General features: G+C 40.5%; 7 protein-coding genes and 1 pseudogene across 9 annotated transcripts in view; 5 read left to right on the top strand and 3 right to left on the bottom strand.

Moving 5' to 3' along the window:
- cacng2a (calcium channel, voltage-dependent, gamma subunit 2a) overlaps positions 1-62,140 on the bottom strand; it is a 72,648-nt gene extending 10,508 nt beyond the window's left edge. The window contains exons 1-2 of the mRNA XM_044181365.1: positions 60,279-62,140; positions 16,225-16,308 (exon numbers count right to left, since the gene is read on the bottom strand). Of these exons, the coding sequence (XP_044037300.1) occupies positions 16,225-16,308; positions 60,279-60,504 (310 nt within the window). The 5' untranslated portion in view covers positions 60,505-62,140. The remainder of the gene's footprint in view (positions 1-16,224; positions 16,309-60,278) is intronic.
- A 10,359-nt stretch (positions 62,141-72,499) lies between these two features.
- Positions 72,500-88,474, top strand: LOC122868916. 2 transcript variants are annotated; one of them, XM_044181359.1, is made up of 4 exons: positions 72,500-73,350; positions 85,183-85,779; positions 85,861-85,980; positions 86,681-88,474. In XM_044181359.1, the coding sequence occupies exons 1-4, from the start codon at positions 73,337-73,339 to the stop codon at positions 87,801-87,803; spliced, it is 1,854 nt and encodes a 617-aa protein (XP_044037294.1). In that variant the 5' UTR covers positions 72,500-73,336; the 3' UTR covers positions 87,804-88,474. The 2 variants fall into 2 exon arrangements, with proteins under 2 accessions (XP_044037294.1, XP_044037296.1); XM_044181361.1 differs by lacking the exons at positions 85,183-85,779; positions 85,861-85,980; positions 86,681-88,474 and adding exons at positions 75,598-76,194; positions 76,280-76,399; positions 77,218-78,746 and having other exon boundaries at positions 72,550-73,350.
- Positions 88,475-90,236: 1,762 nt separating this feature from the next.
- LOC122869500 lies at positions 90,237-90,959 on the top strand (annotated as a pseudogene).
- A 1,303-nt stretch (positions 90,960-92,262) lies between these two features.
- On the top strand, positions 92,263-93,220 carry LOC122869499 (the record flags this gene model as incomplete). The annotated part of the gene is made up of 1 exon (XM_044182598.1): positions 92,263-93,220. A coding segment is annotated over one exon (618 nt), but the record flags the coding sequence as incomplete, so codon positions are not given.
- Positions 93,221-94,428: 1,208 nt separating this feature from the next.
- On the top strand, positions 94,429-102,502 carry LOC122868917. The gene is made up of 4 exons (XM_044181362.1): positions 94,429-94,533; positions 97,887-98,471; positions 98,558-98,677; positions 100,720-102,502. The coding sequence occupies exons 1-4, from the start codon at positions 94,514-94,516 to the stop codon at positions 101,738-101,740; spliced, it is 1,746 nt and encodes a 581-aa protein (XP_044037297.1). The 5' UTR covers positions 94,429-94,513; the 3' UTR covers positions 101,741-102,502.
- An 859-nt stretch (positions 102,503-103,361) lies between these two features.
- On the top strand, positions 103,362-106,649 carry LOC122868920 (amine sulfotransferase-like). The gene is made up of 6 exons (XM_044181366.1): positions 103,362-103,654; positions 103,762-103,967; positions 104,574-104,700; positions 105,455-105,549; positions 105,727-105,898; positions 105,977-106,649. Exons 1-6 carry the CDS (start codon positions 103,513-103,515, stop codon positions 106,084-106,086), a joined length of 852 nt encoding a protein of 283 aa, XP_044037301.1. The 5' UTR covers positions 103,362-103,512; the 3' UTR covers positions 106,087-106,649.
- Positions 106,637-115,724, bottom strand: eif3d (eukaryotic translation initiation factor 3, subunit D). 2 transcript variants are annotated; one of them, XM_044181363.1, is made up of 16 exons: positions 115,571-115,724; positions 114,167-114,292; positions 114,012-114,057; positions 113,388-113,524; positions 113,219-113,304; positions 112,973-113,045; positions 112,246-112,367; positions 112,028-112,160; positions 111,767-111,914; positions 110,874-111,004; positions 110,443-110,528; positions 110,035-110,164; positions 109,162-109,304; positions 107,856-108,048; positions 107,665-107,758; positions 106,637-106,756 (listed from the first exon to the last, which is right to left on the bottom strand). In XM_044181363.1, exons 2-16 carry the CDS (start codon positions 114,287-114,289, stop codon positions 106,743-106,745), a joined length of 1,659 nt encoding a protein of 552 aa, XP_044037298.1. In that variant the 5' UTR covers positions 114,290-114,292; positions 115,571-115,724; the 3' UTR covers positions 106,637-106,742. The 2 variants fall into 2 exon arrangements, with proteins under 2 accessions (XP_044037298.1, XP_044037299.1); XM_044181364.1 differs by having other exon boundaries at positions 112,246-112,361.
- A 3,582-nt stretch (positions 115,725-119,306) lies between these two features.
- Positions 119,307-142,787, bottom strand: sstr3 (somatostatin receptor 3). Its single transcript, XM_044181405.1, has 2 exons — positions 142,507-142,787; positions 119,307-124,944 (listed from the first exon to the last, which is right to left on the bottom strand). The coding sequence occupies exon 2, from the start codon at positions 124,885-124,887 to the stop codon at positions 123,430-123,432; it is 1,458 nt and encodes a 485-aa protein (XP_044037340.1). The 5' UTR covers positions 124,888-124,944; positions 142,507-142,787; the 3' UTR covers positions 119,307-123,429.
- Positions 142,788-144,179: the final 1,392 nt, after the last annotated feature.

The following is a 144,179-nucleotide window of genomic DNA, read 5'->3' as shown; positions in this document are numbered from 1 at the left end:
CAGTATAATTCAAGATATGAAATTCAGACCTGAACATCTGGGATACCAAGGATACGGATTTAAGCCTTAAGGGAATCGATCGGACTTATAAGATTAAAATCTTGGCCGTCATTTGCTTCCGTAGCTTCACCTTCCCAAAATCAACTGGATGTAAAGACAGAGGCAACAGAAATAACTACAAAGCAAGCAAAGCTTTTCTCGGTTGAAAGAGAATTATGCTATACATGAAACAATAATTAATGTAATGATTGTTATTACTAATGCTATTTGCTAGTTGGCTAACCAGCTGGTGGCCCAGGAACTGATCCCTATGCAGTTAGCAAAAATAGCTACTTTCTGTTTACGGAATGATTTATGTAAACTTTAAGTTCTTTTGGAAAGCTTTAGAGCCTTGTGCTGCTTGTTTTGCCAGAGGCAACCCTGTAGCTTAGCGGTCGAGACGCTGACCATGAACCGCAACATTCCCGGGTTTGAGTCCGGCTGGAGACCTTTGTTTGTGTCTTTCTCCCTCATTTCCTGAAATTTTTTTATTTTGCCAGAGTTGAATTTCCCTGTTAACACTAAGTTACGTTCATTAGAGTGTCCCATTATAGTCTAAATGCTGTTTTAGAAACTTTTCCTCCCAATAAGAATAAATGTCTGTGGAAACACGGAGCAATTTTCAGTAAAAGGTGGTCACCCTTTAAATGTTGACTCCTGGCACCTTAAGCACAATAATATCAAGTATCATAACAGTATCCGCCTTGAAAAGTCCATATTATTGGAACCCTTCTTCAAACCTCATTATATCCAAAGATATAAGAGCTCTGTATGACAGCTGGTCTCTACAGAACAAGTGCCTCAGGTTTGGAGAGCTTCTGAGAAATCTTGAAAGCAATGCAGGGCTTGAGATGTTGGAGCTTTCCAGGGCAAAAGGATCCAACTCGTTTGCATGGCTTCGAGGATCGGCTGGCCTGCAGTGCGTCTCCAGTCCTATGCATTCTCTGTATTAACATCCATGTTTAGTGGCATACTGAAAAGTGCAGTGACCTTCACAGTGACCTCCCAGCATGCACTGTGCCTTCCCTGGGATCGGGCTCCAGTTTTCTGCCCCTGGGTTTGGCTGACCACGCGCTACCTCGGAAGAAAAGGCTGAAGTCCCTGCAGATTTTTCATGTCAAGATGCACTCTCCTGCATAATACTGAGTGTGTCAGTGTTCACATAGCGTACGTATGAAGCTCAGACAGCTGTGTCTGAGCAGCTTGCTGCCTACAGTGAGGGCCAACGATGGGAATTGTTGGAGGAAGACGGGACAATAACTATGCCCCAAGGCAGTGAGGCTGCTTCTATCAAAGAGGCCACCTATTTCTCACCACATTCTGGAGGTTTCACATCTCCACTTTCCATCTTTTAAGGATCGGCTGAGCCCCTGTCAGAGTTTTGGATCCTGCCTGGAGGGATGTTTAAGCACAGCAGCACCCCAGGGGGAGGCAGGCAGAGAGACTGACAGGCTGACAGATAGACAGGGACTAGACTCTGCTGTTGATGGGTTAGTGCAGAAAAGAAGGACAGGTCCATGATACACCATGTTTAACAGTCCTGCACAGGATGAGACAAATATATTAATATGTTGGTATATGGAGCTGATGTTGACCTGCTATTAAACATTAGCTATTGGCTAGTAATGTCAGCCACCTCTGACATGTTGGGGTTTTTTTCTGATCAGACATACGCAAAACCTCACAAAAACCTGCAGTGAAATGGGATTTTTTTTGTTCATTTTACTTGTTTTAGCCGCCCATGACGACTTAAATGCTGAAATAAATGAAAGATAATGCCAATCAAAAGGTAATAATTTGTATGCATTTGGTAGAAGACTCAAACTGAAGAAAAGCAACTGTGATACTTGACGAATGGCGAATATCTCAAGGATGACATTATTCTGACAGAGGGCTGCTGGGATGGCTAACGTCCTGGAACAAAATGATCAAATGTATAATTTCATGTTTTTATACATGTGATACATTTATAAGTGATACTTTTAACTATTTTATATAAATAACTGTGCCAACTGAGGGATAAAAGACCCTTTTCAAAACTTTATTTATGGTCCAACTTTAGTCTTGTAGTTGTGATTATTTCTATACATCTGGAAAAAGACTGAATTACCATCGCCATCATATCATCAACTGTGATACTCATTAACTGTACATATGTTGCAACTTGACAGCGTGTAGAGGAGGGCTGGTGAATGGCGATTATCTCAGCCAGGGTGACATTATTCTGACAGAGGGCTGCTGTGTTGCTACAGTCCTGGGGAAAAACCGTGGCGACTCTCCTGTGTGGTAAAACGCTGTCAATCTCCGGCTGCTGGAAAACAACGACCCCATCCAAATGAAAGCTTTGACCTCCGTGCTAATAGCCAATGACAGCGGCGACCTTCGCAGCGTCTTGTGTTTCTGAAGCCCTCGCCTCGGCCCACATGAAAGGATGCTCTAGAGAGCCCTGTGATTAGTACTGAGGTCGCAGTTTTGATTTGGGTGGAGGTCACGATCACAGAGAGTGGCGCATCTTCTGTTTCTTCCCCCACGACACCCACATTCATGTGACACCCAGTTAAGGAGTGTTTCTGGGGCTGAACACCAGATCTGCACTCTGCCTTTGGCAATAATGGCTGGTCACACATTACACTGTGTTTTAACATGTTTTCTGGTCATTCATTTTGAATGAAAGTACAGCGAATCATTTTCATCATAATTGATTCGCTAATTCGCTAAACCCCTCTCCCGAACAGCGATCGTCCAATCACTTCTTGGCATCTGTAACTAGACACAGCAGCTCTGTCAAGCTTTGGATTTCTCCACATGCTGAAACTGTGTGTGTGTATGGGGCTCTAATAAAAGTGAAAAAACCAAAACCAAAAATCAAGAGCAAACGTGTAAGGAATGGATTAAACGAGCTAATTAGCTTACTACCTACAGTAGTAACCTTGCGTTACTTCCAAAGGCAAAAAAACCTGTTCAGGACAAGATGCCACTATATCAGAGTTTAGATTAATGTTAGCGGCTCTGTGTTTAGTTTACTCTCCTTTGGATAGTGTTTGCCAATTGATCGATTATTCCGCATTCTCAAATCCAACATACAACTACAGTTTGAAAAAACTAAAGCATAAATCTAACCACTGTCTAAGTATGTTCTTCTATAGGAAACATCCAAACTATTCAAGGGTTACGTTAGCATTAGCTGACGCTAGCTAGCTAAAGCTGATGAAAATAAAATATCTGCAAGCAACAGTTGTCATTTCAGCTGGCAAAATGAGAAGCCTCGTTTCAAAAATGACTGTGAATTTCAATGATAGATCTGCCACTCTTATCATTGTAAACTGCATATATGCAAGAATGGAAAGCCTGACGGGCAGTAACTAAGGGGGATGGGGGTTAGCAAATCAGTTAGCTCTGACTCAGTTTGCACAGCTTTTTACTTTTCTACTTTACAGTACCTACATTTGCATCTTGACTAAAAATCCCAATGAGGTACATTTGGTAGTATAAATAATAGGAAGTTGCACCAAACTGCTGTAAGTTCTATTCAAATGAGACAGAATCTTCGAAGGCAAGGAAAAAACAAAATTACAGCTTTTCTCAAACTCTAACTGATTTCTATTTATACTGGTTGGTGGCTGTTTGCCTCGTGATGATTGGCACTTTTCTATTTACCACCACAATCACTGGTTGTTTTCCTGTCAGTAGACGAAATGAGAATTGGCACACAAGTTTACTTTCCCCAGATGGAGGAAATCTCATCTACTATTTGGTTTCTCTGATCCTTCATATGAAGGAAGAGGCGAGGCGACTGAGTTACCCAGAGTTTGGAAAGTAAGAACGAAGGGATGGGAGAATGGAAAAGTAAATTATCACAATACAGTGAAGAGATTACTTTTGAAATGAGTAATGACTCATATGTTAAAGGAATAGTTCAACCTTTTGGGAAATATGCTTATTTGCTTTCTTGGTAATAGTTAGATGAGAAGATTGATACTTTCATGTCTATACAGTAAATATGAAGCTACATCCAGCAGCTGGTTAGCTCAGACTGGAAACAGGGGGGAAAGCTAGCCTCCTGTAAAAACACAACTTGTCATTTATACACTTTGGTTGGATTAGACGGTGTAGTCCCCAGAGTTCTCAGACCATTTTTCACAATTGAGACATTTTTCACTTCCAGATGGGAGCCGAAACGTCTTGATTCTGAAAACAGTGTCCAGATGACTACGACTGAAACCTTTTCTACGTTTGGTTGGATTAAACAAACAATTTATAGCCTGTTAATTAATGAGCTTTAGAGGTGCTGGTAGATAGATTTTGCCACCTTTGGACAGAGCCAGGCTAGCTGTTTCCCCCTGTTTCCAGGCTTTATTCTAAGCGAAGCTCAGCAGCTGCTGTTGGTAGCTTCATATTGAACAGACACACAGTAGGCTACATGAACGTTTTATCGATCTAACTGTTGACAAGTAACACTGGCTGCTTTTCGTCTTTTCTCCAGGTCTGCACAGCCCGACAGCGTTGTGTCTCGCTCTGCCTGGCCCGTTGGTGGCTGCTGCGGGGCAGGAGCTGTAGAAATGAGTGATGGAGGCTGGTTAGCCCTGCCCGGCCCTGTCGTCCTGCCAGCATGCATGCCAACCTGCTCAGAGACACAGGGTGAGAGCGGATACTGTGTGTACCGTATTGATTGGCACGGCTGCAGCTCAGGCTGGTGTCCGAGCGCTGGCACTCTTCAGCGCTGGCTGACAAATAACTTAATGAGACTCAACACGCATGCAGGCCCATGGCTGGGTTCCTACAGCAGCTAGTCCTCCTCAGTGTCATGTGGCTTCACTCATTCAACCTGAGTCCAAATGTTAAATAATCTGTAGCGAGGATGTTTCGTGCACTGCAACTGAGACTTACACTGACTGGCAGAGCACCAGGAAACAAGCACACAAGGGAGCAAGGGAGTTGGTCCACTAAACCAGAGTTATAGAAAAGTTCCTGCATTTAATATTTATTTTGAAGTACAGAGTCAAATCTAAGTTATGGTTCACCTAAACTTCCAAAGCTGCTTCTTCTGGCTGCATTTCTGGGGACAAAATCACAAAAAATTTACATGTAACTAATTATGTGACTTCTAAAACCAATTGGCTGCACCAGTGATGATTTAGTTGTGTCCTTTTAAAGGGGATGAATACTTATGCAAAGAAGTATTTTGTACATTGTATTGTCTAATTCATTTAGATCACTTTGTAGAGATCTGTTTTCACTTTGACATTTAAGGATATTTTTCTGTTGATCAGTGTCAAAAAAGCCACATTAAGTCAGCCTTAAATTCGGTGTTGTAAAAAAATAAAATGGGAAAACTTCCATACTATTTGCTTTTTATAGGCACTGTATTATTTCATGTATTTTAGGTGATAAATTAAAAGACTCACACAAGCTCACAGGTCATCTGTGTCTTGTGAGCCCGGAAGGTGTCATGGAGAAAAAAATCCCAATAAATTCATTTGTGCTCTCGATTTAATATCATATTATATATTTTGTCTCTTCCCCTCTTCAGCTGGAAGTTTGAAGAAGACATTTATGAAGCTCTCCAGAACCCTGAATGAAACCGCAGTATCATCCAAGTTTTTAGCGCCAAACGGTCGGTTATCCTGTAAAATACGTTTAAGGGATCTCAAAGATAACACAACGTTGTGTTGAACAGCCAAAACCCGAAGTTTATCCACACATCTCAGTCCAAAATCCAAATCAAACTGTATTAAATCAGATCGATCGTGAAGGGTACACGTAAGACAAGAGTAATGGCATGAAGGTGATAAGATAGGCAAAACCGAGAGCACAAAATAAATTTGTGTTTTTTTCCATAACACCTCCCAGGCTGCGTAGATCTTTGCTCTCTGTTAGATCACTATAGCTTGTGCCTCAACTGGCATCAATGAAACGCATAAACAAGTAAGCACAAATAGTACACACATGTACGGTACATGTGAATAAACATACACATGTTCCTCTTTATACCTTCCATCCTTTCTCTCTCTCTCTCTCTCTTACTTTCTCTCTCTCTCTCTTACTTTCTCTCTCTCTCTCTCTGTCTTTCTTACTTTCTCTCTCTCTCTCTTTCATTGACAGGGTTGAGAGGAAATTAGCATTGGCTCTTAATCAGCCTCCCCCCAGCCCAGAATGTGCTGATGTGCAGGACAGGGTCATGCTAATCAGGTGCCTCAGCTCCCAGGCACATTGATTTAATACTACAAACGCTTATTAATCCCCTCCACACCTCCTCCTCCTCCTCTTCCTCAATACTGAGCCCTTGCATCGTCCTCGTCCTGAGCAAGAGGCTTATTGCCCCTCAAACCCCAACTCTCCCCCCTCCCGTCCTCCCCCCATCAACCCTGGCATCAAACATCCACAAAACATCTCAAAACAGGAGTGGCTACAGAGTGTGTTAAAATACACAGTGTGAAACAATGTGCATAAACAAAGGAAATTAGCTTTGGTGGCTAAATTCAAAATTTGCAAGAATGCTTACGCAGCTTTCAGCCTGCATCTAAAAGCTTATGTGTCGTGACAACACACCTCGCAGGCAGAATGAAATTTGACTTGAATTGATTAGAAAATAAACGCGAGTCTCACTCGCTGGCATTTATAAACTAGAACAAGAGTGAGAGCTGAGATGTTCAGATGTGACGTTTAAGACACCTCTGGGAATTCATTAATGAGTTATTTTGTGTCCCATTGTTTGTATTTACACATTTCCAATGGCTGTCTACTAATCTACTTAAAATGTTCATAAAAACCACCTGTACTCCAAGTGACAGAGAAAAACTAGAAAACAATCAAAAGATTTATATAGTAAAACTCAGTACAGTATTGTGATAATAACTGAACTTCAACTGTTCAGCCATTTAGTGTTGAAAACAGAGCTGAAACGACAAAAGTGGCAGAAATTAACTAGTTCCGACTTAGTCTTCTAAGTTCTTAGTCCTCTATGACAGTAAATTTAGTATCTTTGGGTTTTGTATTGTTGGACGGACAAAACAAGCGATGTGAAGACGTCACCTTGGACTGTGGGAAACTGGGATCGCCATTTTATTTACTATTTTCACATTTTATGAACTAAACGATCAATGGAGAAAAGAATCGACAGATTAATTGATGATGTAAATAATCGTTTGTTGCAATCTCAGTTGAGAGTGAGAGTCCAGCTACTATATGGTGTTGTTTATCTGCAAAAGCTTGTGGCTGTCAATGTCAGTAATGTCTCTGCAAGTGCCAATAATTCTGATTGAGCCAATCCACTCAAAACGTTCAAAATTCAAGGCAATTTCATGTCCAGAGTTCCCTTAAAAACATCCAAATCCTACCACTAAAAACCTAAAGCCAGCCTAAATTCAGCGCAGATTTTGTTAGTAAACTTTATCCTGAAGTGATATGTGATCATGAAAAATGAACAAACGCATCACAGAACGTAAAGGCCATGAAAAGCCTTCGACGGAGAGTGTTTGCTTGCAGAGTCTCAGCAGAGGGACAGTAACACAAAGAATTTCATACTTAAAAGACGGCAACATACCCACTTGATTTGTCCAACTCAGACTGCTGAAGCCTCAAACTCGCTTCTGTTAAACATTAGAAGTCATTTTAATAAGGACTCTGGACTTCGGCCCCCATTACTCTGTGGCCAGTAAGAATAGGAGGAACTATCACAGCGAACAAAAACTCTTTCAATATACGTATGGGAATGTGAGTATTGTTGTAGGAACAATTTGCACCTATCCTGTTAGTGTTCGTATGATAAAGGTTTGGGATACATCATAATGTTTAGTGCACAGGCAAGAACAATATTTGTGGAAGCTGCAGGATTCCCTCAAACAAACAAAAATCGAAGAGAAATATGACTCAAACTTTCTCCTTACAAATGATAAATCTCTCAGTTTTAGTGTCTGTATTTATCACAAGAGACTGTTTAAGATTTGGAGACTAAGGATCTGAAATCAACACACACTTCACACACACTATACACACACTATACACACAAACAAACAAAGGCCTGAAAATGTAAAGATGTACATGCATGATACCGGCTCAGCCCAGTAGTCCTCCCACTGAATACTGCTCTGTCATATTAACATAACATCACACACACACACACACACACACACACACACACAGACGGGTCAGTGGAACACAGTAAAAGAGCTCCCTCACACTGAAATCACTTCACATGACAGGCCCGCTCAGACAATTAAAGTTCCCTCCACAGAACACATTTCAATTACTGTAATTACCCTCCACTCCACTGCTGATGTCCCCGCAGATATCTGCTCTGGCGTGGAGCTGTCACGCCCCGACGTTCAGGCGTGACAGCTCCACGCCAGAGCTTAGCATCACACATCAGCGGGGAAGTAAACGGCACACAGGTTTTATCTTTGGTTACACTAATATAAGGGCTGCACGAGTATGGTGAACAGATAAAGATTATTCTGCTCAACACTGAGATCACAAATATTTATTCAAAAGTTCTTTTTCACATGAAAGCAGTGTGTCCTCTTCAGTGGAAATCTGTGTTAAATAAGTTGCGGCTAGAACCAGCAACCTGCAAATGCATCGCCTTGACCGCAGGTTCCTGTTTTCTGGGGACCGGCTACAAGTCGTAACAGGGTGCAAGGCATCCATTCTAAAATGGATGTCTAAAACACCGCCCACTGTGACAAAATGGTTACATTTAATCATTCATTTTAATAATTTATTTACATGGGAATTTCTGAATATGAAAATTGTGCTACAATACACTTACATGAGAGACACTTACCAATATTCTTCATACACAACAATGTATCTAATGTAATTGTTTGACTGTTACTTGCAGTTCAGTTGTCACTGATTTCTTTTTTGGTGAGATGTTTTTATGTTTTAGGGTTTCTTTAATCTCACCAGCACCGTCCTTTTTAATGTATTATGTTTTTTGTGCTTTGTTATCTGGGAAAATAAACAAACAAATCTAAAACGAAACAATTTTCTAGTTACTGTCCAGCCCTCGAGAAAACTACTCGTGACTGGTTCAACTGTTTACCTCCGATTAGGAACACTTGATTTGATAAACCAGAGCATGCATTTTAAATGCAAAGCGTAGATACTGCACCCAGTTTATGGCTTCACCGGACAGCGACAGTAGAGAGATGACAGGAAATGAGGGGAGAGAGAGAGTTTGGAAATTACATGCAACAAAGATCTCTGGCCAGACGTGAACCAGGGACGTTGTTGAAAATTATTTTAGGTGGGTTTTTAACACAGGGTGAGACAGGGAAAGTTGTTGAGAAAAGTCATATTTCATATTGGCAGTGGACAGTAAACAAAGAAAGTTTCTGTTTCCATTCAGTGTTTCTTACAGTAACACATTGTGTGCATCCTTGAGGTCTCACAAACGTGTTGAATGCATTTCCTTCCCCATAAAACATTTGAAAAGCAAATTTTTTTGAATAATTTGAATCCTGCATTGTTTACATCCATGTCTGCTAGCTAACAGTCTTCTTCTTCACTCCCTTTGTTGCCGTATTGGTATATTTGTTACAGCCACCAACTGACAATCAGCCGAACAGCGTGAAACCAAAAGCAGGATGTGAATGGTGGCGCCCACGTACTCGATACAAACAAAACAGGACCCTCTCATAAAAACATTGCTCCATGGCGCTAGTGCTCAAAAACTCAATTTATTTTTTACTTTCCCCTAAATATGATGTCAATGTGAGGCTTTATTTTACAGCCTGAGACCTAGAAATATGCACACAAAGCACCTTTCCATGATGTATCTCATACAGACCTGAGCTACACATTGTGTACACCAGTTGTTTATTCTTTACGTTGTAGACGCTGGAGGTCATTTTGCTTTTGATTGCATGTGGATCAGCTTTCCTTCTGGCTCGCAACACTAAAACTGTTCTTATTTTGATATGTATTGCACATAAAGGCCACAAACAATCGAAACTGCTTTATACTCGGAGATAAAAAGGATATAATTTGCTGTTTTCTCTCACAGCGGTGGGAATTTTCAGGCTGTTACAGCTCACAACTGATGAATAAATGCGTGCATGTGAAACTGATCTGAGAGGGTGCAGCCATCTATTGATGATGCCCCAGTGACAGCCGAACACTGCGGCTCGTCCTGTATGTTATAATCTAGCTTTAATATGAGGACACACACTCTCACCTCTGTGTTTTACAAGCTGTGCTGTCTCTATATTCCCCGTTAATAAGATATAAAGTTAGAGTGCTAGCACTCACTCGGTCAACCAGGACAAAAATGATTGGCTTTTAATTTATTGGCCCATGTCTGTGTGCTGTGTGTTTTATGTATCAGTCGATGGGCTCCTTATTTGTCGCCTTGGATACTGCTAGAAGTACAGGACGCTCAATGTCACTGCGACCGGCTGGGACACCTGCTACAGCAAACACAAGCTGCATGTTAACTTCTTTGCCTTGTATTAACACATTATCTACCCCTCTGACAAACCCATCTCAGGTCACGTGATCACATTAAAGCCCTCTGGTGAGGGCCTCCTCTCTCCACACACACACTCTTTTATACAAACTGGTACTAGAGACTCTGCACTGGTCGACAAAGTCAGTGTTGTTGCCGCCCCCTTCTCTGCCCTACAAGCCCCCTGCATGTCCTGCCCCAGACCCATTGATTTTATCGGGCGACACCAAAGCCAGTTCAGGCCAGCGTCCAGTCTGTCGCGAGGCCCAGGGTGACACAGGCTGTGACAGGCCTGCCCTTCTGTCATCACTGCCAGCGAATACTCTCCGATGAACACGTGCAAACACCAGAGGCAGAGATTAACGCTGGCTTGGGGCAAAAATACCCGGGAAAGTTCAGACGAAAGTTAATTGAGGGGGTAAAAATGGCCCCGATACTTCAGTTTTTTTCATTGACTTTTGACTTGTTCACATGCTGAAACTACTTGCCTGTGGGCCACTGTAAATGCTGTGCCCTAATTCCATACTATATACTTATTCAGACTGTGTTTGAGTCTGCAGTACAGTCACACAGGAAAATTATGAAGTAAACAAACTTGAATGTGGGATTAATCTTTCAATACGGCAACTAAATAAAAATAAAAGAGCAACTCAAAAAGTAAAAAAATGTTGGACAGTGGTACAACAGCTCTGGCAACTGCACAAAAAATGCAAAATAAACTAAAAAGTCATTAGAAATACATATATTACTCACTACTTTTTATGTTTTTAAACCTGTATGTTTAGAACATGCAAATAGTACATTTGTGGGCAAGAAAACCAAATCTTTTCCTGTTCAAAATAACACAGAACATCACTTTCTTGAATATTTACTACCAAAACCGGGCAGTATCAACATCACAATATAGTGCATTCTTTACAGTATCAGTCTATAGTATGGAACTGGGACACACTGCATGATTGGGGGACTCTTTCCAGTGGGCTGCTGGGTGAGAAAAACAAAGCGTTTTGTGATCTGAAAACAAGTAAATATGCAGCCTGAAGCAGTAAAAAGTGTTGTGGCCAGGAGCCACGAGCTTTAATAAAAACCACAAAACAACAAGTAGCGTTAAATGAATCAGCAGCGAAACGATGGAAGATGGAGAGGCTGGAGTTAGAGAACAGAAAATGGGATTATTGTACTCTGTAAGACCCGGCAGAGGTTCTGCACACAGTTTTTATTTTAGGACTGAAACAACTAATCGATAAGTCGATCAACAGAAAAATTATTGGCAACTATTTTGATAATCAATTAATCGTCATTTTTCAAGCAAAAATAGTTTCAAAATGCCAAATATTCTCTGGTTCCTGCCTTTCAAATGTGAGGATTTTCTGCTTTTCTCTGTTTTAAACTGAATATGTTTGGGATTTGGACTGTTGGTCAAACAAAACAATAAATTTGAAGATGACATCTCGGTCTCGGGCATTTTTTCACTACTGCTTAACATTTCATAGACTAAACAATCAATCCATTAATTGAAAAAATAGTTGGCAGATTAATCTATGAGGAAAATAAGCATAAATTGCAGGCTTGGTTTATTTTACAGAACATAATGTCTTAGGGCTGTAACTGACAATTTTTCTATATAAATTAATCTTCTTTGGATCATGGATTATTTTCTCCATTAATTGTTTGGTCAGCACAAGGTGAATTTATCAAATTTTGTCTGACCAACAGTCCTAAACCTTAAGATATTTAATTTATTCTCACATAAGTCAGAGAAAAGCAGCTGGAACCAGAAAAATGACTTGAAAAATGACTTAATAGATTATCAAAATAGTTTCTGATTATTTTTCAGCAGACTGATTATGGTGACAATAATTGTCAAAACATTGGTATCCAGAAAGAAGCAAAATACTCCTAAAAGTAGTTTCATGAGGAAAAAAATGGCCCTTCTGACTAACAGTGAATTTCCTCCACCACACACACCCTCCTCCCCTCACATCATCTTCCTCTCTATATTACAGTGAATTGATGTATTTCAGTTTAGTATTAGTAGGTTGCATAACTGGGCGTTTTCTTCCCCTTTCTTCTCTCTCAGCTGCTTAGCGCCCAGCAGAGCAGTGGATGATGGGAGCTCCGACATGGCATGATCTAAAAACCCACTGGCGCTTTAGTGTGCCTCAGCTGGCTTATATAACCCCGTGTGGATGTGCAAACTGCTTTGCTATTGGGAGAGCTGAGGACTCGCAGAACACACACACACACACACACACACACACACAAACACACACACACACACACACACACAGAAGCTACTGATATGTGGTGTGTTTGTGTCTGTGTGTGTGTGTGTGTGTGTGTGTGTGTGTGTGTGTGTGGATGTCAGAATAAGGACAGCAGATCAGAGTGTGTGTTTGTGTGAGAAGCGGGGGTGCATGTTTAGCAGAATATAGTCAGTTTTGTCTGTTTTTCCGCTCAGCAACCACAGCACCAAATATCTCCCTCCTCCTCGCTACGCTGTTTGATGACATCACCGGTGTGTCCCCTTGATTTTGGACCGGCGAGCTCCCTGGTGATGTCACTTCCGCCCGGCCTTCACCTGAAGTGACATCATTTGTGTTGCATAACTATACCCCCTCTCCCTCTCCTGCATGTGAGAGCAGAGGCAGCCTTTCTCCGTCTTTGGCCACCCAGAAGCGCCGTCAAATGCCTCATTATGGAAATACCAGGTGTGTGTCCATGAAATGAAAATGGGCAGATATAGAAATACATCACTGGGGTTTAATATGGAGACACCCACCAAGATGCTGTGTCCTCTACGACCTCTTCATGCACCCAAAAAAACCCAGCTTAATGCTCTGAATCATCAAGGCTCTCTTTCAAGCCAGAGAGATGACAATCGGTACTGTACAACTCCTGACATGAAATATTACGGGTGTGAGGGTGAAGAGAGGCAGAGTGTGAGAGACAGCGATCGAGAGAGGCCTGACCTATATAAGAAGGAGGCTGAAATATTTATGGATGTGAGTGTCCTAATTGGCAAGCCACTGGGAGCACTGCGGCCTTCTCCTCCAATCACAGCCTGGGAAGAGGTTAACACACACTCACACAAACTGGCGTCGGTGGTCCGAGGATCAGAGCGAGGCCTCTACCCCGCGACCCTGTCATCTCCAGCCTGAGAGACGCCTCTTTATAAGAGTGATCTGCCAAGGCTCCGGCTTTGTTAGAATCATTACCAGAGCTGTTATCATAACCGTTCTCTCTGGCACATATGGACGGGAACAACCGCTCAGAGCGCTAAGTCAAACACAGCCTAATTGGCTGGGCTTAATCTCCGGCAAAGGCACGCAATGCTCAGATCTCCGAGAGGCCTCAATTACTGTCCCCGCTGATGGAGACGAGGAGACGGACACTTTCTGACTTCTGCAGCAGGGCGGCGGGGGGGCGGTGTACCACATCAGGGTCAACAGAGACTCGAGACATTGGTGTGTTTATGTGGCATGACAGTGTAAGTACTAAAGCTAGCAACTAATCAAATATACCAAAGAAATACATTTTATAATCAGCGTTTCAAGTCACACGCAACTTCACATTACGTAATCACAAAAGTAATTACATGACTTTATTAATCACAAGAAAGTAATTAGTTACATGACTTGTTACATTAAAGGGGAATCACAGTCCGTTTACAGGTGTTGGGGAGTTCTACTGCATAAAGCTTTTTGTGTGTCCAGAGGGAGCTGTGTGAAGACCTCTGCAGCCCGCTCCTCATCTCTGCCTAAAGAGGATCGAGGCTATATCAGCCACTACTAGCATAACAGAATTCCTGAGCGAACTGCTGGTGGTCGAGTTGCATTGTGGGTAATGTAGGTTTTGACAAGGAGGAAGAATGTATGGAATAAAAAAGACGAGATCTCTGTTTCTGCTGCATCGATTTCGATTTTTTAAAAACTGTCCATCGGGAGTAACAGAGCTACAGAAGTGCATCGCTAAATTTGTGGAGTACTGTCTTAATTGCGTTACTCAGCCCTTAAACAACTCCAAAGCCTCCACACCCACATATTGTGTATTTAACACATGAGGAAATAGAAAACAAGACATAGTGGTTTAACAAACAGCCAGCCAACGTTTTGGAGATATTGAATTACATCAGCTTAACATTAGCTACGGTGACTGACCACAGTCGCTCTCCAGAAGTCCCATCCTCACAGCGAAGATGTGTAATTAAGACAACTTTGGAGTTACTGGGAGTCTCATTTCCCCTTTCGCATTCGACAGCAGTCTCTCCACTGAACACAGACCAAGCTGATAACAATTCGCCATAAAACTCCTGGTAAGACAGCGAACAAGCCGACCCCACAAACTGTTTAAGTAATGGAGCGTTGCTGGGATAATTAACTGTAATGTAATGACTGAATTTCAAATTGTAATCCCTTACACTACACTACTGAAAAAAGTAATCAATTTACTGCCCATTAATTATAATGAAATATACAATTTGGTATAGACTATCAGCAGGCGTGGAGATCAAGTAGAAGTAATATTACTGTGCAAACTTTTCAATATGGATATAATCCACCAACCAATGGTTTTCCAATGCAGCGATGCTCTCCAAAAAGTTTCTTTATCAAAGCTATCTGAACAGATTGCCTTACAACAAAGAAGACATCCAAATCTGAAAAGAAAATCCTCCTGATTGGACCAGAGCAGCAAAAATGCAACATTTCAGTTATTGTCCTTCCAAAATTAAAACTAAATCAAAATCGGCAAAAGTAAAAGTAGATTCACTGATTTAGTGTGTGCAAAAAAAGTACATAAAAAGCTATTTTAAGTTAGTGTAAGGAGAATATTTATAATTGGCTGCTTTCTGTATTCTCTTTCTGTATTACTGTAAGTTACACAACAGCGGAGCAGAGCGGTAACCATAGAAACATTTTTAGCTTGCTTCTGTTGCTACACTGTGACAGTGACCATAGAAACGCTGTCTTCAGCATGAGTTGGCTACACTGTAGCAGAGCAAGAACCAAAGCAAAATAAACAAATGAAGATTACCATTCATTCTAACCAGTAATGAAAAGTGTTAATGAAAAGGGCCTGAGTATATTAAAAGCAATATTGGATTTCAACTTTTAATTTTAGCACAAAATGTTGCTGTTTAACTCGGTGACTTCATGACTGTGGAGAGATACAAACAGGAGTCTGTAATTCACAAATAACATCTCAGACACATTTATTGTCCAATCAGAATTGAGCTAACGATACTAACAGTGCATCATGAGCTTTGAGTCATTGTTGTGATTTTTAGGATTAGCAGGCAAATGAGTTCGACAAGCATCTCTGTCTTGCTTGCACAAAGGGAAAGAGAACAGAAATCAATGGGCTGTGTTTACAGGGTACACAGCCGACTGTAACACTGCACGTTATGTTACACACAGCCAAGCAGTAAAAACAGACGAGCTGCTTGGCAGGGCTCAGCCTGGCCGGCCTCGTGCTAAAAGCAGGCAGAGACAGCAGTGACACACGGGCCAAGAGCAGTTACCGTTACAGTGGCACCGCACTCCAGTCTGAGACGGAGCACAAAGTGGGACGAATATTAAATATATTCTGAGTAAATGTCAAGAGAACATGGGGAGAAAAGCCTGATGTGATTTATCCTTGTGGTCACTTCTAAGACAAACACTTGAGCAGCAAAAGACCATCAATCTAACGTGGAAACAGGATTTCTCTGTGTGAAAAAAGGGAGACAAGATACTCACGTAAGAAGTACTCAGATGGGTCCGCTTCGTAATCTGTTTCCTCAGGAAAGTGGTCTATCTGTTTACACATCCCTTTGAAGTTCCCTGTTGGGAAAAACAGAAACAGAGTTGAGTAGAGATCATACAAGAAGACACCAACAAGACAAATAGCCGATCTACCTTTCATTAACTCACAAAACACTTTCCAGTTTCTTTAATTGTCAGCCAAGATTGTGTCAAAACATTTCATATCAGTGGACCCTTTTGTCTGGTGCCTGGTCATGGCTTTCACACAGACCAGAAGATGCTCTTCAGAAAGCAGACCTGAGCACCAGGCATCTCCGGCAGCAGGTGGCGGCTTGTAAACAAGAGCAGCGCAGCTGGTGCGACCTGGAGCCGCTCCAACTGCTGTGCACAGGGAACCACATCTCTTAATGCTCGTTCATTTGGCTGACACCTCGCGTCCAGCTACTCTGTCCATCCAGGAAGCAGCCCGCCGGCTTCCCTCTCCTCTCCCCCCGTACTTCCTCCTGTCTGCTCTCCTCTATTCGTGGCCTCTCAGAGGAGTTTTGGCATTGATGAGGTCACTCAAGGTGGCGTGGCAGGGGAGGTGCGCATAAGGTGGCCATTATGGCGGCCTGCTGCTGCAGCGAGGAGCCAAATGCCTGGACGTTTGATTGGACCAGATTAGCGTTTCATTACTTCTTCATCTCCTCTCCCACCAGTGTCCCTCTAATTAGGTGAACAGGTGTTGGTTACCATGGTGCCAGGTGTTGCCGAGGAGGTTTTGGCAGCAAGGCATGATGGGCACAGTGGGGTGCAGTTATTACTTTGTGAACGGCCCACGTGCAGCGGAGAGAGAGGGACCCCCCGGTGATGACCACTCAGACATTAAAGAGAGTGTCACCTGGAAAAACACATCCATCCTGAGGCTCAGCTCAGGATGGATGTGTTTAGATGGGGGAAACGTTTGTTTTGATTGTTTCAATGTCATTTGTCAAGTTTCCATCCAACTGGAACAAAATTTCCAGAAAATTAGTAAGAGAAAATTAGAATTAATGTGCATTTCCATCCACTACCATTAGGTGATTATATGTTTGATACAACGTGATAAACAGTTGGTGCAGCTAATACAGCCATTAAACCACTGCAGAGGAAGAGGGCGCAACTATATGACGTAATTAAAAGAGCTCCAGTCAAACCTCAAATGATGGAAAACGATGAGGAAAACATGATAAATATTTGACATTTCTGTTTGTTTTATGCATTAATGTGAGGACGGTTACATCCTCCTCACACTCTGTGTGGAGCGAAGTCACATGCTTCATGTAAGTCATGATTTATTCACTAAGTCTGTTTCCATTGCACTTTGTTGCATTTAGTTGAACTTTTCCACCTCAGCAAAGTGTAAAAATGTTTTTGCGATATTTCGTCTTTTTGTTTTGTTGGTGTTTCCACTCAGGTTTTTTATGTGTAAATTTAAAATCTGCTTAAAAACAGGTGGATGGAAACGCACTTACCGAGTTTCGACGCAGGAAACATTTTTTTAGTGATGTGTCAGGATGAGTGTGGGAACCTCTGCATGAAAAACCTATTAATCCTTGTTGGACACAATCCAATGTACCAACTATGTGTAGGAGTGTGTGTGTGTGTGTGTGTGTGTGTGTGTGTGTGTGTGTGTGTGTCCACTCCTTTCTCCCAATGTCTCAGCTCTGGGCCATAATCAAAAAACACTTATCGATATTCATCAACAGGTTCTGTGGCAATTAGGACCAGAGAGAGGGAGAGATAGAGACAGAGAAAAGCAGGGAGAAGGACAATGTAATGGCAAGGAGGAGAAGAGATAAATACAGGGCAGGGAACAGAGAGGTTTTGAAGGACAGAGAGGGAAGATGGAGTGGGAGGAGGAATACATCAAGTTTGAGTGTCACAGTTTAGGCCTCAGTAATTGCTGAGCCATGAAAAAGCCCTCCAGAGTTTAACGGACCTGCACAGTTTGGAACTTGATGCTCTGATACACGACATAAAGCTCCTCTTTCAGCGGCAGACTGGAGATTAGAACTGGGCTCGTTCCAATCAGCTGGAAGGTGATCTCTGCTAACTAGCGTGGTAGCATAAAGCTCAAAGCACGTAATCCTCGGAAGCTTTGGTGGAGATGCTCGGCAGCTAGCTGTAGCACGCCAGCTTTCAGATGCGAGCTGGTGCACACTGTAGGTGTAACCCCACCACCTCCTGCAACTACTCCCCCAGGCTGCTGCTGGAAATAACATTATGTTCCTCTTCAACTTGCCTGCTTAAATAAGCTTTAAATAAGTTGCATTTCCAGGAGAGGAGAAGGGTGGGGAGGGGAGGGTGAGGGGAGGGGAGGGGAGAACACACTTGTGCCGCCTCTCAGAACATATTTCACTGAAAGATGACTTGTGTTTACATACGACTACATTGCACGCTCCCAGTGGAGCTGTCTGAGCAAACTAGCAGCAGCAGCAATCCACAGAGCACCATGTGTGTGTCTTAACAACATTATCAAGTGGGTGTAAGATTTGGTTTGCAGCTGGCCGTCCCATCCGCAGTTGTGCGATTTGTAATAGCAGCTGTGGAGAGTGGCCTATTGGGGGAACCACTTCAATTAGCGTGCTGAAAGATTTATGTGACACTTAACCGCTCCAAACGGTCCTTTTCTTGTAAGACATGTAAACTCAGCAGGCTGGTAAATGTTTTATAATGGCATTTTCATTTCGGAGACCTCCCCACGTGAGTGTGAGTGCAGGGCCGAGGCGTGGAGAGAGCCATTTGGCCATTAAGAGCTTTGGCAGGAGGACCACTGTTGAATGGAGAGGTGTAACCGGAGGCTCAGGTGTGTAGTGGGTCAAAACACTCATCACTCAAAGAGAAACACCTGTATTCACTGAGCAACACTTACACTTTCAGCACAGTGCGCTGGATTACTAAAGGGCTCTGTGCTTAAAGTCACATGAAAACTGTGTCTTGCTTTTGCAGTTACCTGATTGAAACTGGATGAAGGGGCAGGAGAGGAACATTTAAAAGTGCTTTAAAGATCCCAAATGTTTTGTTAACTATTACAGCCTCAAGAAGCAGATTGCAGGATTGACACCAAAACAAGACTAAAGAGTTTACGGCCAACGACAATGCTACCATGCTGATGTTTAGCAGGTGTAATGTTTACCATATTCGCCATCTTAGTTTAGTGTCTTATCACGCTAACATTTGCTAATTAGCACTAAACACAAAGTACAGCTGAAGTTGACGTAGTGTTAGGACTATGACCTGATGATGACGCTAGTTGAAAAGTCAGGGATCACCAAAGTTCAAAGGTCAATCCATCCTGACGGGGAACATGAATGTCTGAACTACATTTCATGGCAACCCATACTGTGGTTGTTCGAACTCTGTGGAAAAGTAACGGGATCACCAAAGTCTGTACTGTATGCCTTTTGGTACATGTGAGTATCCTCAATGGTAAGCCACTGAGAGCAAAACATAAAATTCAACTCAATAGGAAGGAAATACAGTGAGGTTTGGATACTAATCCAAAAAGAGAAAATGTTTTGGTACATTTTTTGGCATTTAATTCTCTAAAGACAAACATTATGATGTAAAGAGGTGAAATAATAATGACTTTAAGAGCAGTGAGTCAAGCTTATTTGTGTAGCTTTTAATCACTGTTACAGTCTCAAAGGGCTTTAGATAATTTAACACAACAAATGAAAAATGAAACCCTCCGAACTTTAACTTTACCCTCAGTGAGAACAAGGTTTCGGATTGTGTTGAAATCCAGACGGTAACTAAAGCCCACTCAGCCTGACTCAACAGCATAAATCAAGTGCTAATAATTTGTAGAGCCGTCACAAGGGAGCAGGTTATCTGAGATGTCCTGCTGGGATTGAGCCATCACCAAACCCCCTCGGACCCTTGTGCTGGGGTCGGGTGACGCGTATAAGTGTGTGTTTGAAGGGAGGGTGGCGGTTTGTCCAGACTTACTCAATCAGCCCAGTCACCGCTGGCCACCGTGCCCCCCTATACTGGGAATGAGCTATGGGCTAACCCCATGCCCCCTGCGTCCCCTCCTGTCCTCTGCAGCCATAAAGCACTTCATTACCACAGAGCCTGGAGAGACAGAGAAGCACTCAAGAGTGGAGTGCAGTGGAGAGAAGGGTGTTGTTGTGGCAAAGAGAAGGGGGGTGGGTGGATGTAGATTTATTCGCCCACCACAGCGAGGCTCTGGGTCTGCTCCTGAGGGATCCGGGGTTTATGCGGTCAGCGTCGAGCCCATTTTCAGGCCCCGTTGGCACAAACACATAACCACGAGGAGAAGCTATTCCTGGGCTGGTGACGTCGCTGTGTTGCTCTTTATTCATGTTTTTCAAAAGAAGCTTTCCCCGGGCTGATGTTCACATATAGGTGCAGGGTTTTGGACCAGCTCCAGCTAAGCTCTGCTTAATGTGGAAGCGTTCCAAGGTTTAGGTGTTGACTGGTTAAAAGAGGTCTATGATGTAGCTGAGAAGGTTTTTCTAATGCTATGTCAAGCACGGCCCCTGGCTCCTGGTTATTAGAGAGGTGCAGGAAAAGAAAACCCTCATTTTCTCTCTTGCCATCTTTCTCTGAGTGGGAAGACAGTTTTCTGGCCTGCTGCTGAGGACTTTCTGCATCTTTAAAGGCAACTACAACCCATTTCCCCTTCCGTGACTCTCACCATAGTTTCCACCATAATTTCTCACTAAGTGGTGAGAATTTTGTTTGTCTTTTTATTAATCAGTAGGCTGTTAGTAAGAGGCAGTTATTACCCGTCTCTCTCTCTCTCCCCACACTGTCCATGGTTCAAAAACGCTCACAGGTGTATCGCCTCAACTGACCAGCTCACTTCTGAAGTTGAAATAAATTGAGTGAATCTGATTTCATGATGTCCACATGTCAACACGCAGTGTAAACATAATTAGGCCCTGTCGTGCAACGACCAGCGCAAGCAGCGCTCTGACAGTTTGGTATTTTCCTGACCTTGAATTTCGCTTTGCCCATGTATGTGGTATATTTTGGTGCCCAGTTCAGAGTGCATGGTGCACAGGTGGGAGGAGAGGCGCAAACAGGAGGGCGGTTCATTCCAATGAGGTAGCGCAAAGACAGTTGTTAGTATTTCGGTGGGTCTTAGATGATGTGCTGAGAATAGACGTCTCAGAATCACATCTGTTTCTGACACAGTGTCACTCTGCTGCCAATCTGGTGATTTCAAACTAAATACTTGCAGCAAATGTGCAGAAATAATGAAACAATGCTCAAAATGTAAAAAAACTATTTTAATCAAACACTCTCAAGCCAATAGATGCGTTTAAATTGGCATCAAATATAACTTTTCATGTGGTTAAAGCTGAAACATTGGTAAATCAGTCTGCACTGCAGTATCTGCTGCGCAATACTGTATGAAAAGCTTCTCCTTTAGTTAATAAAATCCCAGCAGCCATCTGAAGGCAACAGGACAGATATGTTGATAAATCTGCAGCAAGTGTCATGTCAGAGAGCAGCGCCATTACGCACCGGCGTCCACTGTGTTTACCTTCATTAAATCACGTGTAAATGACTCCAGGCAGCTACAAAATAACCCCCACACACCACTACCCACATCAGATAGGTCATTATAACTCAATATTCTACCTGTTTATTATATGCAATATGATGTGACAAGTTACAACATGAGAGACAGTAGAATTAAAGAAAGCCGTTATGTTCGACCATTGAATTTTATAGCCTCCCCAAGCATGATGGCCTGGCGCCGCCTGTGACTCTCACTTACTCTTCATTTTGCTGCCCCACCCCCACAACACTGCCTTCTCGGTAGCCATATGATAGAAATGACCACACAACAAAGCCAGGAACTACAATGTAGGTACAACAGAGAGACTGATACACATAATATTTCACCCTACCTTTCTTGCCTAAATGTATTGATTTTTTAGGGGTGTCTCTTTCTGAGCTGATTGTAATGTCATAGCATGTCCCAATGACTTTCGGTTCTTTCCGGTTCAGGCCAAGATAGGTCCAGTCCCCATGAATCGCCTTAATTCCTTGGGAATTCATGGGGATTTGCCAAACAGGATGGTGATGGACAATTCTGTTGAAGTACAGATTACAAACAATTGTAATGTTTTTGAACATTCAATACCTAAATTCATTATTCTTACAATTATGCAAGGACATTAGGTCTTACAATAACTGCGCATTGCAACTAGTCACTGGTGAAACACTTGGATAAGGTTAAGAAAATTGTCCTCATGGCTAAATACAGCATTTCAAAAAGCAAACATTAATTGTTGGATGAATACATGAACTCCAGTCTCTGGTGTTTAATATGCTATAGATTTAAGGTGCTGGTACGCTGCCGAATGGTCAAACTGTCTGAAACCCCCTCCTCCCACACCTCTCTGATGTTTGGATTAAGAGGTTTGCACCAGACAATTTCTGTAACTTTCCAAATCCGACAATCACACTCACTTCACGCAGCGACTGGCCAGGAATGTGGAGGTGAGTAAGTATGCAGGGTTTCTTATACTCTCTTTTTTCATTCTTTACACAACTTTTTGTCTGTACAACCGAGTGTAACACCATCAATGCCTTCGAGGAAAGACTGTCTAAAAATGTGTGCTGTTATCCCCATATTTAAACGATTGTCATGTCTGCTCCCTCTCTATGACAGCTTTTCACCCCACCTTCATGTGTGGTCGTTCGGAAGAACTACAAACACTTTTGCCTTCCGACATGGTCTAATGTCACGTCATACAAACTACCTATCTCCACTGAAAAAGCTTCTGCTAGCCACTATTATCACTCTGTATTACAGTGAAGAAATGAATGTGAACACAGCAATTTCACAGCAAAGTCTCCTATTCAGTAATGAGACAAACTGAAGCATGACACTGTCTGATCACGTACAAAACAGAGATGCTGTTAACAGGTGAAATCAGTGCAGAACAAAATTAAAACCTACACTATATGGCGTTAACCCCTTGTGTTGGTGTGGTATAAATTCAACTTTACATGCCCATCCACCAACCTGACCTCTACACCCTGCTGCTGAGATTATCTCTGTGTCAGAGCTAGCACACTCTATCATATCCAGGTGCATGAATAACAGTCCTTTCTCTCCACATTGCATTTACATTGGCTATCATCACATTGTAAATATCTGCAGGTCGGAAAAGAGCAGAACCGGACAAATCCTTCCTGGATGCCCGAGGAGAGAGACATCCTAGTCAGGCCTGCCCACACATGAAACCCTTAAACAGTGATCAAACATGATCACAGCTGCCACAGCGCTGCAGACAGAGACAAATCTTTGATGAGACACAAACACGGAGGAGGTGCATGATGGGATGGGGCGGATGGAGGGGGTGCAGGGGTCAGGAGGACTCTTAACTGAGTAGGAGGTGCCTTTTAAAAGGGAAAGAGTTAGAGAGTTAGAGAGATTCAAGCCCACTTCTGATTTGTCAGTGGGCGGCATTCTCAAAAACTTTCCAGGCAGCCACTGAGTGCGTCAGCATCCAGAAACACCCCCCTCCCCTCCCCCACATCCTCCCACCTCCATCCTCAGTCCCTACGGCAGCCGTTGCCATGTGGACATCGGAACCGTTCTCTTCGGTTGCCATGGATATAGCTATCCGGGCCCCTACTAGGGGAGGATCACATGGACGGGGCCGGTGAGGTGTCTTTAACCCCTGGACACACAGCGGCTTCAGTGACACAGCATGCAGCATTAGTCAGATGCTGTTACAGTACCAGCACGGCAGCTTGCAAGCTAGCATTAGCTCCACGCAGCAACCTGCAAACGCAGTCAGGTATGCTCGCGTCCTTTCGGGTCAAACACATAAGCAGGATTATAGCTCTGAACAGCCAATCGAGAGAGACATATTGCACACATGGATCATTTAACCGCACAAATGATCACAAATGGTCTCCTCTGGTCTGGTGTTAGGGCATTCTTGTGTGCATGAATGTATAGGTATGTGCGTACAAATCCCCTGTGTATGAAAAGGTAATGGGTTCACACATGTTACATGCTGACATCTTCTCCCTCCTAATGAACAGCCGCCCTAGCAGCAGCGACAAGAGCCCTAATCGCCTTATTCATCTTCATAATCACACCTTATTCATCCTTATAATCACTATATTCATCTTGGTAATGACCCCACTAAGGCAACGCACCATCTCTCCCTCTCCCATCATGCACACACACAGCACAGATGTAGCAGGGCATCTGGGGCTGTGAAAACATGCTGTTTTCATGTCAGCGCCGGAGCAGAACTGTTGTGTGAAGACTTAAAGACACAGTGACATGACAGTTAGAGCATCTTTAGCTTAAGTAATGCGACGTATTTTAAAATGAAACAGAATATGCGGACAGGGTATAATTTCAGAAGGCATCTGATCAAATCGTTCAGGCATTTGAAAATGGATGTGTCTTAGGGAGCGGAGCTGGAGAACCACAGCAGTTCAGACAACCCTCAATGAAGGCCTGTTTGCCTCCACTCACACCTCCCTCAGCCAAGTTATAGGTTCAGGAGGTGGAGGAGGAGGAGGCAGAAATGAATAAATTCCAGTCATTTAGACTGATCATGATATCACAAGTTGTCTGAGTGTGGCGTTCAAAACGTGAGTTAATACAATATTTTTTCATCCAAAACACAGTCACAGTGGAGACTCATGTGGTTAGTTACGTTGTTACACACGGGCTTGTTGTTGTGTAACAAGCTAATTATAAACAAATTATATTAGAAATCAAATATTACATATTAGGGTGAAAAGCTGTATTTGAATTAATATTTATAAATCAGCTTCCAGACCAACAAAGCAAAAATAGCAGGTTTAGTGATCATTTGTGAAGAATGCAAATAATGCTAATTACTTAATAATCTGCATCATTGTACTGGTAAGTTAAGCATCAGAGGCCTTGCAACTTTTCACCACAGAAACATTAAGCTAATGTATTGCTGCAACAAGTGAGCTAGTTGTAAGATAGTTAACGCCAAACGGAACGAAGATCGTCTTTTTTAATCCGATAACCCTTGAGTTGACTTTACTATAACAATAGCGACTGTTAAAGGTTAAAAGACAAAGCAGGAAATGGGACAAACCAAAAAACGGGAAATGGACTGGCCACATAAGGTCAATAGAGAGCCAAAGTCCCGATGTCACGTCCAGGTTAGCCTCTTTTCACTAGCTTCTGTAACTCAATGCAAACTCTCATCAGCAGCTCTTTCATCTGTCTATGTGAACATATGGAGTGAAACACATGACTGTTGAGCTCTGTATCAAGGCTGGATTTTTAGTTATTAGCGTTTCTACCAACATCAATGGGATTTAGAACGAGGTTTTCTTAACTTCTGAAACAGAACCCAGAAGTTCTGGTTTGACTGTGTTCTGGTTTTTCACATCACTGTATGATGAGAGAGGTTAGCTGGTTTCTCCAAATCACATTTGATTGGACATAATTTATGTATACGCCCCCAAGTGCAGAATGAGTCATCAAAAACACTTAAATGTTTTACAGGAAGAGAAAGGGAGAGGGATTTACATATATGAATAATCAAAAATGCTTTTTAAAAATATATATTTGACATGTACCATGAGAGCATGGCTTCAAATCTTAAGTATTTTTCTATAAAATTGCATATTCATGACTAAATAAGCAACAATCAAAGTAAAAGAAAAACACCTTCAGGTATTATTTTTAAAGAGTTTAACACTCACAACTCAGCTGATCTGCTTGTTCATGTTGGATCCTCTTACTCATAGTAAGTAGCTGATTGAGAAAATACATTTTCAGGGCCTTTACACACTTTTATTTCACTATGTCTTCACTAAAAGAAGAAAACAATATTAGCAGCTTTGCAAATAAAGATGCATCTTGGCGCTGTAGCTGTAGGTGATGTGGGAGGCAGACTAATGGAGGCAGCAAGGTGCCGTCAGGTTTCGGCTCGTTGGAGGATGACTGACAGACGATAGACAGTCATTTGACCTCCCACAGCTCTGCTCTGAGCGCTTTCCCAACAAAGCCGCTCCTCTCTGCCCTGAACGCTGGGGTGTCCGCCATTTCCGACGTGAAACGCACCACATCTGCGTCTGTCTGAGAGCCGAGAGCTGCTGCAGTGATCTGTGGGTTTGTTTACTCCTGAGACGATGTGTTGATGGAAAAGAAATAGGAAGGGAGGAGGAGATCGCCTGTGATCCAAAGGGAGCAGCGAACCTGTAGGGAGGCCGGACGTTATATTCGCTTCACCCCACTGCTTTCTCGACTCCTCTCTTCAAATCACTTCTTATTTATAGTCTCCTGTTTTTATACTGTATTAGGTCTTTTCCACAAAAGGAACTTTTCAGTATGTGTAGCCATTGTCACAGGTTCTGCTTCTGTTTCCACTCCCCCCAGCTTTCGGGGCGAGTTCCTGAGCCTAAATTACAGCACTGCTCAGGAGGTGGTACTAAATCCTTAACCACATGTTTATTATTGTCACCATGACTACGAAGCTCCCCTAACCTTAACAAAGAGCTTATTTTAACCCAAAAATAAGATTGTGTGCACTGATGTGTAAAAGTAATCAAATTTGAAAGAAAATCAACATTAGCTCAAGTTTTTCCATTGTTGTCTGTCCCACAACTGAACTGCACTCGTCTAAAAAATGATGACGCTTGTCCTGGTATCCGCAGCGGTGTTGCCTTTTCAGTGATGTAATCCAAAATGTTCTGATTTGTAAAACACAGTGGAAATGCAGTCAGAACCTAGAACCTTATGGGTTCTCACAAGTTCAGGTTATTGGAAGAGATATGTGTATGTATATGCTCTGTTTTTCAGCCCCAGTTCTCTGCTATTTCTTTACAGTAGGCCTCCGCTCTCTGCTTTTCTGCAAGGTGTCAGTATATTATAAGCAAAGACAAGACAAGCAGCATCACCCTCAGCTCAGGAGATGTCAGAGGGAGTGGGAGGGATTTCTCCTGCCTGTGGTCCATCTGTGTGTCTCAGTCGAGACGTGTGGACACACTGGGATGTGCGAGGTCACAGAGGAGGGCAGGAACCGCGATGAAGGGTAGGATGAGATTTCACAGATCCAGGAACAGGGAACCAGTGAGTCACCGGTGTCAGAGTGGAGTGCGTCATAGCCTTCTGGTCAGACAGAGCGAGAGCTGTCCAGTTCTCAGAAGAGTCCCTCAGCAGCACCCACAGAGAGAGGCATTCCCAGAACGCAGGCCAAGTAAACACCCCGCGCTAATAACAGCAATTGCAAAAGCAACACCTCACCTACGCCAATCACAATCATGTAATCAGCTCCACAGGGGGAAAGTGGTTTGCATCTATTTGTGATCCGGCGCTCTGAGACTTTAGAAACAAGTACAACCTCATGTAAAAACAGCTGTTTGACATGTGCTCAGAATCACGATAGACACAATAGAGTTAGACTGGATTTCAGGGATTTCTGATAAATTCACCTTCAAGCAGAGAGGAGGAACTCACCAGGAAAATGACCTGGTTTAGTGTTTATTTGGTTATTCCATCCCTGGAGTTTGGCTTCCACCCTCCACAGAGACATTGTAATTTGTATGTCCAAATCCACTGAGAAACCACATTTAGAGGCAGCACAAACACATGCACAGTCAGTAGAACAATGCAAATGCAGCAAGATGGATGAAGTTTTGCTGCAGGCAAAGTAAAATGAGTCAAAGAGGAACTGACTGAGAAAATTCCCTGACTCAGTCAAGAGAAAGAAAATCAACTAGAGGAGGTGAGTAAGAGCTTGTAAACATTGAGAAACGGAAAACAGAGCTAAACTTCTAAAATGCTGGTTTGCTAACAGCAACACTGAGCAATTACATTCAGTGCTGCATCCTATCTGCCAAACCTGGTGTAAAATTATGAAAATTCAGCGTCAGAATGAAAATTAGGATAGGCAGAGTTTAGTCCACACTGAGTCATCCATGGGGTGACGACAACCAAAATCACAAATTATAACGGGACCACAGAATCAATAAAAAACAACTCTTCTTAATGGCTTGGTCTGTTGTCCATCTACTGTCAGATTTTCACGTCAGCCAATTAAACTCAAAACTCAATCAAGCTTTGCTACAAAACCTAGCAGAGTCATGTCAACACACAAAAATGGAGGTGCTTTGCGTCTCCTGCCTTAATTGCTTCCAAACCAAAGTGCCACTCCAAAGCAGGCAGAACAATTCATATCAGATTACCTTATGTCATCTTTTGAGATGCACCACTTATTCCCCACTTTTAATAGATTTAAGGTGACTGTGTGATAATGATCGTGTACGTTTATTACATGTCACACTGTGCAGGATGGTTCTAATAAAATACTGGTTGCAGTCTGTGTCAGACTGTATAATATCAGTTTGAGGGATGTCAGATGAATGCGTGGTGAATCGCAGCGTTACAATGTAAATAGAAAACAGTATACGAGAGCAGAGGCACGTCATCGGCTCGCGTCATCCATCTGCGCCGCTCTTGTGTTTTGAAAAATCAGCAAAACAATAAGCAAGCTTTGGGCATAGTGCTGGCCAAACCTCAAAAGAGTAGGAGGAGAAGAGAGTGTTTTTTCCCCTAAACAAAAACAGCAAATGTCGTATGTCATATTCTGATAGACGAGGGTCGTAGCAGCAAGCACATTGCGAGAATTTGGTAAAATTTCTGACACTGCTGTCTTTGGTTGCCAGATCTCCAGTCCAGCTGTTGGTGGATGTGTCTCACAGAGCAATCAAAGGCCAAAGTTTTGGATTGACGACTAAAGATTTTACCACATTTCTCTCATGATTGTCAACTTTCATCTCAAACAGCTCAAAATTGCTAAGTGTAAAGGGAACTTTAGGGGCCAGAGAAGGACGAAGAGACAGTACAGTCAGTAGCAACTTGGGACTTCTAAACACTGTTGGCCAAGCTGAGGAAAAACAGAGAGAGCTGAAGTAATGGTTAAAGTATCTATTTGACTGGGCAGGAGGCAGAGCTGTAAGACAGAGCTAAACTAACCATCAGGTGTACTTGGCATGCCGCTGTAGGACCTAAAGCGTCCTCTCTGCAGGACAGAGCTGAGAACTGCCTGCAGCAAAGCGCCGCACTCCAACAAACCTCCACCTAATCCTTCAGACCTGAATTAATGGACTGGCATGAGCTTAAAAGCTTCGTTCAGTAGAGTCCACATTAACATGCTAACAGCCTGGGAAACACCATTTACGAAGGGAAAACAGCAGTTAATGAGGTGGTTCAATGCAAATATTCTGCATTATATTGTCTTTAAATCATTTGTTAATCCTTTGTTCATTTTATTCTATATTATATATATATATATATATATATATATATATATTATACAGTGGAGAGATGACATGAAACAAGGGGAGACAGAGAGATGGAGAATGACATGCAACTACATGTAGGGCTGCAACTAACGATTATATTCAGTATCAATTAATCTGCCAATTTTCTTTAATTAATTAAGTTAATTGTTGATCTATAAAGTGTCAGAAAATTCACAATTTCCCAAAGCCCAAGTTTAAAATTGTTATTTTGTCTTGAGATACATTTTCTCTCAATTAACTACTCAATTAATTGACTAATTGTTTCACCTCAACCACCTTAACCTCCATTAGAGGTTGAGGTGGTTGAGGAGGTTACATTTTCTAATCTGTGTTTATTATCTGATGTCAGATCTAAGATAATACACCTCCATCTTCCACTCTGGAGCTACATTTACACATTTTCAACAGTTGTGTCAACCACCTTATGAAATTCAATTCAAAACCAAGCATCTGACATATTCTGTAGTCTGAGTTGTGTATTCTGTTGCTCAGACTCCATTTTAAACAATTCAGCCTGAGCCCCAACACGTTAGATCTGGAGCTGTGAGTTGGAGCTTTGTTTGCTGTGAGGCGGAACAGTGAGAGCACATAAGGACACTGACTACAGGAGATGTTATAAATAAATAAATGTTTACATGCATCTTCAGTTCAGGATGTGGCATGCAAGGAAAAACTCTCAGAAGGTTGTTGTAAGTGTATTTCAAGTTCAGGCCTACATCAGCTCTCCAAACAAACCCTTCATCCTCCTCACAAACAAAACAGCAATCAATAGCTTTCCCTGTCTATTTCTATCTTCTGCTTCTTCCCTTTTATCACTTTAGGTTAGCTAAAACTAATCAGATAGCTTTCAGCTTGTTGTCAAACTTAGTGTTGCACAGAAACAAGGGTGATGTAATGCTCCTTGTGTGTGCTGAGCTCCTGCTCTCTGTGTTAGCAGCTGTGCTTTGCATCTGAGCAGGAGAACAAAGCGTCCTTTAAACTTTCTCACCTCGGGTTTATATCCACAGCCTGGAAAACATCACACTCACTTCAGTTCACTTTAATGAACTGGCAGCAGCACAGAGGTATCTGCGCGCCGGATTGTTCACCTCTCTGTGCTGGTGATGATGAAGTTGTAGCTGATGCTCATTCGCTGTGATGAAACCCTAAATGATTTGACCCCGCTGCCGGCCTTTTCCTATGATTAACATCACGCGCCCTGGAAGTGAGCTCACGGTATCAGCGCAAAATCTGCACAGTGAGCACAGCGGGACGGTGGCTGGGCATCATAAATTCTCTCTCAAAACAGCTGCACATTGATCTTATGAATGTGCCGCACTCTTATTTAAATCAACTGGATTCCCAACCGCCATTAATAACAGTGGGAACACTTGAGGACAGATCTAAGGGGGGGGGGGGGTTACTTTTACTGGAGAGTATAAAAGCTCACAAATCAAAGGCAGTCGATGCAGATGTTTCACTAGATTATAACGATTACTGTATGAGGAGTGAGCCACACACACTGAGACAGAAGCAGAGGAGGAATGATAGAGAGAGCTGCAAGAATACAGGAGGAAGGAGGGAGGGGGAGAGAAAGAGATTTACTGAGTTATTTATCTGCAATAGTTGCTATTATTGTCATGTCATTTAGTTATGTCCTTGCTTTGACATTGTTTTACAACTTTTCAACCAATAAAGCTCATTAAACTGTACCGAACAGATTAAAACAGAGCTAGTTTATACAGACATGTGGACTGATGGAGGCGGGAGAAAAGACATTTTTAAACAAACTGTTTTGGACAATTTCTAAAAACCCAGTAAGTTGAGGCTACAACTAATGACTACTTTATTAATCTGACAATTATTTTCTCAACCAAGAGATCATTTGGTCAATTATGGGAGAGAAATGGCCATCACAGTTTCCTAAAGTCCAATGTGACGTCTTCAAATTGCTTGTTTTGCCCAACCAACAGTCATATAAGATAGAGACAACACTTGAGACGCTGTTGATCGATTAATCAGTTAATCACCTAATAAAGAACTGCAAACCTATCAGCAGTGTTGGTTAGTTGGAATGTAAATTGAATAAACTGTTGTGTCCACTGCACAGTGTTCTCATACATGATTTCCACTGTCATTTACAAAAACAGAGTTCCTAAATTGTGGAATTGAATTTAGTGAAACTTGCAATGTAGCATGTGGAGGCGTTTTCTATTTTGTTTTTCCCCAGCAGCCTGGTGTACAACAATTTTTACAATAGTTTACAACATTAAACAGAATTACAAGCTGTGGGCTTTCAGTTTAATAGTTTCCCTCCAACAACTAAAAGCTGTGTCTTGTTGCTGAGTGGTAAAAATTCTTGGCTGGAGATAAAAGTTGTGTAAATGTAAAAAAGTTCACATTTTGAGCTATAAGATCCACGTTTGTGCTAAATAAAAAACTTAAAAACCCCTCTAGTTTGATTGCAAACAAATGTGGACGGCCCACCCACTCGTACAGAACTACAGAAGATGTCTTTCCTGTCGTGTCAATAAACTGAGCTCAAGTAAACTGCGTTCCACTGTACTCTAATGATTAACTGTGTCTTAAAGTTCGTGCGCCCTGTCAGAGTGTCCTTGAGCATGACACTGAACCATCTAACCGTTCACTCAGTGTAAATCACTTCGAATAAGGTGTCAATTAAAATGTAATGTAAATGTAAATGAAGATGGAAAAAGATACTGAGAGACGAAGAGGACAAAACACTTAAAGAGATGAGAGCATGCTGGGTAATATGGTCAAGCAGTAGGACACCTCAGTGACACAGCAGTGCTGTATATCTACACGGATCATTTGTGTTGTCATGTTAACTTTATCAAAAGTAAGCTTTTATTCAAGTTTGAAGAAAGATGGTTTGAAAATATCTTGTCAAAACCAAAATTGAGGACTTTAACTGGACGCGTATCAAACAAAAGTTTGGCCCTGAATCATTTGTTACATCTCATTTATCTAGAAGCCAAAGATCGTTAGTTGCACAGTTGAAACTGCAGTTCTTCCTCTGGCTGTAGAGGTCGTTCGATTCAAAACTATTCAGATTGTGTGAAATGTGTGATTTGGGAAGACAGGAAACTGACTCCTATTTTCTTTTGTACTGTGCAAATTAGGATGATATATACTGTTGGGTAGTTTCATTTATAACAATGCATATTTTATGAACGCATCGTATGTTTGTCTTGATCTGAAAAGTAACTAGTAACTAAAGCTGTCAGACAGATGAAGCTCTAGCGTAAGTTCAGTCAGGAAGACTGGACTTCTGCATGTTTAGTTATTTTCATTCCATCCTGCCATTCACTCCTTTCACGCATGCTCACTCGTATTTCCTGCTGTCATTATCCGGGGCTGTCAGATCAGCTGTTCCATCGGCTGGTCTCATCTATCCAATAGCAAAGCGACATACCTTCACTGTTAACCTATCATCCTACTGCTATCATTTTAAATATGATTCTCTCTTTGCCTTCAGTACATTCATGCAACTGTTGTGCGCCCCTCCACCTCCCCATCTCCGCCCAGTCTTCGCAGATCCATCAGCTCATCATTCCATCAACCTCTTCAGCCATCAGCCTCAGCAGAGTCATCCACCACCACCACTGTCTGGACTCCACGGGAGGATTTATTCTGCCGCTGCTCAGGGCAGACGCCCTCCACCACCAAAAATCTCCTCGTAGAGTCTAAAGCCAAAGACTCTGTCCAGATTAACATCTCACATCATCTGTTTCAATAAACACTATCTTTACTTTATTCACTTGTCTCTCCTGATTCGAATGTAGTGGAGTAGAAGTATAACGTAGCATAAAATGTAAATACTCAAGTAATGTAAAAGTACCTCAGAGTTGTACTTAAGTATAGTACTTGTAAATGTACTTAGTTACATTCCACCACTGCGCACAGATGATCAAAAATTGGAATGGTTGTCATTTTGATGTGTTTAAGTTTGCTAAAAGGCGAGATGGAATATTTATTTAACATTTGCTCTGAGTTATCCAGTATTATATGGTAAATGTTAATGTCAATTTATTGAATTTTGTTGTAGAGAACGACTGAAGATCTGATTGTGATTGTGAGTTGGTTTTCTAGTATTTGAAAATGTATACACAGTCTTGACAGATCTGTCTGATATGAAATTGTGGTGTCTTATGCATGACACATATAATAAAAGCTTAACTGATTCATTCATGCAAAAAACACAGAAAGCTCAGCAGGAGAACAATCATGTATGAAGCCATAACCAATGTAACAACCAATAACTTTAACATTTCCTAAAATATCTCTTTAAATGCTCTAAATGAGTTAAAACCAGTATTAATCCTGTGACATTATCAGTTGATATAAAGGGTAATAACGACTTTAGACCAATATTATAATATTTACATTAAGTTACATCCCTTTCACTTTAATATTTGCAGATTGGTACAACACTATTACAATATCAGGTATAAATTATATTTCAAAAGATGGATATGGAGAGCATCGTCCTATAGTGTTTTAAGACTATATGTGTATATGTAAAGTCTCTGCCGTGTTTCTTAGTGTATAATATCGTGTTGCACACTTGTGTAATCTGTTAACTGTGCGTTCGGTGTTGAAATGATCAGGACTACAGGCCTGTAGTGCAGGCTGACTCACGCTTGTGTTTGCAGGGCGTTGGGGGTCCTGAATGCCCTCCCAGCCTGTTAAATGCACTTCAGCGCTGCTCTCAGCAACACACACACTCTACCCAAATATGCTGTGTATTCAGCCAACCGCCTACTCTTCCCTTCACCATCTCACACAGGCGCATCACACTGGCATGAAAACCACCATATGCACACAAGTTTTCTCTTTAGCTGTACTTTAGCTGTATACTATTTATAAAGAAAGTCTATCTCTCTCCTTTGTTCTGTGCGTTGTAGTGTTTTTACATGATCATCCAACACTCACAGTAATATCACAAAAGTACTGCAGACCTGTACTGCAAACTCCTTCTTCAGGTTAGATCACAAACATCATACAGCAGGCTGATATTGGCCTATCAACCAGTCAACATTATCAACCTCTAATATGATGGATAAAATGCCGCTTTATAAAGCTACAGACAGTGGTGGAATGTAGCTAAGTACATTTACTCAAATACTGTACTTATATACTACTTATACTTGTACTTCACTACATCAGAGAGAACTACTACATTTATCCGACAGCTTTAGTTACTAGTTACTTTACAAATTAAGATTTTTGCACACAAAACATGTAAAAATGTACAGCTGAAACGATTGGACCGAAAAGTAATTGGCAACTATTTTGATAATCATTTGTCATTTTTCAGGCAAAAACATTTCATGGTTCCAAATGTGAAGATTTGCTGCTTTTCCTTTTAATGATTTTATTAAATTTAAATTAATTTAAATCATTTTTAATTAGAATTTTGAACTATTATTTGGACAAAACAAGCATTGTGAAGGCGTCACTTTGGGCTCTGGGTCTTTGTGACGGCGTTTCTGACTATTATCAGAATTTTTACAAACCAAACAATCAATCGATTAATGGAGAAAATAATCAGCAGATTAATCCATAATGAAAATAATCATTATTTGCAGTCTAATGCTAAACAGTTCAAAATGAGCTCCACCTCAACCAGCTACAACAGTAAAATCCTGCTTTAACATTAATGCATGAGGAATAATAATCTGATGATATAATATATAATAGTATAACAGTCACAGGGGACATTTTACTGCTTTGAGTAGTTTTACTTTTAATACCTTAAGTACATTTTCCTGATAAAATGATGCACGGAGAAGGCAAAACGTCTGCAGAGGTCAAACGTTTTCATACCTTCGCAAGTTCTTACTTTAACATGATGGACAGTAGATAAATATTTAAGCAGGGGACTTGTCGTGAGTACCCTCCTGCAAATATTGCATTTGTCAGTTTGACTTTGGTGAAGTGTATCAACACTTTGGAGTGTTTAAGATCAGGCGGTCCGCCGTGTTCAGTCAGTCAGTCTTGTTACGTCACCATTTTCCTTTCTTTGCAGATTCCTGTAGTGATAACGAATCCAGGTACTTTACCAACCTGGAACCAGATCCAAAATGGAACCATGCCTACTTCATATACTGTATAATCAAACTAAAGCGACAGCTACATGTTTCTAAATTTAGCAACTGTTCCTTGTAAATAACACTTTATCATTTCTAACCTTATAAAATACAATACATCCTCAACCAAAATTCTTAAGAAATTTCCAGTACACAAAATAGCACTGACATTGTTGTAAGATTTAATCCAGTTCAATTTGCAGTTTTTACAGAATGTGTGTGACTTTTAACGGCTGAGAAAGTATGTTAACGTGACCTTGCAGAAAGTGCAGCTGATTTCTCTGAGAGGCTCTGCGTGTGAATTTCAGCTAAATCCCTGAACTGTAAACATACACAGCAGTGATACAATACAGTAGTATAGTATAGTATAATAGTACTTAGGAACATTCCCACTGTCCATAATGCTCAGCCAGGCCTCTGCCAACAGCAGCGCCAACAGAGTATCAGGTTATACCTACAGAGCATCCAGAGCAAAGTCATTCCACCTGATATATCACCACGCAACCTTATGATGGTTTGTGGCTGCTGTTATATATAACATACGATACACGATGTCAGAGTTGGATAACACAGTTCTCCAGCTATATAAAAGAATAAAAAATGACATACAGCAGCAAAAAAAAAAAAAAAAAAAAAGCTCAGGAAAATCCTCTTGTGTGTTTGGAAGAGATGACAAGAGCTCGTTCTGCAGCCCATCAGAGCATCAATCCATCCATCCAGCCTGAATATTAGAGCCATAATCATATTCTCTGAGAGGGGGAGTGAGAGATACTTTTTACAGTTGGCTACATTTACAGCGATTATGATTCACTCTTATGTTCATATGTCAGTCTTTCTTTGCAGTAAAAACAGGATGTTTTGTATTCCATCTCTCGCTAATAACACATGGAATGATAAGTCATCATCATCCGGAAAAGGCTCAGTTACACCACATCCTCGAGAAGAGGTCCAGTCGCTCGCTGCCAACTCCTCGAGAGATGGAGAGATAAATGGTAACAGTGTGATCGACGGTCTTATGCAAGATTTTTAAAGATCAAGAACGAGCTCTCTGTCCTTTTATGGGCTCAGGGGTGGAAGAAGTACACAAATCTGTTAGTCACAACAAGTTGAGACACAGTAGGAAGGATTTCAGTGCCTGGAACAAAACACTGGCCCACTGAGCATTGCTCAGTGTTTCCTTAACATCACTGCAGTGTCAAAGCTTAGTATGACTGCAATTCCTGGTGATCGTCACTTTACTGACTGACCTGAATTTGGTTCCTGATACATCTTGCACTGTGAGAAACATAACTCAGTGTCAATGTTCAGTTTGCATCAGGAAGGTTTCATGTCACCTCTTATGTGTCTCTCCACAGCAGCATACAAATAAAGCAGCAAGTCGCACTGAGTTTTCACCAAGAACCACTGAAGGTTTGTCAAACTCGACGAGGTCACAGCCCGCTGGGAACCGACATATGGAACCACACTGGAGGAACGCACGAACGTACCAACATTAAGGGAAATTAGATCAGTAAAGATTCATTGTGTTGATTTTGGTTTCTTTTGACATACTGTACTTTTTACTCCTCTACATTTATAGGAACCTTAATTACTTTTCAGATTAGGATTTTACACATAAAACGCGCTGCAACGAGTCAATTAATTGATTAGTCAATCGGCAGAAAAATATCCTGATTATCCCTTGATTAAGTATTTTTTAAGCCAAAACACCAAACATTCCCTAGTTCCAGCTTCATATTTGTCACGATTTGCTGCTATTCTCAGTTTTATCTGTAAACAATTAATTGATTAATTAAGAAAATAATCAGCAGATTAACTGATAATGAAAATAATCAGCAGTTGCAGCCCTAAAATATGATGCTTTTTTTTATTAAGTAAACTACCCAACAGGGTATAAAGTAATTAAACATAGCTACACTTCAACCAGCTGAAATATTAAAATGCTGTTTACTGTACATGTCAATGCATCAATACTAATAATCCAATAATAGTGTATATGTAATAATATAACACTCTGAAAGGGGTTATTCTCCGTGATGATTCTGTTTGATACTTTAAGAACATTTTGCTGATAACACTTCTGCACTTTTACTCAAGGAAATTTTGAATGCAGGACTTTTACTTGTAATGTAGTATTTTTGCACTGTGGTATTACTACTTTTACTTAAGTAAAGTATCTGAGTACTTCTTTCAGTCAGCTTGTGGTTATGGCCAAAAATCTAATGCATTAAGACGTATGTATCTTCGGCCCATATAATCAAAAACACAGACAAAGTTTTAATAAGTAAAGGGTCTGTCTTCTTGTTTTGGATACTTCTAATTCCCACCAATCACTCAGGCAACACTGAGTAGCTAATAGAAACCCCTGCACAATGCATGAAATACAATACAACAACTCAACTGCAATAAATCCTACGTTTGTGACGCTTAAACCGTTTCCCCCTGTTTCCAGCCTTTATGCTAAGCTAAGCTAACCACCTCCTTGCTCCAGCTTCATATTTACCGTACAGATACGAGAGTGGTATCGATCTTCTCATCTTACTCTCTGCAAGAAAGCAAATAATAAGTGCTCTTCCCACTAATGGTCACCTTCCAAAGGTTTCATCTGGTTGCCTCATATTTCAGTCAGATGGATAAATTGAAGCACAACACTCGAGTAAATTACTAAGTTACTCTTCTCCTCAGTCTGATTTAATTACCTCAAGCTCATAAGGAAGCCCGTAAGGTTTTCCTTGCGTCTCTGCTCTCTTTGCTTTAGCCCGGTCCCTGCTATCCCTCTCCTACCAGCATATGATATTAATCTTAACGCCATCGCTCTTCTCTCTTTTGTATGATGCCCTCATCTCCATTTCTGTTTTTTCTCTTCTGAAACGTGTCTGATAAAAGATCGCTCCCACCACCACTGTGCATGTACTGTGTGAGAGACAGAGGCCTTTCGTCAGGCAAACAAAGTACTTGTTGTTTTGAGTGGAGTGAGAACTGGCAGATGGGGAACATACTTATTTTTTTAACACAAGCTTAAAGTCTAGTTGTGGAAATTTTCAGTCCACTTTTTGTAGACTTAAATCTTTTGAGGCCAAGTGACGTATCATCTCCTATCCTCAGAACAACTGCCAGCAGCATACAAACCATAGCAAGCCTTTACTCAGATAACCTCAGAATATCAAACAAATTCGCAATAAACGTGTGCCTTTTTTGTCAGATGCACCCCCACAGCCCACTCTTCATGTTCCTAACTATTTTAACCAGTACTTAATCCAGTACTTTTAGCTAACTATTTCAACTTCTCTGCTCGCTTGATAACTAGTTTTCATGTGCTCTCAATCGCAACACTTGGTGTTGAAAGTTACAGCTGTCTCAATATGTGGATTTTTGTTTTTTTAACTGAAATCTTTTTTTTTTTTTTTTAAATCAGTTGAGCTACTCCAATCTTTCCACGTACTCTTGGCAACTGTAGGTACCTAGACCTACCCATGGTTGGGAACCACTGCAATAAACTGTGTGCTGCTCATTTCATCATTAAAACAACTAATAAGGGTCAACAAATGATTTGAAATTTGAATTTCAACAAGGCAACCAGTGTGACCCTAAATAAGACGATAAACTTGATATAATTCTGACCAAAAACAGTGATTACAGCAGTGTTTATGTGAGACAAGTATCTGCCCATGTCTGATGCATTCAGCTCCGCCTAAAGCACTTCATAGTTTTCCGCAAACAATTATTTAAACTGAGGTTTCATTCAGTTTAAATAATTCCATCAGCGTCCTCTTGTTCCTGAAAACTGCAGACCTCAGCAACACTTGAGCAGTTTAGTAGATAAGGTTATTGGGGAGAGATAACAAAGTCTTAGCACAAAGACAAATGCACGGAGAGGCATGAAAGCCAAACTCAGAGCAGCAATTTCCAATAAAGGTGAAGTGAGGAAAATGCAGTTACCTCCGGGTAGTGATGAATATGATGGCAGGAGTTCGGGCAGCTGGGGGAAAATAAGCCTGAGAGAGTGACTAATGCTGGTTTACTGTAAACACAATATCTCATGCCCACATTACAAATCTTGTGCTGTCTTGGATACTATTGGATGTCTCTCAAGTGGAAACATTACTCAGTTTACAAATTCACATGATTCCTAGGGCTTCGGACAGGCTGATCAATATTTGTGATCGTGAAACTCTCTCTCCGAGCCAAATAGTCTGATGTCATCAAAACGTGCAGCCTGGAGCTGCTCCATCGACAGCAAACGGCACACTGACTTTGTGGACTCATCCGAAAGATATTTAAGCTTTTCCACCAAAGCCGAGGTCCGTTTTTAAAGCAGAGATAACTGTTAGGGATCGGAAAATCAAAGTCACCTTTCCCATCTCTGCCAATTACAGTAAATTCTCTGAGGTGCAATACTGTAACTCAGCCCGGCATCACACATCAGCAGGAGAGACAAATTCCAGCACTGAGACAGCTGCTTTATGCCCACGATTACAAACTGAATTGTCTGAGGCAGTATAATATATCTTAGCACTAAAATGCAGAGTTATTCACTTTTACTCTATGATGTCTCAACCCTTATTTTAAAATATACCAAAACGTGTGTCATAAAATGGAAGTGCTTTGGAAAATCGAAAATGAATAGTGACTTCTGAGCATCCACGTCGCGCCGTGCCTGAGAGAGTCTTACTATACAGGTCGTCAGAGAAAAGACGGGCTGACCTCCTTACTCCCCCATGGAGTACTCCCTCATCTCAAATGTCTTTCATCTGTTGTATGAAGGACACTGAACATATCCTCCATACCAGGCCCGATCCATTTCATCTCAACATGCCTGAGCTACATGATCACCCAGCTTGCAGCAACATGTACCATGCATCGAAGAAATACACAAAGTTTTGGCAAGATTGTCCCATTTGTCAACTTACTCTGAGACATCAAAATCACCCATGTGTCTTTAGTATGTGATTGGTGCTTTGTGCTAAACATACTAAACTCAGCATACACATACAGCAGGTGCAAGAACGTTAGCATAGAGCACTACAGCCACCAGTGGTGGAAAGAAACAGACAGTAAAGGACATTTACACAATTACTGTATGTAATAAGTACAATTTTGAGGTACATGTACTTTACTTGAGTATTTCCATTTTCTACTCCATTACATTTCGGAGGCAAATATTGTACTTTTTACTACTCTACATTTATTTGATAACTTTAGTTACTTTGCACATTGAGATTAATAATACAAAATAATACAAAGAAAAAACTATGTAATACTAATGTATTATTATAGGTTACAAAGTGTTTATTGATCCCCGGGTGGAAATCCACTAGTTACCCAGCTGTATATTAAGTAACTAAAATTACCTCCACCTTTACCATTAAAGCGATGTACACATTAATGCATTTCTTGTTGAAAAATAGGTGTTTAAGACTGAATGTGAGACAATACAACCATGAATGTTTGGCTCTTTTTTGCTGCAAGGTTGCAAACTTATGCAAAAGGTTACTGTGCACTACTTATAAGGAAAGGCACTTAGGTCGCTTTCACACCTTTACCAAGTAAAAACATCACACCTTCTTGCCTTTTAGTTCTGGTCTGGTTCGTGTTCACACTGACTTATTACAAACAAACCAAGAGAAGTGAACATGAGGTCATACAGACAGACAGGAAACTCAGTGATTGGACAGTTTTGGTGATGTCATCCTACATCAGCAGCACTACATGGATCCAATCAACTTCTGATGACTGACAGGAAGTCATGCTGCACGTTACTGTGTTTATGTCCTCTGGTGTCACAAAGAGCTCATGAAGAAATAATTGATTATGAGCATTATTAGTCGACACTGATCATTTCCCGTTTCCAACTGACCAACCTGCATACTTACCATCAAATCAGCAACGCCACATTTTATTACACTAGTCAACACAGAACCCAAATTATGTTTCCAAAAGTAAACTTTCACAGTGGCAACTCTCTTGCAGCTGGATTTCCTTGTTGTCCCTTTAATTCCCCCCAAACTCCAGTTCACAGCTTTGTTGCTTTAGTTTCAACACATCTATTGCAGTATTTCAACACTCTCTCCTTATAGTTGGGGTGTATGTGTGGTCCCAAAATCCCCAAATTCTTAGCGTCTCTAGAAATCGCTCTTAATACCTTTCTGTAGCTCTCTAAATGCCCCACTCTCTGACGCCCCCACTCACCCCCCCACCCACCTCCTCCTTTGGACTGCCCAAGGCAGAATGATTAATTTGTGGCTATTGATTTCTCTTCCTGAGCTGAAAGTATGTGAGGGAGGGAGAGAGAGAGAAAGAGAGGGAGGGAGAGGGTGAGGTAGCGTGAGAGAGGGTCAGAGATGCAAAGGGGTGAGGAGGGAGAGACTTGGAGAGAGGAGAAAGAGAGCGGAGTGGGGGGGGGGATACATCCAGTATTCAGTGTAGTGCTTCTCTGCAGTTCTTTTTTTCTAATCTTTAATGTAGGAAAAAAAAAGCCAATGGTTGCAGTCTGGATGCGTCAAACCACCTCCCCTCAGTCTCTCTCTCCCCCTCTCTCTCTCTCTCGGTGGCGATTGGCAATTCACTGAGTGTCCACATGTCATCTCTTGCCCTGCTGCAGCGGCGAGCAGCGCGGCATGCTGGGAGGAGGAAGAGAGGAAAAAAAGGGCAGTTTAAGGGAAGGCAGCAAGGGAGGGCAGGCAAGATGGCTAGATGGATAGAGGCATGTATTCATCCATTTAATCCATCTATGTAAATGCTGCTGGGTATGTATGTGTCTATATGTGTTTGTGTGTGCTCACCACCCACCCCCATCCCTCACCTCCCACCCCCCATACCTCCCATCCTCTCACGGCCTGAAGACAAACGTCGTCTTGAACACAGTTTTCTCCCCGCCAATTCTTCACTGCCTCTTTTGATTCCTCTTCCCATCCTTCCCTGTGTATTTCTCTTCAGTTAAATCTCCATGTAGCTGCTAAGGAAATTTAACATTATGGCCTCCGAAAAAAAGAGGGAAGGGGGTCGGGTTAGAGGAGATGAGAAGCCGTGTGATCGGCACTTAATTCTATTGGGTAATCATTTTAATTAAACCTGTATGTGGTTAGCGTTTGCAGTGACTAGCGTGTCTCTCTGCGTACTACAAGCACATTTTTGACGTTGGGAGAAGAGTATGACCTACATTTGCTGTTCGAAAATCACACACACACAGAGAGCTTGTCTAACTCCATATAGTTAATGAGAGAAATGAAGTGATCAGCAAATGTCCATTTTTCTAGTGACCTTTCAAGGGCATATATACAGCTGCAGTGACAGTCGATGAATTAACACATATGCAATATGACGGGTGAATTAGAGGGGCGTAAACAAAGAAAACGGGAGCAGAGATGCAAAAATCTTCTAGATGAAGAATGTCGATAAACAAGATCACTGTTAGTATTTACTTTTGCTTCACTTTACAAAGCCAGTTGTCACTAACAGTACCACCAATTACATTATAGCCTACAATCTAAGTACAAAATAATGAATTATTCTTTTACTATGGACTATTTGTGCTGAAAAATCTATTGAAAGGATCCATTAAACAGCTTTCTGATAGCTACAGTGTTTAACCAAACCTGCACTGTAGGATGAAAGCTAGAAGATCCATGGAACACACCAACAGTCCATATTCTTCCATAGTTGTGAGGGAAGTTGCTAGTCTCTGTTCACCTGGCTCTGTAGAATCACAAATTGATCCATTCCAGCCGAGAGTATAAATCTGGACGTTGAGTGTGTGGATAAGTTTACCTTTAACTCTGACTTGGGATCAATAGATAATTTTCTCTGCACATATTTTGACATGCAATAGCAGGAAGAGCACAGGTGTAATTGATAACATTAATAATGGCTGCATTCCATTTACGTGAGCCACCTCCAGGATCCTGGTATTGTACATGCTGGCATGACTAACAGGGGCACTTATATTGAGCACAGCTTATCATTAATGTTATTAGTTACACCTGTACTACTCTTGCTCTGACCTCAACAATGTAAAAAAAAAAAAAAGACTGACGACCAACTGTATCAAAACATGGAATCAAATGACTTTGTGTAATGTCAAATGGTTGCTACTACTGCCAGACCCACTGAGAACTAACACAAAACTGTAGCTTTTAGCTGCTTTAACTCTGTGTTTTGATTTTTCGAGCTCACACATACTCATTATCATTATTACATACATTCTCATTAACAAGCTCAGACAACCCAATGCTGCATTCACGCAAAGTCGGCAGAATGGGAAGAACAGGAAAACCTCCCATTATTCCGACTTGGAAGTGCTCCAAGGTCTTTACTCCTGTTACTAGCCTAAATGATCTTTTTTTGCAGTGTAATGTAAAAAAGGGTTTGGAGCGGTTTGTTAACAGTGAAACCAGAAACAAACAAACTGTATAAAGCTCCTTTGAAATGACGAGAATTGACTGTATTAGTGTCAATATTGGAATTTATTTAGATGCCAGAAAGGGTGGCTTTGCAGCCATTTTGCAAACAGTTTGTTGACACTTCTGAAGTTCATTTCACCACATGTGAGATATCATCCCTGTTAGAATACCGATATCCCTGACTCGGAACTAGGAGGCTTTTCTGACGTGGTTGCTTGTAATTATTAAACAATGTGATGTGAATGCAGCACAAGTGTGACAAAATGAAACTGAATGAAGTCAATGAAATAGTAGAGAGCCAAGTAACCAAGTGGCTGGTGAAGAAATCTACCAACTCAAGAGCCAGATATTCTTCTCAGCAGTTGGTAGAGACCAAACCCGAGCAAAAAGGAGAGTAAATATTGACTTACATCACTCACAAAACATGACTGCAAAGGGATGCACATGTTGCTCTGTACTGGCCGGATGTGTAAATAGTCAACTGTTTGGTAATACTTTAGCTATAACAACTTTATAAACAGGTGGTTTATCAGGGTTGTGTTTCTGTGAGTTTGTTTGGGAGTATTTCCGCCCCCTACAGGCAAAAATCAAGTAATGCACCTGCAACTGTGACAAAAACATTTTTCTGTAACTGTAAACAAATTATCTTTAGCTCCACAACAGTGTTACATGTCTACACGTAATTGTTTGCTAATTCTTTTGCATTAGAAACAACAGGAATACTTTGTCTTGTCACAGCAAGCAAAGCACAGGTTTAACTAATAACATTAATGAGTAAGCTATGCTAGTAAGCCAGCATGCTCAATATTAGAGCCAATGTTAATGTTATGTGATTGCAGCATTGACTGCAAGGTGCTGAAAGCTGTCCCCAAATGCTTAATCAGTTTCTTATTCTTGTTTACATATTAAATAGTACTAATACTGTACTTTATTTCAGCAATAATCCTGGCTGTTTGTATTACTACAACATTAAACACTGAAGCATTTGAGAGGCCAGTTTTCTGTGTTATAGAAAAATGCGTTTACAGTCAGCAGAATACGGAACTGGAGTGTTATATTAGCATTTATCTTGAAAGATTTCAAACAGCACCCAGCCCTGTACTGCATGTTCAATCCCTGCTTTTGAAATGTTTAATCATGGTGAAGAACATAATGTCCACATGCCCTCAACACCACAGTCCATGCTCATTTCACATAATTTAATCAGACTGCTCTGCTAATTCTCACCATTTTATTGTCTTAACTCAAATTGGCATGGCGCCATCTAGGGCAAAGATGATTAGATTTTGTTCAGTGATCAATGCAAACATGAGGATTGGGAAGGGAAGCCCTGTAGGCTGTTATATTCAGTTTATTTCAATTCCCAGACATGCAGCCTTCAATACTAGTTGTGCTCTGACTTTGTGGCCGAGCTGCCCCGGAGCGAGTGGTATGAAGAACACTGTGGGTAAATAAAAGATTCATTTTCACAACTTGTTCATGCAGTCATCCTAAAGACCAGAGCAGCGTAGGCCCTCAGTGTGTCACGGCATGACACATTAAAGACACACACAATACAGGCTGATTACAAACACACAACTATAAGGCTCACAGCAACACCCAGTGTCACACTGCTGAGAAGAAAGAAAAAACATCTGCAATTCACATCTGCATGACATCTGCTGACATTTCCAGGTGAAAATATATTTGTACGTGTGTGTGTGTGTTGCCTTTTTTCACCCAGAGCTGCTTGTGTGCATGCTGCTATGATCATGAGAGACTCCCTGTCCTGGAAAGCGATCTGATGGAGCAAAGGGAAGCCACGCTGCTCCTCATTAAAAATTCATCCTGTTCCTTACTGCTCTCAGAAACACAGAGACATGAAGGTGAGTGCTCACATACATGTCTGCACACACACACACACACACACACAGGACAGAAGAGAGGGGGAGGAGAGAAGCAGCATGCTCTCCTGGAAATTACATCACCCTCCTCAGTGGACTTAGCAACACCTTATCCTCGCCTACATCAGGATGTAGCATGATAACGGCGGAGACTTCATTTTGACAAATTCCCTGATTCATTCTGATCCACAGATTAGCGTGGCATTGTCTTTTTATCCTGGCAAAAATCAGCAGCATCGTCAGCAGTTCAGCTGCTAAGCTTTAGAGTCACAGTATGTACCTCCACAGACATGAATAATCGAGTGCCAGCCTTTCCTAGACACCAGGTTTACATCATTTCCTGTAGGAAGCCTATTAAATCATCATCCTTCAGGTTAAACACCCAACTCACTCTGTCAAGCTGCTAGACGTGTGAGTGATAGAACAAACAGCGTCTAAATCAATTAAAGTTAAGTCACATTCAACTTTTGCTAAAATGAAAAAATTTTTTTTTTTTTTGTGGTGCAGTTTGAAGATCTACCCAATGGACACCAAAATAAACTAAACCAAAATGTCAACTTCCACTGCTCTTAGATTAACCTCATCAATGAACTCATCACTGTGACATAACAACCTTTTGTCTCTTTCTCCTTCTACTTCTGTGTTCTGGATTGAAGCGGTTTTCAGTAGTCTCATTTGACCGATACAGTCTCATTACAACTGTTTTCCCAACAGCACCATTTGCTGTGACAGTGGGGTCTGCCAGCCCTGTCGACTGCAGTAAATACTCACTCTGGAGTGCAGTAAACATGACCATCTGAGCAGCGTCACACTGACAGGCAGCTCTGACGTCCTCAGAGACAGGGAGGCAGGCACAACGGCCAGTTTGGTGACTCCGGGGCTTCGCCATCAACATGGCCGCCAATGGACATGCCATACCTCTGAAGACACCAAACCTACTTCATTATTAAAATTTTTTATTTTACCAAAATCAGTCTGGAAAGTGGATTAAACAATCTCATATCATTCAAATATCTAGCTGAAAGTAAAATAAGATAATACTATATAAATTAAAAAAATAGAATCTGTAGAGCAAACACTCATTATTTAACCAGTTATTGTCAAGGATGGTGATGTCGGTCAGTCAGTCGGTCCACCACGTTGGTCCAGACTGAAATATCTCAACAGCTATTGGATGGATTGCCATGAATTGTCCAATACTTTGGTTTATGACCAATTACCTGCCAAACTAATTACATTCCCACCAGCCTCAGCTGTACTTTGTGTTAGTGTTAATTAGCAAATGTTAGCATGCTAACATGCTAAGCCAAGTTGTGTTTTAGCTCAAAGCACCACTGTATGCTGAGTACAGCCTCACAGAGCTGCTAGCATGGATTAAAAAACAAATACAAATAGCTGGGTGAGACTAAAATAAAACTCTCTCTCTCTCTCTCTCTCTCTCTCTCTCTCTCTCTCTCATATATATATATATATATATATAAAATATAATAAAACAGAATTTGTAGTGCAAACAACCATTTATTCTATTTTTGTATTACTTGGAAAGACAGTAGTACAAAATCCACATTTATTTCTTTACTTTCTATTAATTACAGCATTTTAAACTATTGCGATCAGTGTCCTCTTGCAGCTCGAAACAACAACTTTTGGATGGATGATGAGGGGACATGAAATCTGAGTGAAAATCAGTTTCAACAGATCTAATACTTTTAAAAAATCCAAATATTTTACATTGAAAATGGGTTTAAAGAAAAGATGGGCACATAAACACAAAAATGTTTATTTACAGCTGCAATGATTGGTCAATTAATTGGCAGCTAATTTGATAACCGATTACTCATTCAAGCAAAAATGCCAAACAAACGATTAATCAAAAAAATAAGCAGCTGATTAATTGATAATGAAAATAATAGATAGTTTCATGCCAAGTCATTTTTTTGGTTGATAGTAAGCTAAACATGGAGGCCACAGGTGAAAAACACAACCTGTTATTGCCTCTGCCCTGCAGTGCAGACTCCTAAACTGTGATAAAAATCGATCCCATCAGATCAACTGTCTGTCTGAAATTACAACGCTGTCTGGTTTCTTTGCATTGTTGCACAGAAAACAAATCGATCATATTGGATGTCCAAAGACATCTCATATCTAAATACACCATAAAGCCTTGTATATACACTTTAAGTACAGATACAAAACTTAACTATCCTGAGCCATCTGGACTGGATCACCTTCACCCACTCTTACCGGCTGTGTAACATTACTGTAGAAGTGCATCATGCTATCTCTTTCCTTCCTCCTTGCCCTCTATATTTGCCCTGTGTTCACTTCTCCATCTGTCATACTCAGACCCTGCCCTGCTGGCATCACCTCCAGCCGTCCTCCTCCGTCCTCCACCCGGCCTCGGGCGGTGACCCACAGCTCAGCTACAGGAACCTTCAGCCCTCCCCTGCCTCGGCCCAGGCCTGAGACTCTGCGACCAGAGCTGTCAGCAGCTCTCCCACTAGGTGCTAAGAGGGCTTTGCAGAGGTGGGAACATCTCTGTCGCCTCTCTGTTTGCTTGTTTGTTTATTAGGATCCCATTAAGCTACTGCAGCACAGCAGGTATTCTTTCTGAGGTATGCATGAAAATTCATCACTGTGACAATAAAAACAAACAACTACAATCATTTTAGTATTCAGTTAGTTCATACTAAAAATCACATATTTACTCTATCTAGTCATGCTGACCATTTTGGTTTTACGTCAAGGTTTTCATTTGATAAATAAAATGCCCATCACAAGTTCCCAGAGCTTTGAGCTCAAAGGCAGCAGGTTCTCATGTTTGAGAAGCTGGAACCAACAAATGTTTGGCATTTGTGCTTAAAAGATGATTAAAATTAGCTATCGATTAACAAAACAGTTGGAAAAAGAGTTGCTAACTAATCAGTTCTCAACAGCAGTGTGTCTTTACAGAAACAATGTTACTCATTGGTAACAGTTTTCATTGGAACTGTTTCTTTGTCAGATAAAAGTCCCACTACAGAAGAAATATTCCCAATCAAAACTGCACTAGAAGTAACTGAAAAAACATATCTTTTGATTTGGTTGAACTGACCCTTTACACACAGACGAGCTCTGAGAGAATAAATCAGGGTTAAAGAAGTAATCCTTACAGCTGTGATATATCCATTACACAATCATTACTGTTATTATTATTATTAGCATTAGTATCATTATCAGCTGGCGGTCGTACATTCAAACCACCAGACAGACTCCAACTCTGCTCCTGTTCCTTCCCCCAGACTCGGAGATGATGCAGTGTGTTTGGGCTGCGTTCTGACACAAAGCAAATACGGTGTAATAGATTGCAAATGAACTGCACCACGGACACCACCAATTAATCAAAAGGCAGATTGTCGTACTTTCTCCGTGCCATTGCAGGGAAAAAAAGGAGCGAATCGCACCTCCTTAAAATGAATGGATTGTATCTGCAGTTAATTATCATTTACTACAGGGTCTCTTTGGGATGTTTCCACAGCTTAAGGATACGGCCGGTGAAGTGGAACAGAGAGGAGCTCTGCTGCGATGGAATCAGAGATTGGTCTGCTGGTAATTACACTTTCATTTTAAGAGGATCAATTCTATGTAATCAGAGTGCAATCTCACTGAAAATCGAGAGGTTATTCAAGCCACTTTAACATGGAAACTTTACATTTTCAAGGGAACAACATTTGTTTGATAAACAGTAGCTGAGAGCAAATACAAGACGATGGTTGTGGAGTCTGATTACACTGGTTAACGACACATTTTCACTACTTCTGCTCTTGACCTCTGAGCTGTGAGTAATGCAGTGGCTTGGAAAGCTTGGTCAACTTGTATGTGGTTTATTTTTGATTGTTTTCAGTATTGATTGACCTGCAGATTATTCTCTCAATTAATCAAGGAATCTATAAAATCTCAGAAAATAGTCAGAAATGCCTATAAGAGCCCATGGTGGTGCCTTGTTTTGTCTGAGCTTTGCTTCAAAACCCAAAGATATTCAGTTTACGGTCATAGACAAATCATTTCACCTCCGTATGCCTATAAGAATAACAAATCTTTTTCTTGCATTTGTATATAACAATCTAATTAATCTTATCCCTCGTTCCCTCGTCGTCATATGTGAAGATTTCAGCCAATAATGACATCATATTTTCCACTCGTCTAACATTTGAATTTTACTAGTTAGCTTAGCGCAAAGACTGAACAGGGGGAAACAGCTAGTCTGGCTCTGTCTGAAGGTAACAAAATCTGCCTACCAGTCTTGTCGTCACCGTGAGGTTGCCAGGCAACCAGCGTTGACCCCAGGAAGTTTCAGGTCCCAGCCAAGAAGTAGTCGGGTACATAAACCCCCCCCAGAGAATACCACAATCTGTCGTTTTTACATATAACGTGTTATCATAGAAAAGGTTTCAGTCGTAGTCGTGTTCTACGATAGAACACTCCTGGACGAATGAGGGACTACACCGTCCCATATAACGTGTTAATTAGTGAGCTTCCCCCTGTTTCCAGTCTTTATGCTAAGCTAAGCTAACCGGCTGCTGGCTGAATCTTCATATCCGTACAGACAAAAGAGTGGTATGGATCTTCTCATCTAACTGTGGCAGTAAAGTAAATTTTGAACTATTCCTTTACCTATGAAACATTGCCTGCCTGTAAGCTTGAAAAGTGGCTTGCTACCTAAATGTAAAACTTTTCAAACCACTCTGCAGCATTATTCACATCTCTGTCCACCTTCATCCTTTTTATGTTCCAGACAGTCATATTTCTGCCTTTGCTATTGCTAAGCTGTTTTCATCTGTCACTCGCAACTATGCTTTGCTTACACTGGTTGCAATAGAGCCACTTTTCAAGCCAACAAGATAGATAGATGATGTTGATGATAGTATTCCTTCAAGCTTCTGTTCGTATTTGAACTGCATTTTGTCCCGTGCCAAAATCCTGTTTCAAATGGAAATGCTCGCGCTAGCAGACAGTCAACAGTCCTTGCCTATCATGTTCTGGTGCCACACAGTATGCTTACACAAAGACTGGCCCAGGGTATGTTTTGTATTGATTTGTTCTCTGGTCATGTAGGATAAAGATAGACCCCACCCAACAGGACCAACTGCAGCTAAAAATAACACGTGTAAATCAAGGCTAGAGCCACAAACACACACACACACACACAAAACAAAGTACACACATGCACTGCTGGCTGTGATGATGACGATGTGTCGGGGGTCAGAGGGGATAATTATTATGTAGTAACTGAAACGCTGCTCCTCTTTGACACATGTCCCATCTTCAGTGCTTGTTCTTTTATTTTTATTTTCATTTATAGCTGTGGCTCTTACTCTCTAGACTGTGGAAGGGTTTTTTTGGGGGGTGACAGCATTTATGGGAGAGTATCACCGAAGTTTACAGCCCCTCTCCCATCGACCAAAGTCATCCGAGCCATTAATCATACACTAAACCAATTACCATGCCATCACACCCGTCTACTGTCCATCTCATCTCAGCGACTCTGTCAGGACGGACAAATGCTGCTTCATGAAGACATGACTATTAATATACAAGGGGGGAATCATAATGGTGTCTCTCCTTCCTCTCTAAGGGTGTACTTTAAACCTTCATTGTCCTCTCAAGTTTCATTCAGGATATAATGTTTTTTTAATTTGAAGTGATGAGAACCTGCTGTTCAGTCGGTGGAATAAAATGCTAATACACGTCCAATGCTAATACTAATGATGGATGCATTTGGGTGTTTCCTTGCTCAACAACCCAGGATACATATTTATATTTCTGTCTTATGTTAAGACTCTTGGTTTTGTTTAATAAGAAGAAATCTGGGGAGAGGTGATGCAAATTTAAAATGGCTGCCCCTAAGGTCAGTTGGAGAATAATTTAAATAATACTGAAAAACAACATGATAAAACAGTTTAAATCATAAATACAGAACTATTTATAGGAATGTAACATGCTATCTTTGTCTAAAGTGCTACACCAACAGCACTGGTATCAAATCTAAACAGACCTGAGGCTGTGCTCCAACACAATCAATGAACTCTTCACTGATACCCGGGTACCAGAGTCTGTTGATGCAAATCGCTGTAACTGAAGAATTATAACAAATGGCAACAGCAATACGACCAGGCCAGAGTCCTGCACTGTTCTCAGACTGTCTCCGGCCTCAGCCTAATCCAGTAATGTCTGGCCTGTAATTTGGCCTTAGTGGGCAATAGAGAGGGCAAGGTGGAGACCAATAAAACAGTTGTGTTCGGCAGTGACTGTCTGCAGTCTCAGAGGAGCTCCAATGAAAGGCAGACGAGGGCAAAATGAATCCCATCCATCGCCAGCTGCAGGGCAGAGTGACAGTGCAGTGCACTTTACACAAGCTGCTATCAGCTGAGGGGGAGCGGCAGCTCAGAGTAGTGACACCATCCTGACGGAGGAGAGAAGGCTCAGTTTCTACTTCAACAAGTGGCTGCGAGGCCCTGAATACACTTTCCATCCACGCTCCTCTCAACTTGTGACTAACTGTAATCTGGCCCGTGCAACTGGATGCACAGTGGATCGGTGTCATAATACAGTGTAATGCCACTTTGGGGCCAGGACATTAGCCTGGGTGGGCATACTCCAGCTGGGTAATCCTTATCTGATTGGACTATGAGACTAATCCCACACTTCTCTGCCGCTCTGCTCTGCTATCTGCATTTATCTCAGGCCTGCCTCTCATCCTGCCTCTCTGCTGTACACACACACACACACACACACACACACACACATATACACACACAAGAATACACTCACAAACATCACCATTCAAACATGTATGTTTAAAAGAAAAGCACGTATATGCACACACACACACACACACACACACAAAATACTCCCACGTTTTTTCAAATGCATGAATGTACACTACATTGATACTCCCACGTGCTTATACATAAAATCATGAGGCAGGATGTGTGAACTGTGATCTGTGGTGATTGACAGGAACTGTGGGAGGCCATACCGAAGTGGTAGCCATTTTAGCTAAAAAAGGAAAGCACATTTTTCTAAATAATCTCTGTTGGGTGAAGAAGACTTTAGTGCATGATGCATGTAAAAACAAAGACTTGCCATGGCTACAACTCAAATTTACATCTACAGTCTAAAGGAGAAAGAAGACAATAAGTGTTTCATTGACATGGAATAAGCATTCTCGAGGTCATAATTTCCACTGGAGTTTGATATCCTGAATCACTAAAATCTGTCTCAACAGTGTCCTCTTAGTGCCCGAACATCGGTTTAGTTGATTAAAAATGCTCTGAGATGATAAAAACGCAGCTGTGTTCATCCACGTTCCCGTCGACTGTTATCTTGCGCTCAGAGCAAAAGGCTTTATGAGCAACAGCGTATCATATTTTCACAATCATATTTTGATTTACAGAAGCCTATATGTAAGGCATAAACAATAGCAAAGACAGTAAAGGACTGTCTATTGGATGGATTGCCATGAAATTTGGGACAGACGCTCCTGTCCCGCTTGGGATGAATTGTCATAACTTTGGTGATGCCTCAAGAATTCATCTAGTGCCATCATCAGGTCAAGATTTTTGTTTGGTTTATGACCAAATACCTCCAAAAACGAATGACATTCCCATCAGCCTCAGCTTTACTTTGCATTTAGACTAAGATGGTGAATATGGTAAACATACTTGCAAAAACATCGACATGTTAGCATTGTCATTGTCAGCATTGTGATGTTAGCATTTAGCTCAAAGCACCGCTGTACAGAACAGCTTCACAGAGCTGCTAGCATAGCTGTAGGCTTGTTTGAGGATAAACGCCGAAAATGACCTAGTGCTATCTTCTCAAATGTGAGATAAACTTAATATATTTGGGTTTTGGACTGTTGTTCAGACAAAACAAGCAATTTGAAGAGTTAATGACTCCGACTTTAGGAAACTGTGATGGGCATTTCTCCCAATTTTCTGATATTTCATAGATGAAATAAATAATCCGAAAAGTAAACAGCAGATTAATGAAAATAATCATTACTCGCAGACCTAAAAATCAATATCATGTGCACTGCAGGAAATTGCACTGCACATATTGTAGTTTAGGTCTCTGTGATTTGCGAGGGAAGAGAACAAGCACATTGAATTATGAACCTTAACCGACACGTCTCTTCATACAACAGGTAATAAAAGATAAAACTTCAGACACCACTGTGGCCCTCCTTCATCACAGGGTCCCCCATTTGTCTCCCACACCTCCTCCCTGACTCTGTCTCTCTCCTCCTAGCCACTGTGGAGCCTGAGGGCGGCGCTGTAATGAAGATGAATGCCTCAGATTAGCAGCAAACGCAGAGCGCTACACCTGGTTGAGAGCACAGGGGGGCACAGCGGCTGCTCTTACAGACGTCCCAGATAGGACGGAGGAGCGGCGGCCTCCGGGGCCCAATTCATCAGCAACACACATGTTTACGTGTGCACCGCTCATGTCTCAACAGCTGTCTCTGCACCCACACTGTGTTTGTGGGACCACAATCACTAAACTTGTAATGCTGTTTCCACACTGTAAGACTGAACTGCACACTTCCAAAATACTTTGCAACATCAAGAGCAGAAGATCAAGAGGCGCAGATTTTACCTCCAAAGACTGAAAAAGTCCGAGCTGCCGTCTGGCTTTTGGCAGCGGATAAAATGAAACAGCTGAAAGCATGGAGTCAAACTGTTCACTGTGTCTTGATCAATATCCCATGGAGGGAAACCAACACAGAACACATAAAAGTGGACATTTGACTGACATTAAAACTTCTGTAGGGAAGCTCAAAAAGTTACCAAATTAAATGTTGTGACACATTAATATTATATTTTCAGATATTAAACTTTGGATTTGTATCAACATTTTTTTTCAATGAATCGATTAATCATTTAGTTTATAAAATGTTAGAAAATAGTGCAAATTGTCCATCACAATTCCACAGAGCCCAAGGCGACATCTTGAAATGTCTAGTGGACCAACAGTCCAAAGCCCGAATATATTCAGATTACAAAGACATAAAACAGAGAAAGGCAGCAAATCCTCCCACTGGTGTGTATTAGGGGTGTCCTGATCAAGTATTTTTGGCCTTGATCTCAATTTAATGTTGAATATCTGATACCTGATACTAGGATAATGTTGATTAAATATGTAACTGACACATTGATATAACAGCTGCAGACTACTTAAACTGACAGATCTTATATTTCACAAGCTACTTGATCCAAATATTGAAGGTCATGGTTCAAAACTATTAAGTTTATGAACTTAAATTATTGCTATGATACGAACGAATGATTAGCTGGGAGAATGCGACTCCTGAAACTGATGTGACACGATCCGCTACAGATCAGACGTCTCACTCTGTTGGAGTTGTTGGAACTATAGAAACACTCTGTCCACTCGAAATTGTACAGTGGTGTTACAGAGTGGCGGTCTTCCCTCACAAACTACCTTTGACGCGTACAGACACCGGCTTGCAGATAGCCAAGTTTAATCTTTGGCTAATTTAATTAGCCTGTCACCAAGTTACTCACGGACTTCACATAGCGGCCGCAGACATGACCTGCTGCCAGCCACATTTGTCATTTTGACTGGCTGAAAGTGACGGTCAGTGCCGATGTTTTGTCGAAGTCTGTTTCCCCTGAACCTATCACTAACCCCAACCGGTAGTCTTTTGAGATGCTTAACATGACCCCAACCTAACCCCTAACCCCAACCGCGGAGGGGGCACTACTGGAAACACTATTCTAACGGGAGGGAAACACGATCTGAAGGGGAACAGAATGCTACCTGAACGATTTGTACACTGCTCTTTGCTAATGCTTATTAGCATTGTAGCTCAGCCAATCCGTGTATTTTGTCTACCTCTGTATCTGAACTCAATCACAGGTGTGCCCAAATAATTTCTCACATCCACAGACTGAACAATTAATCCAAATATTATCGAAATCGCAATATGGCCAAGCGAAATTTCCAAATCGCAGGGGCTGCAATTTTTTGATAAAGGTAAAATATGTCACAACATACCATTATAGATGAAGCATTGTGGTGCTACAGAGATGTCCCGGCCTACAAATCATATTCTCCGGACGTAAGGCTTGTTTGGTACAGACCCCCAGCAAAAATCATATCATCATTATTTCAGTCAGACAACTCACGTTTGAAATGTTTATTACAGCAGTTGAGCATAATCAGAGTTTGGTGTCTAGGCTCCGACCTCTTCACCCCCGCAGATATGTTTACATAGAGATATTGGGGAGGAGCAAATATATTAAACCCCCAGTCAGAGCCTGAAGGCGGATGCTGGGATGGTGGCGAGGATGAAGAACGGGCAACAATACTGATGCAGGGCAGCAGTGGTGTGACTGAACAGAGGGAGAGATGGGACATTTTTTTCAGCTTAAACAGACTGCCAAACTGAGAGGGTGTGTTTGGTAGATGACTGTGGAGTGTGAGGCATGTCACATGTGTATGCAGTGCAGCTCGAGTTGACTGCCTGAACTAGCTCGCAGGCGTCGCTTCATTATTATATTTTTTTCAGTGAAAATGAAATGCAAAAATTACCATCCCAACTAAAACCGTGACTCATATCGCAATTGCAATATCTGTCAAAATAATCGTAATATGATTTTTTTTGCATATTGTTCCGCCCTATCACAGACTCTAATGTTCACTCACATATGGAGCAAATGCTTCACTGTAGAGCCCAGCTGTGGTAAAGCAGAGCAGCGCTGCAACACTAGCAGGCTGAGGTGGACAAAACACAGCAGAGTTCAGTAAAGAAAGAATCAGATTTTGATCAGCTTTATTTTAGCCGATACTGATGCATTCAAATATGCCCGGACTTTGGGATGGGACAGCTCTAATATATATACTATATATATATATATATATATATTTATTTATATATACACACACACACTGTATATTTGACTTCATTTTGCCCCCCACACACTTCTGAAACCAAACCTACACTTTTGTACCAGATACACAATCCTTTCTTTTTCCAGGAGTGAGATTATTGTGCTTCTCTGACAAGCAGTGAGTGAAGCAGAGGTCGAGGTGTTGAAGCACCCAGTGTGGGTATTCCCATTTTGCTTTTTCACAGGTTCTCCTCTCCAGTAGCTGGTTATACAAACACAAACCGTCGCCCACCTGTGTCCACTCGGTGAGCAGGATGTGTGGGCCTGCGCTGCCAAACACAGTCTGTGTTCTCTGCTGTGATAAGGACGGAGTGACTACTTCAACCGTTTGCAGCCTCAGTCGCTGCCTGATCACCAGACTTCATTTGAGGAAAGCTGGGGGAAAGATGAATACTAGTCATCTCGGCACTTTGAATTAATTGAGCTGAGCTGCAAACTGAAGCCTAATTAACATATGAAATGTTAAACTTGATATCACTCCTCCTGATTATCTATGCTGAAACAAGGCTGGGTTTGCAGCACGCAGCCTGCTTATCTGTGCCTCTCTCCAGCTGCATCCGCTCTGTACTTTTCTATTTTTCTATTTCCCCCGATTTTTGGTCTAAAATGTGCAAACTACCTATAATTAAATGTATTTGCTTTTAAAGACCCAATTTCCTGAGCAGGAAGTCATTTGAATTAGAATTTAAATGAATCTGACCCTGGTAAGTAAATGCACTGGCCCCCTTTTTCCACTTCCTTGCCTCTTCTGGGTCGGGGATCATTCATGAATCACAAATGACAAATCTGGGTTTATTTCCTGCCATTTTGATCTTGGATTCAAAGGGAGAGGCTCATTGTGCCGATACAAAAGCGACACATACACACACACCAAGCCAAGAGTGTGATGTTTTGATCTAGCCTCGACTCTTTGCCGTTTTGTTTGCCAATTAAATAATGGCCTGGCAGGGATAAAGGCCAGCCACTGTCACAATTATGCTCCAGCTGTGATTAATCCTATGTGCATTAATGTAGGCCTTGTAGGAACAGTTAATACACCAGAGCACTGTATCGGCATTCAGTGTGATCTCTTTTATCTATTCAGGCAAGGTTGCCTGAGCTCTTTTCCCAGAAACACTTTGTGACACCTTCACAAACTTACAAACACACTCACATCTGGAGTCGTACCAGTGAAACCACAGTTTTCTGTTGTTGACACCTGAGCAGCTTCTCAGGAACAGCTGAGGTGTAAACACTGTGATCAGAAGTCGAGGTGGATACCAAATGAAACTTCTTCGATAGCGGTGGCAATGGGATATTTGAATTTCAGTATAGATACTTACTTTGCTTACTCTGCTTGGTAGAACACTTTCCCCCCATTTTACAAATCGGTAAATGACCTGCATTTATATAGTGCTTTAATCCAAAGCACATTACAATTAACCTCTCATTCACCCATTCACACACACCAATGGTAAATAATTACTGTACAGAAGTACAATTTTGAAGTTCTTGTTCACATTTGAGAACTTTGCCTGAATAAATACAAAAATTGATCAAATCTGTAAACAAGACTAAGAATCTGACCAAGCATTCAGAGCCAACTCTTGGTACTGGACAGATACTGGCAAGGACACAATGCGGTAATCAGAAAGTACTGAGGTCTGATACTAAGTCCCACTCAAAGGTAGAGACTGTCGCAGACTCTGACACAGGAGGCCACTGTGTCAAAGTGGTTAATGTTTTAACCGTGACAACGAAGGTCCCCTGACCTTAATGAAGTGGTCATTTTAACCCAAATGATGAACTTTACCTAACCAAGTTGAATGGTGAATGTTTGCAAACAGTTGCTTATTTACACATCCAGCAGTTACGGAACAACATTATCATTCATTAGGAGTTTTGTTTGTGTCACCTGATGAATGTCAGTCCAATACTCTCTCTCTTTTAGCTCTGTGTTTGGTCTCCACCAGCTCCTGAGGGAAATATCTGTCTCTTTAGCTGCTAAATGCTCCACTATGTTGAAGAGTTAGTCTCTAACTGTGTCTGTCTGCTGTTTGCTGCTGAGCAGGTAGTGTTCAGCGGGTAAAGCCGAGGGATGCAGCAGATTCAGGTGATAATTCTCGCATCACTACGAGCGAACCCTTTCACATTGTTTTCACGTTGTCATTTGATACATTGTTAATGTAAAAATATTGATTATAGCCACTTTAAATTGGACTTGTTACTTCAAACCAGTTATTAAGCTTTGAACAGAAGGTGCACAGAGTCTGGCTGCTTATCGCAGGAGCCAGAGGAGCATTGAGTCGGACACCGCGGCCCTTCAGGATTCCACAGCTAAGAAGATGAGCAGATTTGTAATGCTCTACGCCCTCACAAGGTTACAGCGCCGCACTCAGAGTCAGCACCCAATGCCTCCACTGGCAGGAAACACGCCGCCTCCGTCTGATGGGGCAGACGCGGGAGGTCGTCTCCAAACCTGTGCTCAGGACGTGAGGCTGTGAGACATCTCAGAGGGTATACCGAACACGGCCAGGTCAAAGGTTACATGATGAGCAGCGTTAAGCCTGGCCATCATCAAGGTTGTCAGACAGGTCAGGCACACTGACAGAAGTGACTGCATCTCTGCTGCCATGACTTTAATTTCGGGTCTTCATAATGAAAATAAACACCCTGTCCAGCGTCACATCCTCTTTAACTGGACCGAACCCCTGCAGCGTCCCTTAATTAGGGTTAGACCAGTGTATTGGTTTGCCAATACATCAGACTGATATATGATGAAGGTTCCTCCCTACAGCTCGTGAATATGTTATTATTTCATTATTTAAACTCCAATGTCTGACTAGAGAAACTGTTCCAGAGTGGTGTAGGAGGCTTTTATGCAACAGCTTCAGGCTGCAACCAGAAACCTGCTTCACCCTGCCCACAGGAGCAACACCCAAAAAGAACTATATTAGTCTGGATTTAGGTGGAGAGTTTTAGTCTTGATGATCCATATCCAAGTTTTTTTCCCCTTGTGACCCCTTAAAATGAAGCAGTGTCTACTGGCATCTGTCACTTCAACCGAAAGGTGATTTTTCTTTGTGAGAAGTCAAACGATCCAGTATTTCACTGGGGGAAAAAGCAAAAACTAGAGGAAAGTTAGAACAGTAAACATAAATTGTGGAAGCAGAATTAGGATTTTTCTTCTTTTCTCTCCATTTAATAATCTCACCACCCTTCAGCTGTGCATTTCATGTGGGGAAACTGAGCCACTGAGGTGCTTCCTCACACTGCATGGCATGGAAGGGAAAAGTAGACATGTGTGTTGTGGCCTGCCAGGAAGACACTGACAGCTTTAAAACCCACAAATGAAACCATGTTGAGAAAGTTTGTTGAGCAGCAGAGAGAGGCCGTGTTTCCTCTTACCTTCCAAGCAGCATGTCCTCCACAGGCCCGAGTGGGTCATCACCTCCTCGTTCTTCTTGCTGGTCTCGTTTTCGCTCATGGACTTGGACCTGCAGACGCCGCGGGAGTACAGCCAGTAGTCCGTGCCGACCGCGATGGTCATGAGGCTGAAGGCCGCGAAGGCTCCCACCGTGGTCAGCAGCATCTGGACTCCGCGGTCGAACAGACCCATGTTTCCGCATTCCATGAAAGGGGGACCCCCTTTCCTCTTGATGTACAGGAAGTAAATATTTGAAAATTTGCGGGACCAAACCAAACCGAAAAAACGGGATATACTCGAGCGGAAGGAGAGGGAAGAAGGAGGAGGAGGATGCGGTAGGAACCTTATGGTTGCGTTTGGGTGAGGACCAAAACAAGAGAAAAACTGAGGATGGCAGGAGGTGTTTTGGGGGGGAAGAGAGGAAGAGACAGTGATGTCTCTCCTCTCTGTTTGTTCTTACTTTTGTACTCAAAAAAGATGAAAAAGCAGGTATGCAGAGGATGACAGCCCTTCAGCAGGCCTTCAGCTGCAGATGTAGCAGCAAAACACGTGAATAATAACACTGAGCTATAAAGGATTAATCATGTCCTAAAGCCTGTAGTGGCAGAGCCGAGCCTAAAAATGGAAGTGAGATAAACCAACCTGAGGTTTATTCTCTACAGGCCTGCAAAAGAAAAGGAAAAAAAATCCTGTTTCTTGACTTGTAAAGGTTACAGCTAAACACAGAGCTGAATTAACATGAGCTCAAATGGAGCACAGGTTGGGGGGGGGGGGGGTGCTAGAGTAATGGCAGGCTTACAGTACAACGGTTCAATATGTCTGTTACAGTGAGTTACAGTTACTTTAGTCAGAGGTTATAACATTGCCTAAGAATTCAAAATTATAACTATATCCAAAGCTATTCTAAAGACTATTATTACTATTATTATTCTAATGAGTTTTGTTAGTCAAAAGGGGAAAAGGCAAGGAGATATTAAACTGGGGAGGGAAACGAAGGACAACATGGAAATCTATCATATTAGGGGAAACAAAAGAGAGTATACAAATGAACGAATTCTAGTCCTGTCGAGAGGAAATAAGAGTAATTCTCGGGGTGTTTTATAACGACCTATTATTGTGGGGTTAAAATAAAATATCACGCTGGCTTCTCACAAATCAACCCTGCACTCGATGGAATGAGGAAATCAAGGCTCAACAAATAAATTAATTAATTAGCAGGCTTTAAAAAACACACACAAAAACAGATAGAACCCGATAAAAACCTAAAAAAAATGAAATTAACCGCGTAGATTTTCCTTTTCCTAAAATTTTGATCCCCAGTTTCCATATGTAGCCCTATAGCTCTGGGAAGGTTTCCGCCGAAAATGGGGGTCTGCGGTCAGAGGAGGTTCGGTCGACGATCCGGAGAGAGCGGGGAGCATCCAGCAAGGCAAGCCGACCATCACTCGACATAGAGCCGGCAGGAGGAGGACGAGGAGTCGGTGTGGGCGCCGCCGCAGCCGAGGATGCTTCTTCCGTGGAGGGAGGAGGATGCTGCCGCCGCCACCGCCGCCGCTGCTGCTTGGATATCCAAATTCACCGTGGCAGTATCACACCCAGGACGGTCCCGTTTGTATAGCCCTTTCGCCATGTAATAAGAAGAAAAATAAATTCTGATGAATGTTGCAATCCCCCCTGTTTTCCCCTCCTCCTCCTCTTCTTCTTTCTCTGCTTGCGCTCTCGGATGCAGGTTTGGCCGCTTACAGGAAGAAAAAAAAATTACACAATCGGGAGAGCGACTTGCACAGATCCACAGACAGAGCTGGTGCTGTCACGATGTCAGCGGAGCTGCACGTTCAGTGCGTTCAGGTTAGACTCTCTTCTGTCGGATGAGGAGTAATGTCAGTGTAAAGAAGCTGCTCTTTAATTCTGCAGGCTAGTTTTTTCTTCTTCTACTTCTTTCTTTCTGGCGACGCTTTAAAAGGCCCACAGTGTATGTGTGTGTGTGTGTGTGTGTGTGTGTATGTGTGTGTGTGCTGCAGCAATGGAGGCAGTTGCTGGAAAGATATTAAAGATTTTTTAATTCCGTTTCTGTGAGTGGAGGGGGGCGGAAGGAGCGGGTGTTGCGATGGTGGACTCTCTCCCTTTGGAAAGGTAGATGGGGGGGTTACTGAATTGCATTTGTGCACACAGGCTAAGATTTATGCCTTTATAGGTTATTGTTGTCCCGTCCAATTGTTGCAGCACTCTCTCGTGCACTCTTCCCTGAAGTAATCTCACTAAATGTCTGACTTCACTTCACTTCTCTCGCTTTTTACTCGCTCTTGTCATTAATAACTGCGATTTCAGGCTGCAGCTCACAGCTTTAAAGGCAGCTATGGTGTCATCCTCTGATTACAGGATTCTCCATGAATGGCAGTTAGCAACGAGGATGAGGCTGGAGTCTGATGTTGGTCATGTTGATGGTTTGAATTTCTGAACTCGTTGAATTCATCATGTTCTTAAAAAAATGACCGACTCCTATGTAACTAGTGTGCGGTATTAGCACAGAGATGATGTGTGTGTGTGTCTGTGTGTGTGTGAGGCTGTGGTGCTGAAAGGACAGCTCCCTCCAGCTCTGCTCTCCACGTGGAGTTTGTCGCCCCCTGCTGTTCAAACGTATTTACTACAACTAATAAAATAACCTTTCTGCCCTTTGCAAAATTATTTTCAATGGCATTTTGATCTCTCATGCATGTTTAATTTCTTCCCAACTGTAACATCTTTGTTGTTTTTCAGTCCCCTCAGTTTGTTTGTGTCCAAGCTGTGTGCCTACCTCTCTCTCCCCCTATCTTGTCCTCCTTGTCTCTATTCTCTGTGCTGGACCTCTCTCTCGCCTGGCTGTTGGTGCCTCATTCCAGATGTTTTGGATCTGGATCTTCGTCCTCCAGGAGATTCAGCCTCTCCTCTCGTCTCTCTCCCTCTGTGTGTGTTTGTCTGTTTTCTCCTGTCTGTGTGAATGCTGTGCTTGAGTTTTGCCTGCGGTGTGTTTGTGCAGTCTGTCCTCCTCCAGGTCTCCATGGTGGAGAGGAGGCGGTGTGGCTCAGGTCTGTTTGGCGGCACCTGGAGTTGCTCGACGTCCTCCCGGATCCATATTCTTCATATATGTTCACAATCTATCTATAACTGTGTCACCCTGAGCGTCCATACTGTGATTTTACTATGTTGGTCTGTTCTGTACACACAACATCTATTTCCTGTCTGTCCGTCCGGGGAGAGGGATCCCTCCTCTGCTCTTCCCGAGGTTACTTCCGATTTTTTTTACTGTTAACGGTTTTGTTTGGGGAGTTTTTCCTTATCCAAATCGAGGGTCTGAGGGCAGCAGGGTGCATGAAAAAGCAACTTGTCAGTGCTCTTTGGTGGACAAACTGTTGAGTGGTGAGACTGTTTATAAATGACCTCAAACCTAGTTTGGTATTTCTTGATCGCAATTTCTTGTTACTTAACGGCCGACACATACAACAATACCGATATGTCTGCAATAAGCTAATATCGCCGGATAGCCTACATCGGCCTGGGCGATTTATCTGTTTGTTTGTTTATTTAGAAGTAATATTTGTGTATTTACAAGTCTCCTTGGTGGAACAACTCTTATAGACTCAAAACGTGATAAGGGGCTCTAACTGCTTGTTTGTAAGGGGTCACAAGCCAAAAGTTTGTTTGAGATCCACCGGCTAACCCTAACCCTGGTTAAATCTTGGGCAGTGCATTTTATAAGCTTATTATACATTTTTTTATGCAAAATCTTCATCTGAAAAGTAATTAGTGACCATAGTTGTAAAATAAATGTAGTGGAGTAGAAGTAACATAAACAGAAATACCTCAAAATTGTACTTAAGCACAGTACTTTCCACCACTGAAATAATTCTCTATGGAAAACCCTCCTGTACTCCCTACATGTGTCTGACTGGCAGGAAACCTTACTGCGCCCAGGGGATTTGTGTAAGTCTTCTTTTTGCTACTTTTTAAACTGATATTTCCCAAAGGGCTTAAGACCATTGAACATTAAGTTACTGACCTAACAATTTCCTCTTTCATTGACTTTTATGAGCTAAGTGCCTTCATCAAAGACTTCATAGGACGATGGCTGCTTCCATGTTCAAAAAGTGGTCATTTTCATGTCAGAGTTTGCCATCGTCTGCATTTGTGTCTGTGTCAGCGCGTCGTGAGCTAAGCTTTGTTTTTGGGTTGAGACCCACAGCTCTGATGATGGGGATGAAAAATGTGCAGCTGCTCATGTAACCAACAACGTCAGAGAGAGTGCCTGTGCAGGTTGGACGTCTCCTTGTGAAAAAAGTCATCATCATGCTTCTCTCTGGCCTCAGGGCCACGTGTCAGATACTCAGATGATCCGGTCAGAGACATGTTTGGACAGGCTGATTTCTCTTAGTTCAGCATTTAGCATTTCTGAGCCGCTGAGTAGCTGCATGTTGAAGCATGTACGAGAGTGAAATGTTTAATGCAGAGAGTATGAAGTCAAAAAACAAAATTGAAAAACCTAGACCAGCACAAGCGAATGGCTAGATTCCTCCTACCAAGTGCAGTGGTAGAAGTATTCTTATTCTGAAGTATACATTGTAGAAATACGATCAAGTCCTGCATTCAAAATGTTACCTAAGTAAAAGTAGAGAAGTATTATCAGCAAAATGTACTCAAGGTATCAAAATTATCAAAAAATACCCTCTATCAGTGTTGTATTGTTGTATATGTTTAATAATGATGCATTAACATGTGCGCAGCATTTTAATATAGTACCTAATTGGAGCTAATGTTAACTAACGTTTTACTTTTTAAAAAAGTAGTTAATATTTGTACTTTTTACTACTCTTGTAGTTTATTATATAACAATGCATTATAACTTATTTTGAATGTAAAAATCTTAATCTGCAAAGTAACAGGAACTATAACTGTCAAATAAATGTAGTGAAGTAAAAAGTTAAATATTTCCCTCTGAATTATAGTGAAGTCTAAAGTAGTATAAAATGTAAATTTTTAAATAAAGTACAAGTACCTCAAAATTGTACTTAAGTACAGTACTTGAGTAAATGTACTTTCCACCACTGTTGACTTCCCATTTTCCTTCCTTCACACATTTCTACGCTCTCACTTTGATCAGCGACAGCCAGGAATAGATCCAAAGATCTGTGTAGTGTGTCGCTGAGGTTTCCAGGTCCAGGTTTGCCCCTTTTCACAAAGTCTGTTGCTCAACAACTACATTATGAAACCAGTGTTAATCCTACAGTAATCTCTTGTTGAAGCAGAAGCTCTCTTGCAACACTTTTCCCTGAGGAGAGACCTTGAGCTCTGACTAAAGACCGCTCTGATTCTCCCTCTCTGCCAGGATTTGGGACACCCTTCGCTTTCATTAAACAATTATCCCTGACAGGCAAATCAGGTCCCAGACCCGCACCCACACTGGTCCCACGTGGACTCTTTATACCAATCGGACATTAACTCAGCAAGCTGCATATCCAGCCCTAATCGGGGCCTTGTTAGAGCGCCCCACAGGCATTGGCTCAGGGAGTGCTTCCAGTAAATTGTCCTCTGGAGTAAAAGAAGAGAGACGGAGGGAAAAACAGCACAGGCTCTCTAAAAGGTGGTCGCACTTTGAACGTTTCTATCCTCAGTAATTGAACCTGATTAGAGGGAGGCTCTGGGTGAGGATGCACCCATGGGCCCTCTGGTCTGCAGGGTTAAAAACATTTCTTCCCTCCACGAAGACAAATTAGATTGCACAGCGAGTAGTTCGAAGGGGTTGGATTTGATGTTTCTTTAACAATGCATAATATATATGTTTTAGGATTTTAAACTGGCAACCAACAGGATTTTGTCCTCCTCATTATCTTTGAGGTGGACCATTTCCATGAAAAAATTCAGATTCAGTATTACTCACACAATTTTTTTGTCAGGGTAAAAAAGGACAAGAGCCAGACTGATATGGGACTTTTGAGGCCAATAACGATATGGATATTTGGGGGTAAAAAAAAAACCCCAAACCAAACCAAAAAACAAACAGATAATATCATACTGACTCATAATAATCTTTTAACCAAAAACGTTTGAGCAATGATATTTCAGATGTGATTATTAAGTGAAGACAAAGATATGTAAGGCAGGATATCTCAGATATGAACAACAACTTTTACTATCAAGGATAGCCATAGCCATGAACTTCACCTGAAGTGAACTGGAAGTGAAAACACAAATACAACAAAAATATTAATAAAGAAAGGGTCAAAGTTCATACAAGTGAAGTCTATAAAACATGTACAGTGTGTACTACAATATTTATATTTGCCAACATACATTTTGGGGGATATAGTTTGTGGTGCTGTTGGTCTGTATTTCGTTACACAGAGAGGTGTTTCTGTTATTTAGTCTACCCTCATGGATATAAATCATTTGGGGTGGACAAAATAATAGAAACACCTGTCAGTATAACAGCACCACAAACTGCGGCCTCTAAAATTATCGTAAAGTTGAATCAACACCACTCTTAAACAGTTTCAACAATAACTGAACATTATAACCTTCATGAAGGAGGATTCATTGCAGGACTGTTGTATTAGACTGCATTACTTTTAGCTAGGTGTACCTAATAAAAATGAAATACATTCCTTAAAAATAATGATTAAATCTGAAACATACGCTTACGTTATCAGAATCTGACGAGTATTTTAAGAATTACTCGAGCGGCTCAATCTTGCAGTGGATATGTCTGGCTGATATCTGGAGTTTAAAAGTAGTCCAGTGTGTAACATTTAGGAGGAGCTATTGGCAGAAATGGAATATGATATTGATAAGTGTGTTTTCATTAGTGTCTAATCACCTGAAAATAAGAATCGTTGTGTTTTCATTACCTTAGAATAAGCCGTTTATATCTACCGAAGGAGCAGGTCCCCTTTCACAGAGGTCGCCATGTTGCACTGCCATGTTTCTACAGTAGCCCAGAATGGACAAACCAAACGCTGGTACTAGATAGGGCAGTTCACGTTTATCGCGACCGCCGTAGTTTCTCCTACAAGCTTGGAAGGGCAGGGTGATGCGAGCGGCATTCAAATGGTTGCAACCTGCAATTTCACCGCTAGATGCCAGTAAATCCTACAGACAGCTCCTTTAAAAGACTTTTGAACCTATTACAAAACATTACTCACATGCCCACTTGTACATTTAAAGGAGTTATTAGTTGCTGTAATCATTCCTTCTCTTTCTTTAAGCAGCGCAGACCATACCATGCTTCAGTGCAAACAATCTAAATAAATAAATGAGTAGGATTGCTGAATTCCTTTTACGCATTACATCCTGATGCCACATGCGTCTCAGCTCCCCTTCCTCCTCCCAGTCAGACCCACGTCTGTTCCCGCTCTGTGTTCTGCCGTGTGTTCTGCCTATGTTTTGCCGCTGCCTTGCGTGTGTGAGGACACTGCCATGTCAGCAGCGTTTCCACCCTGATCCCTGAGTGTTGACGCTGAGCTGAGTGCAGCTGAGTGAGCGTTTTGACATGGCCCCTCACACACACACTGTCCTCTGCCCAGCTCCAGCACCATGCATGCTGCTCATGGCCGGATTAACCTATTTGGGAGCCCTGGGGCAATTTGTGCTGTCGGGCCCCTGCTGAAGCCCCCCCCCAACTTACTTACTTAATCCTCTTTGTTCCCGGTAGAACTTAAGGCCGCAACAATATTCTTCTGCCACTGTACCACTCGTGCTGCTGGTACGGTGTGCTACAACCTAACCTGCTTTCTGCTGAGGTGTGCTTATGGCTTTCGTTACACAGCAACTGGAGTTGTTTGGGCTTGACGTGCCGGGGCAGCTTGTACACAACCCAAAACCTGTCTGGTCTGATGTGCTGTGAGACTGTAACCCATTACCTAGGGTACAATAGGCGAGAGGACTAACAAATCAACTACAAAATGCATGAAATCCAATGTAGTTTATGCTATAGAAACTGCAACAACTTCATTAAACAAAACAACAGTCATGAACCCTCGTTGCTCTTTCCCATTAAGTCCAGTGCAACCAGTGCTCCTATGCTTAAAATAATACTTAGTTTTTTGTGATCAAACACAACTTTATTAAGAATATGCATCATATGAGCACAATATAAAACAAAATATTAAAGCTCTGAAAATTTGAATTTGACATAGGGTCTCTCTACAAGACACAAAATTAGTAACACTTTACCCTGCGTATTTAGAATTTATGAGCACTATGTAAACATTGAATAAATGGTGTATAACACACTATAATGTAGTTGTAAGCAGATTTAGGGACGTTTTCAAGTGTTTATTAATGTACAGTATTTGTCAACAATTATAACTTCTCCTGTGAAGACATATTTTATATTACTACACCTGTGTTTTACTATATTGTCATTCATTATCTGTTTATACACCAGCATCCACTTACGGGTGCCCACAGGAGGAGTTATAGTTGTTGATAAATACATAAATAAACACTTATATCTGCTTCCAACTACATTACAGCGTGTTGTAAAAAAAAAAAAATCAAATGTTTAAGTGAAAAGTTAAGTGTTACCAAATTAGCTAATAATGCAGGACTCACCTCAGTTTATAATTACACTGCACATGATCAGACAAATTTGCAATTAATCAAATTACCAAAATCACAATTACAAAATTGCTTCACTCCAAAAAAACCTTCATACCTGTCAAACTCTTGTGACATTATTAATGTTTTGGATCATTTAGGCCTCTTATGAACAAACTGCTGTAAAACTCCAATGACAGAAAGCCAATTTATTAATAAATATAATAGACTTATTTTGGATTTGGAAGGGATAGCGGTACAACAGCAGTATTGTCAGCACCAATCACAGATAAACATCTATTGTGTAACCGTGGTTTACAGCTGGGACCTCTGAGACCCCAAACAGACATAATGCATAATTTTCTATGTCATCTGTTCAAAATCATGTTCATAAGCAATTCTTAGAAAATTAGGAAAAGTCACAAAGTATCAAGGTGATAAAAGAAAGATAAAATAACATAAAAATTATGTTAAAGAGGGCCCGGGCTCTCCAGGACCCCAAACAGAACACCAGGGTTAAAACAAGCAGAAAAATTGGCCATGGGATTGAGATTATGTCAGTAATTACCAATGTAAACATTCAGATTGAACTCAACAAAATGTCATGATAAGACGATGGACCGTCTTTGTATCTGTGGTCATGGAAGAAACTCAACCAGCAGGAGGAAAAGAATGATTGACCAATTTAATAAAATGCTGAAATCAGAGAAATATTTCGACTATATATGGGGAGATTTAAAGCGAGACTATGTAACTTTTGCTGAACAGCGGCAATTACAGGATAATGGCACTCTGACTTTTTTATTTATTTCCGGTGAAGTATTGGTTTACTTCTTGTTTTAATTTTAGGATAAACCACTGAAATGATTGCCTGTGAGGTGGAAATATCTAGTGTAACAGTAACAAGAGTAGAGAAGAGTCATATTGACAGTGAACTAACTTAAGTAATGTTAGTTAGACTGCAAAATCTGTGGTTAGCTAAACTTATGAGGTACTTGCTATTTACATGAGTGCTTAAACTCTATGCTACTTTCTACTTCTACTCCACTACATTTTAGATCGAAGATTTGTACTTTTTATTCCACTACAATTATTTGACAGCTATAGTTACTAGTTACTTTGCAGATTAAGATTTTACATACAAAACATATGATCAACCCCTAAACTGTGATGCATGGATATAGATTAAACTATCCAGCAGCATATGAAGTATTAAAATGAGCTCCACCTCGACTAGCTGCAACATTAAAATGTGTGTTAACAAATCAGTAATAATATTCCAATAATATAATATGTATTTAATAATATAACACTGAAAGGGAACATTCTGACCAGCCAATACTTTTAAGTTTTATACTTTTGTCTTGAATGTATGATTTTTACTTGTAACAGAGTACTGTTACAGAGGGGTACTGCTACTTAACCCCTTAAGAAAGAATGGGTTATTTCTTCTTTCCAAAGCACCGTCTCCCTTTAAGGAATTTTGGTCGGTCCACACTGTCAGTTTTAGCCACATGATCATCAGCTGAGCTAACGAGTGGAGTCAGCAGTCAGCTTCAGTCCCAGTCTGTGAGCTTTGTGAGTGGAGCACCAGTGCAGCGTTGCTACAGGTGCTGTGCTGTGAAGACTGTGTGCTGAGCAGGTTGAGGTCTATTTACCCCGGGGCAAAAACAAACACAGGTTACTGTATGTGTGTGATTCACTTTCCGGTTTATGTCTGTTTCTGTTTTATTCTGCTGTTCTGTTTTAACAGGAAGGCAGGCTGACGACGAGTGATCACTGCTAACATCTAAATCACACTGCTTACTTTTTCTGTTACATTATTTCTTAAATTTCATAATTCATTTGTTCCTTCCTACTTTCATTCTTTCTTTTTGCTCATCCTTTCTTTCTCTCCTGTCTTCATATTTTCTACATTTGTTCCTACTTTCCCTTTTCTGTCTTTTCTATCTTTACTGTCTTCATATGACCTTAACCTTCATATTATCCCTATTTTCTTTTTTCCTTTAATTTATTCCTTCCTTTGTTACATCCTACTTTCTTTCTTTTTTTAATTTGCACATCCTTTCTTACTTTCTTTCCTCTCTTCATATTGTTTTTCTTTCTTTTTCTTTAATTTCTTCCCTCCTTGTTATATTCTACTTTTGTTTTTGCTTTCGTTCTTTATGCCCTTTTCTTTCTATTATTTCTTCTTTCCTTTGTTCCTCCCTTCCTTCCTTTCTTTCTTCATATCTTAATATTGTCTTTTTCTTTAAGTTCTTTGTTCTTTCCTTTTATTTTTCTTTCTTGTCTTGCTTTATTCTTTCCTTTGCAATTTACAGCAGCCATTCGCTCCTTCGAGATACACAATAAGATCGCTGCCGGTCATTAGCTTTCATCAAACCTTAAATTTGTTGTTTTTCTGACAGTTCATTACATTGTTTTCATTTGTTGCCTCTCGAGACTGATCTGAGATCTGTTCATAGTGAGCACAGATTCATAGTGTCGTCCACGTGTAGTTGTGAGGAGTGAACTGAGATCTGCTCGGGAAAATTACAGATTTTGGATGCCATGTTGCCATGGAAACAGCACAGGGTTACTGTTCTGCACTGTGTGTGATGTCTTGATATCACCGCTGACATTTGTGCTTTCATAAGGGTAATCTAATTAAGGTTTCTACCAGCGTATCAAGCAGTGTTTAACAGCAGTGTTTGATCTATTACATCTATCCAAACATAGAAACATGCTATTTCAATAATTATCATTCATTACTATTTAATTTTACAAACAGTAAAAAAAGAAAAAGTTTAGATTCAAAGATGCCTGCCCTACACCACCAGATGGTGCTGTTACACAAGACTTCTGATATGTGAACTGTTACTGAACCCTGCAGGCAAAACAAAGTAGGTTTTAGACATCATTACAGTTTATTTTATATTAGGGCACCCCTTTTTATTTTATATTACCATGAACTTTTTATTTGGTCTTTAAATATATTATTATCTTTAATTTTCTACATCAAAAGACACCTCAAAAGCACTTTTAATTTACAGTATTTAAAGTTATTAGATTTCTTTAAGGTTAAAATGGGCCACTGCGAGGCTAACGAAAGCTGCAGGTTGTCCTGCTCTAACAGGTGCAACTAAACTAACACAGGATACTTTAGGGAATAGTTTAATCATTTTCAGAAATACTCTTATTCGCTGTGCAACAAAAATAAAGGACAGCAAAAAGTCAAAAATACATTAAATTCTCCGACCCAGTTGGTTAGCTTAGCAGTCGGTTAGCTTAGCTTAGCACAAAGACTGGAAGCAGGGGGAAACAGCTAGACTGGCTCTGTCCAAAGTTAACAAAATCCGGTGAAGCTCACTAATTAATACACAAATATAATCTATACAAAAACCAAAATGTAAATGCGACCATTTGCAGTTTTCCAGGGGTTATGTGCCGGACTATCAGTAGGCTGGGAGAAGTAACTTCCTGGAGTTTCTGCTGATTAATAGCCCGGGACATAAACCCCATAAAACTGAGATTTGTAATTTTTACAATTTGGTTTTGTATAGATTAAAACAAGGAGCTATAACATGTTAATAGTACTGGTGCCAGGCTAGCTGTTATCCCCATGTTTCCAGTCTTTATGCTAAGCTAAGCTAACCAGCTGCTGGCTGTAGCCTTGTATTTATTGTACAGACATGACAATGGTATTAATCTTTTCATCTAAAGCTTGGGGAAGACTAGCTGAAACCTACAAAGACTGGACAAACCACACAGAAAGATCACAGTCAGGAACATTAACCTTGCACTGAGTAAATACCATAAATACACTAGACACTGAATGACTGGTCAGTAACGACTGGAGTTCTGGCGCAAATCCCGCGAGAACACGCCAGTTGTCGCGTGTTCTTGTACCAAAACAAACATGGACGCAACCAGCAGCTTGTACTGCAGTGCAATTTGCGATGAAAAAGCCAAAAAAAAATGAGACAGGAAAATCGCAGACTTTGTGTGACATCCTCCATTTCAGTTGTCCAGCGCCCTCTCACACCCATCCATGCTCACAACACAAACGTTTTTTGTTGGCCATTCTTCTTCTTTTGTTTAATTACCGGCATGTCTCCCTCCAGTACACAGAGGCCGTTGTCAGTCGCAAATATATTGCTGCTTGGACTTTTTATTATTGCTGCCACGCACAGTTTCGGCCTGCTAAATAAACAAAACCCTTGAGTGCCTAGAATGAGTAAAGTACAGAAATGGGTGGAGTTCAGCCTGGTGAGAAAAGAGAAAGCGAAAACAAACATACCTGAACATCGCCTGTCGAAGTTTTGTCTACAAAATTGCCCACCAAGCGGGGATTTTGTTATTTCAGTCAGCAAATGAGTTACTGATCTCTAGCACAGCAAACGCTCAGATTTCCAATCTATTGTTTTACTTTAACCACGCAGGTAACACGCTGAGGCCCCAATAAGGAACTGAAGTTACCGAGAGGAGAAACATGTCTGCGGCCAGGTAAAGAGTTTGAATCTTCGAACTACTTTTACACAGAAAACCTGAGAAAAGCGACAAAGTGTAAAATACAGACAGATCTCTGAATGTCTGAAACCCCAATACACAAGGACAATATTTTAAGCAACACAATTAATTACTTCTTAAATATGTTGTGAAAATGTTAAATAAATCTGACAGTTGACAGGTTTTTTTTACCCTCAGTGCACACTCACATACCTGATCCTTATGAAATTGTTTTTTAGTATTAAATAAATGTAGAAATGAATGTTGTGTCTTAAAAACAAAGGCACCAGATAGAGAAATAAGCACCTCTTAGCTTCTGTTATGTTAAACATTGTATGAATCATCACTGTGCAATCATTTCTCAGTTTAAAATACTTTATACTGAAAATGATTGTACCCAAAGTGTGTAGAATATTGCCCAGTGATGGCAAAAATGTAATATAATGTGATTTTATGTTGTCATGTTTTAACATGCACTGAACTTTAACATTGTTTTGTATTAATTACCTGCTTTTTATGTCCTACTTTGCATGATGCTGCCATACTCCTCTAAGCTTTTTATCCTGTTCAGCTGCTTCATGTTTTGCTTTTTCTTTATTGTAATTTTAAATGTTGTGTGTCTTATGGTTCTTTTAATGGCTCATTTTGGGGGGCGAACGACTCATCCCCCTAAAAAACACCACAGAGCGCTACAGGAAGTCCTTCAGTCAGTTTTGTCACTGTGAAACACTGTGTTTGCTTTGGCGACATCTGCTGGTCATATACATACAGTGCATCTGGAAAGTATTCACAGCGCTTCACTTTTACCACATTTTGTTATGTTACAGCCTTATTCCAAAATGGATTACATTAAAAATTTTCCTCAAAATTCTACAAACAACACCCCATAATGACAACGTGAAAGAAGTTTGTTTGAAATCTTTGCAAATTTATTAAAAATATAAAACGAAACAAATCACATGTACATAAGTATTCACAGCCTTTGCCATGACACTCAAAATTGAGCTCAGTTTGGAACCACCAGGACTCTTCCTAAACCAGGCCGCCCGGGAAACTGAGCGATTGGGGGAGAAGGGCCTTAGTCAGGGAGGTGACCAAGAATCCGATGGTCACTCTGACAGAGCTCCAACTTTTCTCTGTGGAGAGAGAAGAACCTTCCAGAAGAACAACCATCTCTGCAGCACTCCACCAATCAGGCCTGTATGGTGGAGTGGCCAGATGGAAGCCACTCCTCGGTTAAAGGCACATGACGGCCCGCCTGGAGTTTGCCAAAAGGCACCTGAAGGACTCTCAGACCATTAGAAACAAAATTCTCTGGTCTGATGAAACAAAAATTGAACTCTTTGGCCTGAATGGCAAGCGTCCTGTCTGGAGTCATCACCTGGCCAATAGCATCCCTACAGTGAAGCATGGTGGTGGCAGCATCACGCTGTGGGGGTGTTTTTCAGCGGCAGGAACTGGGAGACCGGTCAGGATTGAGGGAAAGATGAAGGCAGCAATGAATAGAGACGTCCTTCATGAAAACCTGCTCCAGAGCGCTCTGGACCTCAGACTGGGGCGAAGGTTCATCTTCCAACAGGACGACGACCCTAAGCACACAGCCAAGATAACAAAGGAGTGGCTACGGGACACCTCTGTGAATGTCCGAGTGGCCCAGCCAGAGCCCAGACTTGAACCCGATTGAACATCTCTGGAGCGATCTGAAAATGGCTGTGCACTGACGCTCTCCATCCAACCTGTTGCAGCTTGAGAGGTCCTGCAAAGAAGAATGGCAGAACCTGCCCAAAAATAGGTTTGCTAAGCTTGTAGCATCATACTCAAAAAGACTTGAGGCTGTAATTGGTGCCAAAGGTGCTTCAACAAAGTATTGAGCAAAGGCTGTGAATACTTATGTACATGTGATTTTTTTTGTTTTTTATTTTTAATTATTTTGCAAAGATTTCAAACAAACTTCTTTCATGTTGTCATTATGGGGTGTTGTTTGTAGAATTTTGAGGAAAATAATGAATTTAATCCATTTTGGATTAAGGCTGTAACATAACAAAATGTGGAAAAAGTAAAGCGCTGTGAATACTTTCCGGATGCACTGTAGGTGGCCTTGTGGTTATATTTTAATCATTAATTTATTAATTAATTAATAATTTGTAATTTATAATTTGTTTATAAATACAGTAAGTGTGACAATTACATTTCCTTAGATACTGTATTGTGTTCTCACAAACTGGATGATGTTTTGTCTTACAGAAAGGAACTACAGGAGGCCTTGTGCTGCTACACCGCAGATACCCTCAGCCACATTGACACAGTGAGAGGATTCTGTGAGAGAAAATCTAAATGGATGCTTGGGAGGGAGACAGAGTTACACATGATAATGGACATCAAGGACAGGGTTGACAAAATCAACCTGAATATCAGCCATGTCTCCCAGTCAGAGAACAAAGGAAAGGCCTTTCTGGAATATATGAAGAGCAAGTCGACCCAGGTGACTGCAGGCAGCAGGCGTGCAGAGCTGGAGGACGAGCTGGCTGCTGTGCTGAAGGACACTCTGGGAGGGCTGGAGACGCTCGAGTACTTCCTGGATGCAGTGGAGAAGCTGGCGGTCACCTCACTTCATGTGTTCATGGAGGAGAACCAGGTGTTACGTCTGCCCAAAGGGATCAGCCTTGAACATGTTCAGGTTGTCATCACCGCTGCACGGCTGATCTGCCCACTCCTCCTCGAGTTTAGAAGAGATGCAAGTGTCTTCTTCCTTCCCAAACTTCAGAATGTGGAAGTGCTGTCATATCAGCTGGACAAATACATTCAGACCACCCAGAAAATCTGTGAGAAGTTAGAGAAAAGGTAAACTGACACTTCTTCATAACAAATATGCACATTTTGCAAAATAAACAACATTAAAATGAATTGAACTTTCTTTCTTTAACAGCTCCTTCAGTGACTTCAGCCTGAAGATGACTATTGAAACTGCGGTAAACCTCGGTGTGGATTTCTCTGAACATGACATAGAGAGGATGCTTCATCACATTAATCAGCTCGATGAAATCAGGTAAGCATTGCCCCTTGTATGTTTTTTGCCCCAAATATCATGTTGAGGTGTGCAAGGTGTTATTAGTTACAGTAATGTAAATCTAATCAGCATGACTGATGTTCAAAAGACTGTTTGATACACACTGCAAGAAAATAGAGACATGCAGTACAAAATTATTTCTTTCTTACTTGTTTACATTTCTACTCTGTATGAAGGCCACAGTTCGAGCAACGCTGCAATTCAGTCTCAGATTTGTTTTTATTAGCAATGCTAGCAGCATGGCTATATGGATGGCATTGACAGTCTGTCAGAATATCTCAGCAACTACTTGATAGAGTGCATGGAGAAATTAAAACTCATCTGGAAGAAAACATGAATGCTTTTAGTCCTATTTAGAACATGGGGTAGTGGTGCACTTCAGCGTCTTGTGGCCAAAATGACTATTACAACAAACAAACACTTCCAAAAAAAGTTCACCTTCCAAAACTTTAGTTTTCACCTGTTTTCACAGATGAAAAAAAAAGTAACTTAGAAAACTTTTTTAAACATCAGCATGTTAGCATGCTGGCATTAGCATGTAGCTCAAGCACCACTGTGGCTAAGCACAGCCTCACAGAGCAGCTAGCATGGCTGTAGACTCTCGGTCTTGTTTAAATATAATTTACTTCAACTAAAGGAAATTAGGGGTGGTCTTGTCCAGCAGGAATTAGGACCTCTGTATAATTTGAAATTTATCTCATGAAATAAATTGGAAAAAATAACGCAGATCCCAAATCCCAAACAGAATTTTGAAATAACATGATCAGCTTTGTGATTTCCTCTTTCCTCTTTATCAGGATGAACCAGCACTTCCGGACGGTGTTCTTGTTTCAGGAGGAATCATGTTCTGGCTTCATCAGTGAGTTCAGCAAGCGACAGCCCAGGATGCTGGAGTTTCTAAAAGACCTGGAGGAGAGTGCTGTTCAGCTAGACAGGATGAATAAGGGGGCAAAGATCTCCAGTGTGGCAGGCAGCTCAGTGGGGGCGATTGGAGGTGTGCTTTCCATCATTGGTTTGGCATTAATTCCTGTAACAGCAGGGGTGTCTCTAGCGCTGACAATGACCGGGGTAGGGCTGGGAATTACCAGCGGAGTCAACAGTGCTGTCACCACAGCCACAGAGATCGGAGTAAACCGCAAACATAAAAAGAAAGCCAGTGAAGTCTTCCAGAGCTTCATGGAGGATGTGCAGATTCTCCAGGATTGTCTGGAGGAGGTGATCAAACAGGAAATAAGCCAGATGGGTGTGGCTGTGGGAGTAGGCAAGGTGCTTTGTAAAGCTGGTCTTGTCGGAAAAGGCATTGATTCGCTTGTTGATGCTGCCTCTGCTGTTAAGTTGTTGAAAAGTGAAGAGCTTATTACAAGTGCTGGAAAGGTGGTGGCCCAGGAAGGACAAGCATTACGTAACGTGCCCAGGTTGGCCTCAGATATCCCAGATATTGGTCAGGCAGCAGTCAAAGGGCCTCTTGCCCTCTCCAAGTCAGCCAGGGCCGGTCTCATCGCAGTCAATGCTCTTTTCATTGGCATGGATATCTTCTTCATCTGTAAAGACAGCATCAGTCTGGCCAAAGGCAGGAAGACTGAAGTCTCACAGTTCATCAGAGCCAGATCTGCACTGTGGCGCTCAGAGATGGACTCATGGCAGAAGATCCATGACTCCCTGTGTGAAGGCCTGCTGACATCAGAGAAGAACCGAGCTATCCTGGAGATGCCATTTTATCTGGAGAGTGAGCTGAAGAAACAAAGAGAAACAGAAATGGAAATTCCATCTGATGAAGTGGATGAAAAACTGAAAGAAAAACAGTTTTGTGTAATACAGTAGTGCTCAGTGAACAGAGATTACTGTGTGCCTTTTTGCCAAGTCTGACACTATGATCAGATATGAGATCCATTTAATGCGATCGAAGCACGTATGAAAATTTAACTCTGCTTACAGCTCACTGTTCAGCACCGAACATCATTAAAATGTATCATTGAGGAATTCTTAATTAGCTGTAATTCTCACAACATAAACCAATTTATTGACTCAGCTTTTTTACTTGTTGTTTTTACGGCTGAATTTATCAACCTTTTGCTAAGCCTGTTTTAAAACATAATGCATTATAGGTGTCATTTAGTATTACATACTTTACCTGATAATAAATGTAACGAATAAATGTAATGAAAAATAACTGTTAATTATAGAGTTGCAATCACTGTCATATAAAAATATCATCAGAGCAAAATATTATTCAAAATTAATTCTGTATGTTCTGCATTATTCATATGTATTATTCAATCTGCAAATTTTTCTTGCACAATCTTGCAAATAAAAAGCTTCAACAGAATTTGCCTGGTGTTTCCTTTGTCTTAGTTAAAAAAGTGTGTGTGCAGCAGCCTAGGAAGTAATTGTTAGAATTCCAAACACCAATCAGAGTAAACCGAATTATAAGGCAATATAAAGAAACCTCTTTGTACCATTGGAAAGAAGAAACTAAAAGCCAAAGTAGATCTGAATGTTATCTGGCCCTAAAAAGAGATGATGAATTGGCAGAATATCTCTCTGCTGTCAGAGATAGAAAGCAGAGACAGATCCTGACCAAGTACAGAGTCAGGGACCACAAACTGGCAATTGAAAAAGGAAAAAAATCATAGCAAAATACATTCTGCATGTTTGCATTATTCGTATGCATTATTCAATCTGCACATTTTTCTTGCACAATCAAATAAAATGGTTTTTTTTTCTGTCAATCTATAGGATAGATATTTATATCTATCTAAGAGAGATAGATAAAAAAAACAGGATTGGACAATGAAAAGAATTCTATGTAATGAATTAAGATTATTTAAAAAATACTTAGACACATCTGACTAGACAAAAAGAGGAAAGTAGGGAACTCATACTTTGTAGGCGGCACAGCGAAAACAATTGCAGAGTGGAGTAACAGGAGTAATAATAATAATAAAACTTTATTTATAGAGCACTTATCAAAATAAAGTACAAAGTGCTTCACAAAGAGAAAAATAAAATACCACAGTGAATGATAAAATATACTTCTTTTTTTCCTTTTGGCTGTTCCATTCAGGGGTCGCCACAGCGAATCATGTGCCTCCATCTAACCCTGTCCTCTGCATCCTCTTCACTCACACCAATTAACTTCATGTCCTCTCTCACTACATCCATAAATCTCCTCTTTGGTCTTCCTCTAGACCTCCTGCCTGGCAGCTCCAACCTCAGCATCCTTCTACCAATATATTCACAGTCTCTCCTCTGAACATGTCCAAACCACCTCGATCTGGCCTCTCTGACTTTATCTCCGAAACATCTAACATGAGCTGTCCCTCTGATGTCCTCATTCCTGATCCTGTCCGTCCTCGTCACTCCCAAAGAGAACCTCAACATCTTAAGCTCTGCTACCTCCAGCACCACCGTCTTGAACACCTTTCCTTTCATTCTTGCTGATACTCTTTTATCACACAACACACCTGACACTTTTCTCCACCCATTCCAACCTGCTTGCACTCGCCTCTTCACCTTGTTTCCACAGTCTCCATTGCTCTGAACCGTTGACCCTAAGTACTTAAAGTCCTGCACCTTCTTCACCTCTGCTCCCTGTAACCTCACCGTTTCACCTGGGTCCCTCTCATTGACACATGTATTCTGTCTTACTGCAGCTAAGCTTCATTCCTCTGTTTTCCAGAGCAGACCTCCATCTCTCTAGATTTTCCTCCACCTGCTCCCTGCTCTCACTACAAATCACAATGTCTGAATGATAAAATATAAAATAAATAAAATACATAAAAACAATAAAATAAACAGACAGCTGAGGTAAAATCAGGATATGCTTTCCGATAAAAATGCGTTTTGAGAAGAGATTTAAAAGAAGACACTGACTCAGACAACCTCATTTCTTCGGGCAGGTTGTTCCAGAGCCTCGGGGCCCTGATGGCAAAAGCTCTGCCCCCCTTAGTTTTCATCCTGGACTCTGGAACAGATAGAAGACCCCTGCCAGAATATCTCAAACTACGTGAAGGTTCATGAGGGATTACAAGGTCGAAAATATAGTATGGAGCCAGGCCATGCAGAGCCTTAAAGGTAATCAACAAGATCTTAAAATCAATCCTAAAACAAACAGGGAGCCAATGTAAAGAGGTTAAAATGTGTGTGATATGATCGAACCTCTCGGTCCTGGTTAACAGCCTAGCAGCTGAGTTTTGTACAGTCTGCAGTCGTGTCAGAGTTTTTTGATTAAGACAAGTGAACAGGCTGTTACAATAATCGAGGCGTGAGGAGATAAAAGCATGCACAACAGTTTCTGCATCACTAAGATTTAAAATAGATCAGATTTTTGCAATATTTCTGAGGTGATAAAAACATGATTGGACAAGCTTAGTGATATGTTGCTCAAAACATAAATTGCTATCAAACAGGACACCAAGATTTCTTGCAACAGGCTTGATCTCTTGTGACAGGTAGCCAGTAGATGGCAGTATGTGTTTAGTGATGTGTTGGGGCCCAATAACAAGGATTTCAGTTTTATTTGAGTTGAGCTGAAGAAAATGTATCGACATCCAGTTTTTTGTGAGAGTCCTGCAGAGAACTCAGCGTACTAAAGTCAGTGGGCTTGACAGGGAGGTACAACTGTGTGTCATCCGCATAACAATGAAAAGAAATCCCATGTCTGCGGATGACATCAACCAAGGGAAGCATGTATAAGGAGAACAGCATTGGTCCCAGAATTTAACCTTGAGGCACACCATACTTGATATGGGAGAAGGATGACATGAAGTTATTAATGCTGACACAGAATTTCCTATTGGACAGATAAGATGAGAACCAGTCTAGTGCAGTGCCAGATCTGCCCACCCAGTGCCTCAGTCTATCTAAAAGAATGCCATGATCAATTGTATCAAAGGCAGCACTTAAGTCCAACAGCACAAAAATTGAACACATGCCTGTGTCTTCATTCATTAAAAGGTCATTAGTGACTTTGAGAAGAGCTGTCTCAGTGCTGTGGTGTTGACGAAAGCCAGATTGGAACTTTTCAAAGGTATTATTGTTTTCCACAGCAGCAAGAAGCTGCTTGGATACAAGTTTTTCTAGAATCTTTGAAATAAAAAGGCAGTTTAGAGATTGGACGTTAGTTATCCAGGATCAAGCCCCGTTTTTTTAGGACTGGCTGGACACAAGCTGTTTTAAAGTAATCTGGGACGCAGCCAGTAGACAGTGAGCTGTTAAAAATAATTAGCAAAAGGGGCGCAATACAACCCATAACTTCCAATAAGAACTTTTGTCCATAGGGCTGGGGGTCACTCTCACAAGAGACATGATGTCTCTTATGAGAAGAGAAAAAAAAAGAGAAGCTTTTCACAATCAGCATCACAATCAGCAGGGGCACAAAGAGAGGCAGGGTTAACTAACTGATCCACAGTCCTAAATAGGAATCTGTGCTGATGGGCAGAAATAAGTGCAGAGAAATGATATGTTCTTGCATCCTTCATCATCCTGTTATAAAGGCGTAATAACTCTTTCATGGCCACAAAGTGGACCTGGAGACCTGATTTCTTCCATCTGTGTTCTGCTCTTCTGCATTTCCTTTTACAGCTTTGAATACTGTCATTTAACCATGGCTGTTTTCTAGTCTTTGAGTTTGGTCTATTTTTCAGAGGAGCTATGAGATCTAAGGATAAAGAACACAGGTAGTTAAAAGAATCAACCAAATCGTTGGTGTTGGAGGAATTGGGAAACACTTTGCCAGAAGAATTGAACAGTGTACAGAATTTTAAGGCACTATGCTTATTAAGGACGCGCATGTACTCAGAGCGGGATAGGACAGTACTTGCAGCCTGTAATTCACAGTTAAAAACAATGCATAGGTGATTGGATACAAACATGTCCCACAGATGGAGTTTTCAGGCCCAGACTAAAGACTAGGTCTAAGGTGTGGCCACGGGAATGAGTTTGGCCAGACACTTGTTGTTGAAAGTTAAAAGAGTTAGTGATATTTAAAAAATCAGCAGTAAGAGCATTAGCAATAGTCATCAACATGAATATTAAAATCACCACAAAGAACAATTCTTACGTCATTTAAAACAAGACTGGATAAAAACTCAGGGAGTTCCAACAAGAAGGAGCCAGCTGGTTTAGGGGATCGAAAATATGACCGGGAGGGGGCCACCTAGTTTAAACATGAGCACTTCAAAGGAGGAAAAATCTTTGCAAGCTATGAGGTCACACTTTAAATGCTTCCTATAGACAGTAAGAAGACCACAACCACGACCACTGTCCCTAGGGCGGCTAAAGCAGTCATAATCTGGAGGGCACAATTCAGCCAGCTGACTGTGATCTCCAGGACTTAACCAGGATTAAGTTAAAAACATGAAATCTAAATCAGTAGATGAGATAAAATCATTTAAAATAATCATTTTGTTAGAGAGGCCGGGGACTGCTGGGGGCGGGGGCGAGGGGGCGGCGTCCTTCTTAGCAGAGGGGTTCTCTGCCGTCTCAGGACGAATGAGACCTCCAGAGCTTCTCCTGATCACGACCTCTTTCAGTAACTTGCGGCGAGAGGAGGAGGAAGACTTGACCGCTGGAAAAAGGGAGCGACCCTCCAGTGGAGGAAAGTCCTGCATATCCAGGATGTCAAACCTGTTGGCCAGCAGGAGGTCCCGATGTGAAGGTGGAGGAGTCGGGCGCTTTGCACCATATCTGTCCTTACAGGCTACAGTCCAGCGCTCCGGTTGACGTGGAATCGAACTCACCTGAGCCTTCTCACCACCCCCGCCCACAGTGACCGTGCATCCACTGGGGCTCGGCAAGGAGTAGAAATTTCCATTGCTTTGGGCTTTGTACCTATGAGGAGCCACGGATCTTCAGGCTTAACTGAAACGGCTTCCTGCTCCAGGGCGCCAGTGATGATGGAGCCGAGCCATGGAAGAGCGGGATCATTGTCCAGTGCTGGAGTGGAGCAGTCAGTGGAGCGAGATGGGATGGTCGCAGTCCGGCTGCCGCAGCCAGAGGAGCTGAGGACTGCAAGGTGTTTTGCCTGGGCCGAGACGACAGTGGAGAACTCTTTCTCTGAGCTCGGCTGCCAGACATGCGATACTTTTCTTCAGCTTTGAGACAGTAAGGTGACAAGATCCACACTCAGCCATCAGGCTTGCAGTTAGTCCGTGCGAGTGTTTCAAAGCTTAAAATCCACAGTAAAGTCCATAAAAGTGCTAAATGCTTAAAATCCTAAATAAAAGCGACCGGCAGCAGTGGAGGCAGTCCGGTAAACCACATCGAGTTGACAGTCAGCTTAAAATCACTTAAGATCCATATGTCCAATGACTGACAACTTTTACCAAGTTAAAACATATCGGTAAAACAATAGCCAGGAAAACAGTGTAGCGTAGAAAACTCAATAAAATGTCAGTTTCTGGTGGTTTAAGACGAAGCTTCTGGCGGGTACACAGAAATGCCGACACAGCCCGCCCACAGGTGTTATAACCAGTTAAGTTTGTTTCTGCCACTGTCTATTGTGGTTTTGTACATATCGCTGAACAAGATCAATTAACGTGTATCTTTACATTTCCGACGGCATTTGAAGGGGATAACATCAAGCCAAGAGACTACAGTTGAAAATTAGCCTTTTGATCAATGTGCATTGTCCCTGAAAAATAAAAAAGTAAACGTTAAAGTTAAAATTAAGTTTTCTGAAACCTTAACTCATTAAACCCAGTGCTTCAATCAGTTTTGTCACTGTGAAACACTGTGTGTGCTTTGGCGACATCTGCTGGTCAAACTGTGTAAATGCAAAGAAAAAGCAAAACAGCGATACACCCTGAATTATGTAGTTGTTCCAAACCTGTTAGACCTGTGACCCCTAAAACAAAGCAATGTCACTAGTTAAAAACGTGTATGAATTATGAAATAATAATAATTTAATATTATAGCCATTATTTCACAAGTAAAACAGCAAAGATTAGAGGAACATCTGAAGAAATACATTTAATTTGACAAAGTATTTTTACTGCTCTTCCATCCTGTTGATCATCTCACAATCCCTCAGATTTATCTTGGGAACTACTGATGTATGTAGACCATATAGGCCTTCATATACATAGGTGGCCTTGTGGTTATATTTTAATCATTCATTTATAATTTGTTTATAAATACAGTTAGTGTGACAATTAATTTACCTTAGATACTGTATTGTGTTCTTTAGATAGATAGATACTTTATTCATCGGTTTTGTGTCTTTGTTGTTGATTTTTGTCTTTTCACGTCTCTTTGTAGTCGTTTCGTGACTCTTTCAGTGACACTCCTCTGCACAGATATTGTACTATTGTAATACTTAACCATAAAAAACCTGAGATGCATATTATATTTTCTTAAAGCAGAGCTGTTCTGCTGTTTTAAATGACTTTACTAATGTTACTGTATTTTATTGAAATGTTACTGTAGCTTCAGTAGGCTGTGCAGCTGTAATATGAAAGAAAACCACACAGAGAACAAATACTGGGTTGCATTTGGTTGGCTGATGCTCAGTATTAAGAGACTCTGATAAGGTTTAGGGGTATAAAACACAATCAGGACATCCCTACTTCAAACAGAGGCTCTGGCCCCGGGTCCAAGGGGGTCAGGGTGCCCGGTTATATTTATCAGCAACGGCTGTCACAGAACAAACCTAGGGTGCAGATACATTAGGTCTTGTAATGTGAGACTCCACAGCAGCAGTTCAGTGGATTGTTTGAACTTGTTTTGAAATCTCACAAACTGGATGATGTTTTGTCTTATAGAAAGGAACTACAGGAGGTCTTGTACTGCTACACCGCAGATACCCTCAGCCACATTGACACAGTGAGAGGATTCTGTGAGAGAAAATCTAAATGGATGCTTGGGAGGGAGACAGAGTTACACATGATAATAGACATCAAGGACAGGGCTGACAAAATCAACCTGAATATCAGCCATGTCTCCCAGTCAGAGAAGAAAGGAAAGGCCTTTCTGGAATATATGAAGAGCAAGTCGACCCAGGTGACTGCAGACAGCAGGCGTGCAGAGCTGGAGGACGAGCTGGCTGCTGTGCTGAAGGACACTCTGGGAGGGCTGGAGACGCTCGAGTACTTCCTGGATGCAGTGGAGAAGCTGGCGGTCACCTCACTTCATGTGTTCATGGAGGAGAACCAGGTGTTACGTCTGCCCAAAGGGATCAGCCTTGAACATGTTCAGGTTGTCATCATCATTGCACGGCTAATCTGCCCACTCCTCCTCGAGTTTAGAAGAGATGCAAGTGTCTTCTTCCTTCCCAAACTTCAGAATGTGGAAGTGCTGTCATATCAGCTGGACCAATACATTCAGACCACCCAGATTATCTGTGAGAAGTTAGAGAAAAGGTAAACTGACACTTGTTCATAACAAATATGCACATTTTGCAAAATAAACAACATTAAAATGAACTGAACTTTCTTTAACAGCTCCTTCAGTGACTTCAGCCTGAAGATGACTATTGAAACTGCGGTAAACCTCGGTGTGGATTTCTCTGAACATGACATAGAGAGGATGCTTCATCACATTAATCAGCTCAATGAAATCAGGTAAGCATTGCCACTTGTATGTTTTTTGCCCTCAAACTCATGTGGAAGAAAACATGAATGCTTTTAGTCCTATTTAGAACATGGGGTAGTGGTGCACTTTAGCCTCTTGTGGCCAAAATGAGTATTACAACAACAAACACTTCCAAAGTCTACCTTCCAAAACGTTTGTTTTCACCTGTTTTCACAGATGAAAAAAAGTAACTTTTTTCTACCTTTTTTCACCTGTTCTTAAGTCATAAACACAGGAGAGAAAACAATTTAGATCAGACTTAGAAAATGGAATTTTTTTTCTCACTTGCCGCTCAGGGCTTCTGTACCATCAGCCTCAGATGTACATTGTGTTTAGTGCTGATTAGCAAATGTTAGCATGCTAATACGCTAAACTAAGAGGATGACCATGGTAAACATTATACCTTAGCAAGCTGGCATTAGCATGTATCTCAAGCACCACTGTGGCTAAGCACAGCCTCACAGAGCAGCTAGCATGGCTGTAGACTCTCGGTCTTGTTTAAATATAATTTACTTCAACTAAAGGAAATTAGGGGTGGCCTTGTTCTTGTCCAGCAGGAATTAGGACCTCTGTATAATTTGAAATTTATCTCATGAAATAAATTGGAAAAAATATCGCAGATCCTAAATCCCAAACAGAATTTTGAAATAACATGATCAGCTTTGAGATTTCCTCTTTCCTCTTTATCAGGAAGAACCAGCACTTCCGGACGGTGTTCTTGTTTCAGGAGGAATCGTGTTCTGGCTTCATCCGTGAGTTCAGCGAGCGACAGCCCAGGATGCTGGAGTTTCTAAAAGACCTGGAGGAGAGTGCTGTGCAGCTAGACAGGATGAATAAGGGGGCAAAGATCTCCAGTGTGGCAGGCAGCTCAGTGGGGGCGATTGGAGGTGTGCTTTCCATCGTTGGTTTGGCATTAATTCCTGTAACAGCAGGGGTGTCTCTAGCGCTGACAATGACCGGGGTAGGGATGGGAATTACCAGCGGAGTCAACAGTGCTGTCACCACAGCCACAGAGATCGGAGTAAACCGTAAACATCAAAAGAAAGCCAGTGAAGTCTTCCAGAGCTTCATGGAGGATGTGCAGATTCTCCAGGATTGTCTGGAGGAGGTGACCAATCAAATAGCCAAAAAGGAAACAAGCCGGATAGGTGTGGCTGTGGGAGTAGGCAAGGTGCTTTGTAAAGCTGCTGCTGTTGGAAAAGGCATTGATTCGCTTGCTGATGCTGCCTCTGCTTTTAAGTTGTTGAAAAATGAAGAGCTTATTACAAATGCTGGCAAGGTGGTGGCCGAGGAAGGAAAAACATTACGTAATGTGCCCAGGTTGGCCTCAGATATCCCAGATATTGGTCAGGCAGCAGTCAAAGGGCCTCTTGCCCTCTCCAAGTCAGCCAGGGCCGGTTTCATCGCAGTCAATGCTCTTTTCATTGGCATGGATATCTTCTTCATCTGTAAAGACAGCATCAGTCTGGCCAAAGGCAGTGAGACTGAAGTCTCACAGTTCATCAGAGCCAGATCTGCACTGTGGCGCTCAGAGATGGACTCATGGCAGAAGATCCATGACTCCCTGTGTGAAGGCCTGCTGACATCAGAGAAGAACCGAGCTATCCTGGAGACGCCATTTTATCTGGAGAATGAGCTGAAGAAACAAAGAGAAGCAGAAGAATTTCCATCTGATGAAGTGGATGAAAAAAAAAAAGAAAAACACACAATAGTGCTCAGTAAACAGACAGTACTGCATGTGGCAACACTCACAGTGTGCCTTTTTGTAAATCCATTTTATAAAAGAATCCTGCATACGGCACAAAATCACTGATCATCCTCAATCATTCCAGGGTATCCTTAATCTTTATCCTTTAGTAGCTGCGATTCTTAGGACGTAAACCATTTACATCTGTCCAATTTTTTAATGAATATATAGCCATGTCTTTTGTTCCTTGTCAAAGTTTATATACTGTAGTTTTTGCAGCTATGAAGATTACTTGAGTACTTATGCATATGACATTTAGTAACAAATGCTTTAACTAATAATCATTGTATGTAAAAATAAAATTATGTTGGTTGTTAACCTTAGAGTTGTAGCTGCTTACTGTAGTTCACTTACCGTAAACTGACATTTACTGATTATCTGAAGATATTTTAGATTAGATTGCATTATCAATTATGCTTTTATCATCACTGAAGTTGAATTATACCAGTGTTGGATTTGAATTATTATTATTTTTTGCTTTACAGAATGTGATAAATTGGATCAGTTATTAAAAATCTGTGGTTTACCTGTTTTGCTTATCTTTGAAATGTCTTATTGTTGCAATGCTTAATTTTACAATGTAATCTATCTCTAACACCAGTTTCAACATGTACTTAGCTCTCTTCTGTATTCCTGACTTCATGAAAGAGCTATATTACAGTAAATAAATCCAAATAAATGTAAACTCTGTGCACATACATTAGCATTTACAGTAATAAACAGTAACCTCTCATGTACAATGTGGTGTGTTCATGATTCTTTTATTGTTTTAAAGCCTCTATCTTTGGATTAGGTGCTTTATCAGTTAAAAGTAGGGGAGGGATAATGGGAATCTTCATACACACTCATTAAATGGTTCAAGGTTAAGCTTGATTGTCATTACACAACACAGGCTTGTACAATGCTGCACAAAGACAAATGGTATAAATAAATCCATTGTTTTGTCCAATCAGATCCTTTTTTGGCAATCTTTGGTTATTCAGAGAGTTTTTTTGTATAGCCATCATCAGGCACTTGTGTGGGGCATGGTCGCAGCCAAAAAAAAATATACTTCCATCCCATTAGAATTCATCCTCTGGGAACCATGAATGTCTGTGCCAATCCAGCCAGTAGATGTAGAGATATTTCAGAGAATAAGTGAAACGTTTGACCTGCTGGTGGCACTAGAGGCAATGTCAAGAGATCACCAAAGACATTAGGATTCATCCTTTGGGCACCATGAACATCAGTACATTACATGGAAACCCACTGGGCCATCCAATAGTTGTTGAGACATTTCACAAAAAAACACAAATGTGAACCTCATGGAGGCGCTAGAGAAGAGTCAGATGATTGCCAGCAGGATTCATCACCAGGGAATCATGAATGTCCGTATAAAATGTTGTGCCAATCCATCAAGCAAATGTTGAGATATTTCACAGAATAAGTGAAAACTTTGACCTGCTGGTGGGGCAACAGGAACAGTCAGGGGATCAACAAAGTCATAAGAATTCATCCTCTGGGGACCATGAGTGTCTGTACCATATTTCACAGCAACCATCCAATATTTGGCAAGACATTTCTCTAAAATCCTGCTGGTGGCGCTACAGGAGAGGTCACGGGTCACCAAAGTTAGTAGGTTTTATCCTCTGGGGACCATGAATATCTGTACAAAATTTAATGCTGCTAGTGTGGCAAAAAATGAGGCAAAAATTTGAAAATTGGAAAAGGTAGATTTTAAAAAGTGAAATAACAATTGAAACAGATAACACTCAAGTAAGCTGAAAGTACTTCAAATATTAAAGTAATAATTATTTATTGTCCCTCCCTTTAACCCTCTGGAGTCCAGGTTAATTTTGGTTCATTGTAGCAGACTTTCTATACATTCATATTTGTCTTTGTTTTAACTGTTTAAACTGTCCATACCCCGCATGCATGGTATCCTTTTTTCAGCACAAACTCAACTATTCTGAGTTAAGTCTGATTTATAAATTCATAATATAATGATAGAAAAGTTGCAGGTTCCAATATAAATGTACAAATATTTAGTAATAATCACTCAAAATATTATTATAGAACAGTTCAACGTTGTATAAAATATAGTTTCCCTATTTATACACACAAAAACAGAGGAAAATATGAAATAATGAAATAAAACTATAATAATCTATTTACATGTAAAGCAATTTTATCATACCTCATAAAGATATTTAATTTACTATAATGTAATTTGAGAAGCTGGAATGATCACTATGATTAGCATTTCTGACAATTTGTTTTATACTTAGGCCATTATCAAAATAGTTGCAGATAAATGTTTTCTGTAGATCAACTATTCAATGATTGACTAATTGTTTCAGCTGTAATTATGTGATACAAGGTTAAAATTTGTGATTTAGCAATCTTTTTTTTTCCTGGGAGGAATGGCCTTCCATGTTTTGTATGTTCCCAAGATACAAATTAAGATATCATTAAATAGTGAATTATTTAAATGGAGTTTGACATGGAGGAGAAAACAGTATGTATTGGTTTCATCTCTGTGCTGATTGTTGTTTGTTTTTATGTCAGATTATCTATGTGATGCGTAATCCAAAGGACAACATCGTCTCCTATTACCACTTCAGTAGCGTCTGTGGCGACCTGGAGACTCCCAAGAGCTTTGGGCACTTTTTTGAGGAGTTTTTGTCGGGCAACGGTGAGGTACCTCAGAGTTGGATGAGTTGGTCTTTGTCAGCATTTAAACTTGCTCTCTATTGGGCTTCTGCTTGTCTTTTAGGACCTGAAGGCGGCAGTAACTAAGATCTGCATTTTCTTAGGGAAAAACCTGAGTGAAGCAGCCATTGAGCAAGTTGTAGAAAAATCTACATTTAAGAACATGAAGAAAGACCCAAAAGCCAACTATGAGTTTCTGCCACAAGAGAAGCTGAGGGGAGACTTCATGCGCAAAGGTAACGGATCATAACTGCAGCTCCTGTGCAGAAACGTGTAAACAGATATCAGGTCCAGTTTTTGTTTTTTCATTACAGGTAAGATCGGTGACTGGAAGAACACCTTTACTGCCGCTCAGAGTGAAAGAGTGGATCAACTCCTTCAGGAGAGACTCGGTGATATGTCTCTGAAGTTCATCTGGGAATAAGCAGAGCAGCCACACCAATCATAAGATGTTCTTATTCCTTTAAAGCTAAAAACCCCAAAATGCACTGGCACTGTGCCTTGCATCATTAATTTTATTATACATTGTATCGTGAAGATTGTGATTGGAAGATCTGTGATGAAACATTTTTAAGATTGATGTTCCAGGCATTTTTTTCAATTGAGGAATTTGGGACCAGTGCGGTATTTTATCGTAACTGTATATTGGAATGTTTATGGATTAATTTTGTTATACATTGTTACTTTGATTGATCTTTCTTTTCAAATGAAATGAAGTATGTTTAGGACTGCTAGCAGCCAATTGGCTGTCTTTTCACGATGATCCTACCCCCTACCTCCCCAAAAAGGACCACAATGGAAATAAGCCTTTGGACTTTATTGTGTTTTTATCCTTTTGATGATTTGTATATCTGGGGCATCTCTGGCTAGAGGGGCCACGTTTATATTAATGATCAGTAAAGAAGGTAAATCAATCAATCAATCATATACAGTATCTCCTAATGTGTAAATTGTTGTTATGCATCACAAAATTCTTTCTGACCCATGTTTGGAAAAAACTGAACACACATAAGCAGAAAACACTAATAAATGCAGTTGGCCAATCTACTACTTCTAATCTAATACTTTATTGATCCCCGAGGGGAAACTCGTTTGCTACAGCAGCTCACTATCACATCAGTGCACACAGGAATAGAAGTACTAAGCAAAAAAAAATATAATACACAATAATACAGATCAGGGGTGCATGGTGGCAGAGCGGTTAAAGCTCCTGCCTCCCAATAAGGAGATCGTGGGTTCGTGGGTTCGATTCCCGGACCAGACCAACATCACGCAATCTCTCTGGGTGGAGTCTGCATGTCCTCCCCGTGTTACCGTGGGTTCTCTCCGGGTTCTCCGGCTTCCTCCCACCGTCCAAAGACATGCATGTGTAGGTTAATTGATAACTCTAAATTGCCCGTATTGAATGGATGTGAATGGTTGTCTGTCCTTATCTGTGTCTGTGTTAGCCCTGCGACGAGTTGGCCACTGTCCAGGGTGTACCCTGCCTAAGGCCCAAAGTCACTGGGATAGGCTCCAGTCACCCGCGACCCCTAACGGGACCAAGCGGTAGAAAATGGATGGATGGATAATACAGATCAGAAAATAAATTAAGTACCAAGTGGGTATAAGAATAAGATAAAATAAGATAAGTGTGAAGTACAAAGTGGGTTTACCAGTTGATGATAATAATACGGTATAAAGTAATAGTGCATGAACTGCCAAGTTAAGTGTAGCTTATTTATAATGAGACGGAGGATATTGCACATCAGTAATAGAGGTATGAATAAATATCAATATCAATAAATAGGGAAATTTAAACTGAAAAGACTATATTGCACAGGAGTATTAACACATTCTCCAGGATTGTCTGGAGGAGGTGGCCAATCAAATAGCCAAAAAAGAAGCAAGTGAGATAGATGTGGAGTTGGGAGAAGGCAAGGTGCTTAGTCAAGCTGGTGTTGTTGGAAAAGGCATTGATTCGCTTGCTGATGCTGCCTCTGCTCTAAAGGTGAGTGCTGGCAAGGTGGTGGCCCAGGAAGGAAAAACATTACGTAACGTGCCCAGGTTGGCCTCAGATATCCCAGATATTGGTCAGGCAGCAGTCAAAGGGCCTCTTGCCCTCTCCAAGTCAGCCAGGGCTGGTCTCATCGCAGTCAATGCTCTTTTCATTGGCATGGATATCTTCTTCATCTGTAAAGACAGCATCAGTCTGGCCAAAGGCAGCGAGACTGAATTCTCACACTTCCTCAGAGCCAGATCTGCACTGTGGCGCTCAGAGATGGACTCATGGCAGAAGATCCATGACTCCCTGTGTGAAGGCCTGCTGACATCAGAGAAGAACCGAGCTATCCTGGAGACGCCATTTTATCTGGAGAGTGAGCTGAGGAAACAAAGAGAAACAGAAATGGAAATTCCATCTGATGAAGTGGATGAAAAACTGAAAGAACAACAGTTTTGTGTAATACAGTAGTGCTCAGTGAACAGAGATTACTGTGTGCCTTTTTGCCAAGTCTGACACTATGATCAGATATGAGATCCATTTAATGCGATCGAAGCACGTATGAAAATTTAACTCTGCTTACAGCTCACTGTTCAGCACTGAACATCATTAAAATGTCTCTTTGAGGAATTCTTAATTAGCTGTAATTCTCACAACATAAACCAATTTATTGACTCAGCTTTTTCACTTGTTATTTGGGCAGTATATTTGTTACGGCTGAATTTATCAACCTTTTGCTAAGCCTGTTTTAAAACATAATGCATTATAGGTGTCATTTAGTATTACATACTTTACCTGATAATAAATGTAACAAATAAATGTAATGAAAAATAACTGTTAATTATAGAGTTGCAATCACTGTCATATAAAAATATCATCAGAGCAAAATATTATTCAAAATGAATTCTGTATGTTCTGCATTATTCATATGTATTAGTCAATCTGCAAATTTGTCTTGCACAATCTTGCAAATAAAAAGCTTCAACAGAATTTGCCTGGTGTTTCCTTTGTCTTAGTTAAAAAAGTGTGTGTGCAGCAGCCTAGGAAGTAATTGTTAGAATTCCAAACACCAATCAGAATAAACCGAATTATAAGGCAATATAAAGAAACCTCTTTGTACCATTGGAAAGAAGAAACTAAAAGCCAAAGTAGATGAGAATGTTATCTGGCCCTAAAAAGAGATGATGAATTGGCAGAATATCTCTCTGCTGTCAGAGATAGAAAGCAGAGACAGATCCGAACCAAGTACAGAGTCAGGGACCACAAACTGGCAATCGAAAAAGGAAAAAAATCATAGCAAAATACATTCTGCATGTTTGCATTATTCATATGCGTTTTTCAATCTGCACATTTTTATTGCACAATCAAAACATTTTTTTTCTGTCAATCTATAGGATAGATATTTATATCTTAGAGAGACAGATAGATAAAAAATAATAATGAAAAAATACTATGTAATGAATTAAGATTATTTAAAAAATACTTAAATACATCTGACTGGACAGAAAGAGGAGAGTAGGGAACTCATACTTTGAAGGCGGCACAGCGAAAACAATTGCCAGAGCGGAGTAACAGGAGTAAGCCCGCCCACAGGTGGAATAGCCAATTAAGTTTGTTTCTGCCACTGTCTATTTTGGTTTTGTACATATAGCTAAACAAAATGAGGAGAATTCTTTCTTTTTCTCGTTTCTTCCACTTTGGATTTAATCCACTAAACAAACTATCAAAACATACAGACCCATAATCATATCCTGAGTGCCCTATTGTTCATGACAGATGTTGATGACATGAGGCAGAAAAGATGAGGACAGCTGAATGAAGTTAAATTGTAAATGACAGAAGATTATAAAAGTACTATGATTGTTATAAAATATTATAATGAACAGATCAGTCCCCTCTGGAGCGGCAGTGAACATCTGGCCTGTATAGGACACCAAAATGTGCAAAACCGGCACTCATTTCAAGTGCTCGTGTGCTGTGGCGCATTCAAAGATGTGTATATCCAAATCACTTACTGGAAACGGGTGTGGTTAGTTGTGATGCACACAAGTAAGAGTTTCTTTCTGCCCTCCAAAACGTGACATATGAAACTGATGACAGTAACATGAGTGGAGAAATGGCAAGGTAGGTTCAAGTCATTTTTTAGATTTCTTTTGCATTTAACTACATAAGAATATGAAAACAAAAGTTAAAAAAGAATAAAATTAAAGAAGTCTGCATATGGCTTTGTGTTAAGAACTGTGTCCACATTCCTCATTCTGTGCAACAACATTTTCCAAAGTTCAAGAGTTTTAAAAGTACGTATCATGCAAAGTTACACTTTTTAGTATGAAAGTTTCACACTAAAAGGACAGCAACTTTGGAATATATCCACTCAATTTAGCTTCAGATAAACTTTGGAATACATCTTCATACAAAAAAGGGACTGTGGAGTTAGTCCCCCATCACTTGCATTGGAAGCACGTTAGGAAGGGATCTCTTAATGTCCAGCATTAACAGTAAGCAAAAACTCTTTCAGTGTTCATATGGGCATGTGAGTGTTGTTTTAAGACATATTTGAAAAATTTGAACTTTCCATTTTATGGGCAGTTACAAGAACAGGCACAAACAAATACATGGAGTACATGGTTGAACAGTGTGTTCAACACCCCCTAAAACTAGGCATTACAAAAACAATTAATTGACAAAAAGTGTGATGCAGACTTGCAGCAGAGAGAGATAGAGAGCTCATGTGGCAAGCGAGAGAAAGGGAGGTGTGAATATTGACACATTCAGGCGTTGTCTCTTCCTCTCATCTCCTTTCAGTTCTCATGCTTAGTTCCTGTTTACTGTGTGGTTGCTGTCGCTGCTTTGACATGCAGAATATAGTGCAAAATGTTCTCAAATAGTTGTAAATAGTTGTTAATAACTATCAAAAACAATTAACTATTATAAGATATCCACTTGCTTTATTTATTTTTAAAAAAAGCTTTCGACCCTATTTGGCATGAAAGGCTCTATTACAGACTTCTACATTGCGGTATGGGGGCAAAATGTATGATCTGGTTAAATGAGTGTATTTGGAAAATAGGTGTGCTGTTAAAATTGGAGACAAACAAACTGAATCCTTCACCCAGAGACGAGGTGTTCGTCATGGCTGCAATTTAAGGCTTTATTTAATGTATATATAAATTAACTTGCTGCACAGTTGGATTAATATGCTGCTCCTGGCCTCTCCCTCCTAGAAAGAGAGTTGAAGTCTCTGTTTTACGCTGATGACCTTGTTCTACTGTCTCCTACTTGAACAAGGACTACAGCAACAGCTGGACATATTAGAAAAGTCAGAACTGGGCCCTGGCAGTAAATATGAAGAAGACTAATGTCATGATTTTTCAAAAACGCCCCAGATGTCAGGAGAACAAATACCAGTTTACCATTAATAATCATATCATTGAACACAGTATGAGTTATACTGACCTTGGTATAACCATAACAGCATCAGGGAGTTTCAACATGGCAGTGAATGCACTAAAAGAAAAAGCTCAAAGAGATCTAAAAGCAATTAAGAGAAAATTTTATGATTTCCAAATTCCAATTAAAATATGGTTTAAAATATTTGATAGAGTTGGGGCGCCCCGGTGGCTCGCCTGATGGCTCGCCTGGTGGCTCGCCTGGTGGCGTGCGCACCCCATGTATCGGCGCTGTATGGTAGCGACATATGAGGTCCACTCAGTCATCATAGTTATACCAGTTGGATCAAACATCCAACAGAATCTTTACATGCAGAATTCTGCAGATACATTTTACCTTTACACAGAAAAACACCAACAAATGCATGTAGACACTCTCCGTTCCAAACCCAAGAGCTGAGCCCAGAAAAGACCCCTATGTCAGTTGGTGCTGAGACTAACTGCCCCCCCTCAGACACACTCTGACCAGTCTCACAACAACGCTGCTTTCCAAACACCAATCAGAGTAAACCAACTTATAACACAATGTAAAGAAACCTATTTGTACCATTGGAAAGAAGAAACTAAAAGCCAAAGTAGATGAGAATGTTATCTGGCCCTAAAAAGAGATGATGAATTGGCAGAATATCTCTCTGCTGTCAGAGATAGAAAGCAGAGACAGATCCTGACCAAGTACAGACTCAGGGACCACAAACTGAAAATCGAAAAAGGAAGACACAAAAAATCTTGGCAATCAAAAAAAAATAGAATATGTGGTCGACATGTGAGGTTGAGACAGAGATGCACTTCTTCCCATGTGTAATGTATAAAACATGGACGTAGTGTCCGTGACGTCACCCATAGGTTTCTGAAGAGCTCCGGCCGTCGCCATCTTGGCAGTCCCTGACTCCGGCTAATCCAAAAATGGGCAAAGAGTTGGAGCTGAATGAAGCCTGGTAGCCAAACCACCTAGCAGCTAGCCACCTGAGAGGGCACCCACCTGTCACTCAAAGCCGCCAAAGCCGACGTCCTTAATTATGTAGAACTTTAATTTAAGCCTTAATATAATTTAAACGGGTGAGTTATAAAAAAATTCACCCCCCTCACAGTTGTCATGAACGGGGAAATTAGCTACAGAGATCAAAACCGTTTTTTGTACCAGGCTGTAAACATGTTTATTTCTGCTGTAAAGTTGGACATTTTAACACGGGGCTCTATGGGCATTGACTCGCTTTTGGAGCCAGCCTCAAGTGGCCATTTGATGAACTGCAGTATTTGGCCCTTTCGAGTTGGCTTCATCTTTCAGCCCCGGGGGTTGCCGCTTGGTTCCTCCTACCATGTAAAACATTCAATGAAATAAGGAACAATTACCTTAACAAGTTTGACTCTGTAGTTTCAAAGAGCTAAATGAGCTCTCAACATTAAAAATACTCCTAGGAGAAGGAGACAGGGCATATCCTGCTGCCTAGTATGTATCAACATGCCACAAGCTGAGGGACAGTGAATGACCTACACACACACACAGACAGTCATGTTTCCATCACTTTCTGGGACATTACATTGACTTAAATTCATTCCCTGTAGACGTAACCCTAACCCTAACCACTACTTGCCTAAACCTAACCCTAACCTTAAAGTCTTCACCCTAAAATTCAATGATATGTTATGGCAACTTGCATTTTGTCCCCATAAGGAAGGCAAGTCCCCACAATGTGACTGTGTAAACAGATTTATGTCCCCATAACATTAGTAATACCCGCACACACACACACACAAACACACATTCATTAAAAAATGTTGCAGTGTTTATATAGTTCTCACACAGTCTACATTTTTTTCTATTTTAAGTTATTTTCCTTATCTGCATATATATATATATTTATAACAGCAAAATCCTTCTGTTTATGTACATTTATTTATTTTTTGTTGTTGTTATTTCACACCTCCTTTGGCAATGTAAATGTCTGTTTCCTATGTCAATAAAGCCCCTTTAAATTGAATTGAACTGAATTGATTAATCTACAAACTGGATGATGTTTTGTCTTACAGAAAGGAACTACAGGAGGCCTTGTGCTGCTACACCGCAGATACCCTCAGCCACATTGACACAGTGAGAGGATTCATTAAGGAGCACTCTGCATGGATGCTTGGGAGGGAGACAGAGTTACTCGTGATAAATGACATCAAAGACAGAGCTGACAAAACCAACCATGCTAAAAAGGCAAAGAGCAAAGGTAATACTATGTGGAAATATATGAAGGACAGGGCAACCCAGATGACTGCAGGCAGCAGGCATGCAGAGCTGGAGAAGAAGCTGGCTGCTGTGCTGAAGGACACTCTGGGAGGCCTGGAGACGCTCGAGTACTTCCTGGATGCAGTGGAGAAGCTGGCGGTCACCTCACTTCATGTGTTCATGGAGGAGAACCAGGTGTTACGTCTGCCCAAAGGGATCAGCCTTGAACATGTTCAGGTTGTCATCACCGCTGCACGGCTGATCTGCCCATTCCTCCTCGAGTTTAGAAGAGATGCAAGTGTCTTCTTCCTTCCCAAACTTCAGAATGTGGAAGTGCTGTCATATCAGCTGGACAAATACATTCAGACCACCCAGAAAATCTGTGAGAAGTTAGAGAAAAGGTAAACTGACACTTCTTCATAACAAATTTGCACATTTTTCAAAATAAAAATCTATTTCAGGAAGTAAGTGTCTGTGTCTTTCACAGCTCCTTCAGTGACTTCAGCCTGAAGATGAACAAAGAAACTCTGGTAAACCTCGATGTGGATTTCTCCGAAGATGATGTACAAAGGATGCTTCATCACATTAATCAGCTCGATGAAATCAGGTAAGCATTACACATGTATGGTTTGTTTGGGGCCAAATGTTATAATATCATGTCAACACAGTTCAGTGGCAGAACAATATCCTGGTTACTCTGGATAATCCACAAACGTCACAGTTTTCATTGGAACTGTACTTTCTATACAAGAAATATTTTTTATCTGATTCCTTGGGTCTTAAAATTTGTGTTTAACTTCTTCCCATTTTAATCTTGCTTTATCTTTCCACAACATCTGTTTATCACATATAGGATTGTATGCCTGTATGTGTATACATATATATTTATCTTTGTGAAGCACTTTGCACCAAAACCTATTGTGCTATATAAATGAAATAAACGTACACTAAACTTAAATAGTCCCTATGAATAATGTTGACTGTTTTTGTTTGTTTGTATGTATGTATATGTGTAGAGGAGAAAGGAAGCCTAGGGAGGCTCATATAAAGTCTTCCCCAATGTGAAGGAAATAAATCTCAAATACAATTAAGTGTAATCATTAACATCAAGCAGACAAGATGATACAAACAAGAAATACAGTACAAGAGTGAGTAGAAGACAAGGAACATACAATCAAAGACAATAGAACGAATAAATAAAAATAAATGAAAGGTTAAAAATGAATAATAATTATTTGGCACAGATGAGCTATTTTTTCATCTTGAAGAAAAAGTAGTTGGCTTTACATATGAGCTGTTCTTTATGACAAGAAAAATTTCACATACTTCAATCTGAAAAGTGAATGAAAAAATATTCTAAAAACATCATGGAGATTATTAAGTACATACAAATACTTATACATAAAGACACATGTGAAAAATATGAATGCTACGAAGAGTTGATCAATTAAATTTCAAACATCTGGGCAGATGGTTCAAAACTACTTGAATTGGATCAATTAGTCTGAAATACAAAGTTAAAGAATGAAGGTGGTGGATCACTGCACAAACTTTCTTTAATATTATATATATATATATACTGTATATATATATTCTTTGATAACTGTTTTCATTAACAGATAGTTTCATCAAATCTAAAAATACTATAATATAATAAGTTTGTTTTTATTCAAAATTATTACAAAACTTGTGTTTTTAAAGATACTTTGTGGAGTTTTTGACCACAAGTACTGCTACAGAGCAAGATTTTTATAAGTGAGCCCTTGTTTTGTTTGTATCATGCATGCTCACAAGGACACATGCATTTGCAAGCAAGCAGCGCAATTCACATCCTGCCTGTTGGTTTCACGCTATTCCACTGATCGACGTTTGATGACGGTAATGTGCCAAGAAATGTAGCAATGCCCCCATTTACAGGCAGTGAAGAAGAAGACTTTGATATAAAGGCATATACTTGTGGGATACGGCCATGGATGTATAATAAGACCTGGATACAGCATGGCCAAAAAGCATTTTCCCCATAGGCCACCATTATAAAAGAGACGTCTGTAAAACTGTTGACAGGACAGCTCGAACTGCAAACCAGGTCAATTATGACTCTTTCTATCATGAATTTTTGATCCATGTAGGTTTTATATTTCTTCAAGCCGAGAAAAGTGATTTAAAAATCCATGACATCATTACAATGTAAAGTCTATGGGCCGAATCCCTCCGGAAGTAAACCCAGAAGATATAAACTTTTCTTGGCATATGCAACAGATGAGCAATTCTCATTGGACTGAATAGGCACCATCTTTGGGTCCGGGATCCAGTTCTAAGAATACATCCATTGACACGGTGCTGCCGCTCAGCTTTGCTGCCAATTTGTCCTAGTGACCACTCACAGTATTGCATCAAAATAATCCACTCAGCCCAGAAATTTTTTTCCCCATAGACCACCATTATAAAAGAGACGTCTGTAAAACTGTTGACAGGACACTTTGAACTGCAAAGTCAATTACAACTCTTTGGTTTTATATTTGTAAAACTTTCCCAGAGCCCAGAAAAGTGATTGTAAAGTGTGTGACATCATCCCAATACAAAGTCTATGGGCCAAAGATAAAAAAATATTGATTATTGAGCTTTAATGTTGTCTTTCCTCTTTATCAGGATGAACCAGCATTTCCGGACGGTATTCTTGTTTCCGGAGGAATCATGTTCTGGCTTCATCAGTGAGTTCAGCGAGCGACAGCCCAGGATGCTGGAGTTTCTAAAAGACCTGGAGGAGAGTGCTGTTCAGCTAGACAGGATGAATAAGGGGGCAAAGATCTCCAGTGTGGCAGGCAGCTCAGTGGGGGCGATTGGAGGTGTGCTTTCCATCATTGGTTTGGCATTAATTCCTGTAACAGCAGGGGTGTCTCTAGCGCTGACAATGACCGGGGTAGGGATGGGAATTACCAGCGGAGTCAACAGTGTTGTCACCACAGCCACAGAGATCGGAGTAAACTGTAAACATCAAAAGAAAGCCAGTGAAGTCTTCCAGAGCTTCATGGAGGATGTGCAGAGTCTCCAGGATTATCTGGAGGAGGTGACCAATCAAATAGCCAAACAGGAAACAAGCCGGATAGGTGTGGCTGTGGGAGTAGGCAAGGTGCTTTGTAAAGCTGGTGTTGTCCTGAAAGGCATTGATTCGCTTGTTGATGCTGCCTCTGCTGTTAAGTTGTTGAAAAGTAAAGAGCTTATTACAAGTGCTGGCAAGGTGGTGGCCCAGGAAGGAAAAGCATTATGTAACGTGCCCAGGGTGGCCTCAGATATCCCAGATATTGGTCAGGCAGCAGTCAAAGGGTCTCTTGCCCTCTCCAAGTCAGCCAGGGCCGGTCTCATCGCAGTCAATGCTCTTTTCGTTGGCATGGATATCTTCTTCATCTGTAAAGACAGCATCAGTCTGGCCAAAGGCAGCGAGACTGAAGTCTCACAGTTCATCAGAGCCAGATCTGCACTGTGGCGCTCAGAGATGGACTCATGGCAGAAGATCCATGACTCCCTGTGTGAAGGCCTGCTGACATCAGAGAAGAACCGAGCTATCCTGGAGACGCCATTTTATCTGGAGAGTGAGCTGAGGAAACAAAGAGAAACAGAAGAATTTCCATCTGATGAAGTGGATGAAAAACAAAAGAAAAACACACAATAGTGCTCAGTAAACAGACAGTACTGCATGTGGCAACACTCACAGTGTGCCTTTTTGTAAATCCATTTTTATAAAAGAATCCTGCATACGGCACAAAATCACTGATCATCCTCAATCATTCCAGGGTATCCTTAATCCTTAAATAGCTGCGATTCTTAGGACGTAAACCATTTAACTCTGTCCAATTTTTTAATGATTATATAGCCATGTCTTTTGTTCCTTGTCAAAGTTTATATACTGTAGTTTTTGCAGCTATGAAGATTACTTGAGTACTTATGCATATGACATTTAGTAATAAATGCTTTAACTAATAATCATTGTATGTGAAAATAAAATTATGTTGGTTGTTAACCTTAGAGTTGTAGCTGCTTAATGTAGTTCACTTACCGTAAACTAACATTTACTGATTAGCTGAAGATATTTTAGATTAGATTATCAATTATGCTTTTATCATCACTGAAGTCAAATTATACCATTGTTGGATTTGAATTATTATTATTTTTTGCTTTACAGAATGTGATAAATTGGATCAGTTATTAAAAAGCTATGGTTTACCTGTTTTGCTTATCTTTGAAATGTCTTATTGTTGCAATGCTTAATTTTACAAGGTAATCTATCTCTAACACCAGTTTCAACATGTACTTAGCTCTCTTCTGTATTCCTGACTTCATGAAAGAGCTATATTACAGTAAATAAATCCAAATAAATGTAAACTCTGTGCACATACATTAGCATTTACAGTAATAAACAGTAACCTCTCATGTACAATGTGGTGTGTTCATGATTCTTTTATTGTTTTAAAGCCTCTATCTTTGGATTAGGTGCTTTATAAGTTAAAAGTAGGGGAGGGATAATGGGAATCTTCATCAAGATGATTGCCAGCAGGATTCATCACCAGGGAATCATGGATGTCCGTATAAAATGTTGTGCCAATCCATCAAGCAGATGTTGAGATATTTCACAGAATAAGTGAAAACTTTGACCTGCTGGTGGGGCAACAGGAACAGTCAGGGGATCAACAAAGTCATAAGAATTCATCCTCTGGGGACCATGAGTGTCTGTACCATATTTCACAGAAACCATCCAATATTTGGCAAGACATTTCTCTAAAATCCTGCTGGTGGCGCTACAGGAGAGGTCACGGGTCACCAAAGTTAGTAGGTTTTATCCTCTGGGGACCATGAATATCTGTACAGAATTTAATGCTGCTAGTGTGGCTAAAAATGAGGCAAAAATTGAGAAGATTGGAAAAGGTAGATTTTAAAAAGTTTAATAACAATTGAAATAAAGTAAGATAACACTCAAGTAAGCTGAAAGTACTTTAAATATTAAAGTAATAATTATTTATTGTCCCTCCCTTTAACCCTCTGGAGTCCAGGTTAATTTTGGTTCATTGTAGCAGACTTTCTATACATTCATATTTGTCTTTGTTTTAACTGTTTAAACTGTCCATACCCCGCATGCATGGTATCCTTTTTTCAGCACAAACTCAACTATTCTGAGTTGGGTCTGATTTATAAATACATAATATAATAATAGAAAAGTGACAGGTTCCAATAGATAGTATGCCTGTAAATCACTATATTCTATATATACAATCACTATATTTCAAGCTTCCTGTTGGTGGCAGTGTGTACCCAGCTGTCAGTATTTCACATATAAGCCAGCAGCCAATAACACGCACAAGTCCAGAGTCCAGCTACTGTACCTGTGAGGTTTTTCCGTTCTTCTCTGGTCTCTTATGCAAACATTTTTCTGTGTGATTCATAAGTAATATGGAGCAGATCACCGACTTTCTCTGCAGGTATAAAAACTACAACTTTGCCATCGGTTACACAACTGCAGAGTACATTGATTCACTCCAAAGCTTTGAAATTCGAGATAGCGACATATTCCTCGTCACTTATCCAAAGTCAGGTCAGTGTGACAAACTCTCCTGTATCACATTATTTGCATTTACAGTTTTGTCCTGGCTGGCAACAGATTTACTGATCAGGTATGATGTCTCATAATTCCCCCCACAGGCACTATATGGACTCAGCAGATCATCATCTCCATCTGTGAGTTAGACGGGGGTCTGAATGAATATCCAAACAACTTGGAGCAGATGCCATGGCTGGAGTACAGGGAGGGTCGAGAAGATTACGCCCTACGACCCTCTCCACGGCTCTTCGCCTCTCACCTCACCCCGGCTCTCATGCCTCCGGGACTAAAGGACAAGAAGGCAAAGGTCAGTATTTTATGGAAGTCCAATCCTGCCAGGCAAATAAAAGTTTAAAAATATATTATAATCTGAAAAAACATATAAATATATTGTGGTAAACTACAATTATGAGAAGGGTTTCAACAAATTAATCCGCCGATTATTTTATCGATTAAGGTATTAACCGTTTGGTGTCAGTGTCAGAAAAGCCCACAATCATTTCCCAGAACATCGTAAAATTGCATTTTTTGTTCAACCAACAGTCCAAAACCCAAAGATATTTAATTTACTATAATGTAATTAGAGAAGCTGGAATGATCACTATGATTGGCATTTCTGACAATTTGTTTTATACTTAGGCCATTAATTATCAAAATAGTTGCAGATACATTTTTTCTGTCGATCAACTATTCAATGATTGACTAATTGTTTCAGCTGTAATTATGAGATACAAGGTTAAAATTTGTGATTTAGCAATCTTTTTTTTTTCCTGTGAGGAATTTTTGTATGTTCCCAAGATACAAATTAAGCTATCATTAAATAGTGAATTATTTGAATGGAGTTTGGCATGGAGGAGAAAATAGTATGTATTGGTTTCATCTCTGTGCTGATTGTTGTTTGTTTTTATGTCAGATTATCTATGTGATGCGTAATCCAAAGGACAACATCGTCTCCTATTACCACTTCAGTAGCGTCTGTGGCGACCTGGAGACTCCCAAGAGCTTTGAGCACTTTTTTGAGGAGTTTTTGATGGGCAACGGTGAGGTACCTCAGAGTTGGATGATGAGTCCAGTGCTGATAATTTTTAATTGATAACCATCTGATTATTTGGAATTGACAGAAAGATTTTTTAATTTTATGTTAAAAAAGTGTGGATTGTGTGTTTGTGTTGACAGTACCTGCAGATACAGAGCACTTGATCTTGAACATTTTCATCAACAATTTAATATTGACAACACTTAAAATTTTAAATCTTTTAAAATCTTTGGCCGAGGACACTTCCAGGTAAGTATTGGTTCCTTCACTGCTGAATGATCACGTCGTCATGGTAGTGTAATGTAGCATCCTTACATTTGCTAATTAACACTAACAAAGTATAGCTGAGGCTGAATGTCATTAGTTTTGCAGGTATTTTGGTCATAATACAAAGTATCGGACAAAGTGAAAATTTCACCTGATGATGGCGCTAGAGGAATCATCAAAGTTACTACAATTCATCCTGAGGGGGACATGAATGTGTGAACAAAAAATGTCACGGAAATCCAGCAGTTGACAAGACATTTGACACAATCACAAATGTCAACCTGCTGGTGGCGCTACTTCAAAGGAAAGGGGATCACAAAAGGATTCATCCCCTGGGAACCATGAATGGCTTCGAAATTTCATGGCAATCCAGTCAATGATGTTGAGATATTTCAGTCTGGACCAAAGTAGTGGCTTTTATTGTACCATGTTGGTTGGATTTGCATTCTTTTGGGACACTAAATTAAGGGACACATTATACCATTATACAGTTGGAGCATCATCCTGGTTCGACCACATCAGGGTGTGGCATTCAAAGAGAGACCAGTACAACATCCTCTTCCTAACCTATGAGGACATGGTTTTGGTAAGATGTGTTTTTTTTCCTCCTGTAGTTGTGTAGCTTGGAGTGTACAAATCCATTTAATACTATGAATTAAAAAGAGCCATGTTCATTTGAAAATAAAATTCGAATTAAAAGAATAATAGAGTCTTTGTCAGCATTTAAACTTGCTCTCTATTGGGCTTCTGCTTCTGCTTTTAGGACCTGAAGGCGGCAGTAACTAAGATCTGCATTTTCTTAGGGAAAAACCTGAGTGAAGCAGCCATTGAGCAAGTTGTAGAAAAATCTACATTTAAGAACATGAAGAAAGACTCAAAAGCCAACTATGAGTTTCTGCCACAAGAGAAGCTGAGGGGAGACTTCATGCGCAAAGGTAACGGATCATAACTGCAGCTCCTGTGCAGAAACGTGTAAACAGATATCAGGTCCAGTTTTTGTTTTTTCATTACAGGTAAGATCGGTGACTGGAAGAACACCTTTACTGCCGCGCAGAGTGAAAGAGTGGATCAACTCCTTCAGGAGAGACTCGGTGATATGTCTCTGAAGTTCATCTGGGAATAAGCAGAGCAGCCACACCAATCATAAGATGTTCTTATTCCTTTAAAGCTAAAAACCCCAAAATGCACTGGCACTGTGCCTTGCATCATTAATTTTATTATACACTGTATCGTGAAGATTGTGATTGGAAGATCTGCGATGAAACATTTATAAGATTGATGTTCCAGGCATTTTTTTCAATTGAGGAATTTGGGACCAGTGCGGTATTTTATCGTAACTGTATATTGGAATGTTTATGGATTAATTTTGTTATACATTGTTACTGTGATTGATCTTTCTTTTCAAATTAAATGATGTATGTTTAGGACTGCTAGAAGCCAATTGGCTGTCTTTTCACGATGATCCTACCCCCTACCTCCCCAAAAAGGACCACAATGGAAATAAGCCTTTGGACTTTATTGTGTTTTTATCCTTTTGATGATTTGTGTGTCTGGGGCAATCAATCAATCATATACAGTATCTCCTAATGTGTAAATTGTTGTTATGCATCACAAAATGCTTTCAGACCCATGTTTGGAAAAAACTGAACACACGAGCAGAAAACACTAATAAATGCAGTTGGCCAATCTGTCGTCTTTATTGAATGTCAAAAGGAATTAAATTGTGTTTCTATACGTTTGGTGAAGGCTTGCTGCGTTTACTGGAGCCGAATCCACACTTTAATTCTCTTCATCTAGAATGAGAAGAAGAGAAAAGAAAACAGTTTTCTATCAGTAAACAAAACAGGATTAATATGGAAACAGGTTCTCAAAGTTATCAGATAACTGCAGATTTGATGTTCAGGGATTTATTTGAACATTTTATTTATATTTTTTTAGCCAAGTTATCCTGATAACTGTGTAAACCTGGTTCGTGGAACAGACCCCTGAAATTGTACTCAGGCAAGAATAATAATTTAAAGGGGTGCAGGGATGTTTTACTTTGTGAATTAGGGCTGGGCGATATGGCAAAGAAATAAAATCTCTCTTTTTAAAGCTTGGGGTCGAGTCACGATTTGAATTGATTTTATTTCTACAAAATGCAACAAGACTGAAACATGATTGAAATATAATATTTTATGTGCAAGCATTGATTATAAAAAGACCTGCACCACCTGTAAGGCTGTCATCATTATGCACATTAAAAAAATACAGGCTAACCCATACAGCTATGGACTGTTAGTGCTAAACAGACGTCCACTTTAATAATCTGTCTAACCAGAGATGATGTGTCAACAAACACAAACAGCTCAGATCAGAGTTCAGTTTTTTTAATAGCCAGCTATCTACGTTACTTGTAGACTGAAAATAAACATGTTGTGCCCGTTGTAATAACACGGTTTTCACGAGGTAGACATTTTACAAATTGAGCAAAAACAAAATATTTAATTTAATTTAATTCGATATATCGCCCAGCCTTAAAGTGAATAATAGTGATTTCCCATCCATCAACTGCATAAAACAATTTGTCATCTTTAAAAAAACAACAATAGTGTTACCAAAACATTTTCATTTAACTCTACAGAAGCTCAAACTGTAAATGTAAATTATATTAAAGTACTTAACATGTGGAGTAAAAGTAGCAGTAACAGCTGAATCTCACCTTCTTCCTCCTCATCCTCTTCATCTTCCTCTTCCTCCTCCTCTTCATCAGAGCTGAAGGTCCCATCAGGCAGGCTGTACACCCGAATCACTTGCTGTTGACAAAAAACGCAGAATGTCGACCCATCAGCTCAACACTTCACGACGGCCTCTACCTTTAGAACAAAGCAGGAATGGTAACTGACGGCTCACCTTGTTGGGGTCCTTGAGGATGAGGTACTTGCCCTCGTCCAGCTTGCGGCAGATATCGATGACACAGCGGAGGATTCCCCAGGCGTTCTCCATGCTCAGGTTGATCTGGCTGGCGAACTCGTTGGGTTTGAACTGCTGGGTGCCCAGGATGACGTGACGAGCAGAGTCCTTTGCGTGGTACCGAGACACGTACCTGAAGAACACAAAATGATGCAATGACTACAGCGAGTCCAAGCTTTAACAAACTACTGCTCTTTGTGCTTACTGTCTCTATCAAGGTAACTGAATCCTTCCTTACAACAGGCAGAATGTGTTTGTGCTTTACTCACTTGAAAGTCATATTAGTTTTGTATCATGGCCATCCAACCCAGAAACCAGCAGAGCAAACGTATACAGTGTGAAAGCACAGACATATGGGTTTTGTTCCAGGCAGTGTTTGTGCTGATCTGATCACTAATGAGTAAAACCTGGAGTTGATATTTTACACCACGATGTTTCAGGAAAATCTACCAAGATAACTTGATAAACCTGCTTCTTAGAGCAGGCATCTGAAAGTAACATAAAAATGAAAAGGAAACCTGCTCACACCAGTGTGTCACCTGTCAATGAATTTAGCAAAGCTAATGCTAGCAGTCCGCTATATATTATTGGTAACACCTATTTAAGTTGTATGTATGTTTATTTTTATAGGGACAAATATATAACATGAACCAATGTCCCATACCACAGCATTTATAGTCGTAGCTAATCTGTAATGCCCTTCCCTAGATGAGCCTTATACAAATATACAAAACTATGTTTTAGCTTCGACTGCAGCGTCACCAAGAATATACAAGCAAGGACATTCAGCATAATGACACTGTGTCAATGAAGATCATTTCAGTTAATGTTGATAGTTTATTAGCATTCATAGATTATTTGGAGATGTACACTCAGTTGCCAGTTTATTAGGTACACCTAGCTAAAACTAATGCAGTCTAATACGACAAGAACTGAACATTATAACCTTCATGAAGGTAACATTTATTGCAGGACTGTTGTATTAGTCTGCATTAGTTTTAGCCATGTGTACCTAATAAACTGGCAACTGAATTTATATCTCCAGAAAATCTATGAATGCTAATAAACTATGAACATTAACTCTCAGTCTTACCTGATGGTATATTCCTGGTGACACTGTGGTAGAAGCTAAAACATAGCTTGCTAAAGCTAAATGCTAAGATTATGATCTGGCCTCCATCTCTTCATCTCCTGTATTCTTCCATAGATGGAGTCTGATAGAATCACTTGTGTGTGTGACCCTCACCCCAGTTTCAGGTACTCTGATCCAGCCAGCATGGCGCAGCAGGTCCAGCGGGCCAGTTTGTAGCTGTTATTCTTCAGCTCGGTGGCCAGGACGGCTCCTCTCTGAGAGTCCAGCTTCTGACGCCAGTCCACCCCGTTACAATGCTGATGATAGAGCAGAGCAACAAAAGCTTTTAACATTAACAGTAACAACTCAACTGACACTAAAGGTAAAGGGTCCGTATAGGATTGGTCCGCTTACTACAGAGGCTGAATCAACATTTGAATTTTCACACAAGTTTTGGAAATTAAAAAAAACGTAACAATTAAGACTTTCACTTATTTTCACTACAGAGCAGCTGGATCCAGTTTGTCATAGTTTATAGTTCAATGCTGATTATTCATGAGTCATGCTTATTTAATGTGTCCTAAATATTTTTTTAGGACTACCACAGTCTAATAACTGAAATTCAGCTTCAGTCTTCCCATTGTGAAAACACAAGCAGTCTGGACATCCTGGGTTGGTAGATTTGCAACTACTGGCCTCTACTGGCCTCTTGCTAGTAAAAGGACCTTGCAAAGTCCTTTACTGTTGGGGAGATTTACTGCTACTATCAAGTTTACTTTAAGTCTCTATTTACTCAGGTCATGACTCCCTTGTGGAAACACAAGAACAGACAAGAATTTAGGTCACTGGATATTTAGCTTTAGAAACAGACACTTCTGACTAGTGATCTCAAAATTAATTTTATGTTAAGTTCAGTCATGACAACTATTTACTGCATGACACCAGGAAATCAATAAAAACAACATTTGAACAAATTCAGCAGTTCACATCGTGTTTTACTGTGAAGATGAACCCACTAAACCAGTTTCCCCTCACGCTTGCTCTTACCCTGGAGTCCCACTCGTTGAGGGTCTTGACGTTAATGAAGGACACTTCTCCGTTGGCACCGGTCATCACTCCATCATGCTCACAGCGGACAATCAGATCAATGTCTTCCCCAAGCTTCCAGTGACGGTACCTAAAACACAAAAACAAGCCATCAGTGTGAGAGGAAGCAGTTATTACATCCAGTGACACCAATGTATGCTAGTGTGTGTTCAGCAGAGTTTTATTAATGTTACAACAGCCTCATCACGAGCTCATACGATTAAAATAATCTAATATTCCACACACAAGTAGCTGCAACCTCGTAAGTACTTTACACTTTGCACAGAATTACAGATGCAAGTTTGATTTAAGTTACTGGACTTTACTATGAGGTGACAGTAAAGTAACCAGCGGGGTTCAGTGCCTCACCTGTAGGCTACAGATGCCACCTCGTTCTTGTCTATATCCTCCTCCACAAATGGGTTGGGGGCAGGGAACTTGTACCGCTCTCCACCCTGAATAAAAGAAAACAAAAACATGACATATCTTCATAAAATAAAATCAATTTAGGAAGTTTTAGGGATTCCCTTATGTGTAAGAGCCCTCAAGGAAAATAACTCATGTGTAACTTGCAACTACAGACGAACCACGTACTACTGGAGGCACTGGTTAAAAGCAAAATTTTGACATTTTGGTAAATTATTTGCTTTGTGGCAGAGAGTTGGATGAGAAAATTGATATATCTGTCTGTTAAATATAAGGCTACAGCCAGCAGCTGGTTAGCTTAGCTTAGCACAAAGACTGGAATCAGAGGGGAACAGCTAGCCCTGGCTAGGGGTTTATACTGTGTGCGTTCTTACCATGCGTAAACACTGCTGGCTGAAGTTGTGGTTGATGTATGTGGCCTCCATCGCCAGGTTACGAGGAGAGTTGAAGGAGTTGCCCTCATCCTGCGGTGGCTCGTTGGCCGTCTCACTCACGGTAAGCAAATCTGAGAGGAGCAGTTACAGATGTTACAGCGTTCGGTGATAAAGCAACACAACAGCGAGGTAAAATGTAAAGCTCCTGCATAAATAAAGCCAACAGTAATGTCAGATTATAATCAAGGGCCGGTCTCACAAAGATAGACTTTGACAAATTAATAGTCGGACTTCGGAGAGATGTCTAAAATTCATATTCAAATATAAAGCAGTCCAGTTCTTGACTACATTAAGTAGGACTAATTTGCCGTGATGTCTGGGTAAACTAAAAAACATGGCTGAGCGAGTAACCACGTTACATGTTTGTCTTCTGGAAGAATTCAACAGCTACAAGAACATTTTACTGAGAAAGTTCAGCAAAGAGTGTAACAAAACAAAAAAACATAAAATCTCAACACGATGCAGACGTGTAGCAGAGCTGAGCTGCTGTGGCTTCTTCATGCGGGAGGGATCAGTACTTCTGCTAACACACGAGTCAGACTCAGGATTACTGCTGCTGCATATCTCCAACAGGTTACTGCTCTCTTTAAACGCTTTCCCTTCTCTTTACTCGCTCCAGAACCTGTTCTAAAACCACAAACTATGAGGCATGCTTTCCTCTTTTTTTGTCATTTGGGGACACTGGTCACTGATTTTTACCATGGAGACATGGCTCTTAATTAGTCTGGAGGTTAGGGTGGCTAACCAGCTAACACTGTTCCAACACTGCAGACCAGTCAAAGATATATTTGTGAAAGTGGCCCCTGGTGTCAGTAGAGCTCTCAAAGCCTCACCAAAGTCAGAGTTGTCTCTCTTGTCAAAGAACAGCTTGTTGCCCACTCTCTGCACGATGATGTCCCAGGAGTTGACTGAGCGCGTGCAGCACATCAAGGTGGCCAAGATGGCATCAGTGGCAAACACATTACCCTGAGTCTTAGCCAGCTGGAAAGAGAACAAAAAATACCCGTTGTTGTAAAGAAAGAATCAAAACAACAAACTTCAGATTGTTTATGTTGTGTTTACTGAAACAGCTGATTATGTAAAAAACTGTATACCTTGCGGATGACAGGATCGTCAGTGGTAGTGACAGTGTGGAAGATCCTCTTGATGCTTTTGAGCTGCTTTTCATTGCGGGTGGTGATCCGGTCAAAAGCCTTATCATAGTGCTCCAAAGCACCACAGCACTCACTGGAGGAGAACCAGGAAACAAAAGTTTTTACCCCCTGAAACAAGTTTAATGACTGATGGCAAAGAGCAGGTCAGTTTCACTTACATGTCATCAGGTTCAGCCACCTCCAAGTATCTCATCTTCATCAGTCTGGGGAAGTCCATCTCCTCCTTCACCTCCCAGTCGCTCCTCACCTCCACTGAGGAATCTCTGGGCTTCAGCTGGGCCTTGAAGAAAATGGACAGGGGGGGAGGGGGGGAGCGTTGTACGAGTGGAAGAAATGAAAAAACATCCAAGTTACCAAAAACCCTAAATAGAAGAATCGACTACACAGCCTGCTACAAGAATACAAGGAGACTTTCTTCACTCACCAAATGCATACTTCCGACAGATTTTTATCCATATTTTAAAATTCTGGGATCAGAAACAACTTCTCAAACATTTTATCCCTAAAGATTCATAATTCATCATTGTCTTGTGTATCCAGTATAGGGCTGTAGCTTACAATCATTTTCATTATCGATTAATCAGCCAGTTATTTTCTCGATTAATCTTTTGGTCCATAAAATGCCAGAAAACAGTGAAAAATGCTCATTATAATTCCCCACACTCCGAGGTGACGTCTTCAGATGTCTTATTTGTCCGGCCGACAGTCCACGACTCAAAGATATTCATTTTCCCGTCATGTATCACAAAGAAAAGCAGTAAATCTTTACATTTGAGAAGTTACAACCAGCAAATCTTTGGCATTTTTGCTTGAAAAATAAAAACGATTAATCGACTAATCCTCGCAGCTGTAATCCAGTAATAAAATCAATTAATCGATCAGTACCTGAGATTTCTGGTCCCACTTCTGACGGACACCAAACTGCTTTTGGAACTTCTTCTGCAGACGCATACGGTCCCTGAAAAGACACAAACTTGAGGCTAAACTGAAGTCTTTACAACGCGACCAGCAGTCAACACGAAATGTGCAGATGGGATCCTTCTTCTCTCGTGTGGAGCCCAAAAGAAGAAACACTTGACAACCAGCTAAAACAGGACGTTTCTTTAAGGCAGAGCTGTGACAGAATCTCACCTCTCCTTTTGCTTGGCGCTCTTAGGAAGCGTCTGCATGTTGAACTGAGTCACGTTCCTACGGTCCTTGTCTCTGCGCAGATTCCTCTGTTGAAACAAACATCATGTTATGGGACACATTTGAGGCAAAGGATGACATTCAGCGTTTCTGCGGCATCGGTCTGTCGTACCTGAGCAAACCTCATGCGGTTCCTCTGGTAGGCCGTCTTCTGCGTCTTGGCAGTGTCCACCAGCTGGAAGCTCGTCTCGTCCTCCTCATGAAAGTAGGCGTACTGACTACCGCCTCCAAACTGAGAGGAATACTTATCTGAAGACAAAATAAATACATAGTTGCTTAAGAAATCAACTTGAAACCGCGTAATAATCAGTGTCTCTTTTATGGAACCAACTAATTATGTTTAAAAGATTTCAACACTTCTTTAAACAGTAGTGAAAAGCACAAAATACAATGCATCACATGTAAATAAATACGTTATTTTAAAAGGTCCAATGCCTCACTCTCATGGACATTTTCTTGTAATAAAATTCGATCTTTAAATATAGGAAATGCCAGGTGTTTCCCACATGTTGCACATTTATTTGTGGTGACAAAAAGTAGTGAATTCCCAATCTTCTAATTAGATAGTTAATTTGTCCAGACCTTTCAATCAATCTGTGTTTTTAAACTGTATAATCGCACGCAGACATTTGAAGTAAAATACACTACATAATATTTTTAGGTGGAGATAAATCTGGGTGGGCCGCCCAAATAAAATGTACATTCGAGGAACATTTTGTATAAATATCTTACTCACTTGTGTATCTCTTGTCTTGATAAGTCGCTCCAGTCCAGTCAGCAACCTGACAGAGAGAAAACACACAACGTGAGGAAAACCGGGGCAAACAAACTGAAGACAACTCGGATCTTTCAGCAGATAACTTTATAAGCACGTAATGTCAGAAAACAAACCTTTCCCAGACGGTCTCCTTTGCTGAAAGGCTGGTAGGGCATGTCTTTGAACTTCTCTGGCACCGCACATGGACCCCATCCGGACGGATTGTCCTGGATCACGGGGGCGTTGAACTTGGCCATGGCCTGAAGTCAGAGTGAAAAAGACAGACTTCTGTGACCAAACAGTCGCCTAAAAGTATGTCCAGACAACCAATGTACAAACAGTGTTTTGGCTTAAACTGCGGAGGTTGCACCTATCCCAGACATGCACAGGGTCTCAGCCAGCGAGCAGCACTGTCGTCTCCAGCAATGCACTAAAATAAATAGGCACTGATCAGCTTGCGCAGTGGGCTAGTCATCATTGACCCCTGAGCATCCAACAACAAGTTGGTACAACTCTACAGAAAAGTTCAACTTGTGGAACTGGGACCTACGGCTGCAACAAACAATCATTTTCCTCACTGATTCAGCTGTTTATTACGATTTACTTGTGAAAAATGTTCATCACAATTTCCCAGAGCCCAAAGTGACATCTTCAAATGGCTTGTTTCGTCCAACTAAGACACTAAAACCTACAGATATTCATTATACATAAATAAAAAAACAAAGAAAGGGAGAAAATCTCCACATCTGACAGGCCGGAGAGAGAAAATGTCCAGCTTTGTTTTGCGATAAATGGCTTACTTAACCACTGATCAAAATGGTTGTAAATTCATTTTCTGACAAATCAGTTAATCTACTAATCCTTTGAGCACTGGTTCACATTGCTTCCTACTATTATCCACAGTAACAGCAGACATTGTTGGCAAAATGGAAAACTTTACTTTCATTGGAATAAGAGCCCAATTGGCCTTTATTGATCCGTAAGAGTAAGGAGGAGCTGATGGCTAGGACTTGAATAGAAGGGAAGTGTAAGAACCAGAAAAGCTTTTGTTTTAGTACTTATCCATCGTTTTTTTTATGAGTATAACTTCTAATCAAGCCCACTGCAACGACATTAACAGCATCTTTATCAGGCAGCGACACCAGCTGACATCTGGCACCACTGGCTAACATTAGCTTAGTGTTACCTTCACTCGTACAGTCACATGCTAACAGACGTTGCTAATATCTAAAGAACCTCGACTGGGGCACAAAACTCATTTACCGGAACCAAACGATTATGTTAAATCAAAGAAGGAGAACTGAACTTTTTTTCTGGATCACCTTCTGGATCGTGAATTTGTTTGCGGGTCCGGCTCAGTTAGCTAACGGTGGCTATTGCTAACGCTAGTCATCCTGCCAGGTGGCCGCGCTAGCTAGGCTAAGCTAACTGGGTGGCAGGCTACATACACTAACACAGGACTCGCTACGATTTAGCTCAAAACACGACTGAAAATGGAAACTTTTCATACATCTGTACATATTTTACTGCAATCTTACCGTGAATGATGTGACACCCTATCGGGCCTTTTAATCCAGCCGGTCCTCTAACGGTGCAAATCCCCGACAGACCGCCGGTGTGAAAGGAAGTGGCGAGCTGCCGTAAAGCGGAAAGCAGCTCCTGCCGTGTTACAAGTGCAGCTGTCATAATGCTGAAGGTGCAGTTAACCCACGGCTGTATTACGACAGCTATGAGGCTTTAGAGAGCTTTGTTATAAATATATAATAATATACATTAACATATATATTATGTTTGTTTGCAGCTAAACACAAGATGAAAGTTTTATTTTGAAAGAATTGAACGGAAGTGCCGCCATGCCATCATGTCTAGCTTGACGTCGTGCCTTGATGTAATTCCTCACCGTGGCCACTGGAGGGCAGTAAACACTCACGATTGTACACCGACATCAAGGCAGAAAACTGTTATTAAAACAACTCTTAAGTAATACAGTTTTACCGATACTGATGTCATTTTTAATAATCACATTCATAATTAGTTTTACATGTTGATATCAAAACAATTATACTGACTTTAACACTGTTAATTACTAATTTAAATGTAGTGTTGCAGTTCCTTATTGTGACCACTGGAGGGCAGTGAACACTAATGATTCTCAACACTCAACTCCACCAACGTCAAAACAAAACAAAACACCATACTGTCACTTCCGGAAAACACCTTCAAAATAAAACAATCTGACAATAATAAAAATAAAGTTGATCTACATAGCATTTACCAAAACCAGCAATTACAAAGTGCTTTACAAAGGGTGGGTTATACGGCAATACAATAATTAAAATGATAGATCAAATAGTAAAAACAAAGGACAAAATAAAATAACAAATATATATAAATATAAGCACACTTACATTCTGGATTAGCTGGAAAATGCATCGTCACAAAGCTGAAAACAGGCTGTTTCTCAGAGCTCATGAAAAGTTGAATTTTTAGAGATACGTGGTTCTCACAGAACAGCGTCGCTACAAACATATGATGATGCATTGCTGTAGATTAAATATATTAAGTATATAAAGTAGTTAAAATGAGCTCAAGCTTAAACATCTACAGCAGTAAAATACAACATAGACATTAATGCAGCAGGAATATTAATCCATTTTGCTGATAATACTTACATACTTTTACTTCAGTAAGGTTTTGAATGCAGGACTTTTATTGTAGTGGGGTATTTTCACAGTGTGGTATTAGTACTTTTACTCAAGTAAACGGCTGTAATCTCTGTGAAATATCACACGACACCAGTGAGCAAGTTCTGCCATTTTACATGTTTCCTATGTTGCATGTTTACCTGGCAGCTGAGCTGCGAGTCTCATCAAACTGTCGTCCTTCAGGGGTCTTTGGAGCAGCGCTGACACAGTGTGTCATATTCATAATGTAGCTTGATGGGAATATGACCATCACTGATTATTTCTGTAGATTAGATGTTTTTTACTTCCTCAAATTGATTTAAATGTGCACAGGTGGACAGTAACAAGATTCTGAAGTGCTTAATACTACATGTGTATTTCATTTTTGTGAGACTTAATATATTTCAGACGTGCCACTTTGGTCCAGACTGAAACATCTCAACCACTATTGGTTGGATTGCCATTTTGTAAAGACATTTATTATACAGAGGATGTATCTTAATGGCTTTGCTGATCCCTTAACGTTTCCTCTAGCGCCATCATCAGGTGAAAAATTTAATGTGTCCAACACTTTGCTTTTTGACCAAATACCTGCAAAACTAATAACATTCCCATCAGCCTCAGCTGTACTTTGTGTTTAGTGATAATTAGCAAATGTTTGCATGCTAACATTATACCTGCTAACCCTCAGCATGTTAGCATTGTAATTGAGAGGATGTTAGCATTTAGCTCAAAGTACCACTGTGTTTAAGTACAGCCTCACAGAGCTGCTAGCATGGCTGACGACTCTTAGTCTTAGTTTTATTCTATTTATCTGACAGCTGCAGCTACTTCGTAGTTTATGATTTTACATGTAAAACTTAATATAAAAGCATGCATATCTGTTTAAAGATGCAGCCCCTGATTTTCCTTTATTACCCTAAAGTCAGTTTATCAGACTCTTCACGACATTTTGCAGTTTGTCTTTCTGCTTCGAAATCATTGTAAAAAACATAGCACATATTACATTAAAGGAATAGTTTGACATTCTGGGAAATACGCCCGTTTCCTTTAAATCAAATCATTGTGTAGTTGCGTCATCAGTTGCATAAGTCCGTTCAGTTCAGTTAAAGAAGGATTTTTTTCCTCGTGTGTGTTGCTTCTGGGTATTTTTGTATTTTGTTTACTTTTAATGACATTTGCATTGATTACTATTGAGGTCGAGCTTGTTTGTGTGCCGTGACTAATTAATACACACGCTGTTGTTTTCATGTGTTTAAAGCAGCTTTTCATGAGCCTGAGCGAAACGTGTTAGTGTTAATAAAAGATTGCAAACACTTGTGTCTTATTTTTCCTGACGACATGTTCATCTTGCCGCCAGCTCGGAAGCGTTTTCGTCTTTTTCAGTGATTTTTTCTCTCCTTGTTTTGCTTTGTTTGAATAAATTAAGAGGCTTTAAATGCCCACAATTATCCAACAATTTGCAAAAACAAAAAAGGAAACATTAGAGCAGAATATGTTGTTTCTACTTTACCATCCTGTAAATCATCTTGTGCCCCCAGAGATTTATGTTGCGACCTCTTGTGGGGCCCTGACCCCCAGGTTGGGAACCAATGAGCTACACTAAGGAACAAAAATGTCAAACTTTCTGCGTGCAAGTTTATCAGTTCTGTTAACTGTTTTACACTTTCAAAACGCTGTTAAAACATTAACATTTAACATTTGGTTTTGATGGGTTTCGTCATTCATTGTTTAAATATATTTGTTTCACTGTGCGTTTTCTCAGGGCTTTCTGTCTCTTGTATCTGAGAGTTAATTAGGGATCAGGAGTAAAATGCTAACACCTGTGTTCAGTCAGAGAGCTCGCCGCTGATTGCTGCTACCTCTATTAATACCCGGAGACTAAAGGGGGGAGGGGAGGGCCGCCCAACGAGGGAGAAGAGGGAGAGAGAGTGCTGCTATGTACTGGAGTTACTCATTCACCAATTTGTTTAGTTCCTTAGAGAGGCTGTAGCAGTTCTGCAGCATTGTAATCCATGATGGCCAAAGTATTTTTGGACTCTGAAGGCCAGATGGTTTAATGTTACATAACGGATCTGATAAATATTAAAGCCATAATTAGACGTTTTGGGAAATATGCTTATTTACTTTCTTGCCGAGAGTTAGATGAGGAGATTGATACCACTGTCCCGTCTGTACGATAAATATGAAGCTAAAGCCAACAGCCGGTTAGCTTAGCTTAGCACAAAGACTGGAAACAGGGGGAAACAGCTAGCCTGTAACAAATATCCGCCTACTAGCACCTCTAGTTAACATGTTATATATCTTATTTGTTTAATTTGTACAAAAAAGGACAAAAAAATGACAAATTGTGGTTTTACAAAGGGTTATGTGCTAGCTTTATGCTAAGCTAAGGTAACCAGCTGCTAGCCTTTCGCTTCAAATTTACTGTACAGACATGAGAATAATATCATGTCTTCTCATCTAACAAAGTGAACAAGCACTTTCCCCAAAATGGCGTACTGTTGCTTTAAGACATTTGAATATTGTGATTTTTTTATTTATGGGTTGTTTACCTACAATACTGAGGATAATTAAGACAAAAGAGCAGTTTCACTGAAACACATAATTTATTTCTTAATACTCCAAATCTAAATGATATATATGAATATTCAGTGACAGATTTGTCATTATGGCACAAAATATTTAAACTGCAGCAGCACTATTAGAACAAAACAAACAAACAGGAAATAACAATCCAGTGTATATAATATACCAAATCTACACCAACCTGTAACCAGCAGAATTATGTTACACATTGAATTTATCCCAAACAATCTGATATGAAGAGAAGTAGTGTACGCTCTGCTGCAGACACTTTGTTTATGTCCCATTGGGAAACTGTGCCTGCACTTAAATCAACACCAACACTTCACGTTAAGTGACTTTTGAAAACACAAAGTAATAAAGACTCCCACTCAGGTAGCATTGCCAGCGGGATCATTCTGCAACTCTTGATTACACTGTGGAAATCAGACATGCATTATTCTGCAAGCACGGCCATTTGAACGTGCTAAAAGTGAAAAAGAAAAAGCTGGTTTGACGGAGATATTTAATCAGGCTCGAAAGGGAAGCGTTAATGTTCATTAGGATCATGTGTGGACCTTGTTGTGTTCATACTCTTCAGCTGATGACAGTGTTTTCACAGGGCTTCCACAGTTGCTCCTGCCAAAGAAAAAAAGTGAATAATAGGCTGTTAGAGTTAACCTGCGTCTTGTCCATATTGTACGTGGGTGGGAGCCTGTAGGCAGAGAATCACACTGAGTCATAGCGAAGCCACCAGCAGACCCATCAACTGACTATCACCTCTCCGTGTACAGTAAGCACAGGTGGGTTATCACTGAGGGGAGTCTGGGATCACACAGGCAGGAGGCTCAGACCAACAGTATTTATAGCCGAACAAACACACGCACAAACATTAGTAAACAGCTTACTCACAGAGAGAGAAGCAAACACAAATCTCGGCTCTCATCAAACTGCAGCCCCTGAGGGTCTGGCAAATAAAGCGTCAACCAGGCAAATCCGTTTTTAATGCGCCTTTAATGATGGTTGTATGCTCCTCAGAGGATCTTTGCAGAAGGGTGTGCGTGGGGGCTGAAGACCGGCAGAGCAGGAGCACCGTTTCACTGTATTTACAGCTAAATGTAACGTGGCTGGCAGCAGAGTGCGCGGTGTGTTCGCACTCGTGAATGAACTGCAGTGAGGTGAGTTTCTGATGAATGGTGGAGAGGTGTTGCTGCGATTTAGAATAAGTGCTTGTTTTTTTTTTTACCTGCAAATTTTATTTCAGCGGTGGAAAGCACATTCACTCAAGTACTGAAGTCACGAATACAGAGTAAAATGTGCCAGAAGTTGGGTGAGCGTTCCTATGAAAGCCCAGTATTCATGTTAAAGAGTAACTTCACACTAAATCCACTTTTTTAAGTTAGTAAGTTACACGAACACCCACTTTATTACACTATCTTTTGACCCTGGTGCCATTTTATAGTGTTTATTGCAAGTTATTCCCCTTTTTCCACAGAAAATCCAGTAATTCTGCCCACTTGACCCCCCAAAAAAACAGTGAAAAATCTATGACGTACCCCGGGACACTCACCCCTCCATCCACCCTCCACCCCCAACATATAATACAGCAGTCAACCGTCAGCAGTGTGGACAGTATGGAAAGACTGAGAGCATGCAACAGACAGCAGTAATACTACCTCTACTACTTGTAAGCTAGTTTACAGTGTTGATCAGGGTTATACTGTTTGTTGTTCATTCATATTCCCTCGCTAAGCTAACACTGAGCTAGCAGTTTAAATGGTTCTGAACCCTCAAGGTCTTAGCTGTAAGGTGGAGATTCAGGGGGAACTGAAGTCACTGTTGCTGCTTTCAATCAAAAAAATGTAATTGCTTAAACATGTCAAAATTAGCACGAGAGGAAATGATCTCAAGTTGCAAGTCGCAGCTTGCATGCAAGATTTATTCAGACAGCAAAACGACGCGAAAAGAACAAGATGCTCAGACTTCTGACGGTCTGAGAAAAACACGAGTCAAACATGAGAAAAAACAAAAACGTCACTCACATCCAAAATATAAAGACGTCACGAGAGACATAAGGCTCGAGAGCAAGATGTGGTAAAAATGAAATCAGCTTAGATTGATTTCCTCTGTCCTCTAAACGGGGACATGGGTAAGCTCACTTCTTTCTAACTCCACACCATCAGATGTTTCTAACTTGTAGTCTTCAGACTTCACGCAGCTCCCTCTGGAGACACAAAAGGCTTTATGCAACTTTTTTCACATATGCAGCACACCTGTAAACTTTGACTTTGATGTGTGAAATCAGTGGAGTTCCCCTTTAAGTATTTGTCTTTGAATATTAATGCGCTAGTTTTAAACGCGTGTGTCTGCAGCTCTGTGCACTATGACGCAGGCTGCGCTTGATCTCGACGTGTGATGCAGTTTTGAGCTGCTGCATAATTATTCTGCATTAATCAGGTGTCAGATCAGATGGGCTGATCTGAAGAGGATTCATCTGTAACTTTTGCTGACAGTCAAAAGTGCGTGTTCGTCATGTCGGGCAGCCGTGGTCTGACTGTATACTGTATGGATGTAGTGGAGTCTATGAGCACGTCTGATAAAGACTGTATTTGGTACCTGATCGGTAATATGCGTCAGTTTCAATCTATACAACAATAAACACACACATACTACATTTGCACACCTCCCCAAAGCCAGCGTGATTGGAACACTGCGTCATTTATAGTCCAGGTAACTGACATTCCTGACACAGTGTATCACCGGTGTTAAGTAAACCACCTAAAAGTATTTTTTGATAACAAAATGGTAATTATTAACTTTTAATTGTTGCAGTTGTACATGATGTAACAAAGGATTCATCTCTACATAAGACTCTTTAGGATTACCGGTTTTAATCTATGTTGTACTGGTTAGTACACTGACGCAAAATTATAATACTACAAAGGAAACGATATGCTTTTTTTGGGTTAATAATCAACAGAAATGATAAAAGCAATATTGTTGTTTCCATTCCATGTGTGTTTTTCAATCCATCTTGTTCTGCAAGCAGCACAAGCTAGTTTATTGTCTCACATCATCAAATGTGCAACAAGATGCAGTTATGAATTCTGAGCTTTTGGCCAGAGTGAACTGTTATCACCCACAACTTTATGCTTTCATGAAATTTTTCCAACTATAATGTGGGAGACAAAGCAAACCCTTCACCACAGTCACAATTTCAGCTAGAACATAGTTTAGATTCATTTCAAAAATACATAAAAGCTAATATTCACTTACAATGTTTGTATATATTGAATGAGAACTAACATGTGAAGGCCTGCAACCCTGTCTCTTAGAAATTATGTTAATATACTACGAATTTGCAATAGCAAATAAGTTTTGAAGGAAACGTAACACCACCTGAACATAATGAGGAAACATTCAGCCTCATGTAAGAACCAGTCGTGTGAACAGATTCATTCTTGAGTGGCACAAACGAATGATTTAAGAGAATTTGTGGCATTCATACTTTGAATATTCTCTTAGGTACGAATGAAATCCTTGAGTGCTCCAGACCTGTTGTACGAGCAGCGTTACGATAATTATCATATTTGTACGATCATTTCCCACACCCACCATCCACCCCGACCACCTCCCCGCAACAAACATAATCCTGGCAGAAAGTACATTTCCCTTAAAACATAACTGGAAAGATGTATATAAACATAATTAATAGGAGATGGGGTTGCATGCATGGGATTCCTATCTAACTATTAAAGTAATAGTCATGTCATCAATGTAGTATTTCAGCTAATGCATAGATGGTTGCAGTGAATGTTGACTAAAGCTTAAATACAGTTAAATTTGAGCAAATGATAGTCACAACAATCAACAATTTACATGTGATAAAAGAAAATAAAGGCACAACTTTGTACATTCAGCCATGCATATATATGTACATAATATACAGTAATACATTCTGTATGTTGGTAAAACTTTAGCAACTCCTTTAAATGCTAAAGAAACTTTTGAGTCCATTGATCAAAAATAGCAACTCGTAAGGCCCATCTGAGATTTTTCATTATTTATTTTTTATGGGCTTTTTGCTCCATTACAAACAGCGCAATGTTGTGGATTAGAGGCAAGTAACACACAGTCCATATTTTACACTATAAGTAACTAATCTCCAATGAGGTGCTCTGTTCCAAGCCTTCTTCTGGCAGAGTTTTAATGCTCCCATTCTTGGTTCCATTGAGAAGCAACGGTACAGTCAGCGTGGACCCGTTGACTTGATCTTTCCCTTTCGTGTCCCCAGCTTTGTCCCTCTCGTCTGGGGACGACGGCTCTGTTGCTCGTGGAGTCGCTCGTTTCTCCGAGAGCAGCGGCTGCGAGCCCTGTGGCTGGAAGCTGCTGTTGCCATTCTGGGCGATTCTGTAGATCTCAGTCATTTCTGACACGTCTTCCTCGTCATCGTCCTCTTCGTCCCCGATTGCCCGTCTCAGGCTCTCCCTGGGCATGAGCGCCATCCTCCCCTCTTCCTGCTGCTGCTGGCGCTCCATGGGCTCGTGGTTCTCCACCTTCCTCGTGGAGCGGCACAGGGCTTTCCGGAAACCTCTCTTGAAGTTCTCTGACAAGAAGCCATAGACGATGGGGTTGGCGCAGCTGTTAGCATAGCCGAGCACTACGACAAAATAATAAAGACCCTGGTATTCTGAGGGCAGGGACACCAGCAGGTTGATGATGTTGAGGGCGTAGAAAGGCAGCCAGCAGAAGACAAACACGGCAACAACGATCACAACCATGCGTGTCACTTTTCTCTCCGACTTCCTTCGCTTGGTTGAGGTGGCGTGGACTTTTTTACCCGAGCTGCGGATCTTGAAGACGATGAGCAAGTAGCAGAGACAGATGATAAGAAGAGGGCAGAAGAATCCAACTGTGGAGGTGTAAATGATGAAAGCCGCCCGCCAGATTTTAGCCGGCTCTGGCCAGGCAATGTTACAGGTACCTCCTGCCTTCTGGATGTTGGCAAAGATGACCACAGGCAGAACAACAAGGAACGACAGAGCCCAGACAGTGCAATTCACCACTTTGGCCACCTGAGGGCGCCGCCACTTCGAAGACCGAATGGGGTGAACTACAGCAAGGTAGCGATCGATGCTCATCACGGTCAGGCAGAAGATGCTGGTGAACTGGTTGATGGAGTCGACAGTCATGACCAGACGGCACATGAAGGAGCCAAACGGCCACGACTGGAGGGTGTTCTGAACCGCCAGGAAAGGCAGGCCGAGCATGAAGAGCTCATCAGCGATGGCTAAGTTGAGGATGTAGATGTTGGTCACGGACTCTATCTTCGAGTAGTGCAGCACAATGTGAATCACTAAAGTGTTTCCACCCAGGCCGATGATGCAAACGACTATGTATATGAGTGAGATGAGGACCCCTGCCACGCCGGGACCTGAGGAGACATCTGCGGTGGTGGAGTTGGTGGAGTTGAACAGGGTCTCATTCATTTCGCTGTCGTTGAACATGAGCAGAAACAGGGGGAGTCCAGGCGAGGGGCTGGCAGAGCTGCCGTTCTCCCACATCTCATCCGTCATCTCCAGCCCGGGAAGCGAGACGACACCCATGGATGTGCTCTTTCTGTCGCTTCGTCCTTCTGTTGTCTCAGCTCCCGCCCATCTGTTCTGTTGGAGGAAGAAAATCAATCAGTTATCTGACTGAATAGTTGACATTTTCTACGTTTGTTTTTATCTCTGAAGAGATTGAAAGATGTCCGAAATACAGACACATTGTTGTTCTCCAAGGACACGAGAAAGTGTTTTTACAAACACATGTGTACTTCCAGAGCTTAAGAGCGGCTGACTTCAAGAGCAGGTTTCTTTCTTTATTGGAAAAACTGCATGTTTGCACATTTCAGCTTTGAAAAGCATCAGCAGGCATGTTGACTGTGATCTGATAAAATATTCAATGTATTTGTGTCATGTTGTTACTCGAAACACAAACCAGGAGGGACAGTTGCAACTACAACAACTACAAGACAAAAGTGATTAAAATCAATAGAATACTCTGAAGCAGGGTGTTAATTTATTATTACAGGAAATTTCAAAGGGCATTTTTGCCATTGAGTGCCTGTTGCAGTATTTCACAATAGCTTTGGCTAAGTTTTCACAACAGAAAAAACCATAGCGCACAATATTAAAACATTTCTATCAAACACATCATGCAGTAAGTTTATCAGAGCGTCATATTATGTTTACCATTGGATTTTAATCGTTGCATTTTAGAATAAAGTAGTCTGTAAAAAAGCAAGTGTCATCAACAGAGTATGCAATGACCATTTCCTCAAGATTATACAAATAGCAACCAGCAAAAAACATGCAATTTATGCAGAATTCAGAATTTGAAGTGTGTTTTGTAATGTAGTCTGAATGACTTTTAAAAACGTTCATTTTACTTATTGAATGTGATGTTTTACTGTAATGATGTAGAACAGAATCTGACTTTATACTGCAGTAAATCGTACATTAAGACAAAAGGATGATTGTGACCGCACTTCACTGCTTTTTCTGTTCTGTATGGACCACTGAGTTTGTTTTTATTCAGGACACTAAACCTTATTTCAGTCACGTTTAATCAAGTTTCATCAGCTGAAATACAGTAAGTTGATATGCTGGAAAACATAGAACATTACTGTAAACAACAATTTGCTCGACTGCAACAGACCCTCAATACATTGCAACATTTTGACAGTAATCAAAAGGCAAGAAATTTGATTTATTTCCCCATTTTTCCCATGCATTTTCTGATGTACGCCAGTGGTGGTGAAGTAATTGGCCATTATGTTGTAACAGTCCTCATGAGGGGAATGATGTTGCAAACACAGGCACCGATTCAGTGATTTGTACGGTTAGTACTAAGCATTAAAACTTGTGGTAAAATGTGCCGTCTGTATTGTGAGGACAGAGCATGTGATTTAGAGTTTTGAAATTGTGTATATAAGTTCAGCATTTTGTGGTATTTTAAAAGTAAGAATTTAGCAGTTTTGAAACTCCAAAGTACTCCAAAATACTGTAACGTCCGATCGTGGTGACCATCAACGTGTTTACAATGAGAGGACAGGACGCAGGCAAAGATAACACTCAGAGGACGAGTGGCAGAGATGAAAAGAAAAACACAGGATACAGATAAAATGGTGAAAAGCAGATGGGAGAGAGGTGGATATGAGAAACAATTAAAGCCGGTGAAGATGGATGTTTGCTGGTAGATTGATTTGACCACAGCAGCTGTATTTGGTCCTATTAATACGGCAGGCAGATTAAACAGAGTGTGTTCCCACACATGGACGATGCTGATAATTGACATTTCATTAGCGACCCAGCACAGATCAGGAAGAGGATAGTCGGCTATAGGACACTTTAGTGGAGGTGAGACTCTGTGTGGTTTCAGGAGACTCACGCTTGGTAAATATCTTCTATACTGACTGACAACTGAAGCAAAATAACAGCTGGTACACTCACACACACAGTCACTTTCATGTACAAATGAAAAAGAAATATAACTAGAGCCTTTTTTCAGGTTTATATTAGCCACGCTAGCAGTGTGGCGCTAGGAATAGCAATGTAGGTCTGTCTGTCAGTCAGTGCACCACTTTGGTCCAGGGTGAAATATCTCAACAACTATTGGATGGATTGTCATGATATTTTGTACAGACATTCATGTTCTCCAGAGGATGAATCCTACTCACTTTACCTGCAAATCCATGACATTCCCATCAACCTCAGCTGTACTTTATGTTTAGTGCTAATTAGGAAACGTTAGCAAGCTAAAATGCTAAACTAAGATGGTGAACATGGTATTATACCTGCCTACAACACCATGTTAACATTGTCATTGTGCAATGCCTATGTTCAGTCTTAAAGAGCTGCTAGCATGACCGTAGACTCTTAGTCTTGTTACATATAAAATAATGGAATCCACAATTAAAATAATTGAGAGACTCTGAATAATCTTCTTTCTTCTTTTGTGTAAAAATGACACCTGGACTATTTCTTGACCAAGCTAGCTGTTTTCCCCTGTTTCCAGACTTTATGCTAAGCTAAGCTAACCCGGCTGCTGGCAGTAGCTTCATATTTAGCGTACAGACATGAGAGTGGTATCGATCTTCTCATTGAAATCTCAGCAAGAAACCGTATGTATGTTTACATTTTTTCACTGGTGGTGGAGATGGAGTTATTTCCCCAAACATTTCCAGGGTGAACATTAAAACTTATGTAGGGAAATAGCCATGAAACGTATAATAAAGGCATATAGAGGTAATTTAATTTCACTCTTCATCAACTACACAGCTGTTTCATAGAGTAGTAAATGTCATATCTCAATAAAAGCATCATGTGCACCATTTCAGGAGAAAGTCATATAAGAAATATGTTTGTCCATCTCCTTTTTTTTTCAGAATGATGATGTTGCTTTCAGAAAATCAGCTGTGAGAAAAACACAGATGTGCCCTGAGCTCGCTGATAGAGTTCATCAAACAAACCGACTGAAAGGTTATTGTCACCTCAGTGGCGACAGCTGCAGAGTCTATAACAAAGGCATTCAATCTCCCTGCCTTCAGAGTCCAATTTAAAAGACACCTGAAAAAAACACACCTGAAACAGCAAAACAAGAAAAATTGGAAAAAAAAACTGTACATCTTTTTATGAGACCCGAGTGGTTTCTTTGATTTTAGCACACTGTCACATCAATCATTTTTCAATATCCTCAATTCCTTGTGATTACGGACATTTCACATTCAATTTGGCAGTTTGTATCACCATGGAAACCAGAGAAAGAGAAAACCCAGAGATCAGTGTCGTAAATCACACAGAACCGAATAAATGGCAACACGTGGCAGGAAAAACCACAATAGATATTTCTCTTTTCTTCTCGAGTGAAAATGTTTCAAAGAGGAGAAGAAAAAATACGCACTACTCTCCTGGTCCTTGGTGATACAATAAAATAACAGCTCAGGTCGAGCCTGAGCACGCTGCTTCATGCAGCCTATGAAGGACTATTTCATAGTAATCAGGATTAGATACATATATTGGCTTTCTAGTACACTGAGCTGATATTGTGCTTTAATTAAATATCAGTTATTGACCAGTTTCTCTTTTATCAAATTGACAATTTGTAAAACTGCAAAAATGTTATTTCTGATGCTCCTTTGCATTTATTAATGGTTTAAATACAATTTTCTCCCACCACTCTCCCTCTTGTCTCTTTACCTGTCTGGATGTTTGCCACAACAGCTCAGGCAGTGTGCGTGCAGATATTATATTTGGTTAGATTGTAGCCAGTTATCATCATTCAGGTATGAAGATAAACCTTTTTAATATTACTAAACTGTTTTTGCCTGCATATTTGTAACGTTCTTAACAGAAAATCTCAGTTTTCAAGTCCTTAACAAAAGAAATGTCCATTAAACTACAAAGAAACCTGACAGAATTAGCACAAACGGAGAACAAAAGAAGGGAGTGAGTGACCCCGTTTACACTTAATGCGTCTTGGATAGCAATCAGATATCACAAAAGCTAAGCGCAAATGCATCCAAGAAGCATTCGAGATGGATAAAATCAGATTTCTCAAACCACATTCTAGCCAGATGTTTTGGACCTTTGAAAAGGTGTATTGTATATATGTGTACTGTATTGTGTATCAGATTAACTGATGCAAAAATAAAGGAGAAATATTAACCTATAAGATTAGTAGCCCTCATTTTAAAATAAATCTCTTTCAGCCAAACCTCAACTGTAGTGCAGCTGTAACATTCACATTTCTCACAACTGTGACACCTCAGAGAAATCAATTTTTCAACCTCCGTGTCTACCTCTCTCATCTCAAACCGCTCTGTCTAATATCTGCATTGTTATTTGTCATATTTCATTCTGCCTCATTAATCTTCATACTGAACAGCCCGGGACCTTTCAGGCCTTTCAAACCTCTCTGAAAGGTGAAATCCATTCAGTTTGTAGATTGAGGTTATTTCTGCACAGAACAATCAGCACATGTGAGAAACACAGCGACGCCGCCATATAATCTGAATACTAACAAACGGAGTGATCAATAGCTTTCCGCAATGCTTTGACTGTAAAACCAGAGGCTGCCATTGTCTGAAGCTAAAGGCAGAATACTTTGTGTCAACAACATCTGCGAAAAGAGGCCACACAGGCTAAAATTACACTTGACTCTTCTGATGTCCGCTGCATCTGATTGGCTGACGGCCTGGGCTGTATCGAGGGCTCATCTCTGGTGGTCATGCTGTTGCCACTGACACATTTTTTCCACTTTGTTTATCCACTGATTCACTCTGGACAGAAGACTAACAGATTCAGAAGTTTTAAATGATTTACACACATCTGTAAAATCTGTAAACCAACTCTGTCTCTTAGAAATTATGTTTATATACAACTAACTTGCAACAGTAAAAACAATTTGAAGGAAACGTAATGTTGGTCAGAGTCCAGTAACATAATGAGGAAAGGTTGTTAATTAACGTATTTGGCAAGTCACAAAAATGTTGATACTGAACATATCAGTAAAATGTTCACTGTGCAATATAATATCCAATTGTAGTGACTACAGCCTGGTGCGGAAGATAAATATAACGCTTAAAAAGAAACGCTGCCTGTGAACATAAGCAATTATGTTTGTCACCCCAACATAATTGGGAAAATAATTTAATAGTATATAGACGTAATTTCCAGGACACAGGGTTACTGTAAACACTGAAGTAAAGGCATGTACATTAAAGTTATAGTTCTCAAGATTTTAATTAAATCAAACCCCATTTTTGATAATATTTATGGTTGCCATTTTTTCAGCAATAGCCATTGAATGTATTTATGTGCAGAAATGACCTCTCTATACAGTAGTTTTCATTTTTAGTGGCCGAGTCCGCCATTCAACCTTTTTTTTTTTTGCTGTCTGGTTGTTTTGGTGTGCATTAGTCTCTAAATACATTTTTAACATCATATGTAAATGTATTTGATTTGCTTGAAAGGTTCTATATAAATGAAGTCTGATTGATTGATTGATTGATTGATTGACTGATTCCAGTGCTGACACCAAATTGCCCTCACACACACACACACACACACACACACACACACACACACACACACACAGGAGAGATTTACTGGAAACTCATTTATCCATTGGTAACTGCCTGTTTACGGTTCACTCTCTTTACACCTTATCAGAGCTGTGTTAAGTTACTACTAATGCTAACCCAACATTTCCTGCTGCTGCTTCACATTAAAAGACTTCCCCTGGCAAAACACTGACTGGCTTTTATTGTGCCACAGGAAACGTAATGTATTTGTCGCTGAGATTAGCATAGATTGCAATCCTTCATCAGATGCTTCTACAAAACAAGACACGGCTTATTTCAGCATTTTTTAACAGCTGATCATTTTTAAATATTTATTTATATTTATTAAGACAATGTGTGAACAGATACACCAGCTGCTTTTCTGTTGTATTTCTGACAAAATAGCTGCTCGACGAGTGTTTGTGTAGTATTAAACTGGACTTGTTGTTACATCCAGGACTGAAATCTTAAGGATTACAACTTCGGACAGCATACATTTGTCAGAGTGGGTGTCACGGTTCATTTAAACAATCTTGGACTAATCAAACAAACTATAAGTGTTTTTTTTTTTTACCATAAGTGCCGTCATGTGGTAAAGCAAACCTGCAGCTATCAGAGCTGCTGAAGGTGAAAGCTGCCTTATCTGAAACATGAAGGTGTGCCAGTTATTTTTGGTTTCTTGGAAGTGACCGAGACACAAATTAAAACTGCTTTAAATGGGAAGTACATTTTATCACAGTGAGTTCTGAGTGGAATAATTATGCAAACATCATAATGTTTTACTGTTTAAACAAAACCATTTACAACTTATAGTAAGGTGCTATTTTGAAAGAGCTCATTGTCTAGAAATGATTAGAATAGACAATGTAGATAAAAAAAAACGTCTGATAAAAACAATTATCCAGAATTTCAATTCCCCCTAAAAATCTCAACATATCTAATTTAGACAATGACAACTTTTAATTATATATTTTGAAGTTGTCTTTAAATTTGTACAATGTGAAGAAGAAAGAATAATTATTAAAGACAGCAAAAATAAAGAATTTAGGACAATTTGTTTTCTGAGGCATTGCCTGTTGAACTTAAAAAAACACACATTGTTTTACTTTTTTAAATCACATATGTTGTAACCAAAATGCTTTTCCTTTACACAGACATGTTGTTTGGGAACATGTGCAAAACAAGTCCTATAAATGAGGTTATGACCCTATAATATAATCTGGTCTGGTTAAACTTAGACTCCTTTCAGACATGTTTTAAGACAAATAAAAATACTCAGCTTGGAAAAATACTTTGCATCTGATCCTCCCTCATTTAAAAATAAACAAAACACGTATTTGAGTGGAGGGGGATTTTAAAAAATTACTAATAAATAAATACTTATAGATATATTAGTTGTATTACTTTTTATCACTCAAGGGTTTTCTTTTAAACAAATTTGTGTTTTGGAGTCACGTACAAGACAAGTTTTCATACCTCAATGACAAAATCTTTGTCACTGGCTTCCAAAAGGACCCGACTGAGTATTTTCTAATCTACCACTTCAACTAAGACTACTACTACTTGGAAAAAGTTGGTTAAAAGAAACCAACAACACCTGTTAAAAAGAGAGACGTGAATCCTTTCTTCACTGTTAACGTCAGACTCTTTGTACGTCCAACAAGCAGCCACCTTGTTTGAAGAAATTACCGATGCTGTTGTCTCAACGAGCCACATAAACATCACACCACATTTAAAACCTGCCAGTCTGCTGAATCAACTGTGTTTGTATTGGGGTTATCAGGCTGGTAAACTTTTGATACCAAATCAATAGAAGTCAAATATCAGCCGATAGACAAATAATCAGTCTATTCGCAATGTATTTATATTCTGTATTCACTTGGATTTGAACTTTGTACTTGTGTCATTTAGTGGATAATATTTTTCCAAGTATTAACGTGTTGTAGAAAAGACCTGCAGTCTGTATCTTGAACTGCAGAATAATAAGAAAGCCCAACAGACAGACTGATACAGAGTAAGTTATTTGTTTGAAGCAATCTAATCTAACCCTTAAAGCACTCAGCAACACTGACACAGTCTCTACACTGTTCTCACGTACTAGAATGAAAACAGATGAGTAAGATGTAAATGAACGTGTAAAATAATTAAAAAGGTGTCACGCTTCATAGCTACTTGCTTATTTGCTCGGTAATGGCTTCACACAGCTGCATTGTACAGACAAGGTTGTTCCTGCACCTTTTTTCTTTCCATAACTCGTGTTTTGTTTATTTCTTTTTTGGGATTGTTTAAGAGGAATGGTTCTCTAAAATCTTTCATTGGGTTTCGCTTGTGTTTTTTCTTTTTAATGTCGACCGCTTTGAGCTACTTTCTTCATTTATTAAGCGCTACGTAAATAAAGTGGTAACACTTTACTTTAAGTCCTCCTATTTAGCGTTTTATAAGCACTATATAAACATTTAATAAATGGTTTATAACACACTGTAATGTGGTTGTAAGCAGATAAAAGTGGATGCTAGTGTATAAACAATTCAGTTTTCTATCAGATCAACACGTCCTCATACCTAAACGACAGAATAGGTTTAGGTTTGCCAATGACTCCCAAAACAACATATATGACCATTGGAGAGTAGCAGCGGCAGGCGTACCGGACCTTCGTCGTCATAATTCAATTTGATTCGATTCAACTTTATTGTCATTACACATGTACAAGTACAAGGCAACAAAATGCAGTTTAGGTCTAACCAGAAGTGCAATAAGCAAGTGCAGGATGTAAAATATGTGCATAACGGCAGGATAGAGCAGTATTATGAAAATATTTTACAAGTGGTACTATGGACATTATATACAGATGGATAATAAACACGTGGTTAACGTTGTGAAACTGTCGCAGTTTGGTTAGGTTTAGGCACCAAATCTACATGGTTAGGTTCAGGAAAAGATCATGGTTTGGGTTAAAATAAGGACGTTAGTTACGTAAGTTAACTTACGTCATGTTACGTGACTTACTAACGTAACTTAACTTACGTACGTAAGTTAAAATAAGGTTGACTTTTGGTTTCACACAGGAAACAAACAGCAGTCTCCTTCCTGGGTGAATGTCCTGTGTTCGACCCATCCATCCACTCCAGTCTCCTCCCTATGTGGACTTTGTTGCTCTTTATACTACCTCACCTGACTTCCTCCTTTGCTCATGTCATAATTACTATGGCCACTAGAGGTCGCCGCCTAACAATAAACGTAAATATGGGTCGTATTAAGCTGCTTGTGCAAATAAATAAACTCACATTCAAACAAACTCAATAAGGCAATGAATGACAATGTAGTAAAATGCAGTTGTAATAATATAAAATATGTCTCTATAGGAGATGTTATAATTGTTGACAAATACTCCACATTAATAACACTTGAAAACATCCTCATATCTGCATACAACTACATTAAAGTGAGTTATAAACCATTTATTAACTGTTTATATACTGCTTATAAATGTTAAATAAGACACAATTTAAATATATTCACAAAAAATAACGTCAGTCAACAACAAAATGATGTTGGTGATAAGATGAAGGTGAATACAGGTGAGGAAATGTTTGTATCTCACACAGGTTTAACTGCAGCTCTCTGCAGGAGTGGAAATGCCAACATCTTTAGCTGTCAAGCACTGCTGCACCACCGAGCCGAGCATCCATCACAAAGGTCACTGACAGCCGGAGCACTTGAAAGGTTCAGAGTATTTCAGGGAGGAGCTGCGTCATCCTGACAGATCAACACATGCATTCAGGTACACAGAGTACATTTAAGTACTGTACTTAAGTACAAATTGTGCTTTACTTGAGTCTTTTCTTTTCATGCCATTATATACTTATACTCCACTATAATATAGAGGGAAATATTGTACTTCACTACATTTATCTGACAGCTTTAGTTGCTTGTTACTTAGTGATGCTTTGGCAGATTAAACTACCCAACAGTATATAAAAATAGAGCTGAAATGATTAGTTGATTAATCGTTTAGTTGACTGACATTTTTTTAATCATTTCATGGTTGCAGCTTCTCAAATGTGAGAATTTGCTTTTTTATTTTAAGAATTTCATTGTGCACTGTGCATTGTGAATGTGACACTTTTTTTTTTTTTACAAACCAAACAATTTATCAGTTAATCAAGAAACTAAACAGCAGACTAATCCATAATGAAAATAATCATCATCAGTTGCAGCCTTGTATAAAATTTGTTCCATCTCAACCAACCTAGCAGTAAAAAGCTGCTTAAACATATTAATGCAAGAGTAATAATAATCTAATGATATTATATATAATAGTATAACAGTCACTGGGCCATTTTTCTGCATTTAGGACTTTTACTCAATTCTGAAAAAAGGGCATTTTCCTGCATTTATATATTATTAAATTGGTTATTGTGATTTCCAAATGAATGGCAGTCTAATAGGAAATTTTGAAATGCTCTGCACATTGTGGTAAATTAATAATAGATAAACATTGTATTTGCATCTTTACTACAAAGAGCACTGTCATTTGCTGCCTTATTGTTTGACTGATGTTCAATTCTAGCAGCTTTTTAGGAGAATATTGACTATAAATAAAAATATACCTGAAAAACAATCTCAGTATTTTTTTCCAGCCCTGAATAACGCCTGCAGTCCTCCTCTCAGGCTGCAGTTACAACCGACACCAATCACAGTAATCCGTACATAGCCTGAGAGGCAAAACCCGGGCCAAAGAGAGTCCTGAAGGGGCTACACTCAATATACAACAACAATATATCAAATGACAATGTGACAATGAGAAAGGGGTCTCGATGAAAACAAAATGTGACAAAGTGTAGTGGAAACGGACTTAACAGACAAATAAATGATGACGTTCATGAAACATGTGACTTAAACGTCCACTGAAGAGATGAAAACATCTGTGTTACATCCTCCTCATCGATCTGTGTGGGGCGATGAGGAGGATGTAACCTTCCTCACATTAAAACATGAAACTAACAGAAATGTCACATTTTCATCACGTTTTCAACATCGTACTCCATCGTTTGAGGTTTGACTGGAGCTCTTTAAATGACATCATCTCACTATGTCCTCTTCTTCTGCGATGGTTTAATGGCACCCGACTGGAGAGTCAGTGCCGTCATCTGTTTATCTTAATGAACCGCTAATATTCACACAATAATTCATATTTTCTTTTGCCGCTTTTCCGGAAAATTGGTTAAAATTTGCACTAAAGTTAGATGGAAACATATATATTATAAACATAGATGTGTATATATATATATATATATATAGTGTCGTTTTCGGACACAGCAGGCAGCTGTTTTCAGTGAAAAAGCTGTAAAAATCCACTGTACACTACCTGTTCAGCAGCAAACAGACAGAAATAGTGAACACAGTGGAGCATTTAGCAGCTAAAGAGCCAGATGTTTCCCTCAGGAGCTGGTGGAGACCAAAAACAGAGCTAACAGAGAGAGAGTATTGGACTTACATTCATCAGGTGACACAAACACGACTCCTAATGAAGGATCATGTTGCTCTGTAACTGCTGGATGTGTGAATAAGCAGCTGTTTGCTAACAATTTCAACATATCAATTTAAAAGGTGCTGATATGTCAGTGTTGTGTTCACAACTTGTTTCCGCTGCCCACAAGTGGCCAAAAAAATCCGTTATTGTAGGTTTGATTGCTGGGAGCTCACAGTTAAAACTAAAAGCGAGCATAGCAACATCTTTATCAGCTCTTCTCTTCTCTCATCTGACTTATGGTGGCTGTACAGTGAGAAGAAACGTAAAAGTGAAGCTTGGATAAAAGTGGGGACATTGCTCCTTTGTTTTACACTGTTTTTTATAGTTGTACATTTCCTGTGACGCAGAAAGGGCAGAGTGGACGCTGTCTGCGACATGAGAGGCTGAAAGGAAGATTGGAAGATTAAAGCCACATTTAATCCAGCGTTCAAGTTTACTCTCCGGCTTCACAAAGCCAAACATATTGGACTGAGCGTTCAGTACTGACAGGACTCAGGTCAGGGACCAGGGTCATGGGTAAGAACACTGGCAGAGCTGTTTGAGTAGCATGTTTGTTTAGGTTTCTTTTGTATTTTCTCCTCTTGAAAGCCGAGAGTGAATGTTTAGCAGTTTGCCAAGCGTTTAACTAAACAGTCCTGAGCAGACGTGAGTGGAGGAGAATGGAAAGTTATTATTATGGTTTACAACAAAGAATGAAGGGTTTAAGCAAATGTAGATAAATGCTGTAATAAATAAGCTATTTACCACAAATCGAATAAGCAGTTACCTTCATTTTAGCCTTTAAGTTAACTTCAGTGTATTAAAAGTGTATAAGATGCAGAGTATTTTTCCATTGGACTAAGATGGGCCACGGCCGTGAAAATACTCCTAATTTGTGTTCTTCATATCATATATAAGTACAACTCAACCATAATTTGAGTCAGTACGTTTTTAAACTGCGATCAATCTGGTGGTAACCATAGCAACAATACAGATACTTCACACTACATTAACATTTAACTCTAACTTTAAAAAGAGACTTTGAAACCGTCAGTCCCCTTTTTTCCACTATATCCTAACATCAGGACACCTTGCAGTGCATTATCACAGACATGCTGGCCAGTCATGGCGTCCAGTAGACTACCGACGAATCCGGCAGCCGATTTATGTGTTGCTCTTTTAAGTAAGCTAACTAACAGCATATTTGCTAGCTTTTTAAATTTAAATCATCAAGCTCCATAATTTCTGTCACTTCCAGAAATGCAAATCAATAAAAATAATGCATGATACCGTGTAAGTGGAATTTCGGCCAGGACACATAAGAGAGCGCCAAGCTAGCTAGAGATCTCGCCATCAGCTCTGTGTAGGCAGATCTGACCCTGGTCTGTGTTTTGTCGGAGGATATGGGATTTATGAAAAGAAAATTGATTTCATGGAGCAGAGGCTTGTGGCTTTTACTTAAACTGACTGCATTTTGTTGTTTTGATGGCATTTGATGCCTTTATTTTCACAAGTGAGGTTGTTTACTTCTGCCTACAACCCAAAATCGTCTGTAGTTCAACATGTTGGGAAACATTAGTATTTATTTTTTGAGAAGATGGAGTCATTTCTCCAACCATTTCCAGGACGCTCCAATAAAACTGATGTAGAGAAATGTCCATGAAACATACAGTAACACTATGTTTGAAGTTTACAGTGATGCAAATGACACAGCCATAAAGGCATATAGAGCCTTTCATTTCATCCTTATTAACTGTGCGCTACATCACGAGCACCATTTCAAATGAAAGTCATGTCAGAAATATTTTTGACCATCTCAGTTGGTAAAATGGAGCTTTTTTCCCCCAAGATGTCTGCTGTTGCTTTCAGAAAATCAGCAGTGAGAACGGCACAGGTGTGCTCTGAGGCGTATCGACTATTCTGTTGTCTAAACACCCTGCAATGAAATCTTATTCTCTTTGTGCATTTCATTTTATTGTTTAAATGGTTTTGCTATTTAATTATTCATTTAAAGCTAGTACAAAAACACATTGTTATTATATTAATATATATCATGAAACACATAAACCAACATATTTGCTGCAGTAAGGGACACTATCTGCACTCTTCTCTGTATCCATCTGTAACTGATGTGACAATCAGTTTGTGTTGTGTTGTACCGCCGTCACGTTTCACACCACGTGTCGTCTTTCACACATCAAAATGAACATAAGCTCAGTTGTATTGCACTCTGTTTCAGAGTTTAGCAATGGTGGATTCATATAAACAGCACCCTCAACAACAACTCTGCCGAGGATAAACAACATTTTAGTCACCTCTCATGCCCGGAGAGAGTGTGTACACTTGCTGCTGCTCATCAAGCTCGTTGTTTTGAACGCACGGTAATAACTGAACTGATGAGTGTATAAACCTTTTTTTATCAACTTAGATCTTCTCTCTTCTGGAGGATGAGTGTTCAGAGAGACTTTAAAGATAAAATCCTGAGGATGCTGCCTTTCTGATACACCTTTTGGAGTAAGACATGGTGATATCCTCACTCTTCTTGTAATATTTCTGAATGACTGATAAAGGAAGCTAATTTAGGCACATACTTCTGATCCTGAAATATTCTCGTGTGTTCAGATGAGCAAAAATTGGAAAGGCTGTAAAGCCTGTAAGTCCAGTATTTTATAGCATACGTTTATCAGTTGCTTCTCTATGTTTGGACTTATATTATTTGGAAATGTATTTGTAGCGATCTGGTGCTGGCTTTTATGAATTTATAGTGTTTTGTAGGCCCATGTGGGCTGGACATACTTATATGCATGATTCAATGATAAAAATTTCATTCATTCATTCTGAGGCTTCAGAGGAGTGAGGAAGACTCAGTGAGTCAGAGGGACTTAATAAACCCAGCGAATTCACACGCAGCCTGGCTTCCGATTCGGGCTTTAGATTTAAGCTTCTCTGGCCTTTTCTGTCTTCACCTCTGTGTAATGTAGATGCCAATCTCAGGGGCTGAAGGAAGAAAAACATCAGAGCAGAATGGAAATATCCTGTGCACCTATCACTGTATTTTTTTACTTTTTCCAGCTTCATTTTCAAGAGGAGATGAATAACAAAAGCCTCTTTCAGACATGCACCTCTTTACATCAATGTGACAGCAATTTAACACGTCAATCTCAGTGGCAATCTGTCGAGGTCGGACCTGCATCACTGTCAACACGGCACAACTCTGAATTGAATGCCTTCACATTAACATAAAGGCTGCAGCAGCACAAGGTGAAACAAAGGGAGAGATTAAACACACGTCTTGTTCACTTGATTAAGAAAGATCTATTAGCAGTTATCAGTTAATTATCATCTGATCAAAGAAAATAAAATCAGTTTAGTAAACTATGAAAGACTGTAAATGAGCCGATTTCAGGATGCTACTGTAGGAAGATCCTTCTCATATCAAACATTTTTCCCCCAACAGAGGTAAAACATTCAGACCAGCTTTCTCCCTCTTTGTTTTTTCAACTTTCATTAATTCGTAAATAAAGAAACATCCAGCAAAACGCTTTACATACAGCTTGTGAGCAAATAAGACTTAAACGAGAGTTCCAGCTTAACATCTCGTCATTCTCTGCTCGTGCGCTGTCGGATATTATAAAAGTGGCAGAAGAATTCGCTCTCTAATAACTTAAAGGAATAATTTAGGAAATATGCTTAATCGCTTTCTTGAGGAGAGTGAGATTGATACCACTCATGTCAGTACGGTAAATATAAGGCTACAGCCAGAAGCCAGTTAGCTTAGCTTAGCACAAAGACTGGAAACAGGGGGAAACAGCTAGCTTTACTCTGTCCAAAAGCAACAACGTCCACCTACCAGCACCTCTAAAGCTCACTAAATAACACGTTGTATCTTGTTTGTTGAATTCGAACAAAAACCATGATGTAAAAACGACACGTTGTAGTTTTTCGGGGGGTTTTGACTATTCCTTGGCTCTGAGCAGTTAATAGCCAGGAAATAATCCAAAACATAACCCCCGTAAAACAGCTAACTGTCATCTTTACATTTAAGCAAACAGATCAAGAAGATCTAACATTTTAATTAGTGAGCTGGTAGGTGGATTTAGTTACCTTTGGACAGAGCCAGGCTAGCTGTTTCTCCCACTCTCTATGCTAAGCTAAGCTAACCAGCTGCTGGCTGTAGCTTCATATTTAACATACAGACATGAATGGTATGAATGAACTGCAAATAAGAAAAAAACGTGCAAACTGCAAACTGATGAGAAGAGTTTCCTTCGCACTCATAATGGTCATTAATTACGGCTTCAACAGAAAATTAAGTTTGAAGGTCCATCAGTGCAGCAGCCTGTGAGAGAACAGAAAACACTCTCCTTCCTTCATATCATTAAACTTTTCAACTCGCCGCTGTTTTCAAGCCGTGAAGCTGCTTCCTCTCTCTCCCCAGGTGCCAAATAACACGCGAGCACTTGGCTCTTAAATGTCCTGTCATGACTGAATAAAGCTGTAAAGAACATTTACATAAAAGACACAAAAAGCTATCACTTTAACAGCTTGATGAAGCCAGTAATTTTACACATTTTATGTCTGAAAAGGGCTAAAGAGGAAAGAACACCTCAACCTGTTTAAGTGTAGCTAGATATAGTAATGTTGCTGTTCCTAAACGTTGCTTTTTCCTTTTACAAGGCACAAGATTGTGAGATTTACCTGCATTTCTGCCTGTTTGACCTCTTAAAAGGCAATTTTGCCTGAAATTATGCTGTTGGTTGTGCTGATTAACTTCCCACCTGTGTCAACTGTGTGTGTGTGTGTGTGTGTGTGTGTGTGTGTGTGTGTGTGTGCAATTTGTGTCTGATTCACTTTGTGGATGGACAGATGATGGCATAATTTTGCTATTAGCATGTGAATTCATTATAATTTCTATTTCCAGGATCACACACTGAATAATATCTGAATCTTTTGCTTTCATATCGTATTTCTTTTGACTATTCTAAATGTAAAATGTAAAATATACAATCAAATGCAACATAAAAATGCAGCATTTTACAGCATAAGTGGCGTCACACGGAGAAGAGGTGATGTTGTTTTTCTCCTCTGAACTGACCAGAACAAATCATGTCAGCTGGTAATCAAACTCACACTGTCAAAAACACAGTGGGGAACATTTTTTTCCAGGAAAAAAAAAACGTGTTTTCTCCCACAAGCTGAACTGACAGTAAAAAACTCATGGCACAATCCTCAGAACAAGATACAGTGGCTCACGGTCCTCGTGTGTAATTATTAATAAATTGACAAATTAATTTTAACGAAGCTGGTCGCAGCTTTCTAGTAAAACAAAAACATTAATACTTATTGAGATAAAACTGGGTGGTATAATAATGCTGATTGTATCCATATTATCCACCTCTAGTGGGAAAGTGGCTAAAGAGACACAATACGTAATAATATATAGAGACGTAATAATATATTAATAATAATGATAATAATACATTTGTAAATTGGATTCCAGGATCATTGGCATTCCTGCTCTGTATTTCATTGGTTTTCATTTAATATCGTGTTTCCCTTTATTTGTTTTCTGACGTTATGTTTTTGGCGAGTTGTGTTTGAAAAGTGCAACCCTACAGAGTTAAAAGTCATTACCAGTATTTGGTCATTATATTATAAATGTTATTTCACACAATAAGATAAGATCAAACTTTACTGATCCCAGGAGGTAAATTTGGCATCATGGCAGCAGAAGAAGAAGACCTGAGAGGTAGACAGGATTAAAATATATTGAGCAAGATGCTAAAGCCTTATCTGCTCATTGGGAATCATTAACATGCCTTAATTAGAAAATAATGATTTAAGATGCAAAACAACTACAGACACATAAAACGACCACAAAGAAACCCAAAACAACAACAAAGATACGCAAAACGACCACAAAGAGACGCAAAACGACCACAAAGAGGCACAAAAAGACCACAAAGAGACGCAAAATGACCACAAAGGGACGCAAAACGACCACAAAGGGACGCAAAACGACCACAAAGAGGCACAAAACGACCACAAAGACAAAGTGGTCTTTAAGTCTGGGGGTCTATGTAGGAGGTTTGGGGGGCCTTGCATGTCTGTGTCCCGGGGCCGTTGTCTCACAATCTGTCCATGGCTGTAAACTATTTGGAGCTATTATTTGATATTAGAATATTTAAAGTTGTTTATTTGCCATTCATTTATTACACTGAATAGCTAATGTAATGTACACTTTATTATTGCTGAGAACCGTGCCTTGAAATTTGAGTCTTAACACATTTTTTAACTCATTTTAAAAAACGTGGCCCCCTTCTTTGAATCTGTGCAGTCTGGCCCCCATTCAGAAGCTTCACCCGCCCCTGGGAGCAGGCTAATTAAAAAGCATTTAAGGGCGGCTGGATTCTTGGTTTTGATGCTGTCAAAAACGATCCAAAGTGAGGTGAGACACATTGACGCTTGACAGTGACATCGGTCAGACAGCCACTCACTGCTGTCATTTTCGGGAAACGTCCAGCGGATTGGACAGCCCAGAAATATCACTGAACCTCGTGTAAAAAAAAACAAAACAACAACAACAAATTTACTCTTTAAACTTACCTTTATGCTGAGACTTTTCAAACCGCGATCTCCCCGAGGAGACTAGGATTTATTGATGAAACAACGCGAGAAGAGCAGCTGCACTTCGCTTATTCCCTGTCAGGACGTGTTTTATTCTCATCCTCCGCCGTGAAGCAGTCCGCCCCGGTCCTCCGGTGTGTTTCTCGGTGAGTTTTTTCCTCCGTCTGTTCCCGGACCGACTGATGCACTGAAAGTCACCAGCGCAACAGTATAACTGCACGCAGGTCGCACCGTCTCTTGCTTGTAACTAGGTAACAGCTCTGCCTGCAGCACAGAGTCAAGTAGGAGGTGTTAAAATCCTATAGTGTGTGTGTGTGAGGCTCATTCCCAGTGTGTGTGTGTGTGTGTGAGGCTCATTCCCAGTGTGTGTGTGTGTGTGTGAGGCTCATTCCCAGTGTGTGCACAGTCTGTGTGTGTGTGTGTGTGTGTGTGTGTGTGTGTGTGTATCCCCAGTGTGTGCACAGTCTGTGTGTGTGTGTGAGGCTCATTCCCAGCGTGTGTGTGTGTGTGTGTGTGTGTGTGTGTGTGTGTGAGAGAGGCTCATTCCCAGTGTGTGTGTGTGTGTGTGTGTGTCCCCAGTGTGTGCACAGTCTGTGTGTGTGTGTGTGAGGCTCATTCCCAGTGTGTGTGTGTGTGTGTGTGTGTGTGTGTGTGTGTGTATCCCCAGTGTGTGCACAGTCTGTGTGTGTGTGTGTGAGGCTCATTCCCAGTGTGTGTGTGTGTGTGTGTGTGTGTGTGTGTGTGTATCCCAGTGTGTGCACAGTCTGTGTGTGTGTGTGTGTGTGTGTGTGTGTGTGTGTGTGTGTGTGTGAGGGCTCATTCCCAGTGTGTGCACAGTCTGTGTGTGTGTGTGTGTGTGAGGCTCATTCCCAGTGTGTGCACAGTGTCTATGTGTGTGTGTGTTCTTCTGTAACAAGCCTGAAGAACCATTAAAGGCTGAAGTGGTTCCACTTAGAACATGTATGCTACTATAAAGAGAGTAAGAAATGTGTGAAGCACTTTTATAAAGCTATACTTAGTTATTTAAAGTTATAATCCCTCCTTATAACACGATTTATGGTCTGCAGTAATTTTTATTTACCTCTCTCTATATCTCTACCTAGTAGTTTGCATTGTTAGTGGCGGAGTCCGCCATTCCTGTGCTGGATTCAAACTGCCTCCGTAGGCATGAGGGATTCACAGGAAATGAGGCAGCATGTTATCTAGCATTACTGTTTTTAATTTCACCCAGCTAAAACTAATGCAGTCTAATACAACAGTCCTGCTATAAACCCTCCCTTCAGTTCAGTTCAGGAACTGTTTTAGAGAGGTGTTGATTCAACTGTAGCCCATTTATATAACTGAGGATAGGCTAAATAACAGAAACACCTGTCAGTGTAACAGTTCTACACCACCACAAACTGCATTCTCCAAAATGATCAGAAAGTCGAATCAACAACTCTCCAAAACAGTTTCAACAAAAACTGAACATTATAACCTTCATGAAGGACTGTTGTTTTAGAGTTAGTTTAAGCTAGGTGTACCTAATAAGTTTATCTATGAATGCAAATAAACTATCAACATTAACAGATTGTATGATCATTTCGGAGGATGTGGTTTGCAGTGGTGGAATAAGTACTCAGATCTTTGACTTAAGTAAAAGTAGTAATACC

This window comes from Siniperca chuatsi, linkage group LG21 (genome assembly GCF_020085105.1).
Source record: "Siniperca chuatsi isolate FFG_IHB_CAS linkage group LG21, ASM2008510v1, whole genome shotgun sequence".
NCBI classification, from domain to species: domain Eukaryota; kingdom Metazoa; phylum Chordata; class Actinopteri; order Centrarchiformes; family Sinipercidae; genus Siniperca; species Siniperca chuatsi.
Note: the sequence above shows the minus strand (reverse complement) of the source record. Positions and strands in the feature narration are given on the sequence as shown.

Bases quoted from the DNA above. Each gene is read 5' to 3' on its own strand.
- sstr3 (XM_044181405.1), bottom strand. From the start codon at position 124,887: ATGGGTGTCGTCTCGCTTCCCGGGCTGGAGATGACGGATGAGATGTGG.
- LOC122868917 (XM_044181362.1), top strand. From the start codon at position 94,514: ATGAGTGGAGAAATGGCAAG. The intron at 94,534-97,886 runs GTAGGTTCAAGT...TTTGTCTTACAG, and splicing joins ATGAGTGGAGAAATGGCAAG to AAAGGAACTACAGGAGGCCT. The intron at 98,678-100,719 runs GTAAGCATTACA...CCTCTTTATCAG, and splicing joins AATCAGCTCGATGAAATCAG to GATGAACCAGCATTTCCGGA.
- eif3d (XM_044181363.1), bottom strand. From the start codon at position 114,289: ATGGCCAAGTTCAACGCCCCCGTGATCCAGGACAATCCGTCCGGATGG. The intron at 113,525-114,011 runs GTGAGTAAGATA...TTTTGTCTTCAG, and splicing joins TCAAGACAAGAGATACACAA to ATAAGTATTCCTCTCAGTTT. The intron at 109,305-110,034 runs GTAAGAGCAAGC...CTCTATCATCAG, and splicing joins TCAACGAGTGGGACTCCAGG to CATTGTAACGGGGTGGACTG.
- LOC122868920 (XM_044181366.1), top strand. From the start codon at position 103,513: ATGGAGCAGATCACCGACTTTCTCTGCAGGTATAAAAACTACAACTTT. The intron at 103,655-103,761 runs GTCAGTGTGACA...TTCCCCCCACAG, and splicing joins CGTCACTTATCCAAAGTCAG to GCACTATATGGACTCAGCAG. The intron at 103,968-104,573 runs GTCAGTATTTTA...TTTTTATGTCAG, and splicing joins TAAAGGACAAGAAGGCAAAG to ATTATCTATGTGATGCGTAA.
- LOC122868916 (XM_044181359.1), top strand. The intron at 85,780-85,860 runs GTAAACTGACAC...TTTCTTTAACAG, and splicing joins TGTGAGAAGTTAGAGAAAAG to CTCCTTCAGTGACTTCAGCC. The intron at 85,981-86,680 runs GTAAGCATTGCC...CCTCTTTATCAG, and splicing joins AATCAGCTCAATGAAATCAG to GAAGAACCAGCACTTCCGGA.